Here is a 144,179-nt window from a genome sequence, read left to right as displayed (position 1 = left end):
GAACCTGGAATCATACTGTCTAAAGACCACTGCTGTACCACATGAGCTAAAGGCCAGCTGGCTCTCAGCCAAGGCTGTAGAGCAGCAACTTCACTCACCCTAGTATGAGGTCTCAGTGCCTCTGGGTACTACACTTATATAGCCACACTGTCCATGCACTTCCCAACCTTTAGTGAGGTACAGTAGTATTATCAACCCTATTTTAGTGATTGAGCAGCTGAGGCAAAGTGACATTAAGTGATTTGCCTAAGGTCAAATGAAGTCTATGGCGGAGAAGTTGCTTTGAACCTAAGTTCTTATTTGTATTTCCGTCACACCTAAGGGTCCCATTTATAGACCAGAATTGCCATGTGCTAGGCGCTGTACAAACTATAGTCTCTGGCTAGTACCTAATCACCAGATCCTCTATTGAAGTCTATGGAAAGAATTTGGACTTCTGTTTTTTCCAGGAATTCTCTTCCATGACTGTGTGTTCCCTTCTTATCCTGCAGGAAGAAACAGTTTAGTTACAGATCACAATGTGCATTGAAATAGTTCAGCCCTTTTGGTTTAATAAGATTAGGTAGCCTTGGGCTATTATCAAACCCTTATCAAACCGATAGGAATGTTGACTTTGTCACTTTCACCATGAATGCATAAATCACAGGCCCTATCCAGACACCAGCCAAATAATCTCAGCATCCTGCTGATGGGATGAGTGCTCAGAATAAATAATGAAATTAGTCACATCGGCATGCACACTGAGAGAGAGAATTTTATCAGGCTTGCTCAGTTATATAAACAGTGATTATGTCAGGAAGCTACTGCAGACAGGTTGCATGATGCTCAGCAAGGAAAATAGAAAATACGACAACCACTCACACCATATCCAAAATTTAACTCAGAATCTGCTTCCTGGTATTTTGCCCCTGTGGCAAGACAGCAATGTAAGACTTGATCTCCTGTCTTCCTTTCTTTGAGATACAGTTGCTTTTTTACTGTCCAGAATACTTGCTGGAAGGTCATGCTTTGCTAGTGGGCATAAAGTTAATAAAGAATTGGCATTTCTTAACTAGGAAATGCTCTTAACAGAAGCCAGCCAGGAAAAAATAACTTTGAAATTAAGCTACTGTGGGGTTTTCCTTCTATTTTCCCTTCTGTTTCTTGTTATTCCTTGTCTTGTCTTTTATGTTTAAATGAGCGCATAAATAAAGGAGGCGGAGGAGGAGGTTGGAGAGGGTCAGTGTTCCCTGTGATCTGAGTGTTTGGGCAGCTGCCCAGGGGAGATTCAGGTGCTGCCCAGCTGATTAGCAGAGTGAACACAGCCACCCACTATGGGCAGCATGGGCTTCTGCTGGTGGTGCACATTCGTATATACCTTGGTGCACATGACAAAATTTATTCCACCCATGGATTGGAAAAAATTAGAGGGAACACTGGAGCCAGTTCACTGCAACATGGGAAGCTTTGCTCTGGCAGGATGGATTCTGCAATCAGCAAAGCAGATGCGGCATTTCACATTGGCATATAATGCCTTCCATTTTTTGTTACTTAGTGAACCATCATTTATAGTAAAGATGGGCCTGAGAAGTTACATTTAAATGCTCAGGCTAAGTATGCATGCTGAGCAATCCATTATTTGCTGCTTAACATGCCATTTAGACCTTTTTAAATTGGGACTCTCCTGACGATCAGGGGCCACAAGGAGGAAGTGGGAAAAAAAGACTGAAAAAATCACAGCCAAAGAGAAGGAAAATAGATCTCCAATGGCCTGATCCTAAGCTCACTGGAGCTAATGGGAGTCTTCTGTTGACTTCAATGAGTTTTTGGATTACACACCAAAGTTACACTCCCAGAAGTTAATGCTCTGTGGTAGCTTGTGGGACCACAGAAAGAATAGAGAATATGGAGTGGTGGGGGGGAAGAGATGCCTGTTCCATTTCTAAGCGGTATATTTCTTCTGCAGTTAACAGAATTTAAAAGGGAGAGCAGTTTTAAAATAGTTTACAAGGACTTTGGTCTGTGTGTGTGTATATGTGATTCTTCATTTTTAAAGTATCAGAGTGGTAGCAGAGTTAGTCTGTATCTTCAAAAGCAACAAGAGTCCTGTGGCACCTTATAGACTAACATTTTTTGGAGCATAACCATTCCTGGGCAAAGACCTGCTTTGTCAGATGCCCACAAAAGCTTATACTTCAAAACATCTGTTAGTCTATAAGGTACCACAGAACTGTTGCTTATTTTTAAAGCAAATCAATGACAGATGTAAGTAACACCACTTCACAAGGTGCTACTTTACAGAAAGCACAACAAACAATGTGTCTGTACTGGAATGTACATAGTTCTTATCAACTTGAATTTGCTTCTTTTAACATAGAAATGAAAGCTGGAAAATGACCCATTGAATCCCTTACTTCATCCCAGAAGAGCTAGAATACAATTGTTCCTGGCACTGTATTTTAATGCTTTCTTCATAATTTTTAAATAATCTTGTTATATGATAAAATTACAGGGTGTCCTAGGAGTAAAAGGGGTTTGGTGGACGAGTGGCGGACAGAGATGAGACAAGCAGTGAGCATAAAAAAATCTCTATTAACAACGGCTTAATCAATGTTACGAGGGGAATTAAGAGGGGATACCTAGCACGCTTGAGACATCTACCCCCATGCAATGTCAGGTGATGGACAGGGGAAAGCCTGTACTTAGGGGACAGTTACCAAACTCCAGATGGCGAGCAGAGCCCACACCAACATCTAGCCAAAAGGGTCTGGATTTTCGGTGGCAGGGACAAGCGACTTGGGCTGGCCGACGGGCTTGTCAAGGTACACACGTCTTCGATTTGGTATGGGGTGGTTAACTTTTTATCAGGGTTTGGACATGGAAGCAGCCCCTGGGCCAATGTCAGTGCATTGTGCCCTTTTGCCCTTTTTAGGAGTAAGGAGTTTTTCCTTTTTAGGAGCTTTTAATGCTTGGGGAAGTGGAGGGCTTGCTTCCTCATATGTGACTAAGCCCTTACCTGGCCCTGCTTCCTTGTATGTGACAGCCCTTAGCTCCTCGGGGGTTGAGGGAGGGGCGGTTGTCAATGCACACTTGCATGCTAGGTTCTGCTTGGGTAGCGAAGCCTTGATCATACACCGGGTGCGTGCAGGCCACGGCTTGCAACTGTCGTGGTCACGCCACAAATGGCTGTGCCCACACAGGGTAAAGATAAGAGGAGAAAATATGCTTCTGCTTCTGTTGGAATAAATGTTTCACTACTTACAACTGAGGCAGCTGCGGGTTAATGCACATATTTGTGAGCATTTAATTAAATCACAGCAACTGCTGAAGATATGTGCCTGATGGAATAGAGAAAAAATACAGCACAAACGAAGGAATGTTGCAATAATCACATCATTTAAGGCCCCCTTAGAGGAGCTTAGATACTCCTAGAGCGGAAGCGCTATCTGGAACGGAATAGAATCAAATACTTCATGTTCTTTGGGACCTTCTCTCTGTGTATGCACTTGGCACAAATGAGCCTTAATCCCAGGTAGTGCTTTGAGCTACTGCTGCCCCTTCCCTGTTCAACTGCTTCCGGACTGGCTGCTCAATTAATTGCAGAGGGGGAAAAAAGAATAATGCTAGTTCTTTCATTGCCTTCTTCTCTGCTAAATAACAGGCTGTCCAAGGAAAGATTTCAGTGTTTGCCAAGTCATGAGTTCTTGGATATTTGGTAAGACTTGCTTAAAGATCCATTCCCTGGAGTCAAAGTATGTGGCATCTAAACTCTCAGGTTCAAATGCTAATACTTGTCATCACAAACATAAAGCTCATGGTTGGCAAATGTTCTGCAACATTTGCTCAACTGTTTTTGCTTTAGTGAACATTCTGACCAGTAAACGTTTGCTACAATATCTGTGGAAAGCAAGGCAAAAGAACTGTGAACCATGTGAAGTGAAAATTGTTTTAAATATCAAGAAATTGTAGAATTGAAAGAGAGCTCAGGAGGTCATTGAGTCCAACCTGCTGCTGAAAGCAGGACCAATCCCAGCTAAATCATACCAGTCAGGGCTTTGTCAAGCTGGGACTTAAAGACCTCTAGGGAAGGAGATTCTATCACTTCCCTAGGTAATCCATTCCAGAGCTTCACTACCCTCTGAGAATATATCTGAGCATACTGTCTCTACTTCTATACTTCTGGTCAGGATTGATCTTCTGGAGTTTGATTTTGCACATTTGGTAAAGATGTGCAAAATCGATCTCTCTGGGGTCGGCAGTCAACCCCTAGAGTAAGGGAGGTTGGTGGGACAAACACTCCCATCAACCTTCCTTAGTCAGGACAGTCAAATAAGTCAATTTCCAATACGTTGATTCTAGCTACACAATTGCCATAGCTAGAATTGCCTATCTGAAATCGTCTTATTTTCCCACTATAGACTAGCCCTTAATGAAATAGTTTTTTTCCTAATATCCAACCTAGACCACCCTCCACTGCAACTTGAAACCACTGCTCCTTGGTCAGGCAACTTCTCTCCTTCTAGCAGGGGGTAGCACTTTTAAAAAAGAGCCCTTAGAACATTTCTTGATTCCTCAGTATTGAGGCTGTGGTGAAAAGCGACGATACCCATAACTAGTTTTCTACTCCCCTCGCCTATTCACAGGAAAGCCAGCAGTCAGGCAAAGTGGGAGTTTTGTAACCTCTCAGCTGTTGTGTAACTATGGTCCCACTGAAGTCAAACTCTTCAGGAGGTACGGAAAACATTGAACATTTTCACAAATCCACTCTACCTTGTCTCTATGGTAACAGAAGTCAATGGAGTTGCCAGTGACCAGCCAACAAATCTCTGTGAATAGTGGGATAGAATTAGTGGTGCAGTCCCACAAGAACTTGGTCAATAGCCTTTTGCCAGATTAGGCAGCTTTGACTGTGGACAGTACTCGACTCAACTGGATTGAATAGTATTTATGTCCTGTCAGTCTTCTGTTCACATTCTTTGGCTCACATTTGTCACACAGGTTGTAGAAGACATGGATTTTGTGACATCCCGTGAGCTCCATGACTTCTGCAGCAGCCAGTGTGGCTGACTTCAGATACCTGTGTAACCCATCCTGTTCACTAGCCCAGTATGAGGTTAATCAGCATAAGGGAAGCCTTGTAATTTCTTACATAACTTGGGTGAATAAGCCTGAGGCTCCTTGGTGTGCTCTGCATTGTGTGTTAATGTGTGTGCACCTCAGATCAGACCCTTTCAGACAAACCACCATGAACAGGCTTTATTCTGTAGAAAAACACAAAACAGGGTCACAGTTCAGCAGCCTCGCTCCTCTAGCTGCAGCCTGCATGCTGCTTCAGCTCAGTCTCTGCTGAGACCCTGCTGGGGGCAGAGGACACATCCTGGCAGAAACTAGGCGTTTTCCCAGCATGCTGCAGTTTGTAGTCCACAGGTTGTAGTTCCCAGGGCGGGGGCTGAAATGCACTGGTCCTTGGGCTACACATGGGATCACAGTCCTGCTCAGACTGGCTTCTACTCTCCCAATCTTTGCTGAATTTGCCCAGGGACCAATGATAAGTTGTCATAAACCATGACAGTGACAGATTAACCTATTTTCTTACAGCTGTTTAACTGCTGTGGTGGTCAGCTGTCCCAGTCAACAGCTTAACATATTAAACCATCATTTCAAGATGTCCTAAGTTGTAGAGACAGCATTAATACTCAGGAAGAGTTCAGTAGAATAAGAAAAATGGACATAAGGAATTAGAAGAAAGATCCATATTATATATACAAAAAGATGATTCACAAGTAATTTAGCAAGGCATTCTCTGCATTGGCACTAAAATAAAGCACTGCCTTAGGCAGGAATGTAAGGAATTTTTCTCCAGATGAACTGTTGTTAAATGTGAGTGGCATCCAAAAGGCAGGAGGCAATCTATGTGCAGAAGGGCTTTGGTATTTCAAAAATGACCTGAGAAAATACTTTGCAATCTAGTTTGGAGCTGATCAGAAAATCCAGTTAGTTGAACCCAAAACATCGCATGAAAGCAAGTCTGGTTTGATGAATTTTTGCCAAATCATTGGCAGGATTCTGTTGGAACCTTGCCTGCCAGGTAGATTTCCATCAGAAACTTGCCTGTTTTCCTGATATCCTGCCTGGGGCACCCTCAGTTTCCATGGTCTGTACCTGTAATGGGTAACCTAGGCTGGTGAGTGGGCTGCATACGTGACCTTCATTCATCTGAGTGGGTCACAAGATTGTTGTAACCACGATGGTCTCCTGGGTTAGGGTAGTTTTGCTAACCGCGCTTGTGTACCCAGAATGTGGGTGTGCAGCTCAAACTGTAGCAGCATTTTGATTTAGGATTTTGATTGGATGCAGAAGGTTTTCATAGTCAATATTGTGTGCAATCAGTATGCACTGCGTTGTATGTGTCCTTGCTTTACATGTGTGTTACTTTAGTAATACCATTGGGCATGGGGGCGGGGGAGAAATGATGCAGATGGAACCCAGCAGATCCTGGCAATCCTGTGACCTGGGCAATAGCAAACGAAATGTCTCATGGGCCACATATAGAACTCTGATGGGCCGCATGTGGCCCATCGGTCACAGGTTGCCCACCCCTGGTCCGCACTCTGCAGCAAGGGGACAGCCCCGTAAGGTGGGCTTCCGTGGGAACCAGGACTGTTTGGATCAGCAGCTCCCCCTCATGCTATTCTGGGGCTTTCAGACATCACTGCTAGGGAACTCGGAGTCTGACAGCCCTGGCTCTAGTCTAGGCTCCTAACTGGGCAGCAGAGAACCTGGGAGTCCTGAGAACCCTGGCTGGAGCAGGTACTACTGTCTGAAAATGACAAGAATGTCAGTTTCACACGAAAAATTCTGGTTCTGGAGAAATTTCAGAGTGTTTGATTTTGGTCCAAACTGGGAATGAACCCAAATTCGAAAACATCAAAATGTCTCATGACCTGGGAATTCTGAGTTTCAGTGAGCTCTGCTCCAGAATTATTGGCCCCAGCTGTGGAGAGCAAGAAATGCCCAGGCCTAAAAACAGTCCCATGACAAAGCCAAGCACTATGACAGTTAAGAGGCCATCTACGCTTGTTGATGATGGGTCACTCGCCAGTGACTATAGACTAACCTTGCTCTACAATTTTCTCAGCTGGCTGCTACTGTAAATGGGATCAGATCACATCCAACAACATCTGTGTCTGTGGTAGGAAACTGAATTATGGCTGAAAATCATTTCCTCCTGACACTGTATTAAAAGTGGCTTAAGTCCTAGGATAGACTAAAGGTGAGCAAAATACAGCCCTGATCTGGACCATTGAGTGATTCTATCCAGCCCTCCCAGCAAATTTTCAGAGCATACAGACAGCATGTGTTTGCAGCTGCCCCTCCCCCTAACTTGCTTTGTCCCGCAGCCAAGCAGGTCTCAGGCTCTCCTGCTAGACACGCAGAGCAAGGGGGGGGTAAGCAGAGGGGAGTCGTGAACTCAGGGTGTCCCCCTGCATCTGTATGCTATCTCTGGTCAAGGAGAGGGAAACACACACAAGGGATCTGCTCATGCCTGAAGTATGTTCTGAAGGTAGTTCTACACTACATAAGTTTGAAACAAAAAAAGCAGTCAAGTAGCACTTTAAAGACAAACAAAATAATTCATTAGGTGAGCTTTCATGGGACAGACCCAATTCTTCAGACCATAGGCCTGCTTTTTTGTTTTGACAGTATATAGACTAGCACGGCTTCCTTTCTGTTACTATGATAAGTTTGAATTAAGATACACGTGTCCAGCTACATTGATTACAGATAAGCGATTAATGTATCTTGATTCAAACTTTAGCTTCATCCCCACAGTGGGAAGTGAACAGGAGAAATACTCCTGTTGATTTTCCTTACAGTTTCCTTTACTCCTCATGACTGCGAGGAGTACGAGAGTTGATGGGAACACTCAACGTTTGTCCCTACTAGTCTCATTAAATCAAAGAAGATCAACCTCTAGAGGAGCATTTCCCAAAGTGTGGTCTGTGACCTAGTACCAGTCCCTTGAAAAAAAAATTCTGGTCCGTAGCAAATATATAAATTATCACTATGTACTATGATTATTGTGATTAATTATAAAGAATGAAAATTTATTCGTTTTTCATTTTTTATATGCATTTATAATTTTGGGGGGGGGGCAAAAAAAGATACTGGAAAAAAACTAGGTCCCAACTATACAAAGTTTGGGAAACCCTGGTCTAGAGCATCAATCCATCCACGGGTAAGCATAGACGTGGCCGGAGACGAGTGCCTGTCTGGAGCTGCAGTGCACTGTTTCTAAGATTTCTTCAGAAGTTCCACCCCCCACCACGGTCTCTGCTCTCTGTCTCTCTCTCTCTCTCACACACACACACACACACCATGGCTACATCTACACGTTGTGCTGCTGCCAGCAGGGTCACACAAATGAGGACACTCAACAATGCAAATGAGGCACTAATTTACAAATCACACACCTCATTTGCATACTCTTGCGTGATTGCTGTCCTGGCACAGGCTTCTGTCACCACAAAACAAGCCATGTGAACAGGGTCCTGTAAACCAAAACCCCCTTGTTGACAGCCCTTTATCCCTCATTTTTGTGGGGGATAAGAGCCTGTCGACAAAGGGGGGTTTGGTTGATGGAAACCCATCTACACAGCTGTTTAGTGGTGACAGAAGCCTCTGCCAGGACAGCGATCATGTGAAAGTATGCAAATAAAGCACACAGTTTGTAAATGTGCACCTCATTTGCATTGTCGAGTGCCCTCCTTTGCATGACCCTGCCAGCAGCAGCACGACATGTGGATGTAGCCCATCTCTGCAAAGCTGGGGAGTGGGGAAAACAACAGAGCAGGGCAGCTTTAGTAGTTCGAACATGGGCCCACCAAGCTAACGTTTGTGAGTTTAATCCTTGAGGAGGCCATTTAGGGGTCAGGGCAAATAGATTTAAAAAATAAATTCTCAGGGATGGTGCTTGCTCCTGCAGTGAGGGCAGGGGAGTGGACTTGATGATTTCTCAAGGTCCCTTCCAGCTCTCTGAGATATGGATGATACGCAGCTTTACCTGTCTTAAAGAGACAGTGCATGAGATCTCAGAAAATTACCTAGGAGCAGCCAGCACACACACACACAGTCACATATCCTGTGCCTATGCCACACACTCTCTTTCTCTCTGTGCCTGCCACACACACACCATGTCCAAAGGTCTGTCCCTCATGCTCTCTAGGACCCTATATGGAGGGCAGAGTTGGCCCCTGGTGACTTACCAAAATTCATGGACCACTCTCCTCCACTCATCAAAAGTATTGCCCACCCCTGGCCTAGGCCAAATGGAACTGTTCAATAACTCCACTGCTGGTGATTCCAGGTATCCAAGTCAAGGATCAACTTTCCTATGACCAAGCAAAACAGCTGAAATTTTCCATAGGAATTGCTTGCAACCAGGCTGCAGATGAAGAATTATTTCAAAAAAGCTCCTTCACAAATACTTTCGAACAGTGCAAGAAAACCGGGATGTGTTTGTAGCCTCCCTACAAACTGAAAAGTAAGTGATTTCGTAGAATGAATTGTTGGTTACGGATTATTCATGCAACTCTAGTTACAATGTTTCTAAAGGAAAAATAAATAAATAAATACATAACATAATTTCTAGTGCCTGAAAACCTCACTGATGCCTATCTGTACAGTCCAATTGTGTCAATGCAGCCAAGAAATAAACATGGCTAATAAAATGCATGTAGGTTTTTTTTGTAACATTCTATTGCTGAAAATCTTTGTTCTAAGTCCAAAGACACTGCAAATGGTGGGACCTTGTGGATGTAAAGAGGGGCTCTAATGGAACAAAGGACTTTTTGTGTTCAGCTAGTTGGCTTTCATATTGGAGTGAACTCTTATTATTTTTCTCTGCCTCCTCTCCAGAGAGAACTTTATTTAAAATTCTGTGTGTGTGGTACTTTTCCTTGGCACCTCTGGGGCTTTCGAACTTTGGAAGCTTAAAGACAAAAATTCTAATGAGCATGTTTAGAACATCTTCAATACACTAGTGCCTCCTTTAAGACCCCGGTGCAGCATGGTGTCTTTGATTATTGATAAATCCCATTCAATCAGTGTGTCTGTTAAGCCTTTTCATTTGCACACTGCAGGGCGAAAGATTCCCTCTCCAGCTGCTGCTTTAAGAAGCATAAAGTGTCTGAGTCAGCTGAATTCTCAGTTTTGCCAATTCGCCATTGCATTTGTATGTTGGTGTCTCTATAGAGCTGAATCTTTAGTATTCCCCAAATTCTTTCTTGATGGATAGCACATAAGAATCAGAATACAACCTTCACCTTATTCCAGGCTGTGTGGCTGGCTGCCATCTTACAGATGAGCTGTAAATCCAGTGCCCTGTCATACAAAGTAGTGAGCAAATAAAATCCCTAGCACTTCTTGAAACTGTGAAGTAGTTTTCCTTGATCTGGTCAAATATTATATCTGGGTAAATGTCTCACACAGCTTCAGTTAGATACAATGGGCCAGACCTTAACACTGCCAAAAATCGTTGTAGTTCCATTAATGGAGCTATGCCAATTTATACTTAAAAAAAAAAAAAAAAACGAAAACGGAGATGTACCTCCCTTATAGAACTCAAAGGGACCTTCAGGTCATTGAGTCCACTCCTCTGGACTCATAGCAGGATATATTCAACACCCCTGAGAGATTTTTTTTTTCACCTACTTGCCCCAGATCCCTAAATGGCCCCCCAAGGGCTGGGCTCACAACTCTGGGTTTAGCAGGCTAATGCTCAAACCTCTGCACTATCCCTACTTGAGGACTGGGCAGAGTCTGTGACACGTCCTTTTCTAAACTATTGTGGGCATTAAGCTGTGTGCTCATAAGCAGGCAAGGTACAGAGCACGGCAGTGAAAGTTACTGTCTCTTCAGTCTCACATATAATAAATTTAAAGTTTCCACCAACTTTTTAAAGAGTAAATTGGGTTTTCAGCTGAATGAAAATTGAAATGGAAAGTGACTGCTCTCCTTAAAAAATTTAGATTTTTAATAGAAAAAAATAAGAACACCCAAACTTTTCCGTCAAAAATATTTCTACTTTGGGCTTTTAGGGGGTTTTTTATGAAAATTTGAAAATTTCCACTGAAATTCTACAAAACTATATTATTTTGCTGATATTTTCTATGGGTCTTTTTTTCTCAGCCAGCTCTGTAATAAGCTACCAAAAAGTAACTATGATTTTTGGGTGCTCAAACCAGGACATTCTTTAACCACATTTCACAGTGGGCTCTCAAAAACTTGAGGCACCTAAGGTTGCAAGCAACTTTTGAAAATCTTGGCCAGGATTAACTGAATTGCAATGGTGGAATCTGGATTGTTGTATGCATTATAATGCACAAGCCAGAAGAACCTTACCTTGACTTTCAGATTCCAGTGTAAGTTTTCTGGGCTGGAAGTTAGAGAAACAACTGATCATCCAAGCACATTGGATTTGAAACATGGAACCTATAGTGATCTTTTTTATACTTAATTTTCAGAGTGTAATTGCATTTTCAGAACATGCATATTTATTGAATTTTCAGTGATTAAGGCATATAAATAAGCCTCATCACACATATAGTCCTCTTTCTTTTAAAGTGTGACATATTTCTCTGAAAGCATGGTCTAAAACTTTGAAAAATATTACGGCAACTCAAAGCAATCATTGCTGAGGAACATTAAGCACCATCTGCTTTGTGCCAGTTTACCTAGTGAACTTTAATCACAGGGGGTGCATTTTCAAAGTAGCCCTCAGAGTTTAGATGCACACAAATCCTGTTACTTTTTGATAGGATTTCTGTCTCTAAATCCCTCCATCTTTCAACTGTTGCCTTAAGGTGCCCCAATTTTCTGCCTAAATCCAAGTAACTAAGCAAGGTGCAACCCTGAGGGAGTAGATCTTTGAGGGAAGGAACTAATCTGAAGTTTTCTACTTAGTGAATCAACAATCCACAAAAACTCATCACCAAATAATTCATTTTGTGAGCCTTTGAAGTGCGACATTTCTAATCTTTACTTGTGTTTGGGAAATGCCATAGTAGCCTCTTGAAGATACAATATATGATATGAAGATAATAATACTTATGTAGCACTTCGTATCAGTAGATCTCAAAGCACTTTACAAGGAAAGTCAATATCATTACCCTCATTTACAGCTGGGTAAACTGAGGCATGCAGCTATGTGGTGACTTGTGCAAGGCCACCCAGCAGGCCCATGGTGGAGCTAGAAATAGAACCCAGTGCACAGTCCATGAGGTCACACTGCCTTAGCCCTCATGTTCAGTGCTTTATAGAGGATGTTCACCTCTGCACACTGGGCCCACACAAGGCCTATGTGTAGCCCACCAATGAACATGTTTCTCCACTGGGCCAATCCAAAGAGCATGTGATGTTACAACCCCCAGCTATGCTGCCTTTAACTCAAGCTGTAGCAGCTCCTCTGGAGGTCCCCCATGAGAACATACCACCACCCACACTGGGTCAGACCAAGAATCCATCTAATCCAATATGCTGTCTTCTGACAGCGGCCAATGCCAGGTGTCCTGGAGGAAATAAACAGAACAGGTAACATCAAGTGATCCATTTCCTGTCACCCATTCCCAGCTTCTGACGAAGAAGCTAGAGACACCATCCCAACCCATCCTAGTTAATAGCCATTGATGGACCCATGTTCCATGAACTTATCTCGTTCTTTTTTCAATCCTCTTGTAGTCTTGGCCTTCACAACCTCCTCTGGCAAAGAGTTCCAAAGGTTGACTGTGCATTGTGTGAAAAAAACATTACTTCCTTTTATTTTAAAGCTGTTGTGTATTAATTTCATATGGTGACCCCATCCATCAGCCAAGATGGCAGCTATTACATATGTACCACATAAGTCTTCAAAACAAGACGGCAGCTTAACTCATGCCTAAGCTTCATCCGGGTCTCCTGCACAGGGCTGGATTGAATCCTTCATTTTCAAAGCACCGTACAAAATAATGTAACAAGCCCCACAGAGCTCAGGAAAGTTAGGTGAATACTTAACAGCATGTTAAAAATGTAGGTGTGAGAGAAAAGCTGCTTCCCCCGGCTTTTGCCCTGACACATACTGTAAAAAGGCAGCCACATCTCAAAGATGTGGACCAAATGAAGACAGCTCAGAAAAGAGCAAGAACAATTATAAAAGATTTAGAAAACCTGACCTGTGATGAAATGGGCATGTTTATTCTTGAGAAATGTGATGATCATCTTCAAGTACATTAAGGGCTGTTATAAAGACAATGGTGATCAGTTCAAATGATCAGAAGAAAATGATGAGCAAAGGCCAGTCTGCTGAAGATAAAAGTAGTAGTGGGCGTAATCTGCAGTAAGGGACATTTAGGTTAGGTATTAGGAAAAACTTTCTAACCATGCAGTAAATAACCTTCTCAGACAGGTTTCCAAGGCAAGATGTGGAATCCCATCACGGGATACTTTTAAAAACAAATGGGGCAAACACCTGCCAGGGATGGCCAAGTTTGTCTTCAATCTTGCCACTTCACAGGGAACTGACTTGATTTCTCAAAGTCCTGTCTGGTCTTATATTTCTACTATTCTAATACTTTACATTTAGGTATTGCATGTGTGGTACACACAACTGGAGAAAAGAAGCTGTGCACAGAAAGCTGGTAACACACAACATCTTGCAGAAACAAGAACACATTTCTTTTTAGTGGGATCTTGCTGCCTTTAAAGAGACCCTGTCAGATAACCTCCAACCACTCACTAAGGCCAAGGTTTCCCAAAATGATTACTGGATTTCAGTGCCTCAATATTTGTGTGTCCATACTGAGACATCTTAACAGGCCCTTTTTCAGAGAGCAGGCACTCAGCACCTTCTCGAAACCCAATGCTTAAAGTTGGCTGCTGAAAATCAGTCATCACTTATGAAAATCTTTGCCAACCCCATCAAACACTGAAGTAGCCTTTTGGCCTTGGTCACCAGGAACAGCCACAATTCCTCTTGTACTAATTAAAAGAACCCACCTTTACAGTATTCCTTCTGGTTGCTTCATGGCGCACAGCAATACCACATAGAACAGAAAATAAATGATTATTGAATCCAATTGAAAGTGCCAGTGGAATTTAGATAGACCAGATGGAATTATGAGTCAGGTTTTGGTCAGTATGATAGTGCTAACCCTGCCACTTTTATTACAAGCGTCAGAGAATTTTTAATAACTATGACTGCACAGAATCTACATGGTGCAGCTCATCCCAAAGATGACATCCTGGACCACATATTTGGTGCTGACTTACAGGGAAGAGTGCCATTCATTGAATTACCAAGAGGCTTCAGCAGATATTTTATGGAGTGCTAGTACAGTGTGACCCAGCTTTGCTTGTGACAGCTGGGTTCTAGGAGCCACAATTATAGGCAGGATAAGCCTAATGTTTGGCAGTTAGTAGCCAACCTGACTTCGGGGAACACATTCGGATCTAGACTCTCTGCTGGTGTAAATTACCCTGGCTCCACCAACTTAAATGGAACTACACTGATATACTTACACCGGGGGAAGATCTGCCTTTGAGACTGAATTGGTTTGTTTCACTCAATCTGCTGAAAGAAACCTGTCTCTGTCTCCATTCTGTTTGGTCTTTAACATTGGTGTTGAAAGAGAATAGCACTATTCCAGCCCACCTATAACAACCATAGCACAACCTTTCACTGATCCACAACACGGAGTTGCATGGAACTTGGAGAAAGGAGCATAGGCTGCAGGAGGGAAGAGTCTGGAGGTAGCAAGAGGATGTCAGGCTGTGTGCAAATGGTCATTGCTGTAGCACCTCTATAAATATATATATTTTTTTTTTTTACTAGAAAGGCCAGTTTAATTAATTAGACAAGGTGCATCCATGTTCCATCCAGCATATGGGGCATGAAGCAACCAGTATTTGAAACTGTGACTTGTCAGCAAAGAGTTTAGCAACTTTTAGAAGGTTGCTAGTATGAGAACCAAGAATCCAGAGACTGTGGTTACTAAAACAGTCAGGAGGATTTTTTTTGTTTGTTTGTTTTCAACTTATGGATTTAGAATGTTTGTTAATTGCAAAACAGTGCCTCTTACTGCAAATGTAAGGTCCTAATTCCCTTTGTACTGAAAAGTCTGGAACATCTTCTAAGACTCTTCTGTAATCTCACTGAACATCTGTAGTCCACCAAGAACCGTGACTGCTTAGAATTTTTCTGCAGTGAACAAGTTACCTGTAGGGCTTTCATAATTCTCACCTCAGTATTACTGAAATGTTTTCCAGGGTATGAAAGCTTGTACATTCTGATGGCTGTTTGGTGCCCTGCATACCAAGTTTTGTTTATCCCAAGGATACCAGATAGGTTCCTGCAAAACACACAATAGTTGTTAGCTTCTTAGGGGCAATCATAGCACATAAAACATCAAAATTGTCTTGCTATTTGTTTGTGCTTTTCCCCAGTCCTATCCACAATGTGTGCCAGATTCTGTCTTATCCATTGATTGTAAGACCTTTGGGGCAACATGTGGCATAGTGGTTCTCTGGAAAACATCAGATGGCTCAGACAACTAGATTAGACAGTGTCTAGAACTGACTGTGCAGGGCTTTGTTTCAAACAAGGGGATTGAGATACACTGCAGCAGCGTGCCTATCTGAAAGCATAGCTTTTCTATTTGGACACGGTGGTGTTTAAATCAGCTCCCTGTGTGTCTATCCTCTGAGGAGACATCATTGTTCTGGCAACAAACTGGAACCCTTGGCAGTGAGGCTCTGCACTGAGTAAAGGATGCCAAACCATTTCAAGGGGCGGGACATCACAACAACAAAACGTGACAAGTATGTCTGACATACACCAACCAAACAACAAAACCCCTGGATGATTGAGAATGAATAATGGAACGTCGCCCCCAACTTTGAAATGTACAGAGTTTGTCACTAATGAAAATCTTAATTTAAATAAACAGTGTTACTGTGCTGGTCAAAAATATAAAATTTTAGACAGTCCCATAAATCAACTTTCACTGGAATGACAAAAATCTTGTTTCCAATTACGGTTCTTTATAAATATGTGACAAGCTGAAGATCAGCGTCAATACCGCAGTTAAGGACTTCAGTCAATCTCCGCGGCTATGCTTACAAAAAGCCACACTGTGGATGGGGGCACACTTTAGAAAGAGTTCGGCACAGAGAGTAGGGAGCTGCTTTGAGAATCTGGCCCACAGTATCTATCATCCCAAAATGCTCCATAAACTTATGCAGTCACCATTTCTTCCCACACCTAAATGAAGATGGTTTGGGGAGCGCTCCTTCTGTGACAGCAGCCGCACACAGCAGTTTAGGATAGGAGATGTAGCCTACTATATTCAGCTGAAATTCCAGGGGGATTTTTTTTTTTTTTTTTAAAGAGGTGGAACAGGATCGTCTCATCTGGAACACAGCCAGTCCTAAAGCAGCAATCCCAGCCCTTCCTTCCCTATCTGACAGGAGGTGCATCTTCCTAACTGGGAAAGAAATAAACCTGATTAATGACAGTGCAATCTTTATTGTCCCTTATTATTTATTCCAGTCAGTATTGGTGGGCAGCAGGGAGGATCCACTGTATTACATGTTGTGCAGAGATGGAATATCCATTGTGATAGTGCACACTGTGGCAATGGTAATGCAGAGATGCATGGCTGAATCCTCCCCTTGGCTTTTAAAGGCTCAGTCCATGTTTTCAGTGCAAGGTTTAAATCTCGTTTTCCACTTTTCATGCTGTTTAATTCCCTGAATTTCAGAAGCCAGCTCAGACAATGGAACTAGACCAGCCAGTGTGTTAGCAACCAGCAGTGTACTTTGGATTCCCAACAGTACAGGTTGCAAACGTTTTCTGCATACATTTCCCCTCATTTTTATTACATGAAATATTCCTACTCCTGTTAGTGGCCTTTTGTAATTAATAAAACAGCGTTCCCAACATTTTGTGGTTTCAGCTCCTTGACAGTTTCAATTTGCCTACTTTAACTCCAGCGAAGGAAGACAAAGACAAGCCCAGGCACAAGGGGACAGCAAAGGAAGGGTGGAAAAGGAAAGCAGATCAACAGCCTCTAGAAAGTGGCTGCAGATCTCATGGTGCTTACGTGTGATTTTCCTAACATTAATCGCGGCTGCATTGTTGACAAAGGGATATGGCTGTATCGCAGAAGGGGTAGTTTTCCTGACCTACCGAAATGCAGAGGGAGAGAACCCTCCTAATCCTGGAAAGCTCTGGTTTAGGATGGCAGTAGATGTGAGGTGCTATCACAGGTTTTACTGCAATGCCCATTACTGAAACATCTCTAAACATGGAAAGTTCACAACACAGCAGCAACACATCTCCAAAGTCTATTTTGTCAACATGTTCTGTCCTTTTACTTACTGTTACGTGAAATGACAAGAGGGGCAATAGATTGAGCAAGAGACTAAGAGCCAAGGACTCCTTAATCCTAGTCTTGGCTCCCAGGTTTGTACAGTGCCTTGCACAATGGGGCCCAACTATGCTGTGATCTTTAGTCACTTCTACAATGTAAACATTAAATAATCAAAAACTGTACCAAGGCCCAAATCCTGGACTTCAGTGTTCCCTCTAATTTTTTCCGTTCGGGGCAGAATAAATTTTGTTATGTGCCTCAAGGCATGAGTGTATGTGCACAACCGGTTGAAACATATGGTGCCGGCTGTAGGTGCTCTGCTAGTCAGCTGAGTGGCATCTGAATCTCTCCTGAGCCGATGCACAAGCACTCAGTTTACAGGGAACACTGCTGGACTTCCAGAGAAGCTCTAAGTACCCCCAATTCCCATTACACTTGGTAGCAACTGAGCATTCAACACTTTTCAGGATTGGCCCTTAAGTGCTATACTACAGGGAAAACAATGCTGATGAAAATCCTCCTTCTGAAATTCAGCCCTTGTCATAGTATTAATAAAATAAGTGCCCGAGCTGGAAAATGCCTCTTTTGATATCACTTGCAGCCATTAGATGGCAGCATTATGTACTAGTTGAAATGAATTAGCGTTTTAAAGGTGACATCCCAGCCACAAGCAATGGCGGGGAAGGCTAGCGGGAAGCTTTGGCAAACCCTTAATGCCTCAGTGAAAGGTATGAGTGTGAACTTTTCAAAGACATTTCAATTACTAATAAAACGTTGATTCTGGATATCATTTGGTGTATCTGCCCTACATCAGTCATAAAGAGACAATACCTCCTGGAGAGCCTGGACAGGGAAATGTAACAGCACAGCTTGGACTTGTCATATGGCCAAATTTCTTTGGGTACGTCATGGTCTTTCATGCATTTACTCTCACACCACTCATGTCAGGCCATGAAGCATTACTGGTCCAGTTCAGGGCCTGTATGATGAGGGGGCAGGCCGCCAGGCAACTGCTCCTGCAACTCAGGCCCTACCCTCCTTACCCCTTCCCTGACCAGCCTGGCTTAGGTTTTACTGGGCCAGCACACAGTGGTAGATGGTGGCAGCAGCAGGCCTTTGGGCTCTACTTCCCCCTCGCACTTGCTACACAGCATAAGCGACAGCCTGCTCTGCTCCGCCATGTCCTCTGGCCCACTGAGTCCCACTTCTTCAGGGGCAGTGCTTTGACTTATATATTGGAGATACACATCTCCTAGAACTGGAAGGGACCTTGGGAGGTCATCTGGTCCAGTCCCCTGCCCTCTTGGCAGGACTAAGCACCATACCTGACATCTATTTGCCCCAATCCCTAAATGTCCTCCTCACCTCAAGGCTTGAGCTCACAACCCCAGATTTAGTAGGCCAATGCTCAAACCACTGAGCTATCCCTCCTGCCCCACCCTGTGTTGAGTGTGGGGGGAGACCAAGGGAGGTGAAACTTCCACTGCAGCCACCCATTGCTGTGCCCTGCCCCATGTAATCCTACCCCCTCCCTTGTCTTTTGGGGCCACTGCAGAGCCCTCAAAAGCATGGGCAGCCCATTCTATGGATGAGGGGGCTCTTTTCCCATCCTACAGCTGGGTCTCACCAGCACAGCATCTGAGTGACTTGCACAGAGATGCCTGCAGTCTAAGGCCAGAAGATGGAATCAGCTACTCCAGCGGTTCTCACCTTTTCCAGACTATTGTGCCTCTTTCAGGAGTCTGATTTGTCTTGTGTACACATTGCTTTACCTCACTTAAAAACTACGTGTTTACAAAATTAGTCATGAAAATAGTAAAGTGCTGAAAAACAGCAAACTTTCATTCTTACCATAGACTTGGATGTGATTTTCAGGGCAGTGCTTTCCAAGTTTTTGAAACTTTATTTATTATGCCAGTATGTTAGCGCTAGCTCCTCATTTACAATGGGGCCGGATTCTCTTCACATTTAGACAGTTTTCAGATCAGTGTCACTTTAGTGGGTCTACATCTGATTTACACTCATATAATTGGCAGGGGAACTGGATGGGAAAAATAATAATACCGTATGGTACTTTTGAAGCCTGTTTTTCACTTGTGAGTCTTGTCTGAAGCCCTAGCGAGCCCCAGGTGGCACGGCTGAAGCACGTAGCTTAGCTTTCCTGTGGCCCATGTGGCATGGGGCCCTAGGCAGTTGCTCAGCTTGCCACCCCAATACCAGCCCTGCCCTTGCAATCTCTAATTCATCCCTGTGACTCTCTTCCTCCAGTGCTATAACCCCCAGATCAAGAAACACTGGCATAATTTGACCTTCTGTATATAACACAGACCATAGAACTTCCTCCAAGTAATTCCTTGGGCAGATCTTTTAGAAAAAACATCTAATCTCACTTGAAAAATTGACACTGATGAGGAATTCACCCCAATCAGTAGCAATTGGTTCCAATGGTTAATCACTCTCCATGTCAAAAGCTTACACCCTATTTCCAGTCTGAACTTGTCTTATTCTTGGCCTTGAGTGCCTCATGTGTGATCACACAGAATATCTGCCACACTGCCAGAAAAAGAATTCGCACTTCGTAAGTCAGGTGCTTTTCCTGCCCATTCTATTCCAAGGATGGCTTTTTGCAGTTATAATTGGCATTTCTCCCTATGTACAAGCCTCTGTCTTTCTCCTTTCTGTTGCCAAGGAGCGTGATTGGGTTTCTTATCTGATGTATAGCAATGCAATTTCCAGTCCAAAATACTCATTGTACAATCTAGCCCTTAGATTCATTGCTAGTAAGTGCCCTTTCTTACAAACTGGTCCTGAGAAATCAGCAAAGCTTAAGACAGACTGGCTGAGCAGCTGGAACTGGCAGTTAAAGTGAATGAAAAGAATAGCGTGGAAAGGGCAGTGAGGCTGTGAACAAAGAAAGCATGTGGTACGTTAACTTCTATACACAGAAGCAGCAGCAGGGTCTAGTGGTTAAAGCACATAATTAAGCTGCGTGCTTAGTTTTGCAAAATACGTGCTGTTTGATCTGGGATAAGCTACAGGGATCTCCTACAAAAAGAGTCTTCCTACTTGCGTACCGAAGCTGCACAGGTGCTCCTGCCAAGAGAGTTTTCATGGTGCCAGAAGAGGGACTTAGATTCCAAAACCTATTATTTATCCCTAATTCTGGATGGTATTGAAACTCTCTGGCCACTAAAAAGGGAACATACAGAATTCAATTCCCCTGCCAGTTACATCAGTGTAAATCAGAAATAGCTCTACTGAAGTGACACTAAGGGCAGGCCTACATTAGGCAGGTAAGTCCCTTACAGATACACAATTCCAGCTGTGGCAATTGTGTAGCCAGAATCGATTTATCTGCAGTCGACTTGCCTGGCTGTCTTCACACAGGGAAGTTGATGGGAGAAACTGTCCCATCAACTTCCCTTATTCCTCATGATATTGAGCACAGAGGTCTACTACCAACCCCAGATAGTTAGATTTCAGGTGTCTCTACTAGGCGCACACAATCTAACTGGGAACATTGACCCTGACTGGGTTGATCTTCCACATGGTGTAGTCCTGCAGTGTCCAATATGCTCGCCAGTCACCACATTGTGGAGAAATGGACGCTGCGGTGTGACAAAATGTGGCTCCCCAGAGCCACACAAATGGAGCACAATCCATTCAGTCTGCACACGCCCACCACTTCACCTCTTCCCCGTGTGCCTCTTGTCCTGGTGCGGATCGCGCAGCGCTGGTGGGTTGCCAGCAGTTTGTGCGGGGGGTGGTGAGGATGGGGGATGGTGCCTGGCTGCGGGGAAGGACGTTCAATTAGAGTGGAGGTGGGGACTGGGGAGGGATGACTATGGAAGGATGAAAATCACAAGTGTGGCAATCCTTGAGTTTCTGTTGGACACCACTGGTCTAGGTGTACCCTAAAATCTGTCTAAGTGAGAAGAGGATCTGACCCATAGCAAATGAGTGCTAACTTTAATGTACTGGCACAAAGAGCACACAAAGGAAGAGAGAGACTGGTATCCAACTCTATAACCCACAGGGCTGAGAACTAAAGGGAACTTCAAAAACAATTTTCAAAAGCCACTTAAGTGCTTTAGGGGGCCTATCATTGGCTTATGATGAGATTTATGCTCCTGAGACCCAGATCTTCAAAGGGTTTAGGGTATCTAATTCCCAGTGAGAATTAGTCACCTATGTGCTTAGTTATTTTTTTAAAATAGAATTTAGGGCTTGTGAACAGTACAGCTACTGTAGTATTTCAGTGCATGCACTTCCTACCCCAAGAGGAGAGGGTTCTTTTATCAGACAAGATAATCCACGTTCCTGAGAGGCAGTAGGAAGGTTGACAGAAGAATTCTCCCATTATAACATTCTCTGTAGTGGGAATTAAGTCAGTTTAGTTAAAACACTCAATAACTGGATTTTCCTCATCACTGAGTGACGTAGCTGAGTTGACCTAACTTTAGTATAGACCAGGCCTGAGGTGCCCCTGAATATTTGACCTTAAATCTCACTGCTGCAAATGTACAGAAACTGATCTATGAACAAATTGTAACAATGAACTCCTGAAGCAACTGATCTGGAAAAATAGACATGGACTTGGAATTAAAATTTTCCCTGATGAAAAGCTAAATAAGGACTTCCAGGTTTTGCAGGTTTCACTTCCTGTTCCTAACGATGAAAGCTAATTCTTATTCAGCTTTCCATCTGCAAATGATCTGTTAGTCATGATTTAATTCATCAAGGATGTCTCTCTTAGGACCGCCTCCATTACACACTATCCCAGGCTGCCCCTCCCTTTCCCCTGTTTCCCAAATAGGCATGTGAGAGTATGCTCATTTACTAACATACACTTACTTACCCCTTGTGATTCTCCTGGAACATCTTTGTCTTCACACCAGGTGAGCTAATGTGTCACAGCTGTGTCATGTCAGGGGCTTGGTTTTGTTAGGTGTACATTGATTTTTCCAGCACCAGCTCAGAACTCTAATTGTTCCATGAAGCGCTCATCTCCTGACATGTGAAGAAGAGAAAACTGACAGAAGATACATTTCTTTTTCTTGGGGGTCACATACTTGGAGTGGGGTGGGATGAAGTGGGGGTAGGGATCCACCCCACCATTTACAATCTTTCAGCTGAATTTCCTGGGCCATCATCTGGGATATTATGCTTTGCTTACAAAGTAAATAGCAACTCAAAAAACGGTATTATTTGTATTATGATAACACCCAGAGACCTCCACACAGATTAGGGTGCCATATCCCTAATATATGCCCTTTGTGGTTTATGTGGGAGAGGTGTACAGTGGATATTAGGAAAAACTATTTCACTGGGGGGGGTGAAGCTACTCCCATCTGTTAAATGGGTATTATACATATGTACTACAATATCTGACAGCAGTTTTGTGGCAATTAATATTCATGAAGACCATTGCTGTGTGGCACAAGGTGAAAGTTTAATATTATTGCGCCGGTGTGCATTTATCCATGGGCTTGAGCTTACCATTCAAAGGCAAAGGAAATTAATATGAATAAAACATGTCAATCTTCACTCAGAGCACTGACTTAAATGAAAGATAATACAGAGATTTAAAAATCCCACCAGTACGGACCATATTTACTCCATTAGAGTCACAGAAAATAAACCTAGACTTTCCCTGACAGGTGTTCGTCCAACCTGTTCTTAAAAAAACCTCCCGTGATGGGGATCCACATCCTTCTTAGTAGTTTCGCCTCCAACCAAAAGAACTGTGGGATGACAGAGCCACACATTCATAGCAACTAATCAATCACTTATGCTAAGGAACCATTCCATGAACAGTAGTACCAATGAACATGTCAACAAGGGACTATACATGCTCCTGCTCAAAGCTTCTGCATGCCAGGCCACCTCTGCACTGCTGTTCCTGTGGCTGTAGTCATAGCACCCCTTGCCAGAGCAGACTCAGGGCTGAGAGAAAGCTGTCACTGGCTGGCTGGCCTGTCAATGAAGCAGGTTCCCACCCCTTTTCCAGAAAGGGTGTTCCTGGTTTGGTTAATTAAAGAGCTCAGCTAGCTCGGTAGGGCAGGGGTGTTAAAGTTCAGGATGAGAGAACCAGTGAATTAGGGCTGTCAGAGGCAGGGGGAGATCACTGGGAAAACAAATCTGAAGGCTGCCCTTGGAAAGAATGGGAATTTGCAAGAAGCCAGCAGAGGTGCTACCCTGCTGCACTTCACGAGGGTGCATGGTGTTAATGGTGGGAGCACTAACCACTGGGAAAATTTACCACGGATCACTGTGGGCTCTCCATCACAGATGATTCTTAAATGAAGAGCAAATGTTTGTCTGAAAGACCTGCACTGGGCCTTATTAGGGGGCAGTTCTCTGGTCCCTGCCAGACAGGAGGTCAGATGGGATGATTACAAGGGTCCCATCTTGCATGAAATGTATGAAAGAGCCAAAGCCAGCCCCAGCAAGCTAAGAAGGGCTGATGGCTAGGATGACAGTAGAGGGGACAGCCAGCTGTTTTTCCTGAGTCAGAGAGCCATGGCCAGAGAAGGCATGGCTGAGAGTGCAGCAGGAGTGCAGAGGGAGCTGCTAGCTGGTTTTTGGAGAGATGGGGTGGGGAGGGGTGGTGATAGGATGCCAGGTCTCTGTTTGATGTACTGTCTAGGTTAGAGTTGTGGGGTTTGGCCTTGAGACTTACTTTCTTGCGCTTTATGTGCATGGGATGTTTACAGTGAACTCCCCAATGGCGCTATTTGTACTTGGACTGTTTGGACTATTCCCAAGACTTTGAACGAAGGGACCAGTGATTGGTGCACTTCCTGTGCCCCTGCCAGCCACAGAAGGGTGCTCCAGGTATGTCTGCCCCACAACAAAGACATTGTCTGCTGAAATCACGTCAGGGCAAGAAATCTACGTGGCATGGCACCTGGTTAGAATGGCTCCTGACTGGCACTCACAGAGCCAACCCTAACAAGACTACCACTGAGGCTGGCTCTGAAGGCGGCTTGGAAACAAATCTGTGAGGCAATGTCATGCCGAAAGACCTTTAAGGGCTTGACCCTGCAGCAATTGATTTTAATTAAGCAGAATGAAGCACCTCTATAGGCTTGGGGATATTTGTAATCTCAGAAGCCTCCCTTATGGTCACTCATAAGCCTCACAGCTACCCACCTACCTGCATGTTCTTCTAATGCGCATTGCCAATGGACTTAAGCTCAATCCCCAGTCAGCTTCTAAAGCACGGCCATCACCATCAGTGGTTTATTGTCTAGTCTTTGCCCTCCCTTCTCCAGCTTGGGCCTGAAGCATGCCAAAAATTTTGGGGGAGAGAGCATAGTCCAGTGGCTGGAGAATAGGAACAAAGGTCAGGAGTTCTGTACCCTACCAGCGTTACTGCTGTCTGCTTGCTGCATGAGCTCAGACAATTCCCTCCCCTTGCATTCGCCATAGTTTTCCCATCACTCAAGTGAATTAATAAAAACTTACCTGCATCACAAAGGCGTGGCAAGTCCGGAGTCCTCAGATGAAAGGAACTTAAAGCAAATAATCTAGTTTAGTGTTTCTTAAACTTTTTCGGGACCTCGGAACACCAAACACTAGTACTGTTTTTATGCGGAACACCTACGAAACTTTTCTTCAAAAAATTGTCAGGCCAAAAGAAAAACAAAACAAAAAGAACACACCACAAACCAAAAGCAAAACAAACAGCACATATACAGCAAAAACAAAATGAAGTAATTTAAGCAGGTATCACAGCAATGAAGAAAATGAAGAAGAAACATCGTATCTGGGTTTAATAACAGAAAATATATACCGTCAGTGTATATCAAGAAAGTGTCAGATGCTCATGGCACACCTAGAAGTTGTTCATGCAACACCAGTGTTCTGCAGAGCATAGTTTAAGAAACACTGATCTAGCTGTATATTCAGGTTTCTAGATCTTGTCCATTCTCTGGGCCCACTGGCTTGCCAGTCCTTCCATGAATTCAGAGTACAGACCTTGTCTTTGAGGATCCTCAGTAGAAAGAGGGCTTGGCAATCTCAAATGATTTGACTCCTTCCCCTTACCAAGCCTGATGATACTGGCTGTGACCCCTGGAAAGCTGCACTGACTAGTCGGCTTCCTCCTCTCTTCAGGTCAGAAATCATTACCTCAGTTGGATTTGTGGTGTCAACTCTAACAAAGGACTGTTGGCTCAACTGCAGCCGTGAGCAAGCTGGCTTCCTGCACGGTATGTCATGCTACCACCAGTTTGCACACGACTGCGAGAGCAGAGCTGTTCTGGCTTTCCCCGTTGCACGCTTACAACAGATCTGTATGTGTGAAGCCATTTAAACACGATGCCTCAGCATGATGCAATCTGCAGAGATACAAATGAAGACCTTTTTTTTTTTTCCTGGACTTGCTACAGGCACCGATCAAACATCCCCCACTCTGTTTTCTCTCTGAAACTGGAATGAAATAGCTGAAGGATAATTTGAAACACATTTCTGTATGTTTGGGATGGAAGTATGGGAAGCAGCAATCCTTTTAGCACTCCATTGAAACTTACCCCCAATTAAAACACTCCATCCCCTTCTACCTCCCCCTACATCTGATAGCTCCTGGAGCGGCTCCAGTTTCTGCTTCAGCAGCATTGCCAGGATCCATTCCACATGCTGAGTATTTTCTGAAGCGGGGGGGAAGCATTTCCTGACATCTGGTCTGAATTCATGGCTCCTCTGAGCCTCCCCTAAACTACACCCCACTACTGGCCTTTCACCACCTGTACTAGGCTGCCACTAGCACCTACGCTGAATTTTCATCATCATCATGGAGTTAGGCAAGGAAGACTGAATTGCACTTCCATATTTTTCCCTGGGCTATCATCTTCTCTCTGCATCTTTCCTATCTGCTTTCATAGCTCATTCTCTTGCTCTTAGAGGCCTCAGTCCTTGAAGGTGCTGAGCTTGCTGGCCCCAACTCAGCAGACTATTAAAGCACATGCTTTACCTTAAACATAACAAGTCCCATGAGACTTGATCTGCTTAAATGCTTTGCTGGACCAGGAGCACAGTGCAGGACCAGACTCAGCACTTTTCTTTGATACTATTTTTAAATGGGTCAAATGTCACCTTCTTGTAAATCAGTTTGATTTCTGGAATTAATTTTGCCCACATGTAGGGCCCTACCAAATTCACCGTCCATGTCAGTCATTTCCAGTCATAGGATTGTAAAAATCATAACATTTCATTATTGCAGCTTTTCAAAACTGAAATTTCAGTGTTGCAAGTGGAGGGGTCTTGACCCAAAAAGGAGTGAGTGAGTGAGTGTGTGTGTGTGTGTGTGTGTGTGTGTGTGTGTGTGTGTGTGTGTGTGTGTGTGTGTGTGTGTGTGTGTGTGTGTGTGTGTGGAGTGGGGGGAAGTCCACAAGGCTATTGTAAGGGAAGGTTGTGGCAGTGCTGTGTATGTGTGGGGGGGGGTTCCACCAGGCTATTGTAAGGGAAGGTTGTGGCACTGCTATGTGTGTGTGTGGGGGGGTTTCCACAAGGTTATTGTAAGGGAAGTTGTCGCACTGCTGTGTGTGTGTGGGGGGGGGGGTGTTCCACAAGGCTATTGTAAGGGACGGTTGTGGCACTGCTACCTTTACTTCTGTGCTGCTGCTTTCAGAGCTGGGCAGTTGGAGATTGATGGTTACTAGCTGGGATCCCAGCTCTGCAGGCTGTGTAGAAGTAACGGTGGCCATACCATGATCCCTGCTAAAATAACCCTGTGGCAATCCTGCAACTCCCTTTTGGGTGTCCGTTCCCACCCCCCATTTGAGAAACACTGGTCTCCTGCCAGTGAAATTGGTATAACATAGGGTAAAAACACACAAAAGGCCAGATTTCACCCGGGGTGGGGAGAGAAAGGAGGAGGTGGTCAGATTTCACAATCTGTGACATGTTTTTCATTGCCATGAGTTTGGTTGGGCCCTATTCATGTGCTTCAATAAGGTCAGCAAAGCTACACTCAATAACGTTCAGGAATTATTTAATCCCATCAAAAACTTTCCTAAAACTTCCATCCCCTTATTCATCCATATTAGCTGAATAGCTCAGCATTCCTTTTCTTCTTTAAATCATTTCTCCATGCTGCCTAGATTTTAAGTGCCTTTAAAGAATTCTCACTGAAAATAAAAAGCAAAAAAGACAGTAAAATTTATCTGTCTCTGCCAAACTAATGTATCCATTATGTTATATGCGTATAATTATATTTACAAGTTACAGGAATCAAGTCAGTGTGGTCTTGAATTTGTTCCTTGAAAAAAGACAGACAACGTAATTTTTAAATGATCTGGACAATGTTCAGTGCACCTCCAAAGCTCCATTTCCAGCAGGTCAAGAGAGAGACAGTTGCATATTCTAAGCACATAGTAGATTTTATTAAGCATAACTTTGGCTCTAAGTATTCCACCCTCATTTCTGTATTACCTTTAGTTAAAAACAATTACACAAGAGCAAATACAAAAAAATATTAAATTATGAAAACACACTTATTAAGGCTCCCTTTTTATATTTATATATATTTATATATGTACACCCAAACAAGTACAGACATTAACAGAAGGTTAAAGCCAGCTTTAAGAGCTAGAAAGAAATCCTAAATTTACTACTATACTGACAAAAAGCAAGGTTCCTTAAAAAAAAGTGTCTTGCCCTATTACAGACAAAGTGGTAAAAATGAGCCTCTTAATTCAAGAAGATAGCTCAATGAAAACAGAGGATTAGTTAAAATTTCATGTAATAAAGGGTAAGATGATAAATTCCTTTCTTCACACTGGTGAACAGTTACTTACACAGGTAGACCCTGGATTTAATGGGTCTATTTCTATTTTGACTAACCTGTCATCTGTCTAAGGACTGCATCATCAAACCCGTTGTTGGTTCCTCATTTTAAAAAACAGAGTTTTGCCTGCCAAATCCACATGAAATTGACTTTTGGGTTCCTAGGCAAAGTACAGCCAAATTTTAAGATTTTTTTTAAAAAGTCATCATGCAACTGATATTTAGTCTAGTAACACAATTTGATTCTTCATGCTGTACACAGAAGTAATATTCAGGGCTTCTGTCTTTCTGAAAGAGGAACTCTACCTTTAATCATACTGGTTACACCAATATGAATGGGAAGCAGAAAACATCCATCCTGTATTCCCGAAAGCCTGAGCCTGAGTGAAAGTCCACTAAATCAATGGGAAGCCTTTTCCACTGATATCATAGCACTTTGGATTAGGCCTTGTATCTTTTATATCTATGTTTAAGTAGCAGGCTTGCCACATACGTTGATGTGAAATGGCAGAGGCTGAGCCTCTTTTAAAGCTATGTGCTGGTCAGGCAAGGTAGAACTGTGTCCTCAGGCTGGCTGTGGAACTGGAATCCAATAGACCTGAAGGAGTTCCCCAGACAGGGAGTGGGACAGAAAGATAAACAGCACTGGCTAAGCATCAAGGTAAAATTTCAGAAGGACTGTTTTCCACCTCTTGTGGTAGAGGAAGCAACACAGAATAGTGGAGACTATTGCCTGAACATTAGACAAGAGGCAAATCCAGGCAGAGTGTGTCTGAATGACTGGCTGCTAGAAAGGAAGACTTTGAAAAGCAAGAAAGGCTGGGGAAAATTGCTTTCGTTACTTTTGGTGGAGTTTACCAAATGTGTTGCCCTCCATTTTGCCTTTGCCCTTTGTATGATCACAGACTGAACAGCTTCGTAAACCACTTGTAACATTTAATCTTCTAAATGTGAGCTGCTGTGCAATCTAAGTCAATGGTACAAGCTCCCCAAAATTTACCTGTGTCGTCATTAGACCACACACACACAGATTCTGACAACTTGAAGGCTATGCCTAAGAAACACTGCTAATTGTGAATGGCATGTCCCAGGTCCAATACTGAAAGCGTAGTTAAATTTCCAATACCCTGGGAAAAACAAAAACCAAATACAAAATCTTGCACGCACACACGGCTGCCGTAAAGAGAAAATATTCTCCAGCATTTAGCACAGGTGTAATTACAAAGGAGCTCTGTTATTATTTCTGCGTAGCGCTCTAGGGCTAAGACAACGAGCAAGTGCGGTAACACACACCTCCCAGTGAGGATGTGCACATGTACCCAGTGGCGGTTCTAGCCCTGCATGAGCAGTCTCCTCCCCAGCTCCAGGCTTTCCTGACAGGGGAAAAGTAGTAGTCACAAGCAACTTAGATTCTATCACCCTGACTGACTACCATCCTACTCAGTGGCAAGTCAGTAGGGCTCCATGTAAGGGATAAAATAAGGCCCCAAGACTCAGGGATAAATTGATTCCCTTAACCCATCTTTCATCCTGTCTCATGAAATAGGTCAGAATTTGTCTAACATCGGGAAAGCTTCTCATTTCAAGAGCCTTGGAGGGGACTGTGGTCTCATTTAAACCTCATTCCACAGCTGATCTGTGAGCAGCATTCCTTTTGTCTTCAAGCTGCTCTGAGTAAGGACAGAATCGGGTCCCTAGTTCAAATGACAGCCCTCAGTCCTCTGAGTTCAATGCTACTAACCTGCTAACATTCAGTTTAGATCTGAAGGTCCCAGAGGAGAAAGATGGTGCCAGCAAACCAAAGCGTCCTTAAGAAATAAAAACTAGCAGGAGGGTCATTTCCCACTAAGAGTTGATCAGCCAAAGATACACCAGTGGAGCTGCATGGGCCTATACAGTACAAATGTTCTATAGGAGTGGGAGAAAGGAAGTGTTCTCTGGTTTTTCCCAGGTGAGGAAATATTCCAATTTTTGCACCCAAAAGCCAAACTCTGCATGTAGCTCCAAAGACAGAATTTGGTCATAAATTTTTTCAGCTGTTTAGTGCCCCTGAATTTTCAACATTCCTATTTCTCTGCAAAATTTTTCCCAGTGGTAATAGCCCGTGAGATGTTCAGCAATGACCTGGACACCTCACTTCCACTGTACATTTAACCCCTATTAAAATTAGAGTGCCGGAACCCACATTTTCAAAACAAGACTCTACACAGACTGAAAGATCAGAAATTGAGAATGACTCTGCACAACATAGTTCTGTAAAATATGACCAGAGAATTTTTTTTAAAGCAAAATATAAGCTTGATGTCTCCACTAAACTGGGATCAGATGAAACCAAGCAGTTCAACACCCAAGGAATTTTTTGTGTCCCTGGTGTCTCTTATTAAGCACTTCAGACATGTCCATAATCCTGAACTGAGAAGACGCTGCGTACCCACTGGTCTCAGTACTGTGTCGGTTGCATTTGATATATTTACGTTGCAAAGTTTTAATGCACATAGCTTCCAGGAATTCAAAACCCATCTTCAGTAATCATCACCTGGATGCCAGTTATCTTCCCTCTCCAGGGCAAAGGGGTGAGACAACTTTCAGAAGCCTCTCTCTGCAGCCACTGTTGGAATGTTGAAAGTCTTATCAGGTATTTCCTCTAGGAGTCTGGAGCTTCTGCTGATTCCTGGGCTGTCCTCCTTAAATTGCCTTTGACTTTAACAAATTCAGGGGCATTTTCCTGCTCCTCCTGAAGCTTTTGTTTCTCCAGTTCCATCTGAAATAAGAGTTATGTTTAAAAAAAAAAAGATAAAACACCTGTACAAATGAACAAAAAGTAACGGGACAAAATTAAAGCTCTGATTTCATACAGAAGGAAACACAACCTCAAAGACTGAGAAGTAGCTGAACAGAGTATAGCAAAAAGAGGTGAAGTGGCATTTAGACAGGAGTATTGTGTTCTGCATTTTACTCCAGTCACATCTAACCCACTTTTCCTGGAAGATCCACCTAGCCTGGAAATAGTTTTTCCACAAACCATACTCACATGATGGGACAATGAGACTGAGTTTTTGGAGACAGCCATGAAAATAGCCTTGTAAACTAAAAATAAATAAAGCCCTCTACTCTGCCTTTCAGTGCAGGATGGAGACAATCACGCCCAGCGAGAACACGGGACAGAAGAATTAGTAACATGCTTGCTTGTAGGATCTCAACATGTATTTAGGTGTCTAATGGAGACATCTCCAGTTGCTTTGCTTACCTTGGAGTAGAACATGAGCAAAACAATAGCTTCCCCCCAATTTGTCTGTGGCAGACATTTTGAGTGTCCAATTACTAACATTTCTAAAGCATACAGCATTCCTGCCCATACATGGCAGCCATCAAAAAAAAACATTAGGGCATATAGTTGCTTACTGTGCCTCCTGAGGTGTGGTCATATATATAACTGACTAACAATGACTCTGCAAGTCCTGAGTGCAAACCTATGAGCTAACAGGAAGAAGCAACTCTCAGACAGTGAACAGTAAATGCAACCTTGAGAGGAACTGTTCATCAGGGTCTTCCTAATGATTAACAAGCACCACATACCACTCAAATCAGCTCTCTCCTTTCTGCCTCTGTGCCAAGGTACTAGGGATACTAATGGTTAAACAGCAGGGGCTGGAGCAACACCCCCTCCCCCACCACATCAGCACAGGCAGGATGTTGCTCCAGCCTGGTAGTGCTGTGTAGCCAGACAAAGTCTCCCCCTTACAAGCCAGCTTGCTCGCTGCCCCCCCCCCCACTGAGGAGCACACAGGGCACGGAAACGGCTGCTGACAGCACAGTCTTTGATGCCCTCATTGAGGCCCAGATGTGCTAGCTTATCGTGACCCTGAGAAACAGAAAGTACAGATAAAAGGCTAACAGGCCAAACTGTCAACAAGGGGGGGGGGACCCTCAGGAAATCACCCCAGCTGGCATTGATGGATTTGATGACCATACAACCATCCCAGAAGGCGAAGTCCCCCGCCCACACAAAAAGAATGTCCTGTACTCTCAAATTGCTTCTCTCCTGTCTTACAAGTGCAAATTAAGTAAGAATTGCCCTTGTAACAAACTGGCGTCACAAAAGACAGACCAGTACGATCTGGCACCCTAGATAAGAAAGAGAATACGTAACCCAAAAGGGGTATAAAAGGTGGGCCCAGCAGAAAGAAAGGTTACTCACCGTAGTAACGGTGGTTCTTCGAGATGTGTCCCCGTGGGTGCTCCACATTAGGTGTCGGGCTCGCCCGGCGCCGCAGATCGGATATTCCAAGCAGTTTCTGCCGGACCGCGCATGCGCCGGTGCGCGCCGCTCCCCCGCGCGCTCCCGGCCATGTGCGCGATCCGGTCCCCGCCAGTTCCTTGACCAACCGCCTCGGATGCTCCTGCAAAACACTAAACAGAGATCCGGAGCGGGGAGGATGGGCGGGTAGTGGAGCACCCACGGGGACACATCTCGAAGAACCACCGTTACTACGGTGAGTAACCTTTCTTTCTTCTTCGAGTGTCCCCGTGGGTGCTCCACATTAGGTGACTACCCAGCAGTAACCCAAGATAGGAGGTGGGTAATCGGATTATGTGCAGCTTGTCCCCGAGAGGACCGCTGCCAAGAGACGGGTATCCTCTTGGAATACCCTGTGAAGGGCGTAATGTTTGGCGAAGGTGTCACAGGATGACCAGGTCGCCACTCTGCAAATGTCTTTTAGCGCAACGCCCTTGAAAAAAGACTGTTGATGCTGCCAGCGCCCTAGTGGAATGAGCCCTGGGCGTGGCCAGTAAAGGAGTCTTTTTGAGTTTGTAGCACATTTTTATGCAAGATACGATGTGCTTAGAGATTCTCTGCGAAGAGAGACATTCTCCTTTTGATTTGGGAGCGATAGAGACTAGGAGCCTATCCGTTCTCCGGAAGGACTTGGTCCTGTCCATATAGAAAGCTAGCGCCTGCTCACGTCCAGGAGGTGTAGGCGCACCTCTTTGTTAGAGTTATGAGGCTTTGGATAAACAAGGGTAAACAATAGGTTCGTTAGTATGAAACTCAGAAAGAAACTTTAGGAACAAAGGCTGGATGCAGCCGTATGGTTACCGCCTCCTTGGAAAAACAGCGCAGGGCGGCGTTGCCATAACTGCCTCAAGCTCGCTCACCCTGCGAGCTGACGTGATTGCGAGAAGAAAGGTCGTCTTCATCATAAGGAGGCGGAGGGAAACCGTGGCCAAAGGCTCAAACGGTGGTCCCCTTTTCGCATTAAGCACCAGGTCCGAGTTCCACAGAGGTGGAAGCGGTTTCTGAGGGGGGTATAGGCTTACCAGCCCTTTGAAGAACCTGGTAACCATGGGATGGGCGAACACCGTGTGCCCTTCCTCTTCGTGTCTGAACACCAAAATGGCGGCCAGGTGGACCTGAAACGAGGATAGCGAGAGTCCTCCTCTCTTGAGGTCCAGTAAATACTCTAATATCACAGCCATAGGCACCGAAAGGGGGCTAGCTGTTTGGTAGAACACCATGCCGTAAAGCAAGTCCATTTCTGCTTGAAGGTCTTCCTGGTGGAAGTCCTCCTGCTACTTTCTAGGACTTGCTGCACTTCCTCCGTACATGTGCTCTCTAGGGAGCTGAGCCATGGATTAACCACGTTTGTAGTCGCAGGCTTTGGGGGTGCGGATGCACTATGGACCCCTGGGCTTGCGTGAGCAGATCCCGCGCCACCGGAGGGGACCTCGGTGGCCGGTCCGACATGCGCAGGAATAGGGGGAACCATTGCTGTCGATCCCACGTTGGGACTATCGGGATCATTCAGGTTCCTTCCCTCCTGGCTTTCTGCAACACTTTGTGGATGAGCACTGTGGGAGGGAAAGCGTAAAGCAGGGGGCCCCTCCATGAGATCGCGAAGGCATCCCTCAGGGACCCCCGTCCCAGTCCTGCCCTGGAGCAGAATCGTGGGCACTTCTTGTTGTGCTGAGTAGCAAACAGGGTCTATCTGGGGAAAAACCCCATGCGTGGAAAAATCGGTTGCAGCAGATCGGGACGGATCTGCCACTCGTGCGTGAGTGCGAAACGCCTGCTCAGCTGGTCTGCCCTCACATTGCGAGCGCCTGGTAAGTACGAGGCTTTCAAGGTTACATTGCTGGCGATGCAGCAGTTCCACAACCGGACTGCTTCTACACATAAGGCACGGGACCGAGCTCCTCCTTGCCGATTTATATAAAACATGGTGGAGGTATCGTCTGTACTGATCCCGACTACCTTGCCTTTCAGTTGGTCTCGAAAGTGTCTGCAGGCGTTGAACACTGCTTTGAGCTCCAGTATATTTGTGTGCAGTGACTGCTCCATAGAGGACCACAGCCCTTGCGTCACCTCTTCGCCCATGTGTGCTCCCCACCCTATGAGGGGGGCATCTGTAGTAAGAAAAACCAATACGTGTGGTTGGTGGAAGGGTACCCTTGTTAGCAGGTTCTCTGGGTTTACCCACCATTGCAGGGATTTGCGCACCTCCGTTGTGGGCGACGCCATCCTGTGAACAGTGTGTGCTGCCGGTTTGTATACGCTCGCCAGCCAATGCTGCATGCTGCGCATGTGTAACCTGGCGTTCTGTTCTACGAAACGTTGCTGCTGCCATGTGGCCCAGCGGCTGTAAGCACGTCAGAACCGGCACCATAGGGCTGAAGGTGAAGCCTTGCGCGAGGGAGCCGATGGCCCGCAAGCGAGTCTCTGGTAGATACGCCCTCGCTGTAATAGAATTTATGCGTGCCCCTACGAACTCTATGTCCTGTGTGGGGTCTGTCTTTGATTTTGTCAGATTGATAAGCAGGCCGAGCGAAGAGAACGTGCCTGCTGTGACACATATTATGCGTAGTACCTCCTCCTTTGAGGCCCCTTTGAGTAGGCAGTCATTCAGATACTGGAATATAAATACCCCCTGTCTGTGCAGGTAGGCTGACACCACTGCCAAGGTCTTGGTGAAGACTCTGGGGGCTGAGCAGAGCCCAAACGGTAGGACCTTGTAAGTCGAGGGCTGCGAACCAATCTCCATCGTCTAGTGCCGTAAGGATGGAGGCGTTTGTGATCATCCGAAAACGTTGCTTGCGCAGGTACCGGTGAGGCCTCGAAAATCTAAGATGGACCTCCCCGTGAGGAAGTACCTCGAGTAGAACCCTCTCCCTTGCAGTTGCTCCGGCACTCTTTCCACTGCCCCTACGAGCATGAGATGGTCTACCTCCTGCTTGAGCCTCGCTACATGGGAGGTCTCCTGGAGGTGGGGCCCCGGGTGGAGGTCATGGCGGTGGGAGCAACTGGGAGGGGATGGCGTACCCCGTGGCTATGATCTCCAGCACCCATGTGTCTGTGGTGATCCTTTGCCACTGGTTATAAAATGGTCGGATGATGGCCTTGAGCACTGGTTTCGTGCCCTCTGGAAGCGAGTCCATGAGGGAGGTCAACCCAATGTGGTTGTTGAAATTATGGTTCGCTAGATGCGCTGCGTAATTTGCCATTGGCAACAGTAGCGTGGAGGAGGAGTAGACCTTTCTGCCCAACAGCTCTAGCTTTTTGGCATGTTTGTTTATTCCCCCACGTTGCGACGACTCCGCCACCAAAGAATTTGGTTGTGGGTGGCTGAACAGGAACTCCATGCCCTTCGTGGGCACGAAGTATTTTTTTTTTTTTTTTTTTCGCTCTTTTGTGGACAGGCGGAATAGTCGCAGGAGTCTGCCATATCATAGTGGCAGGCTCCAAGATTGCGTCATCAGCGGTATTGCTATTTTGGAGGAGGCCGGAGGTCTCAGATTTTTGAGGAGCTTATGGTGTTGCTCTTGCACCTTTGCTGTCTGGAAGCCTTGCGTGAAGGCCACCCTCGTAAAACAGCTCTTGGAACTGTTTGAGATCGTCCGGAGGATGGACGCCCCCCGGGGCCGTAGCCTCATCCGGGGAGGAAAGCGAGGAACCGCTGGGGTACGTCTTTCTGGACCCTTCCGGTTCCTGCTGATGATGGTACACCCTCTCACTAGAGGTGTGCGAGGAAAAATCTCGGGGTTCCATAACCAGTCCCCCCTGAGATGCTTAAGTCTCTGTCCCCGGTCACAATTGCCCTTGGGGGTACGAGATCGTTCGTAGGGATCTTTCCCTAGTAGATTGCCGATGGTGTCTATGCCCTGCGTGGTAGGGGCGACCACGGCAGTATAAGCACTGGTCTTGGGAAGGTGACCTAGACCACTCCCTTGGTGCATACCCTTTGCGTCTGGGGGAGGGAGACCGTCGAGACCCTGGAGAGAGCGACTTTGCCTAATAGTCCAGCGGTTCAAATCCCAGGAAGGGTGGAGGTGGTCCCAGCCAGGGTGAGGCTGGTTGCAGAAATGGAGAAGGGGGCTCCGGGTAGGCCAAGGGGGGGGGGACCCCTGCCTTCTAGTTGGAGTCTGCAACATAGCGGAGGGCTGTGAGAAAGCAACTACACAGCCCTGTGCGGAGAGGGGCTGCAATGCCTCCTCTTGTGTGCAGTCTTCCCCCTCCCTTGAGGAGGTAACTCCGCCCCTGACATACAGGGGATCCTGGCCCCGTCCGCACCGAGCTCGGCACACTCGAAGTCGGTGCCGCATGTGCGGTGTCCTTCGGTGCCGGCAGGCTGCGTGCCTGCGCGCTCTGCACCGCCGGTTTTCCGGGGGTCGGTGGTACCGGCGCTTGTTTAGCCGCCGCCCTGCCTGCGGTGCGGGGCGGCTGGCTGATTATCGAAGGGTGAGCCGCTTGCACGTGGCTCTCCGTGCCGCCGCCGATCAGCTGTTGCTGCGGCTGGGGGCTGCTCGCTCCTCCCGTCCCGCTCGTTGTTGCTGCCGGCAGGGATCGGGCTGGGGGGCATACAGGGCATTCCGGCGTCCGCACCGAGCTCGGCACGCTCAAGGGCGGTGCCGCACGTGCGGTGTCCTCCAGTGCCGGCAGGCTACGTGCCTGCGCGCTCTGCACCGCCGGTTCCCCAGGGGTCGGTGCCGCTGCCTGCGGTGCCGCTGGTACCAGCGCTTGTTTAGCCGCCGCCCTGCCTGCGGTGCGGGGCGGCTGGCTGATTATCGGAGGCTGAGCTGCTTCCACGTGGCTCTCCGTGCCGCCGCCGATCAGCTGTTGCTGCGGCTGGGGGCTGCTCGCTCCTCCCATCCCGCTCGCTGTTGCTGCCGGCAGGGATCGGGCTGGGGAGCATACAGGGGATTCCGGCCCCGTCCGCACCGAGCTCGGCACGCTCGAGGGCGATGCCGCATCTGCGGTGTCCTCCGGTGCCGGCAGGCTGCATGCCTGCGCGCTCTGCACTGCCGGTTCCCCGGGGGTCGGTGCCGCTGCCTGCGGTGCCGCCAGTACCGGCGTTTGCTTAGCCGCCGCCCTGCCTGCGGTGCGGGGCGGCTGGCTGAGTATTGGAGGCTGAGCCGCTTCCACGTGGCTCTCCGTGCCGCCGCCGATCAGCTGTTGCTGCGGCTGGGGGCTGCTTGCTCCTCCCGTCCCGCTCGCTGTTGCTGCCAGCAGGGATCGGGCTGGAGATACTTTCCTCCGTTTCTGCGCTGATGGAGTGAGGGAGGCAGCTTTCCTTTTAAGGGCCCCGGAGGGTCCCTCCTGCTGCGGCCGCTCCGGCGCTTCTGGCTGGAGGGCCTTGTCAAGAAGCAGCATTCTTTTTTTTTTTTTTTTTTTAAAGCCTGAAGAGGACATTGTTGGTGAGTCTTTGTGTTTTTAAGTGGGTACTTAGCACCTTCTTTGTGCCGTTTTCCCCGTCCGATGGCCTGCCTTAGCAGGAGGGCTGATAGCCCTAGCTCCTGGCCTCCGGCGCTTGTTACTGGGACTGGCTGAGCTGTCCCTCTCCTAGCTTGTTCGTTGTTGTGGTTTTTTTTTTTTTTTTTTACAAAATAACAACCGGCAAGCTTATAGTAGCCTAAGTGCCTGAAAAAACTTTAAGAAAAAAACAGATAAAGCCGTTGAATACACTACTTGGCCTTAGCCTAGTTGGATTCCGTCTGCAGCCGACGGCGGTTAAGAGGAACTGGCGGGGACCGGATCGCGCACATGGCCGGGAGCGCGCGGGGGAGCGGCGCGCACCGGCGCATGCGCGGTCCGGCAGAAACTGCTTGGAATATCCGATCTGCGGCGCCGGGCGAGCCCGACACCTAATGTGGAGCACCCACGGGGACACTCGAAGAAGAACTCTAACTTTGAGTGCATCTCCACCAACTACCTGCTGGTCAGGTCAGGTGATTGCCTCCCGAGGTCCACAACTGGGGACGCCCAACCTCGTATTCGTCTTTCCGCGGAATTGAGTGACCGATCCGGCTTGGCTACGCTGGTATTGAGAGATGCAGAGAGGGTAAGATATACCCATGCTAGGTCTCCGTTTTTTTGTACACAGCTAAAGAATTAGAGCTCTGTAACTAGATGTCGTTGTATCAAGATATCATTGTGTTAGATGGTAACAGATATCTTTGTATTGGATTGTAACGTAACTTGTTAACACCTGTACTTTGCTAGCATATAAGAAGTAAACAATAGCCTTTTGTAACCGCACGCTTATAACTGTAGCTTAAATAAACTTGTAACTAGTTAAGATCCAAGCCTGACCCTGTTATCCTTTTGTCACTACAACACAGCTGACACAACAAAAGAACTTTAACCGTTTGGTTACGAAAGCCTGGCCGTAGGCGAGAGTGCTAGCAGCTCCCTGCTCTAACAGTAAAAAACTGGGTTGCTTAGGACCCAGGGGAATCCGTCAGCCTGTCTTGGCTGCTTGCAGCGACGAGCTCCCTGCGCTTGCAGTTTCAAACTCGGATGATAACAAGGGCATAGTTGGTACCTCACCGCACATTACCCGGCCACCGGCTAACATGCTGCTACAGGTAAGCGGCATTCCAGCACAGCTGGAGTAGCCCCTGCCTGTGGCGGCCTGCAGATGGGCTGCTGGGGAGGCGGCTCTAGCTGGGCTGGAGCAACCTGGCTCCCTGCTGCATGCAGCTGGCAAGGGGAGGGCATGGCTAGGGAGGCCTCCCCAGCCACACCCCCCTCCCTTTAATTGGTTAACCAGTTAAACGATAGGGTAGCCTACTATTTAACCAATTAAATGGGCTTTTACTTCCCTAAATGGGACATAATTTATTATACAACAGAATGGCTATGAATTCTACAAAGGCAAGCAGCAAGGATAAAATCCATTAAGGACTGTTTAGGTGCACAGAGAAAACACAAATACTCACAGACAGGACACTCCCGTGGTTACCCCATCAATCCCACCCTGTTCTAATCTTCCTCCACCTAATTCCATTCTCACCTGCTCCAGCTTCTGCTGTCGTTTCATTAGCTCAATTTCCAAGTCAGATTTCTTCTTTTGCGCTTCCTCTTCCTTCTGTTGTTTAATAACTTGATCTCTTTTCCTTTTCTCCATCACCTTTTGCAGCTCTGGTTTATTCTGAGGTGCAAGGCCCCTTTGGGGGGAAAAAAACAAAAACAAAACAAAACAGAGATTATCTTATAATAAATTTTATATCCACACAGAAGTGTGCACACGCCTCCCTCATGTGAACAATTTTCAAAGATAAATCTCTCCGTATTTATATGCACTAGCAACTGAAAAAAGGTTAGAGGAAAACCAACCAAAATCCCAGCTCCAGATGAGAATTTCAGCCTCCTTTACCTCTGAAGTGCTTCCTTTTAATATCTATACACACTAATTTTTCCTCCTGGCTAACTGTCACTCTCAGGTCTTGGCTGCAGTCTTCACCATGCTCTATCCGTTTCAGAGGAAATAATGAAAAAGGGTCACAGGTCAAGTCAGCAGCAGAGCTAGGAACAGAACTTAGCAGGCCTGTCTCCTTCCTCCCTGTTTTAACCAACAGGCCACACAGTTTTTATGTGGTCACGTCTGCATCGGATAATGTGTCCAGACAAATGTGAGACTGCAGCTGAATAGTTTTTCCCCCCATCTGGACTTTTTGTCATATTACTTATGAAAACTGGGGCTTCTGCAATTTTCTCAACATTTGGAAATTTTACATGTGGCTGGCTGTGATGATCAACCAGTCTACTGAGAGCTGCTAAGTGAAACCCAAAGCTCCATGGGAAGTTAAGAGGCAACAGACCGCTGCACGTAACAAACAGTCCTGCATACCTTAAAGACTAACACACGCAAAAGCTCATTAGCTAATACAGGTAAGATCTACTTCCTCAGATTTTGTGAGATCCTAGAGATTGAACAAGCCCAGGGGTCGGCAACCAAAATAGCAAGAAGTGCCTTTTTTTCAAATTAGTGAAAGTTGAACAGCACACACACACAATTTGTAATACGATACACGTTTACTGCAGGACATTCAAAAATTTTTGCACATTCTATTTCCTCACACTTTACATGTGCGTGTTTGTGCCACTATCTGCCTGACTTTCACTTCCCAAGCCCACTTTAACTATGCCACTTTTACTTCGTGTTCATTTCAGTTTTAATTCTTAAAATGTGTGTTGCCTTTCACAGCAGGAATTTCTCAAGCTTCCTTTTCCTTTTCAAAATCAAGATATTACTAGCAACACAACCAAAACACAGGTACAGTATCATATCCTACAATGTACTTCACATATTAAAAGGGGAGTTATCCAATGTTTCAACATCACATTGTTTGCTATTTAGACATGAGTTGTTCATTGTTGGGCTTTTAGACATTCACTGTTCAATCAAAAATAATCAGGTTTTTTTTTTAGCTTTGCAATTATAGTGTCAGGAGCTACAAAGAAGTCCTTGAAGAACCTCATGTGGCTCTGGAGCCGCAGGTTGCAGAATCCTGGACTAGCCAATTCCAAAGAAGATGCTTCAGTACTTAGTGGAAAAGATATAGGGATCTGACAGCTTAACCTGCCAAAGGATTTTGGTGTTTACTTCCTTCTTCTCAATCCCAGAAACGAATTACAAGTGTAGTACTCTCTCTCTCTCTCTGGTAGCAAAACTTTGCACTAAAGGAAGACTTCACTTCTTTGTGGTGGTGTCTACACTTGCATTCCTCTTTCAAAAGAGGAATGCAAATGAAGGAAAGTGAAAATGCAAATGAGGCACTGATTTACATACCTTGTGCTTCATTTGCATATTATTTTCAGAAGAGATTCTTTTGGGGAAAAAAGCAGTGTAGACGGGACTCTTTCAAAAATAAACCCATCTTCAAAAAACCCTTCTTCCTATTTTGTTTCAGGAAGAAGTGTTCTTTTGAAGATAGGGTTTATTGTTGAAAGAGCCCCATCTTACAGTGCTTTTTTTTCTTTGGAAAGAATCTCTTCTGAAAAGAATGCAAATGAAGCACAATATATGTAAATCAATGCCCTGTTTGCATTTTTCAAAAAAGGAATGCAAGTGTAGACACAGCCTGTGAATGAAGCTAACGTGGTTGCAAAATTAAATACTGCTGCTAATTAAAATGACAATCACACCAGCGTGGGTTCTGCAGGCAGCATTGCTCTTTCATGTAAAAGGATATTCGCCTACATAAGAAAAGAAAATCTCAACTACATTAAGTTGCTTTCTGATTTTAGAATTCTGAAAGAGGAGATTTAATTTAGGGCAGCCTAAATATGCTTTAGAATAAGAGCATAAGAAAGGAAACTTCAAGTGTCCCTCAAGGTCATTAAATGTCTTGGTCCTAGCTGTTAGGTCTTTGATGTTTAATCCCATTAACAACAAACCAGGATGCATGCACACCTAACTGCCAACTTTCTCTGATCCATTTGGACTGTGCATGTGTCCATTTCATTATCAGTGGGGAACTATTATACTGTACATAGGAGTCATTTAGATTTAGCTAGCTGACCTTGGCATTTGCGAAAAGGTCAATATCAAATATGCAAAAGGACCCTTCTCTCTCCAAACCTGCCCTCATAATCCTATCAGCACCCAAGACAAAGGGAGGAACATTCAGAACTAGGCAGGGAGATTACAATGTGGAAATCTGGGCACTTTGGTTGTTTTAATGCCATGGTATTCCCATCTCTCTGACATGGAAATGTCTGTCAGTCTAATAAAGACTGATTGGCTGTTTATGGTGTTTTAACCCTATTAATTCTGGGATACCTTCAATTTCCATCTCTTATCTCAGGACCACATGTGCTCTGTCTTTGCAGACACACTGCAAGGTGACTGACTCCTATGTGCATATGCTGGGGAGTGCCATAAACACAGTAGGTAATCAGTTTGACCAGATATATGGACAGGAAAAGAGCAAGGGCAATAAAATCTACATGGGCTCTCTAACTTTGCCATCCTGCTCCCTTAAAGCAATGGGCAGAGTGAAATATTCTTCAGGAGCGGATGGAGGATGAACTCACCACACACACCATAGCTACGTCTACACGTGAAGCCTACATCGAAGTAGCTTATTTCGATGTAGCGACATCAAAATAGGCTATTTCGATGAATAACGTCTACATGTCCTCCAGGGCTGGCAACGTCGACGTTCAACATCGACGTTGCGCAGCACCACATCGAAATAGGCGCTGCGAGGGAACGTATACACGCCAAAGTAGCACACTTCGAAATAAGGGTGCCAGGCACAGCTGCAGACAGGGTCACAGGGCGGACTCAACAGCAAGCCGCTCCCTTAAAGGGCCCCTCCCAGACACACTTGCACTAAACAACACAAGATCCACAGAGCCGACAACTGGTTGCAGACCCTGTGCATGCAGCATGGATCCCCAGCTGCAGCAGCAGCAGCCAGAAGCCCTGGGCTAAGGGCTGCTGCACACGGTGACCATAGAGCCCCGCAGGGGCTGGAGAGAGAGCATCTCTCAACCCCTCAGCTGATGGCCACCATGGCGGACCCCGCTATTTCAATGTTGCGGGACGCGGATCGTCTACACGTGCCCTACTTCGACGTTCAACTTCGAAGTAGGGCACTATTCCCATCCCCTCATGGGGTTAGCGGCTTCAACGTCTCACCGCCTAACGTCGATGTTAACATCGAAATAGCGCCCAACACTTGTAGCCGTGACAGGTGCTATTTCAAAGTTAGTGCCGCTACTTCGAAGTAGCGTGCACATGTAGACACGGCTCATGTGACTTTGGTGTGGAAGGAGGAGAATTCCAAATATCACATTCATTTAACTTTAGGACTCTGACATTTTATTTAAATTGCCGTTCAGAGCTTACATAATATCAAAACAAAAAAAAGCAGTCATGCACTTTGAAGACTAACAGAATAATTTATTAGGTGATGAGCTTTCATGGGACAGCTATGCTTTTCATGAAAAAGCCAGCCTGTTAAACATGCATGTATGTTAGAAGAGCAGCCAAACAGAGCCTCCTTTAAAAACTGGTCTACTTAAAGCAAGCTCACTGGGGCACTGTGAAGCTAAAATTGTGTTGTTAATTGCATGGTGGTCAGATGGAAGGCACTGGACAAATGCAAAATATTAATACTTAATTTATTTAAATGAATAGGGCTGATCCTTTGAAAAACCCTGATATATGGTGTTCTAAAATGGCTAAGGACACATTCATTTTTAGCTTTGTTTCACTACTTCTAAAATCTGAACATTTCAAAAATAAAAAAAAACAAAAACCCTGTCATTTCATCATGCTAATATTAGAGTGGTATGGTGGGAAAATATGTAACATTCTAATTAAAATGAAAAATATTTAAAATATATGGGTGTATATATACACAATTAAAAACTATATGCCAAAGCACACATCTTTGGCAAGTGTGAGAACATGTTTCTGATTTCAGAAAAATCCATTCTCCCAGGCAAAGCCAACTGACTGAAAACAAAGAGGAAAAGATAGATCTGAATGTTTAAAACCTGCCAAAAGATTTTGGTGTTTACTTCTTCCCTTCCAGTCCCATAAAAAAATTGAAAGAGTCTCAAACTAAAGATTTTAATCCAAAACTTGGTTGGGACTCAAATACTCTAAAGTAAAAGAGCTTTATAAGGAGGGGGTGATACCAACACTGGCTACAGAACCCCAACCAATGGTTTCATAGCAATCCTATAATCAAAAAGAATCTATCCAAACCCATTCCAGATCCTCTGAAGTTTACATACCCATGAATGTCACTGGCATAGAGAATAGAAAGAACAAACTATCAGACCAAAAGCCTAGTTGTCTGTAATCATATCAATTTACCTGGTCATGAAATACACACAACTGTGATGCACTAGGGCACAATCCAGGCTAATGAGTAGTTGTTGTCCCTGTAGCCTCCAACCTGTACTGCTCAAAAGCCATGGATGTAAGTCACTCCTGTCTATATCTATGTATGCTGCAGCCAAACAAAACACGTTGGCTCATACCAGCCTTAGTAATGCTGCAGAGTAACTCTAGCACCTTCCCCTCCCAGTAATTCCTGTCCTCTCCAGCCGTTTTCTGGACAGTTTAAATGCAGTAAGCCTGTTATTCTTTGAATGGAATAATGTGCCAGTTTACTATTTTAAACAGCATCCTCAGATGCCTCAACTTAAGCACACTGGATTAGATAAAACAGTTTATTAACTACAAATAGACAGAGTTTGCATGAGTGCAAGCAATGAAGTGTAACAGTCAGAAATGGTTAAATGGAAAAATAAAGCTAAAATGCTTACTGGTGCCTAAATTATCAAACTCTTACATTCAAAGCAAAATTTTCTCACCACACACTTTCAGCAGTCAGGATCCCTCCCTTAGAGTCCAACAGTGGTTTTCCTCATCTTTTCAGGTGCAGGCAATCGGAAGAAAGAGAGGGGAGGTGTCGTAGGGCATCTGCCCCTTTTATAGTTTCAGTCCCCCTCTTGAAAAAGGATTTCCAGGTGGGAGCAAGGTGTGGGAAAAAACTCCACACTTCCCTTCTGATCAGCGGTGAGATACCTATTGAGTTATCGCTAGGCTCCAAGTCATCATCCTATTATATATAGGACAAGATTGCATTTTTTCTGGAGATATTGTTCTGGGCTGCTTGTAGATTGCATCAGTTTATGTATATTTAATTCATTTTCTGAAGATTATCTCAGAGCCTATATACATGTTCTCATAGACTTCAAGAGTGTGAACTGCAATGCACTCCTATGTGCTGCACGGTAACTACGCAGTGGAAATGCAGGAAGGCCAAACTAAAAAGGCAGCTAGCACAGGCACAGACTAAGAAATATTTCTGGACAGGGTTTATCATACATGTTTGCACACCAACTAACACCCCAACCTGGTGGACATTTTTAGGCGATAACAGCATCACAGCTAACTGAAGTATCTTTTAAAAGAAACTTAAGATTAGATTCTGGAACACAACTAATCAACTCAATACAATTGTAATTTAAGTGTTGTTTATGCAAACTTGTAGTTTGAAGCAAGTCAGGGTATGAATCTACCCTGCACTAGCTTCGGTAGACTCATTGTACCCTGTGCAGCCTTGCAGCTGTACATTAACATGTAATTTATTTTCTTTGGTCTGATTTCATTTCAAAAGTGAACAGATCAGAGTGAAATGATGACTTGTTAATGTGCAGCAGCAGGGTCCACAATCAGCAGCAAGCTAGTAAGGAGCAGATTAACATCTTACCTCCCTGACAACTTAAAGCTTGTGAAGACTAGCCCTAACTCTTCCCATTATTGAATATTTAAAATTATACAAAGTGTCAGTCAGGTTTTCGGTAGCATGACACTTTGGCCAGGTCTACACAAGAGGCCTAAAGCGACATAACTACGGTGTTCAGGGGCGTGTGAAAAAGCCACACCCCAGCAGTGTCATTACACCACCTTCACCCTTGTGTAAACAGCTCTGAACTACACCAAGAAGAGAAACTCTCCCATCTGCTTAATAGCATCTTCACTAAAGCACCACAGCCCCGTCGGAGCAGCCTCGCTGCTGTAGCACTGCTCATGAAGACAAGTGTTTTGATGATGGATTGAAAGCTCAGTTCAAGTCACCTTTTCTGGTTCATAAGGAGCTCTCTGTGAAGGTCTTGATGATTCCGGGATGATTTCACAGGATTGACTAGTTTCTGAGGTCTGATTAGTTCAGGGTTGTCTTCATCTATGTAGTCTGGTTCGGCCATGATATTTCTTGGAATAAGGTATGGCTCTTTGAGTTCAGTGTCCTCACTTAAGTTATCTATAAAACAAAAGAAACAATAACACTAAAACAACATTTAAAGACCTTTTCTCATGAATGAATATGGAACTTTTAATCCATACAGCTGAAATAGGTTATGTTGGTAACATTTACCTTTTTTACAGACAGATCTATTTATTAGCTGTCAGTAGAGAGAAGGCTCTAGAGCAATTTACCCGTTTCCAAAATTTTGCAAGAAAAATCACAGTATACGTCGGGCACTGGGGGAAACTGAGGAACAACTTCCTCCTCAAAATTTTTCAGGCTGTGGACTTCAATAAACTAGACCTTCTTAATTGTCAAATCTTTACACTGAGAATTAAGTTGAGCAAAATAACTGAGCACATGACTAAGCATGTGAATTGTCTCACTGACTTCAGCGAGACCACTCAGGTTTAAGTATTTTGCTTGAGCAGGGTTCAGAAGCATAAAACTAAGATACTGCACGATATAAATAAAACTGATATATTAAGCGCGTATATATTTCCCTCTACCAGTAACCCTACGTAATAACTGCAGTGGAAAATATGGTCTCTCTTAGGTAAGTCCAGGACGGTGATGCAGGACCGTAAAGAGAAGAAGCATGTGTTTTTAAACAAATGCTTCTTGTTTCTTAGAAAAAAGAAAATAATTTGGAAAACATTTCCCAAAATGCAGATCAAAATTCACATATTGACTACAATTAGATTTTGAACCACATGTTCAAACTTTGATATGGGAACTTTAACAATTACGGGCCATATTTTTAGCTGGTATAAACCAAGGGAAGCTCTGGTGGTTTGAAGTCACTGAAACTACGCTGGATTCACATCAAAGATTATGCTCTTCATATCAAGCTGTACAAAGCATAGTCTTATTATAAACATAAAAGAGCTTTTTTATTAGCAGGTCATCTGCAAACTAGAGTTTTAATACTGATTACATTTAACAGGACACAGAGCCCCTGCATCTAAAATTAAACACTGTGGGCCAAATTCTGCCTTTATTTACTATCACAGAGTCTCATCAGGTAGAAGCTGCACTCTGCAACTGTGCTCTCACTGGAGACAACTGACAGCTCATTTCAAAAGACAAAAGACACTCACCGTATTTCATGTTTCAGAGGTAAATGAATTTGATGTTGCATAAAGAAATACAGACCTCGATCATCATGGTTGATGAAACAGCTGAACATCATAGACTTTTTCATATAGAGATGCTGAGAGAAACTCCAAGACCTTTCCTTTCCCCCCACCCCCCAGGGTGAAAACTGAATCTGCATTTTAACCGTATCTGCACTGTGATCTCCTTTGCTTTGTTTCGCAAGGGGTACAAACCAGCACAGTTTCTCACCAGTTAACCACTAGACTGGGACTGTTTACTTACTTCTACATAAAAGAATTCAGAGCTTGGGCCCACATCGGTTCTACCAACTCAGTCCAAAGCTCTCTGGAGTCAATGGAGACTCCCAAATCCATGAGATCCTTCTGTTATGGCAGCAATACTCTCACAAAATAGAAGTGAGTGTGGTATTGATGGGAACTCAGAGACGCAGAATAAATGCATATTTTTCCCCCTTACCCTTTACACATCACCTACTAACTTCACTGTAACTAAGAGGTTTATTTTAGGCATTGGCCCATTAATCTTTCAGGGCAGTGACTTTGTCTTTGTATGCATGTGTGCTGTGCACAACTCAACAACCCCCCTTCTGAGTTGGACCTTTGGGTGCCAATGTAAATATTAGTAAGAACATTATAATAACTCAGGACTTGGCTACAGACAGAGTAAGATGTGTCATGAAAATCCTCTATTGACATCAACAACAGAGAGAAGTAATAAAGAAACACTGTCTCTCCTAAAAATACAAAAGACCACCCTTTCCCCCATTTCCTAATGTTTCTCTCTAACAACAGCATGATCAGCCTTTTCTCATATGCTGCAACTAACTTTATCAAGATGCCACATATAAAATTAAAAAGTACATTTCTGGATGCAAGGACTACTGTGCACCCCACCACTGCTTTATGTGAAGGTCTGCTTTATTGTAGCCTTCTAATTGGCTCTGCTACACAGGCGAACGTTCGTTTTTAAGGGAAAAGACACTTCAGATTCTCTACACTAACACAAGTTCTGTCAACTCAGAGAGAATCAGATATGAACAGATGGCGGGTAAATACATAATATTTTAGAAGCATCTATGATCATACAAACAAATCACCACCACACTTAGTGCTGCTTTCACATGGAGATGCAGAATTATAGCAACTCTGTCACAATTGAAGGATTATGAGGCAGTCTCTTTGTCTGGGAATGTTTGATAAGGCATTTTGCAGAACATAAGTCTACTTGGAAGGCATCAGAAAGGATCCATCACAGATTTCAAAGGGTATATTTTAAATATTGCATGAACACAGTTCTCCCCATACAGGCTCTCCTTGGTTTTTCTTTTGAAAATATAAAATTGTAAAATTTGATCCTTTGTGTTAGGAACTGAGCTCTGCAGTGTAAAGAGACTGACCTGAGTTGGTAACTACTTGCCTAGGAGGTGAAAATCTGGCCACTAGCCATTATGCTATAAATAAGGCTCTTCGTATTTGGGTTTTATTTAAAAATTTCCCGGGAAGTTATCAGCATTTATTCCAAATTTTGTAAAAAGGGTGAAAACTCAATTTAAAAAAGGGGCAGCAGGAGAGACAGGTGCCTGCCACTCACCACATAGCCGTTAAAGAACCTGCTTCCTGGGAGCCTGTCACGGCAGCAGTTCACCGGTCACAGCTGTCAGACCTGGCTCCCTGCCCCTTTTACTCCCTGATGCTGCAAGGGGGAAGAGAGGCCTGGCTTGTCCAAAATTCAGGTAGAAGAAAAAACACAGAGCCAGTAAAACCCAAACACTTACTTTTTTAAAACTCACCATTTTTTGGATAAAAAGATAGTAAGTACCAAAAACAAAGGACCTTAGCTGTCAACTACTCCAGCTGGGACTTCAAACTGGACATAAGAAAGTTAGGCAATTCAAGTCACTCCCTATGGTGCCATTGCAAAATCTCAGCCTTTATCACTAACTGTAGGCCCAATCCTGCATCTCCCTATGTAAGTAGTATTATTATTTGTACTATTCGAGCAGCTAGGAGTCACAGTCATGGATCCATTGTGTCAGGTGCTGCACAAACATGGACCAAACAACCATCCCTAAATCTAAATAAATGATCAGTGACAATATTGAATAGAACTAACATGATTTCCATACAGTGACAGTGCATTATCCCCATTTCACAGATGAGAAACTGAGGCACAGACAGAGGAAGCATCTTGGCTTGATGTTATAAAGTGACAAAACTGGAAGTTGACTCAAATTCTGGCTCATCTAAACTGCAACTAGTTCCACATCAATAAAACCCTTTCTCAAGTCAAAACACGCAAACTTAATTCATGTCTAGACAAAAATACCTCCATTATACATGAAACTAAATGTGCATCAAAATCTTCTCTATAGCATGTCGATTAAGTAATTAAATAAACTTGCTGTTTAGAAATATTCCAGTACTACATACAGTAATAGTTACTGTTTTCTACTGCTTTTCAAGCTATTGTCCATCTCCATTCAAGTAACAAACAAATTTCTATTATTTTCCCAGTGTTATCTGTTTTACTCAAATATTTTTAGCTGGGAGGCAGGCAGGGCTTCCCATTGACACCTATATACAACTCTTTATATTTCACTAGAAGCAATGAAAGGGCTATACCCATCCACCCACTTCAACTACGTTTCTTTCCCATTTTTCCCTTATAAAGCTCAAGTACACAAAACTATTTTTGCCTTCATCAGCTTGTTAAATGAGCCATTGTCTTAGGCCTTTACACGTCTCACTGCACGTGTGCCACTTACCAGCAGCGGAAAAGCAGAACTCAACACAGAATTTTGTTAAGATGCAGATTACTAAGGGCAGATCCCTAGTTACACAGAAGGCTTAAGTATTCTAGCAGATACAAAAGACAGAGGACTAAATCCACTAACCAAAAACTACAGGTTGAACCTCTCCAATCCAGCACTCTCTCATCTTGCAATATCCATCATCAGGCATGATTTTAGTTAGCCAAATGTCCACTTGCAATGGCCGTGGCCAAGTTTTCCATGGTCCCATAAAGTTTATTTACCACCATGAGTCCTGGCTCTCAGTGTTCTTTGCTAGACTAACAGGTATTTTGGAGCATAAACTTTCGTGGGCAAAGACCCGCTTCATCAGATGCATGAATGGTGGGGGGGGGGGGATTCCAATAAAAGGGAAGGCCAAAGATACAGACTTTAATGGCCACCTCTCTGATAGTGTTCTGTGCTGTTATTTATCTCTAATTTACCCCAAATGTCTTCTAAGAGCCCAGTAAGCAGTGGAAGTGTTAGTAATGCATTGAGACAATATGGACCATCTATAATCCAGCAAATTCCCATGTCCACTACCAATCAGGTCCAAAGGGTTTAGAGAGGAATTAGAGAGGCTCAACCTGTAATAAATACCCTGAGGACAGAACATGTTGCAATTATTTTCCAGGTGAGAGCCAACAGATTCTCAAAAAAATATCTCCTTTCTTATTTAAGACAAAGATAAAATTACTGTTTCCAGGCCTCATGATTGTGTGTGTGAGGGGGGATCCTATACCATATTTGAAGTGAATGTAAAAAATTCAGTGGTATCTTCCTGAGTCTACAAACAGTCCTGGTGCCTCTGCTGCGGCAAACAGCTTTGTTAAACTGCAACAAAATGAAAACTGAACAATGTCCTGTGAGTTTTTACTGCTTTCATTCAGAATGCCAATGGACAGCAGTAAAACTTATGAATCATCACAATAGACATTTTAGGTTGATATTTTCTTGAGGGATGAGTTGGATTAGCTGGGGCTTAACATTAAAAATTTCCCAAGCCCTGCTCTTGTGCGACATAGTAAAGCAGCTGAGGTCTTTGACAGGCCTTGTCCAAACCTAGTATCTGGGTATCCCAAATAGAGGTCATCTTCTCAGTTCTGTGGCAATATTGTGTGGGTTTTGGCACAAAGAATTAAACACAAATATTTGCTTGAGACAGACTTCACTCAATTTTTGTTACCAATATGTAAATCTACTGATGGTGCATAATTCTCTTCACTATATTACTGGTATCTTAATTCAAGGCACAGAAAACTTTTATACATATGTTGAATATTTCTGGCTCAGTTTGAACTTTGGAACAAAGTAGTGGTATAAACGTTTTCTCAAAGTATTTTGTAACACATTGCTAAGTACCAACATAAGAACACTTATTCAATGGGAGTTTGGCCAATACAGTCAGCAGGAGCAGAATAGATCCATTAATTGCATTTCCAAGCTGACAGACAGAACACTATGGTCTGAGAACCTACAAAATAAATTATGGTGAGCATATAAAAACAACGAGAATTCCTGTGGCACCTTATAGACTAACAGATTTATTGGAGCACACACTTTTGTAGGCAAAGACCCATTTCATCAGAAATAGATCTTTATCCATGAAAGCTTCCAAGGGTGCCACAGGACTTCTTGTTGTTATTGCAGATACAAACTAACATAGCTACTGCTCCAATACTGGTGAGCCTATAAATATATTCTAGTGATTTTTTTTTGTTTTTTGTTTTAAATGTTCTACATATTACACATTTTATTTGTGTTTACACTAGGGTTTTTTTGGCTAGGTCTACTGATCGTAGCAACAGTTCAAGCATTAGTGTAAACAGAGCTACAGGCAGCCACTATCATTTTTAACAGATTCATCTGACCCTTCTTCAGGGCTGTTTTTACAATATGGCAACTACAGGAGCCTTGTCTACACTAGAGCTCCCACCAGTTCTTGCAACCTGGAAAATTCAAGCCAAAATATCTTAGTGGTTACAAGCCCCTTAGGAAATCTCAATATTTGCTTTAATTACTCTGCAGTGGAAAACACCTGAAATGTGGTGTTCTCCTAGCAGAACTAATACAGAACTTGGATTTCAAAATTCTCTTCTGAGAGCAAACACAACATGCATTTGTAAATTTATGCATACGAAATATATACTCACTTCAAGTGGTACCCACATTTATTTCCAGCTATGAAAGCAGAGGCAGCATTCAAGCCCCTTTAAAAATTAAAATATTACTGATTATAGATAGGTAAACTTATCCAGGCTTCAAAGTGTTACACTGGAACAAGTAAGTAGGATAATTCACTTAATTTTTATTTTTTGCCTAGTTAAACTTTAAAATTAATCTCGCACAGAAGCATTTTTTCAATCGCTTAATGTCTTCTGAAGTGAAATGTTATTCTTTAAAGAACTTGAACATCTGTTCTGAGCGTACTATAGCCCATCAAACGCTATTTTTGAAAGGCTTACATTTTTAGATCTTTAAACTTCTGAATAGACTTGTGATTTGTAACAAGTAACCCTAAGGCATTCTTTTAGGAGAAAAATTATTCCATTCTCCTTCTCTGATTTTCAGAGGCATTAGAATGAAAATAGTTCACCATGCCTCTGCTCCAAAATTATATAACTAGCACAGCCTTGCACACTCATGCTTGGGTGGAAAAGGCTGCTTAAATTCATACTACCCCAGTTTCCACTTCCCTTCCAAACTGTGCACTTCTGAACATTGTGTGTATCAACAAAGCACCATGTTCGTAAAAATATCTGTTCATAAGGAATGCAAGAGACCCCCAATTAGGAATGTTCATAGTAACAGCCAATTAAGAATTAACTCTTCAGTTGCAGTTAGTTTTCTTTCTAACCTAGGGGAAGAGGTCTCATGCTTTATCCAGCTCGGATCCCCAAACGTACCGTGGTTTATTAGCCTGACTTCTAAAGCCAGTAAGCTTTAGGGGTCCCAAGGGATTTAAAGTAAGGCAAGAGCATTTGTTTTGGGTGAGTAGAAGGTGGGCTGGGCTGGCGAGAGTGGGTGTTCTGGTACTGCTGGCTGGGAGCAGCAGTAAAAAAAGGTAAATGATGCTTTAGCACCTGATCATGCTCTTGTTCTATAGGAAGATTGCATCTAAAGATGGCAGGAATTTTGGCCCTCAGTTATAAAAGGGTCAAAAGGACCCTGTGGCCTTTACTTGTCCCTAAGTGGGATACATCTATGGAAGTAGATAGATAAGAAACATATTGTAGTGATTGTTTCAACATCCTCATAGTGTATGTGGTAATGTATTATTATTTATGCTGAGTGAAAGGCTCATTTTCGACACAAGTTGAGGAGTCTGGAGACCTGGCTTCTGCACAAATGTCTTAGGCGACTTGGAGCAAATCACAGAATCTTTGTGTCTCTATTTCTCCATCTGCAAAATGGGGTAAGTTAACCTGTCCCCCAGGAGGTCAACTTCATTAATGTTTGCAAAGCATTTCAAAATCATCTGATGGAAGTAGTGACCAAAGTATAATGTATTATACAAGGTTGTGTCAGTGTATTTCAGTGTAAAGCGCTAATGTAGTTAAAGATGCTACAACATATGAATGAAAATCAATCCTTTCATAGGGATGCACTTTTTTTTCCTGGAAAGTTAAATCTGGTTGTAGTGAGTAGGCAAAAACAAGCAGTGTCTATATAGACCACTAAGTCATTAAGACTATTACGTCCTCTGTCCAGAACACAATATCACCATAGATGGTCATATTCCAGAGCAACTTGTGGAAAACTTTTTACCCAGCTTCCTTGGAGTTAGCCTACGAAGGCAAGAATGTGTATTTAACCACTGGCAAGCAGTGGACCGTCCTCAGTAGGTGGAATAAACACATAGGCTTGGTCTTCACTAGACAGATAGGTCGAATGCAGATACACAATTCTAGCTATAGCAACTACATAACTAGAATTGACTTACTTGGCCGTCCTCGCTGAGTAAGGTCAATGGGAGAGTTTCTCCCAACAACCTCCCTTAGAGTGCTCAAGTGCTGACCCCCAATAGGTTGATTTCACATGTCTGTACCAGGCATACGAATCGAACCCCAGAAGATCAATCCTGGGCAGGTCAACCTTCTGGGTAATGTAGAAATGGCCCTAGAATCCTGGGCTTATATAGTGGGAGAAGGGAGGGGTGAAGGAAGGAGGAAACAAAGGGAGTTTGGGTGCCTGTCAGTAGTAGGACTAGGAGATGAAGCTTTGTCTATTCCAATCATCTGAAGAAGTGAGTCTTACCTGCAAAAGCTCATGACCTAATAAATTTGTAAGTTTTAAGGTGCTACAGGACTTCTTGTTATCAGGGAAAGAGGTGGTTCAAGGTGACCCCAGTTTCACAGCTTCAAAGAGTGTAAAGCCAGAAAGTGACCATTAGATCACCTAGCCTACATTCCTGTATGCCACAAAGCCACAAATGTTCACCCAGACTCCCCCATATTAAGCATAAAGACTTTATTTAGTGTCAGACAGTAAGTGGTTTTCAATGCCAGGGAGCAACAAAGGTTGTAAATCTGGACCTCTGTCATACACAGTACAGCTCAATATAAATAAAACTTCCTTTAGACTAGGAAACTTACATCTGGGCCCACCTAATTCATACATGGCATTAAAATTTTAAAGTCCTGGATTAATGCATTGGGAGACACCAGTAACAAAGAGCCCACTGTTTTAAATATTGTGTTTAAATGCATATGGTTATGGTTAATTATTGTTAATCTCATATCTAATACTGCTGCAGCTTCTCTCTCTGGTCCCTATCTCCCATTATCACACAGCTTTTGGAAGTATGAATTTGAAAGTCTAATGAGTGGCATGCAATTAGGCCAGACAAACTCCATAACATTATGTTGGAATGTTTTGTTGATTAGTTGATACTGAATAAGCGCAGCTGGAGACCAGGTACTACCACTAGCATTTAATACATTCATTAATCACCCAGCTGCCAAAAAAATAAGAACTTGATCCAGTTCCCATTGGTGACAACAGCCAGGCTACCACTTACTTTTAACTGTTGCAGGACCCACTCCTAAGCTACTGCAATAAAGTTGGGGATTTGGAATCCAGCAAGCACTGCTGTCTGCAACTATTTCTGTTGTAACTTGAGTGGATATTAAACTAGTTAAAGCACTAAATACCCTTTAAGAAATCCAATTAAATATTTAAAGTTTCTCTCCCTGACTCACTCAAAATACTGTAGTGACTATCACATCAACCAAACACCAGTGGAGCAGCCAGAATAGGAAGTATCTGCTTAAAGATGTATGCACTGGAAATTTTATGAACACCCAAAGGAAGGAGAAGAGAATAAACATGGTAGTGTTCTGCACTTCTTCAGTTACCACCACATTAATGCTTCTTGTTTAATATTTATACACTAGCCTCTCCTTTTCGATCATCACCAGACTCACTGTACATCCCAGTACTTCCTAGGGAAGTCAACCACATATATTAAGAGATATGTTGGATAAGCGAGTCTCCTTGGGTTGGACCAGTCCCCAGCAGAGCATTTATGCTGAGGAGTGAACCACAGCTCTGTAATCTACACGCAGTAAGAATGGGGCAGCAATCGACAAATAGCTTGGAGAATTTTTACATTTTCCAAAGATATGGGGAAGGGACGGTGGACAAGAGGCTGTATTTATTTCTCCTAAAGGTTGTGTGTTACGGCTGCAAGATTCTATGACAGACAGACAGACAGACAACAACCAAACAACCCTCTGAAGCACTAATGTTGAGAAGGTGTGAATGGTCAGATCTACATAGAGAAATGGAAATTGGAGAAATGGAAAAGGGTCCAGAGAACAGCAACTAAAATGACAAAGTCTACAAAATATGACCTAGGAGAGAAGATTAAAAGAAGTGGATTTGTTTAGTTTAGCAAAGAGAAGGATGAGGGAGGACATGATAGAAGCTTTCAAGTACCTAAAAGGGTGTTACAACAAGGACGGAGAAAAGTTATTCTCAGCCTCTGAAAATAAGACAAGAAGCAATTGGCTTAAATTGCAGCAAAGAAAATTTAGGCTGGACATTAGGAAAAATTTCCTGTCAGGGTGGTTTACTACTGGAATAAATTGCCTAGGATGTTTATAAAATCTCCATCATTGGAGATATTTAAGAACAGGTTAGATAAATATCTAAGCAGGGGTGCCTGGTCCTGCTTTCAGTTCTAGTATTTTATGATTCTATCGTTACACTTCTGTCTAAAATTTTAGTTAAATGAAGCTGCTAGATTAAAATGTTGAAAATCTGCAGTCACAAGTACCACTGTTTAATTTGGGGCAGGGAAGGACAGAAAGAATATCATCCCTTTGGGGATATTATGACAGATTTTCATAATAGGTAAGTTTTTCAAAGAATAGGGCAGATAGTAGTGGAATTAAAGGTGCAGAAGAAACACCAGCACCCATGAATTAATAAAGTATTTTAGTAGGATGTTGAGACTCCTGCAGGCCATATGTGCATGACAGGCACTGTCCACACATGTAGTAAGAGATGGGTTCTCCCCAGAGATCAAATAATCCAAACTGAAAAAAAGGTAAATATAAAGATGGTAGGAGAAAAAAAAATTGCCATATAAAAGTGAAGAGACTTGACCAAGGCCTCCCACCAGGCCAATGATAACATCGTGTTGCTCATATACAGAGTTTTTTCATCAGTAGCCATTGAAACACCTAAGCCGTGCCTTCATTGCATCGCCCTTCCAGAAGGGGCAGAAGCCAAAACAGTTGGGTTGACAGGGTTCCATTGGAAGAAAACCTCCCTTCCAGAAGAACCCTTATTCCCCCACCTACACAGCTGTTTTTCCTTCTGGAAAAGGCCCTACCCGAAGCAAGATTGCGTGAAAGTATGCAAATAAGGTATACCATATGTAAATCTGTGCCTTGTTTGAATTTTCACTCTTGCTCACTAGCATGCCCCTTCCAGATGGGCGATGCGGTGTAGATGGGGCTGCAAAGTAAAGAAGGCAAAATATCACAGCTCCATTTTATCTATGGAGAAAACTGAGGCACAGGAAGGGGACATGACTTGCCGAAGGTCCCCCACTAGCCATCAGTGGCATAACTGGGAACAGAATCCAACTGTCCCAAATCCCAGTCCAGCACTCTACCCATGAAGCCATGCTGCCTCTCAGTGGATACTGACAAGAAACAAATCAGTCTATGAAAGCTTAGGTATGCCTTTTGGCTTCCATTTTCTCCTTCTAACATTAGGTTTACCAAAATGTCTCTCTTTCCTTTTTATTAACGGTAACACCATGGTTTTGTAGATGTTCAAGCCCCTATACTGGATGGGTGGGCAGTGGCACGGAGCAGAGGGGAAGAGAGACATGCTGTGGACAAAGGAATAATACAATCCTGCCCTGGGCCTGCTCCAAAGAATGCATGTGTGTGGATGAATCACCTTTATTTCTATGGTAATAAAGGAAATATTGTGCAGGGGTTATGCACAAACACAATTCATTTTGTGAGGATTAAGCAAGATTTACTAAAAATATGCAACCAAATTTATGAAATGTAGTTCTCACTGAAGAACTGTAATGTTAAATCAGCACACACTGCAGCAAATTTGACTTTTAGTTGAAGCAGATCTTTCAAATCATTGCTGCATGGGAAATAAACTTGACAGAATAATTTGCATTTGCATTGTTCCCCCCAAATTAGCAATTTATTAATACGCAGTTCAACATCAATCCACACACTGAAACAACAATAATATTTTTCAGTCCTTAGATTATTTTAAAATTTGATTACTGGAGTGGAAGAACTCATCAGACCTAATTCACCCCTCGTGTAACTCTATTGACATCAGCTGTGTTTCAAGAGGAAGGAATTGGGACACTGGCCATATTATGGCAGGTTGGGATTAATCACATTTTGGAGCTTCCTATGATGACAGCATACCTAATAAAAATTCTAGGCATTTTAGGAAGAAATCAGAAGCTCAGGGACAGCTTCTTCAGGCTTTTGTGTAGCGAACATTAAGAACGCTGTAGCACTTTAAAGACTAACAAAATGATTATTTCATACAGCTACTGGATCTCCATGTCAAACAGCTAAAGGTACTGCCTTGCATATTGAATAGTAACAGAGAAGTGCTACACTTCTGCTGCTTTGTTTTGCTGGAGTACAGACTAATACCACAAACCTCTCTGTTATTATTAAGAACACTGTCAAACAGTGTCACCCAGTGGTAAAGGGCTTCCTACATAAAGGAGCAGAAATTGCCATTGAAAGGAGAAAATGAAAAACAGACAAAAGGATTTTAAATAAAATTGCTACCGTTAAAAAATGTGCCATTGGAAATCTAATGCATCATGATCCCAAATCCAATTTGCTTTTTTAATGGAAAAAGTGACCCCCGTGATTCTTCAGTTTATCATAATTCTTAATATCTACTTTATTTAAATAGGACACCCATTTTATTTTATTTTTAATACACAGCCAGATATTCAACATTGCTGAAAACATCTACAGTTTGGACCAGAATTTGTAAAAATGCTTAGCACCCAGCAGTTCTAAAGAACAAAGGGAATTGCAAAGTGCTGAGAGCTTTTAAAGATATAACCACTTCATGGTCTTTAGGCACCTAAATACAAACTGATAAATCTAGAACTATTTTGAAAATCTGCTTCATAATTCTTTTTCAGGATGGCTGCGGGGAGAGGAAGATGGATGTATACAATTATTTGTACATTTGTTACCGAGAGATTTAATTAGTCAATGTGCCTAGGGTGCTCGGTAGTTGAAAAATATCAAAGCATAAAATACTCCATAACTCATTAAACAGGTACAGGAGAAAAAATGTGGACAGAGAAGTGCAAACAGCAGTGTGCACTGCCAGTGGCAATAAAGCTGTAGCTCACTGGCTCTTGCAGGCTGGAATGCAGTGGACTTGGGGACCTTGCAAGACTTGCCCCCATGTCATATTCTGTGCTCTAAGCTTTGGAGCATCCTAGGCTCCCACTGAGAATTATAACCAAGTGCAGGTATCAGAGAGGTAGCTGTGTTAGTCTGTATCTTCAAAAACAACAAGTCCTGTAGCACCTTAAAGACTAACAGATATTTTGGAGCATAAGCTTTCATGGGCAAAGACCCGCTTTGTCAGATGCACCAAGTGCAATTCACTGGGGAGACATCACACTCCAATAGAGCAGAATGGGATCTAGCTTTTTGTGGGCAGTGACCACTAGACAATTGAAATCCTACACCCCATAGAAGAACAATTCTTTTTAAAAACACAGCACAAATTACACTGTTTAGTCAGGCTACCAGTTTTCTAAAAATCCCCAGTGCAGCCATATTAAAAAAGCGAATGTACATACATCTTCAGGTCAGCTTGGTGTGATTCAAGCACACCTCCTTCCACTCATGTCTCCTTCTTATACCAGGGTCTCCTCCAGGTGTTTAGTCTGTATCTACAAAAACAACAAGAAGTCCTGTAGCACTTTAGAGGCTAACAGATATTTTAGAGCATAAGCTTTCATGGGCAAAGACCCGCTTCGTCAGATGCACGACAAAAGCAGGTCTTTCCTCACGAAAGGTTATGCTCTAAAATATCTGTTAGCCTATAAAGTGCCGTGGGGCTTCTTCTTGTTTCTCCAGATGTTTGCATCTCGGCAACACAGCCTGCAAAAAGAAAACTCCTGCCCAGGCCTTTTGCCTGTAGCCAAAGTTTAGGTCCCACAAACTCTTCAGGACCTCTTGATTTTGCACGGCTCTCTTCCCTTTGGGAACAAACTTCTTGCAATAAACATTCAGTCACTAGAAGAATTCTACAAAACAAGATTTAAGCAAAACCCAGGAAGAGAGAAGAGGAATTGGAACAAAAGAAATAGTGATGTAACAAATCAAGATTTATGCTTGCCTTCAACCAAACACACTCTCCTCTCACTTACAGTGAAACAAAAATCTAAACATGACCAAGTAGCAAGTCTTGGCTCAGGCCTCTCCCTCTAGCAAAGATCCCACCCCATGCTGTGTTGAAACAGAGACTCTCTCCTGCCACAAAGCTGTTTTATCAAGACTTTAGCCTGGTCTACACTAGGAGACAAAGATGACTTTAAGACTCCATGGTCGATTTTATAAACTCTACGTCTACACCCCAGCAGTCAATATGTCGATTCTAAGAGGCTATAATGCTGACTTCTGTACTGCTGACTTCCCAATGATGTTACTAGAAAAACTGAATTTGCAATGTCAAGCTAAACCAGTGTAGATTAATGAGGGATAAAACTGATTTTATTAGCACCGGAAACTGACCCACAATGCCCCCCCGAGGTGTCCCTTCATGTCCTGGCTCTAGGTGAGCAGGAAGCAGGAAATGGGAAGCCTGGCATTTAGAATTCACTTGTTTATGAACAGTGTGGCAATCACATGTAGCTACTTTCCAGAGCTCCAGCATGGACACATCAGGAGAGCCAGGGACTCACTTCATCTTGTGGGCTAGCCCCTGACCCAACGCAGCATGTGGCAGCTGGGCTGTAGGTGTCATGCTTATACGGGGGGGAGGAGAGGTCATGCTTGCATGAAAGGCTGAGAAACTTCTCTTCTGTGGGTCACTTTTTATGGGGGCAGCCCCCACGTCCCCCTTACAGATGCCATGCAGTCGGGGGTCTATCCCTCACCCAACCACACCATGTGACTACCCCCCCAAATAAAAACACATGCCTGCTGCGTGGTGCAGTCCATGCTTCCAGACAGCAGCATGTCCTGGCTTGCGCATGCCGGCTTCAAAACCGGGAAAGATTTGGGGGCTGGCTGTTGGCAGGGGAAGAGCTAGACTAACCACTAGAAAGTGAGGCACTGTGTCTTTCCTTCTCTTCCCCTTCTGAGTGTTGGTGACCACAGGACACCAATGCCCGCTGGGACTCCCCACTTTTCCTAATTTCCTTCTGAAAATTGGCCGTTTTGGCTTCAAAGGGAGGGGAAAGAGGGCACTGCAGTGTGGAAAGGTGACAGTGGATGCTATCAGGGCACATTTGGTTAACAGGTCCATGATTCAGACAACTCAATACCTCATTGGGGAAAGAGACTTCTGAAAAATGGCCATTTGTTGTGAGGGCAATGCAGTGTGGGATGATGACATTACACTCCCGCAACTGCCTGCGGGGAATATTTTCCCATCATGTAGCAGTGAAAAAGCCCAGAATGCAACAGGGCTCAGGAGACTGCAGAATAGGTTCCGACAATGCCCTGCTGCAACAGTTGAACGTTGCTGATCAGCGAGGATGACTGTGGGCAGGGGCAGACAAAACTTCGACTTTATAAAATCCAGTGTAACAAATTCGACTTTAATAAATTCAGCTGTACTTCATAGTGTAAACATACCCCTTCTTTTCCGGGGTATTGTTGGGAGCCATTTTCTTAAAATTAAGTCCACAGAAGGGGGTCAAACAGAGAGAAGAAGAGGGTTAGCTGGGGAATGCAGTAAATAAGGGACCAACAATAGTTAATCTAATAAGACATCACGACAGCCTGGGACTGTAAAATGGGGGGGAGCGAGGGAGGGAGAGGTCAAGCAAATTTTAGGGCACACCACAGCAAAGGCATCACACCCTATAGACTTAAATGGAAACAGTGGGATCCTGGACAGGAGGGGATCGGCACAGATACTGGTCACAGCAAGACAGGGAAATCTCTAATAAAGCCAGGGGCTGGGCCATTAGGGGCATAAAAAAAAAAAAAAAAGATGATTTGAACAAGCATGCAAAGCTAGCAAACAATTATACGCGGTCTGGTAAGAGACAGTAGCGATGACTGCATATATTAGTGCATTTACTGACGCTCAGGAAAGAAGCTATTTTTTTAAAAATTAATTTTGTCTAGAAGCTGGGATTGCTCTCAAAGCAGAAATTAATAATACGTACCAGAACACAAGTCATTTCCAAAGCTGCCAGCCCTGACAGCTGTGACCCTTTTCCCACTCTGTAACTATCCATAAGCAGCAGATGCCAGCACAGATTCACAGATCCAGAAGCAAGGACACCAGGGCAGGACTCAGCAGTGGGCAGCCTAGAGTGGGTAAAGGCAATGCTGCCGGTGCCTCTCCCCTCACCGAAGGGTGACATTTTTTAAAGAAATGCACCTCTGATTGAACAACCTGTAGATCTTTCCCTTACAGAGTTCATCATCATCTAGGCCTTTCAATTCCCTTTACGGGAGAGTTAGAATGGCCTGGTTTTAAAATAAAAACCGAAGACATTCAGAAAGCTGTGCGCACGTGCAGATAACGCCCTCCAGCAGCACAGACTAGAAGTTACTTAAATACAGAGGTCTACTTGGGGGATGTACTGCACAAAACCAGATGGTGCTTTTCATTAGAGATTGTTTGAGCTGGAGACTAGTTGCACTCTCTCTAACAGAGGACAGCTGGGATAGCTTGGGGGTGAGCAGACAGGTAAGGGGCGGGGGGTATTAGAATTACCATTTCTTTGCACAGCTCGTCTCCTGCCAAGCCCTTGGAGAGCAAGAGAACAGGGCAGTAATTCAGAGACTGTCCATCCTCAAAAATTCAGGGGGTGTCCAATAGTCCCCTTGGAAATGGTAGAAACTACACCCCCCCAACACACACCCACACCTCTCATTTTCTCTCTCTTGGGCTACGTCTACACGGGAAGCCTACATCGAAGTAGCCTATTTCGATGTGGCGACATCGAAATAGGCTATTTCGATGAATAACGTCTACACGTCCTCCAGGGCTGGCAACGTCGATGTTCAACATCGACATTGCGCAGCACCACATCGAAATAGGCGCAGCGAGGGAACGTCTACACGCCACAGTAGCACACATCGAAATAAGGGTGCCAGGCACAGCTGCAGACAGGGTCACAGGGCGGACTCAACAGCCAGCCGCTCCCTTAAAGGGCCCCTCCCAGACACACTTGCACTAAACAGCACAAGATACACAGAGCCGACAACGAGTTGCAGACCCTGTGCATGCAGCATGAATCCCCCGCTGCAGCAGCAGCAGCCAGAAGCCCTGGGCTAAGGGCTGCTGCACACGGTGACCATAGAGCCCCGCACGGGCTGGAGAGACAGCGTCTCTCAACCCCCCAGCTGATGGCTGCCATGGAGGACCCCACAATTTCGACGTTGCGGGACGCGGATCGTCTACACGGTTGAACGTCGAAGTAGGGCGCTATTCCGATCCCCTCATGAGGTTAGCGACTTCGACGTCTCGCCGCCTAACGTCGAAGTTAACTTCGAAATAGCGCCCGACGCGTGTAGCCGCGACGGGCGCTATTTCGATGTTAGTGCCGCTACTTCGAAGTAGCGTGCACATGTAGACACAGCTTTGGAGTCTTAAAGGAATGGCTCACTAGCTTTTTATTCTAAAAAGTGAACTCGGGGTGAAAGTAACTTACATCTCTTATGGGTATTGTCAGAAACTACCCATAGGGGAGTGAGGATAGGAGGCCTCAAAGCAGAGGCTTGAGATATGATAGTGCCTGTAAGAAAGCTGAAGTGTGGAGTGGAGTGCAGGGGACTTGGAGCAGGGGCTGGGACTCTGGGAGGCTCAGAAGTCAGGGATGTGGAGGTAGGAGGAAGGGCTTTGAGGTATGTGAGGAGGGATGCAGGAGTCAGGGCGGGGGAGATGCAGGAGACAAGGCTAGGTGGGGGGCTCAAGGCATTGGAGAGGGGCAAGGATGCCATTTGGGAAGGATGGGGTGAATTCAACCCTTCCTCCCCCTAAGATTTGTACAAGTTGCATCTCCAAAAAGCAGCACTCTCTGGTCCAGCAACATGCCTTATCCAGTAGGATGAAGGATGCTCCTGAATGAGAAGGCTGGGGCAGGAGGGCAAGCTAAGCTGGCCTCCGAGCAGCTCTGTGGGGAACAATGAGGCTGCGGTCACAGGCAACATCGCTGGCAGCTCCATGGGAGATGGGAGGGAGTGGACAGGGAGGCAAAATGGAGTCCCCTGGCAGCCCGAGGCCAGAGAACCAGCAGTCCCGCACAGAGCTGGGGAGCCAGCGCCCCTCAGCTGCCCCGGATGGAGCTCCACGCTGGGTAGGAGACCCTACTGCTGCAGTGGCTGCAGCAGGCCAGCAGGGATGGCCAGGGTCTGGGGAGCATTAGCCACCCCTGGTCCAGCAAAATCCAACGTTCAGGACAACTGAGGTCCCGAGGATGCCAGACCATTCAGGTGGAACCTGCACCAGAACACTGCTTGCTCTTCCCTTCTGATCTCTTTCAGGGAGTGAGAGGAAAGCCCACAGTGTGGGCTGCTCACTCCCCAGCCCCCTCCACTGCCCATCCAGGAGGAAGAGGAATACTGGCAAGCTGTGCGCTTTCCCCTTGTTCCCTGATAGTGACAGGAAGGGGAAGAGCAGCCACATCCTGGAAAGACTTTTGATGGGGCTGAAGGGTTGGAGCCTTCAGCTTCCCCTGACCTGTAAACTGAGCCCCTGGGGTAGGGGATGGGCCTCAGGGCTGGGACAGTCACAGACCAATGTGGGGTTATGGGCTGGCCTGGGGGCTGTGTTACCTGGCTGTGGATGGGTCCCTGGCCCGTGTTGCTTCTGTTCCAGTGGGGCCAACCAGCCTGTCAGCACAGCAAGAGGCAGGAGCAGAACAGGGCTGAGATGGGAATGCCCCACTAAGAGCCCACCTGGGAGTGCACATGCCTCCCACAGCGTGACGCCACCACCAGCCCCTGGTCTGCAGGAGAGCCCCAGAAGGTGAGAGCCTTGCTGGGGGCACACCACATCTCCTGTGGAGGTGCTGGCGGGCTCCTTTTTGCCTGAGTGCCGCACTGGGTCGCACTGTCTGCCTTTTACCATGAGTGAATTTAAAAGCTACGCTTTGTTGAACTCGGAGACCTCTCATCTACCTGCGCCAGTCTAATCAGGGATTTTAAAATTTCCCCAGTGCACTCGGGGGCTTTTACCACACTACAGACAGGACCTAGTCAATCTTCTCAACCTTATACAGAAAGAAAATGGGATTAAATTACTTCAAGGACACACACCAAGCCTGTGGCAAAGACAGCAATGGGAACTGGGAGTTCTTGGTCTCCTAGCCTCTTGCCGAGTAGCCAGACTGCAGCAGCAGAAGGGAAAGCAGTGCCCAGGCCAGAGTCTGGTTCCTTGCAAGGAAGCGGCGCACACAGCTACCAAAGGATGTGCCATTTGTGACTCAGAAGTGGGGAAGTGTCATTCCCAAGGTGGACAGACATACACACGCTAGCTCGGCTTGGATAGCTAAAAACAGCAGCATGGTCGCAGCCCCACAGACAGTAGCTGCCCAAGAACACCCCTGTTCACACAATGGGAGGCTAGCCACACTGCTACTCTATAGCTTAAGCAGAGGAAGCAGTTATACATCTATGCAGAATGGGAATTACACCTCCCAGGTCCTATGTACCCTAAAGGACTTGTATGTGGCCTGCCAACAAGTGGCTCTTGAAAAAGTTATATTCAGCAATATTAAAGCCTACAGGACAGAGTAAAAGACAAAGAGATTTGAAGAAACGCTTCCCTGCTTCCATTCGCCTTCTATTAGAATCCGCTGGCAAACACTCTCTGTACGCCCTATGTTATCTTTAAAATCAACAGGCTGAAAAGATGTCCCTATCGCAGATTTTGACAATAGCTACCTAATTAATGTGATAGATAGGTATTCATGTGTAACAGCCCACTGCCAGCTGTACCACTTCATTTCCAAAGTCGCCTCTCCTTTATTCAGCAGACGAATAGGCAGCTCAGTGGGCCGTCTATTAGGCCTAGCTGTTGCTACTCTTTAGGAGAAATATGCAGGCCAACAGCTATCCCTGCTCCGCAAGCTGGCAGCAAGCAGCTGCTGAGGAGATGGGGAAAGTTATCATACTGAGGCCCTGGGGAAGGAGATCACGGTTCTCTGTAGGAGAAGAAAGAAAGGAAGATTTCTGTGATTTGAAGGCTGCAGTCTTTCGATATTAAAATGGCCTGTTTGTTTTTTTAAAGGCAAAGAGAGGGTAACACAGAAAGAACGGGTTGATGCATTTAATTCAAATTCTATAACTAATTCATTTCACCCTGGGTGCCTCATCTAAATTCCTCACCCTCCAAAGCCCTGCTTATGAACCCCCTCACTACCAAACAGTCACCCTGGAGTCTCTCTCAGAGGCTAAAACAACAGTATTCAAACTACTACTCACGGACCTCTTGTGGTCGATGGAGTCGACGCTGTCAGTCCCCTTTTAGGTAGAGGGTCACATGATGCCAACCCCCCATTCCAGGTGCCAAACTCCATTAAAAGAACTAAACGTATACATCAAGGTAGGATTTTCTTGAGATGGTCCAACTCTGCTTCCATCGAAATCAACAGTAAAATTTCCATTGACTTCAGTGGGATCAAATACCTGGCAATGCTAAGAGATTTAGACAATCCCACTCTGAATATTTCCCTGCAACTACTTTTTCATGTAAGTAACTGCCACAGGGATATTACACAATTTTAAAACAGAGGGAAATTGTCCTTGCCCTCAAGGCAGGGTAGATGTGGTCCATTAAATTGTGAATGAAAGGAAAGGTACTGGACTGTACCTTTCCACCTTTCTTTCTCTAGATCTGGCTCACCCCATGAAATGTCTGAGACCCCATGGCCAAAAACATCTTTCAGCTACTGAAGTTACTCTGTTTGGGTTTCAGAGTCGTGGAGCAATTTTTAAAGAATGGATGTGGCGGGGGGGGGGGGGGGGGGTCGATCCTTCTTAGCTCTTTATCAAATATCTGGCTTAATACCAATCCCAATCATCCAAATTAGAGAAACTGGGTCTCCCCAGCCCCTACAAACACTTCCACCAAAATTGCTTAAGTTCCCACTTGCCACATTAATCTTTCTACTTGCAACAGCAACCGTTTCGCAACTATATGCTTAAAGGAATTATAACAGTACCAGATGACAACGGATTGCCTAACAGAAATTTAACACTTCCCTTTTAGGTCACACAGAGACACTTCATCTGACGATGTTGTAAAATTTACTTACAGAGCAAATGGCCTGCAGCCCCAAGAAAGGGCACACTTTCTATCAGTCAAGATAACATGCAAAATTAGATTTGCACATTCCAACAGACACATCACCACAAACTCTAGTACAAGGGTCAGCAACCTTTCTGAGGCGGAGTGCTGAAATGTGACCTTTCGACCTCTGTGTACAGGGGAGTGCAGGTGATACTTTTTCAAGACACTAATTGTCTTCCTTACAACAGCTTCAATAATAAAGATTCGGAGCTTTACGTTTTTTGTTAATCCACAGGTGTCATGGCTTTGAGCAAGCTCCCAGCTGCATGGGGGAGGAGGGGTGAGCTGAGCTCCTGCCTGACGTGCTGATGAAAATCGACCTGCATGCCACTCTTGGCACCCATGCTGGGGGTTGCTGCCCATGTTGTAGTTTGTGGGTACTGTGTTGTCCAATAAGTAGAATGAAGGACCAGGAGCCAAAATATACAAAGGCACTTGGGGGCCTACAGATGGAAATAGGCACCAAGTCGGATTTCAACAGGTGCTAGACTTCAATAATGCCAGGATTTCACCCCAACTTTCTTAAATTACTTGTACCTGGTAAGTCTAACTTGCCCATTTTTCCAACAGTATTGCCTGCGTGCCAGTGTAATATGCCAGGGAACAGGAAATCATAGAAAGTATCCTTTGAATCATTTCCTGCATAACTGTCTACTATATGTTTTACACCAGTGGCTCTCAATCACGGGTACCTGTACCCTAGGGGGCACACAAAGGTCTTCTAGGAGGTGCATCAACTTACATAGATATTTGTCTAGTTTTACAACAGGCTACCTAAAAAACACTAGCAAAGTCAGTACAAACTAAAATTTCACCCAGACAATTACTGATTTGTAACTGCAATATATATGATTCACTGCAAATGTAACTACAATATTTGTACTCCAGTTAAGGTATAATTATACGGTAAAAATGAGAAAAGAAGCAATTGTTCAGTAATAGTGTGTTATGACATTTTTAATGTCTGATTTGTAAGCAAGTAGTTTTTACAAAAGATGAAACTTGGGGCACACAAGACAAATCAGACTCCGGGGTAAGTAGTGGTCTTGAAAGACAGTCTCATTTTGTACTAATAATGTGATTATAAAATGAATGCAAGTAGCATTAATATTGTCAGTCTGTAGTCCTGAGCTAAGGAATCACAAACTACCTATTGCTGTATTCTGTCAGGAAGACTTTGTCAAGAAAGTTTTTCTCGGTTCATTTTTCTTGCAACAGAATTTCCTGCCAACTGTAGCATATGTTGCAAAGCCTAATATTGCAGAAACATGTAAACAGGTTAAATAAGTACTTGTGCAATTATAGTAAGTTCCAATGTGCAGGAAGGAGAAACATGCCTATATAGTTGGAAGGAAAAAATACAGTAATCCCTCTAAATGTGCAATTGTGTGTTAAGCACAACTCAAAAATCCCAGACCCAGTTCAACATGCCCCGCACGGCCCCGGTTCAAACCCCGGCAGCCCAGCTTTGGCTCACCCCCCAGCCACGCACATGGCCCTGGCTCAACTCCACCTCTTGCCCCCTGCAACCCTAACGCACCCTAGGCTTAACCCCCCCGACCCCTCCCACAGCCCCAACCCACCGTCAGACTTAACCCTCCCCAACTGCCCCCCAGCCCCCCTCCTCAACCCCAGGACTTACTTTTCAAAAGGAGCTCCAGGTGCTCCTGCTGCTTCCCTGGCTGCAGAACATGTGTTCTGTTGGGGGAAAAAACCCACCCCCCGACTTACACGAAATGCGAGTTATGCGAAGGTGCGTGGGAATGCAACCCTCACATAACTTGAGGGACTGCTGTATTCATAATTAACAGGAACAGAAGAGGCAGAGCTGGAGCCAGCCAGCCCTCAGACATCCAGAGCATGCCATGCTGCGCCTCCTCCTGGAGCAGGCCACCTGGCACTCTGATGGCAATTTAAAGGGCCCAGGGCTCTGGCCACCACTTCTGAGTAATGGAGTTGAACCACTGGGGCCCAGGGCAGTTGTCCCTTTAAGCTGCTCCTCCCTCTTCAGCAGGCCTGATTATAGGTCAGGTCCATGATGAGGCAGCAGTAGCCTTGCTGAGAGCAGCAACCAGGGCAGCTAGGAAATATCTGGCACAGTAGCCAAATGTGCTTCACTGGCATAGAAAGAGCACCTCAGAGACCCTGAGAAGGCCACGGTGAGGAACTCAAGACGCTCATTGCACATACAGCAGCTATAAGAAGCAAAGGAAGACAAAGGGACAAAATCCACAAGAAACTGAGACACACAAAAACACGTAATCAAGAAACTAAGAAGCAAGAAATCAACTGCAGAAATCCCTAGAGCAGAATTACAGTCCCTATTAACATTTGTCATTGTCACCGGCCTTAAGCAGCTCACCATGTAATCAGACCCTGAGTAGTGGAATGCACTCACTGCTTTTTTAAGAAAGGTATAAAAACTGCACCACTGGAAATCAGTGGAAACATTGCTCTTATTTTCAGACCATTGTCCTCAAGTAGCACATGTTAACTTTAAATAAAAAGCAGTCAAGTAGCACTTTAAAGACTATTTTGCTAGTCTTTAAAGTGCTACTTGACTGCCTTTTGTTTTGATAGTGTATAGACTAGCACGGCTTACTCTCTGTTACTGTTAACTTTAAATGTGTGCATAAGTGCTGTCCTGACGACAACTTATTGGTCCTGGGCAGAAAAACAAGTCAGTGAAAAGAATACATATTGTAGTATTGTTAAGCAGAAGCCAGTTACATCTCCTCTTTCAAAAAATGTGCTGTTAACAAAAATATTAGTTTATCGATGTTGTAGAGCATAGAGGAAGTTGCAAAGCTGTTTAACATTCTGAAAAGCTGTAAGGCTTATTCCCCACTGCAATAGAAGGAGGAAATTAAATGAAAGTGTTCTTTGAGTAAGATTTAGTAACCCAATAACAGAAGTCAAATAGATTAAATGCTGCATCTGTTGTTATAATTAAATTAACAAAGTACTGATGGAATCATGTATGTTTCTCCCTTGTGTACCAGGGATGTGCTGCAGCTACATGTACATCCTGGATTATAAAAATAAAATACAATGAGCCATATTCATCCCTGATGCAACTGCACTGAAATCAACAGAATTACATTAGGAATAAAAACTGGCTCATAAACATTCGCTATTTAGTTTTACCACACCAGATTTGACACAGATGTGGTGTCTGAAAAATGATGGCAGTGTCTTCCCTGATACTTCCAGAGATCGAACAGCAGCTGTCGACAAGAAATCTGAACACTCCACTTCATCAGATCACAGTCAAGATTTTCAAAAGAGGCTAATAATTTTGGACGCTGTAATTCCTGTCTGTCTAACTTGAAACCCTTCAAAAGTTGGACTTTCAGAATGTGCCAGCCAAATGCCCTCCTAAATTCAGGTCCCTTTAATGTGCATCAAATTGGGCATCCAAAACATCTCACAAAAAATCATTAGTTGCATTTGATATCTTAGCCATTTACTCAAATTCAAAAAGCATGAAATTCACAGACTGAGATTATGTGATCAAGATTCCTGACACACACTCTAAAATACTACAGGGTGGGATCCTCAGCTGGTGTGTACGGGCATAGGACCATTAAAATTAAATGCGTCTGCCTCGGGTTACATTGGATAAAGATTTGACCTCTGTTTTGTAATTCTGCAAGTCCCCATGGACTCACAAAGGTAAAGTTAAGCAAACACATAATTGTTTGTAGGACTAGTTAGCATGTGCTGCAGTAGCACAATGTTGCAGAGGTGTATCTTCATTTAAAAGGAACCACAAAAACAAATGCACCCACCGTCCGGCTCTCCCTTCTGCCTACATGGCTCCATCTATTGATTTTTTTAAAAGTCATAAAAACATTTATATTATAGCGAATGTCTACAGTGAATGCTGTAGATAAATTTGCACAATGAATTCTGATTGCAATCCCCAAAAGATTTTGGGTAGCAACATTCCATGCTTCACAATAGTTCACAAGAGGGGAAAAAATAACAAAAACATCCAAAAAACTGTCTCAGAGGGGTAGCTGTGCTGGTTTGTAGCTTCACAAAAAAACCAAAGCAGTTCTTTAGCACATTAAAGACTACTTTATTTGCTAAATAATGAGCTTTCGTGGGTAGGACCCACTTCATCAGATTTTGAAGTGGGTCTTACCCACGAAAGCTCATTACCCAATAAAGAGTCCTTAAGGTGCTACAGGACTACCCCAAAACAGGTATTCCACCTTTTCAGGATTAGGAGGCAGTGTATGGTACATCCCAGATTGTCCAAACTGCCTGGGGTTGTGTTTTTAATGATGGCAACTAAAAGCTACTCAGTATTGAAAGTTGGTTCCTTGCATGTGAACAGTGCTTAATCCAGAGATGTTCCACTACTAAATTTGCAGGAGATGAGGGAAGGGGGCCTTTCTTCTTTAAGAGAACAAGAGATCAAACAATCCAACAAACAAAAACCTCTGACATATGTATTCTTGGTGGACATTGCTTAAGTTTAAATTTTTACAGGATACTCAGAACAGAACAGAGAGGGCAGGGAAACTTTGCAAGCTTCTCTCCACAGAGTTTGTCTCAAAGCACTCTCTCCGACGGAAGATGTTGGGAAACAAGACACACAATCGCTAAAATACACCACATACCAGAATCCTCAGTAAGGGGACCCCTGTTCCCATATAGGGTCATCACCGCCACACTGTTGCTCCCATCAACTTTACTCTCACAGGAGACTAAGGCTCTTTCCTGGCCTTTAAACGATCTTACCAGAGAGTCGTTTTACAACTGCACAGTCACAGTCACTGATGAGACAGGCAGGAATTAATAATGTAAGTTCAAGATGCCATAACTCCCACTCAGATTTCCCACCAGACATCCCTGGTTCAGAAAGAATGCCACCCCAGAGTGGCTGGTTCCCTGTGCCATTATTTCCTGCCTCTGGCACCACCTCCAAAATTCCAGGAAGCAGATCCAGAGGGGGAGCACTCATGGTAGCTAGTGAGGCAAGGCATGATGGTGTGAATGCAGCACTCTCCCCCATCCCTTTGCCACTGCATCAACCAGCCCACAATACTATAGGTTTTCAGCACCTTTGTGTGGGTGACGAGGACAATCAAGCCAAAGTAACTGGGTGAAACGCGTTTATACTTAACATCTAGATTCTAAATAGTGTATAACATATTTCTTGTATTTCCACATGTATGTCATTGCATGCAAAAATGCAAACAAATCATACTACTAAACATATCCCCATTTCTCCTGATAACTGAGCTTCTCCTCTGATTTTATGGTTTTCAAGACAAAGTCATTGGAAGAGAGGGGGATTTTTCTTTTTTCAGTTATGGAAAAACTTCTCTCTCTCCTCACAACGTTATTGCTTATTTGTGTGTGCTGACATTTCCATTTCATCCCATAATAAATCTCTTAGTCTACCCCAGATAACAGAGATACCTTGTTCCTGACTTGCAGCAATTATAAATATGTACCTGGTTTCTCTCACTTCTCCTACCACTGTATGAAAATTAATAAGTCATTTGCCATGAAAATTTTGAGCTACAGCAAATGACACACAAAGAAATAACCATTTTAAAAGGGCATAAATTCATTATTGTAACTCTCACATTTTGTAATATAATTAAATTCTATTATTAGCCCACATGATCCAATCATCACTCTTAATTAAGAAAGTTGAAATAATTTAGCTCTGAGATGCAAAATATTTGCTTTAAAACAAGTAAAGGTAAAGTCTTCTGGGAACCACTATGTTCTCTGGATTAAAAACTCTCTGTAACCATGCCCCTGAGTAAGAGAAAAATGCCCCTTACCGTGGAGTGTAGCCTAATTACTCTGCTGCTTTATGCACCATTGACATGTAAAACATTTCCCATGATAAATGGAGGGTTCTTTCTCTGAACTGTAGGAGGGATGCTGAAATAATTATTGCAAGAGAGTTCAGAGTCTGGAAGTTTTCCAGCTTGATAGCTGACGGTTAAAGTTCCCTGAGAATTTGTTCCCATAGCTGCTACCCACCGACAGTCAATGACCTTTGTGATCTCCACTGGCATTCTTCACAAGACGAGTAGCACTGTCACTTACAACTGGCCTTAGTACAGCATGCTGGGCATCCTGTGTCACTGCCTCCCCTCTTCAGAATGGAATCACTGACTCTGACCACTCACAGGGCATCTGAGATCATGAACTCGTGGTGAATTGGGAGTCTTCCACTTTCGGGATGAGTGCACCCAAAAGTGCTGCTATGACAATCAGTTCTCCCCCAAATGATAAAAGAAAGAGATGTCGGCATTTCCTTATCTTAGTATGAGAGGTCTTAAAGGAGGCATTGCTGTTATTTCAGTGGTGAGTTCTTCACTGGGTGACTGATTATCTAGGTAAGTGCGTCCAACATGTTCCTCTCTTTCTGGCCAGGTCTACACTCGGGAACGAGTTCAAATTAAGTTATACGACCCCAGCTATATCAATTGCGAAGCCGGAGTCCACATACCTGGATCCAAACTTTGGCAACATCTCCGTAGCAGGAGGTTGAAATGAGCGGGAGAAATGAAACTGCAAGGAGTACTGAAGTCAATGGGAATGCCGTCAACATTCAGTTTACTGAGTCCCTACTAGCTGCACTAAATTGAACCCTAGAACAGCTACCTTTCAAGCATCGATCCACATATAAGTATGGATGTGCCCTCTATAAGGCCTCATGGGAAAGCAGAGACCTAGAGCTGGAGTAACTAACTATCTTGCAGAGGTTTCAAGCAATAGATGAGAGAAGCTTAAAAAAAATAGTTTAACAAACATTTCCCAAAATTCTACTCCATATAAGAGTGGCGGAGGAAAGAGACTGGGGCAGACCCGCTGGGGAAGGAGTGCTGGAGCTGGGTGGGTCAGGGGCTAGACCTTACCAGGTGTGATCTTGAGGCATGTAGTTGAATTTGTGGGAGGGATTGTTGCTCTCTCTCCCGCCCCCCAACATCTCCCCAGAAACAAGGCAGGGCCCTTCACTCCAGCCAGTGCCTGGGACTGAGCCAGCCCAGCCCAGCCCTGCCTCAGAAGACAGGAGCAGGAGTTTAGGTTCCTGATGGAGCCTGCACAGCCTGCTCAGTAAGAGAAGCGGAGAACAGGAATGCAATTTCCCAGACCACCAGCACTCCCTCCACAAAAGCAGTGCCTCTAGAGCCAGCTCCTCAGCATCCTGCCTTCCCTTGAGCAGCAGCATGTGACACCCTGCTAAGCCAGCATTAACCCTGACAGCCAGCACCACCCTGCGCTCTCCTGTCGCTGGCATTCCCTCTGGGCAGGGGAAGGAGACCTGCCTGCTCACTAGCACATTGCTTCTGAGGCCACATCACCAGAACCACCAGCTCATGGACAAAATTGTTACAAATGCACTGGGAACGGGAGGGTGGGGCTTCGACCCTCTCCACCTTGTTATGGTGCTCCTACATGCACTCAGTGTGGCATACATACTCCTCACAATATGGCTGGGCAGAGAAGAAGCCTGCTACAATCAACGAGGCAAATCCTTTAGCTTGGTGGAAAAAACTAGGGATTTGGGACACTGTACTGTGTCCACCCAGGTGTTGTTATTGAGTTCATCCTTTACTCACATTGCTCAACATCACAGTCCAGTGAATCATATTCATAGTCTTCCAGTCAGAGGCTTATTCAAGACAGATCTGTAAAAATCCAACTCTCATCAGCCACTGGTGTTGCCTGAAAAAGTGTCTATGGATGTCTTACAAGTTCCCAGACTTCTGAGAGAGTTAAATTACAAGAAAGGGCTCGCCTTTCTTTGAGTTATGTGCTTCAGGACTGAATCCCTCTATGTATTTCAGAGCAGAAAGCAAAGTATTCAATCACAAAAGCTAAAATTCCCTCAGTCTCACCATGGATGTGATTAATTTTCAACATTCCTCTAATTCTTTCACCCAATCAGTATACAATAATGCAAAGAGAGCTTCCCCCCCCCCAAACATAAAGCTAAAAATATTTTACTAGCTATACCAATTACAGTTAAAAATGAAGGAAAGAAGGGAATACAAATTTTGAACATGCTGACAAGCAGTTGCCATGTCCGTTTAGACATTTATTTTTTATGTTGCATGAGAGATTAAAATGGTGGGCCACCTATTCAGCTGGCATAAGTCATTGACTGAGGCTGCACATTTACGTTGCCAAATAGCTGATGAAAACCATCAACAAATAGTATACGTTTATGAATGAGTGAAATATCAGCTTGATAGCCTCATTTCTGGAGAAGAGCTCAATTAAACAGCATAATGAAAAATGATAGAACATACTTTAAAATATATGTGCCATTGACTTAAAAATAGAGCAATAAGACATCAGAGCCTACTGATGACCTACACTACTTGAAACAATTATGCTATCCAGGCAAGGTAAGAGGACATTCTAAAGCAAATGCAGCTAGTATACACAACATAGCAGGAAAGGCAGCTCTAAAGTAATTGCTTGGTATTATTACTAGCACCAGAGTATTGGCAGTTTAACTCAGGAGGGCTATTGTACGAATGTTCATTGAAGGTACATCTTTAAGCTGTAGCACACTATCGTTTTGCAGGAATATACAATTAGTGCGCAAAATGGCAAAAAGACATAATACAGATCACATTTGAAAAAGCAGTATCACATTAAGGATGTTTTATGATTAAACGCCAGTGTTTCATTTCGATTAGCACAAAACAGAGCTGTCAATAAAAGGAAGAAGACTGTGTCTTTTGACAAGCAGCAAGTTATAGTGGAGATACACATGCAAAGATAGCTTTGTGGTCAGACTACAATATTGACAGACCATTCAAATGACCGGCATTATACTGACATTAGATTTGCTGCATGTGCATGCACCAAAATGTCTTGCAGGATGCCACAGAACAGCAAATATCCAATCCCCAGTAGTGACATTTCCCCTCATATTTCAGCATTAATGTTAAACCATTTCACTGGGCCCACGAAATCTAGAAGAAAAATGTCCAATTTCAGCTGAAAAAGTTAAGCAATAAAATCATAAATTTAATTTATTTGAAAAAAGGATCACATACTGACTTCAAATTATTTCAAAACCAGTGATTTGTCAGATCTATATTTTTATAGGTACTGCACTTATGAAACCCGTGGTATATAGAACAAAAGACAAGATCAGCTGTTCTCTGCACAGGCAAAGCATTCAATAAGGAAAGTAAAAAGACAGAAATTGCCATGCTGTGTGAGACTCATTCCTTATTCAAAAATTCATTCTAGAATTTACCTAATTCACTATTCTAGCTCATACAGTTACCAGCACCATGTGCATTAGAGGAACATGCAAGAAACTCTAAAGTTTCCATACACAGTACAGTAAACTCTTTCATATCTGGCATTCTATTACCTGGAACTCTCAAATAACTGGCATTTTAGCTGTAAGTAAATTTTAGTTATGTTTTCCATAAGTACAGTATAGTGAGAGTAAATACAAATGAATACAGCAAATACAGTATACGTTTATAATGTACAGTGCTATTGTTGTTGGTAAATAAAGTATTCTGCATATATTTTTGTTGGTTTCTTAATATCTAATCTTCTTTAACGTTATGCTTTGCTAGGTGCACCTCTCTATTATCCAGAGCATTTGACTGTATGGCAACCTCCCAGTCCCAGGGGCTGTTTAAAGACTTTATTGTATTTAGATGTGTAACGATTGCAGAGACACTAGCATTGACACGAAAAATGTCCTATCACCAGAAGGATTCAGAAATATTGAATGTTTTACATTAGGATGAATCAAGTGAGAAGGCCTCAAAAACATGGCCTCTACAGAGTAGTTATTGTGCACACTATTTTTCATGTGTACACTCCAGTTCTGCTTACCGGCAGCAATGCTGAAACTGAAGACTGACAAGGTAGGTATTTGCACATACAGGAAGCAAAAGTAGGGAGTGTTTGGGGCCCGGGAAGTACATTATTTACTCCCATGTTTTGATAGTGGCCGGGAAGCGGAGGGTGGGTGAGGGGAATCAGCTGAGCACTAATTCTTGACTCTCCCGTCCCTCTTCTGCCCCTCTGCTCTCTGATTTGCTCACCTTGATAATATTTTTCTGATTTGTCAACCTTGATTACTATTCTTGGTTCTCTGTGCCTTAAATATAGAGTCTGTTCTGGTATGGCTATGACCTGAAGAAGTGGGTCTCTCCCACGAAAGCTCGTCACCTAATAAATTATTTTGTCAGTCTTTAAAGTGCTACTGGACTGCTTTCTTGTTTTGCCAGTTTTAGATGTTTAAAATAAATGTACAGTATCACAGACCCTTGGCAGCGAGAGCTGGAGAAGCGATGATTCACAAACACAGGAAATCCAGCCCTGGCTTTCTTCACTTGCATCAAAAATTCTAGACATGCCTGTGTCTCACCATAATCGAAGTATTCATACACATTCTGATTCAACCACCATGTAGGTTAAGTACATACATAGGCAAGCTTTCACTAGACATACCATCAATCTGAAAGATGTTTAGCATTTTAAAAGTGTGTACACACAAAGGCCGTTTCTACACATGCCACTTGTGGCATGCTTATAAATGGCCCGGAATATGGTAATGAGGCACGGATGTAAATTCTCAATGCCTCATAAGACTAGGGTCACATGATTTGTAATCTGAAAGAAGCTCTTCCGGACTCCAAACCAGGGTATAGAAACGTGGTCCCCGGGGGATCTTCTGGAAGGCAGTCCTCCTTCAGGAGGCCCCTTCTTCCTGAAAATTTTTGGGAAAAAGGGGCCTCTGGAAGGACGACTTCCTACCGGAAGACCCCCAGGGGCCGCGCTTCTACATGCTGTTTTGGAGTCCAGAAGAGCTTCTTCCAGACTCCAAATCATGTGATCCTATGCTAATGAGGTGCCGGGAATTTACATCTGTGCATTATTAGCATATTTGGGCCTTTTATTAGCATGCCACTGGGGTATGTGTAGAAACGGCCAGAGGGGTCTACACCGCTCTTACTTCAAAATAACTAGCCTACCATCTACACAATGCAACCATTACTTTGAAATAATTGCAAAATAGCAGTTGGCTTATTTTGAAATTGGTAAACATTACTGCACAAGGAATAGCACCGATTTTGAAATTTTGAAATAGGTGCCGTTAAGACAGCAAATAGGTATTATGCACTATGTCAATTCTCTAACTTGTTTTGCTTTAACTTAAGCTTTTCTACAAATTGCCAAAGAGAGAAGTCTTTGGAGACCAGAGTGACATGGCTGTAGCTCAGGACACAGTTAATGAAATTCAGCCAATAGCCTTTATACAGGCTGAACCTCTCTAGTCTGGCATGTTTCTTTCTAAATGAATGACAGGATCTTAAACTTCCATCTGAATTGGCCTTCAAGATCAGTAAAGCCTGACACTTCCGCCAGCCAAATAACATTACTGTCCTTTCAAGGCCATCTTAATACAGTCCGGGCCTGTATACAGTATACACCTCAGCACTTTGCCAGAAAACAAGGAAAAAGCTTGTTGAACTGGTTAGCATTTGACATGACCTGTTCCTGATAGCCCCAAGTTGCAACACAACATTCTTCTGCACACAATAGGATAATACTTGCCCCACACATGTTACCTGAAGGTTGCAGTACAGATAAAACTCTATTGCCTTTACTCCTTCAGAAGGTTCTGCCTAGATTTTTTAACACGTCATTATGGTAGCAGTTCAGTCTTCCAAAATACTGACACAATAACATATAAAATAATTTTCAAAGTACAGTATCTAAATGCTAAGACATTAGAAGCTAAAATTCAAGTAAAAATGAGTATATTACCACTATCAATATAGAAAATTGTAGCAGAACTATTTTAGATTAGACAGATCAGAGATATGACCATCACACAGGAAAAGTGCAGCGGCTGTTTAATTTACTTGTGTGGCTCCTATTGCCATAGTAGCCAAGTGTCTAATTAATGCTCTTTAAATCCTCCTCTGAACTCCTTCCCACCTGCACTCATACATCTGACAAAGTGGGTCTTTGCCCACGAAAGCTTACGCTCCAAAATATCTTTATTCTATAAGGTGCCACAGGACTACTTGTTGTTTTTCATGCTCACAATGTAGCTTACCAACACTCCTGTAAAACTAAGTATTATCCCCATTTCACAGATTGGGAACTGAGAGGGCCAGAGAAATTATGCTACTTGCTCAAATGTACATTAGAATGTGTGTCTGAGACAGGAATTACAGCAGCATCTCTCAAGTCCCAATCCACTACTAAAAGGTCATCTTTCTTGCATTTGACCACATCACCTCCACCCTCCCTGCTAACACATCTCCACAGAATCAACTTACAACATTCCAAGCCCCTAAAGAAGTGACACATGCTGTTTTGCTAAATTAAGTCAACCTGCCAAGGAAATATTTTCTTCTTTTCCAGCAAATATGGAATTTATAAGGGCCTAAATAATTATACTGCCCTAAGGCCCAAGATGGGCAATATCCATTCATGGGCCTGTCATGTGTTTAAAACCCAGTATCTTGAAATTTCCTCCAAGCATTTTATGCTGGGGCGGGGGGAGATCTTGAGTGGGAAATTCCTAACTTTGTGGAGGTGTGTACAACGTTCGCAGTCCTAAAGAGCCTAAATATGTTGGACAATTGTTATTTCAGATTTGTGCTCAATAAACCCATTTTCAATCATTTTGTATTTTTCCTCTGCTCCCAAATCCAGTACAGTTGTACTCATGGCAAGCAGTCATTGCAACAATCCGTGTGAGTAAACTGTGCATATACTTAAATGCTGAACGACTGAAGGCTGTACTTTGTGCTTATGAAATGAGAGTTCATTTCTGTTCAGTCTGAAATGACTGCCTTCCATTAGGATTTTTCATGATTTTTCTACTGTAAAAAATTATACACACGCCAATAATATAAGTTGTGAGTTTATTCTTTTCAGTATAGAATTTAAGAATAAAGTTAGCAGGCCTGCTAACAACATTTCCACCATGAAATCACCTTTTGTTCCCTCAAGCAGAAGGAAGAAGAGAGAGTTCAAAGAAGAGCTAGATAAATTCATGGAGGTTAGGTCCATAAAAGGCTATTAGCCAGCGGTAGAAATGGTATCCCTGGCCTCTGTCAGAGGCTGGAGATGGATGGCAGGAGACAAAGTTGCTTGATCATTGTCTTTGGTCCAGCCACTCTGTGGGCATCTGGCACTGGCCACTGTCAGCAAACAATGCTGTGCTAGATGGACCTGTGGTCTGACCCAGTAATGGCCATTCTTATGTAAAGTACTGTCAAGTCTAATAGTCCACTTCCTTTATAAGCCCTCACCCAAACATTCGTTTCATTCACATTAAAAATACGAAGTTCAAAGTAATAAGAGCACACATAAAATTAACCTAACGCAAAGACAGTGATTAACTTTTAACTACACTTTCAGCTATGAATGGTCCCCTTTGTGGTTCACCAGTTGTCAATAGCACAGTCCACCTGTGAAGCACTGGAAGGCGGGGGGGGGAGGGGCATTTTGAAGCTGAGAAAAGAAAGATCACATTTCACCTTCAGCCATGAGTCCCAGCTGCTGGAATTAATACCCAAAGGTCCTGAAAACTGTTTAAAAACACAAGCTCAACCTTTAATAAGCATGTTCATTGATTCTGTTAATTTCCTCTGATGCTACACTGAATTATGTGGTCAAAGTCACTGACAATCCAGCACAGGTACATGCAGGTGAGACAAACTCAAGAGTCTGATTGCTGAACCAGAGATCCATGGAGCACTTCATAAAACACAACCCAAATCATGAATTTGTGTCAGCAGCAATTGAAAGAGTAGGAGCTTACACATCTTCTCACCTTCTACTTTTCAAGCCATCACATTTAATAATAAATAATAATAATAAATATTTCTGTTCTAAGGGAAGTAAATGGTTTTCCATCCATCCTCCCAGCTCCTCTAAACATGCAACACCCACCACTCTGGATTGGGAATGCAGAACAGCTAGTCTGTTTTGAGACTTGTTAGCACTTGCACTGTGATTTTCATCACGCTACTCCTGTCCATTGATTCTTCCATGAGGTGAGTCAGAATTCTTCACTAGTATAAACTGGCATAGCATCAATGAAGACATGGCACTGTGCCAATTTACACTCATTGCAAACATAGCCCTGTGTTTCTTCTACAGGCATTCACAAAAGCTTCCCTCCTCCATGTGCAAACCTTCTGAATGCTCACATCTGCTACTGTAGGCTAACCTTCAACGTCCCTCAATTACTGAAAAATATTGTTCTGTCTACATTTAGCCATCCCTATATTCCAACTGTAACACAGGGCACCTGCTTCTCATTTACGCCATGTTGCCTTCATGCTGCTCTGGCAGCAGAAAGGAGCCTTAAACTACATTTCATACCATATTAATCAGATACAGAGGCACAGGGAGTAGCGTGGAAAAAATTAGACCAATCTTTAGTCTCAATAAAACCATTTTACACTAAAAACTTTGTCATGCCTCAGCATTATACAGCAGAGTTCTAAGAAAAAAGGGTTTATAATGGAAAAAATTTGATGTAACCTTAACTACAGTATACACTTTACTGTCATTCTGATGGAAGAGAAAGAGGTTTCAGACTGATTACTCTGTACAAAATAAAATAATAATAAAAACATGTTTTACTTATGTACTCTTACGAAGATCTCCCTTAAATGTGCCTCTGTATGGTGTGAATGAGCTTGAGTCTCAAAAGACTCCAGTACGATATGTGGTCCCATTAAAATTGGCAGCTTTCTCCATCGCCAAGATAATAAGGAAAGGAGTTGTGAGCTGACATGTGCAAAGATAAAAGAATCTGCTCCAATTAGCATCGATTTTACCCCATGAACGCTTTAGGATAGCAGAATCTACAAGAAGAGAAACATTCTTCAATGTTACTTGTGCTACCAGTTCAGACAGTTGACTGTTTGAGGCCTTTCATAATGAAACTTATGCCTGACTTACTTTTATAACCTACCCTTCCACAAGCAGTGTTTTCTCATCCCCACACTCCTCTGTCTTTGTCACACAACCAGTTATTGTTTCTGTGTGTCCATTTCCTGAAAATCCTAGTGACATGTTATGGAAAGACCATAAAATTCTGGAAACAAAGGGTTCAACACACAAACTGCACAGCAATTTCTGTTGGTTTGGACCATGCTATAGAAACACTTTACAAACAAATACATGGGTCCCATTCTAGATTTAGGGATTGCATCAATGATGGGTTTTGCCTTCTCTTCAGCGGACTCTTTAGCGGCCACCAGAACCTTTATTGAATGCCAGCCACAGCTTTTTGTAAACAATAGAATTGTTTCTGAGTGAAGATTCAGTACATTAAGTTTGGAAGAATTTCTTTTTCCCTTAAAACAAATATTCAACCACAGTCCTATCTGTACACAAAGGACAGATTTAAAAGTAGTGTAAGGTTACATCAGTATTACAAGATTACAACAAAAAGTCAACGTAAGCTATGCAACTCTAACTGTGGGTAGTCAATGGGAGAAGCTCTTCCACCAACTTTTCCTTCTCTTCTCATCTGGGGTAGAGTAACAGGGTCAATGGGAGAGTGATCTGCAATCAATGTGGTGGGTCTTAGCTAGACCTGCTAAATCAACCACCAGTTGATCTGTCCCAGAGTGTCAATCCGGAATGTAGTATAGATAAGGACTAAGGCTTGGTCTATAGACCCTACAGCCAACTTGGATATACAATTCCAGCTACTGCAATTATGTAGCTAGAATCAACGTATCTGCAGTGGACTATAAGGAGGGAGGCCAACAGGAGCATTTCTCCCGTCAACCTCCCTTACTCCTTTGAGAGCAGAAGTACAAGGGGTTGACTCCAGACCCCCAGAGAGCTAGATTTTGCGTGTCTTTACCAAATGCATGGAATTCAACTCCCAGGTTGTGTCTACACTAGTTCCCAACTGCAAAGTACCTGCGGATGAGCCACGGCTACACGCAAGCTGGCACTTCAAAGTTTAACACTTTGAAGTTGACATGGGGGAGAATTAGCTTAATGAAGTGCTGCATATGCAGTACAGCACTTCATTAATAATCTCCCAACACCCTACTTATCGTGCTCCCTTCGAAGTTGGGAGCTAGTGTAGATGCAGCCCCAGAGTTCAACCCTGAACGGGTCAATCACCTGGTGTGTGTAGTCATACCATAAGAATATGATCTATATATTCCATTGCAAAAAACAAGGGATTATTGTAGATACATCAAATCTCAGGCTATGCCCACACTGGCACTTTTATTGATAAAACTTTTGTCAGTCAACACTGTGGAATTAAAAAGAATAAAATTAAAAAAAACCAACACACTGCTGTGTCACAGAGAGAAGCTGTTGGTATGGACAGCACCATGCTGGTGAGAGATACTCTCCCATGTACACAGCTATTGCTGCTTATTGGGGTATTTTAACTATGCGAACAGGAGAGCTCTCTCTTGTTGCCATATAGTGGCTAAATAGGAAATCTTACAGCAGCACAGCTGCTTCCGTACAGTTGTGCCACTGTAAGATCTGTAGTATGGACGCAGATCTACAGTTATTGAGGCTACTTGCATGAGCAAGATCTGTCCTGTTACGAGGTATGCTCTTACAGGGCTAGGTCTTCAGGAGGTTTCCAAACTACTTTGTTCATGCAGGATGGAATTTAATATTAAAACTGAACTTTGAAGACTCCATGTTTAGCTTAATGTGTTAAGTAATTATTTGATATTAATGCTGCAGAAGCACCTAAAAGGCTTCAATCAGTCAGGGCTATATTATGCAAAGTATACAGTGCACGACAGTCCCTGCCTCAAAGGATGCAAGAGATTAAAACCAAAACAGGTGAGGTAGATGGACTGAAGAAAGTACAGAGTAACAAACAAACAAACAAGAGATGTTTTTAAGCATAGACTACCTGGATGCACAGTTCTTGCACAATTCAAAGCTAGAACCATAATTCACTATGCATGTGGCCTTCACGGGAGGACATTTACTGTAGCCATTACAGCAGAGACGAGTTTTATAGAAGGACTTGGAGAGACAATAATATGGCTGCTGTACAGATTTTCACTGCTAAATTTTTGCTCTTCACTCCAGGCAAGAGAGACAATAAAAGGAAGCTATAAGGTGCTTATGGTGTAAGCGAACAGTCAAGCTTATGCTGATAACAGAATTTTGTTTCACTTTTCACAATTTTACCTGCCTGTAGATGGAAAGAGTATTTTTGACTGAATGAGCATCCTCACATGTGACAGGAGGAGCACCTACATATTTCATCCATACATTCCAAAGAAGAAACAAATTTATTCGAGATTGGTTGTCAGAAATACATGGGAGGAAACATGAGAACAGTGTTTAAATGTAAAATATTTTCAAGGCTTTTGGTTGCTGAGGAGCATCTTAAGGAATGAGGGGGTGGGAGTGGGAACCTCTTCTGACACCTGAACTTGGCATGGAGAGAGATTCTTAAGATCACCTAAATTCACGGAGGCATTAGCATGATTATACATACAAGGACAAAAAACAACTGATGCACATTGAGATCCTTTGCGGCAGAGTCATCACGGTCTATAGCTAAATGTAAAATTCAAGATCCACAACTAAGATAAACTATGAGCTCATGTGATAAGAGCGAGAGTAATCCACAGAATGTCCTTTTATTTTCATGGACATTAATGGGAACTAGAGGTACTGGAGTATTATGCTAATTTAACTGTAAGCAAGATTAGAACAGTTTCTCAGTTGAAAAACATTGTTATTTCTGCATCAATGAGCAAAGGTGTAAGCATGCACATTAATTACTATTCCGGGGCACCAAAAGAAAACAAAAAAAGAAGAAGTTTCCTGGATGAGTTATTTCACAAGTATACCTTTGGACCCAATCTACCATCCACTGAAATTGTCAGGCATCTTGCTACAGACTTCAGTGGGGTTTGGATCAGAAGTATTAACTGATTGTAAAGACAAAATTCCAAAAGATGGCTGTACTGAAGCAGCAAGAAATTACAAATTAATATTCCAAAAAATTTGAAATCATGGGGTTTTTTTCCCCCAAGATTCAAGATAAATACAGAGATCTAAAAATTAGACATGACAACTAACTTTAAGCCTTTATGCTGACTGAAGAAACTAAGAGGAATTCCTATACCAAGCGTAACCCTGAACAGCTGTTCTGTACAGCTGTAACGACCTTCCTCCACTGTCATACAGACCCTCACAGATGGCCCGTCTGAAGGGAAGGACTCTGGACAGTACATGCAGAACCCTGCACAGATAAAAATTTATACGTGAGCATAAATCAGTATCTGTGAAACTGTAGGGCTCTCCCAGGAACCACAGTGGCAAAAGCAGCAAAATGTGGGGCTACCACTCCCAGGAGCCAGTGCCAGCAGCTCCTCCAGCCTGGCTGTACCTTTCCCAGCCCCACCCACTGATACGGGCACCAGGTTAACAGGCAGCTGCCCATGGTCGCACTCACATTCCAGTGGTGCACACACCCCCAAACAAGAGACACTCAGCTACATGGAAGGGCTGGGAGAAGTACATTCATGCTAGAGGAGCTGTGGGTGCTGGACGCTGGCTCTGGGAATAGCAAGTCCATCCCAAGGAAAGTCCTGCAGTTCTGCAGACACCCATTTACAGATGCAGGTATCTGCATCCAGGTGTATACATTTTGTAGAGCTCTGGAGAATACAATCTACAAATACAATCTAGGCTCTGCAATCAGAAAGCATCGTGCAGGTGTATTATTCAGTATCCATTTAGATGACTTACTGGTTAAAGCATTTCACATTTGGCATTGGCAGATCTCCATGCATCTCTGGGGCTTAGGAACTACATTAGGTGACCTATAATAAAAAACTAGCAGTGACAGGTTTGCAGTTGCCTTATGAGTGGAGGTTGGAGAATCAGGCTTGCTAGCATCATATTGGCTCTTTGTTAAACAGATGATCCCCTAAAATGCATTTCCCGCACTCTGGTTTAAAAACTGTATTTTACCTTCCAGATTAAATCTCAGAATTTAAATTGTAAATTTTAATTCATAATTAAACATGCAAACTAAGGCCTTGCTTTTGTTGCCTTTGCATATTTTCCTCTTCCTCCCCTGTCACTGTCAGCCTTTTCCATTCGATAATATTTTCCATTATCTCATTAACATTGACTCTCTTTCACTGATTAGATTTTCTACTGAAGTAGAAATGCTTGGAACTAAGAACCCTGCCTAGCAATGACTAGAGAAACAAACTAACAAAGAACAGTACAATACACTAAAACAACCACTGTCGTCCCCTTAGTCCTATTGCCACCCCACCTGCCACTCACACACACTAATTTCATACCTGATATTTAGATATATGGGGCGGGGAACACTTCAATTGTTTCAAAGCAACAAAAGGGACAAAAAAAGTCTACTACAGCTAGCACCTCTCTGATCAGGCACCCTCAGGAACTGACCGGTGCCAGATGAGAGAATTTGCCAGCAGTCCAGGATGTGAATATTTTCTACTTCCACTGCTTACTAGGCTCTGAGAAGACATTTAGGGGGTAAATTATGGGTAAATAACAGCACAGAACACTCAGAGCCAGGACTGGTGGCTGTAAACAAACTTTATGGGACCACAGGAAACTTGGCCACACCCATGGTAAGTGGTCATCTGGTTAACGAAAATCATGCCAGATTACAGCGTTTGCCCAATGAGTGTGTTCTGCATGTAGAAACATAATTCTCAACAATACTATACTGGAAAATAAACAAATGCCAAAGCACATTAATTCACGTCCACTGTGCTAACGTGGGCAGAGGCGCTTGGTCCACCCTTTAGCCACCTCTAGTCCAGTCATAGCTGCAGCGTAGGACCTTACCTTTGCAGTAGAGAAAGGAGTCAAGGAAACAGCTATTCTACACGGCATGCTCTCCTCTCAGAGCAGCCATGGTTTATAATTTGTGCACTGCTGCCTTGAGCTCACAAATGACAGAGGACTAAAGGTCTACAGCATCCAGAAGGAGCCAGAGAATCCAGGGCTGACAGACATTAAAGTGAAGAAGATCTCTAAGGGACTCCTTGAAACCAACAAGGAAGGGAGGCAAGAGGTTTTAGAGTCCAGTTAATGGCAACCTATGGTAACCAAGCTGTGCTGCAGAGGGACAGGAGAAAGGAGGCTAACAGGCCAACATCGGAAGGCACTAAAACCATTGCACATATGGATTTTGGCCAATCACTTTAAAACGAGCTGAAGGAGCAAGCACAGTACAAGAATCCTGGACCGATCAGAGAAACAAACTAGATAACCTAACAGATCATTTTGACCTCTGAATTGTGTGTTATTCTTTCACCTGCCACAGGTACATCAATGAAAGGGCTTCAAAATTGGCACCTAAAATGCTTCAGTGATAGAGATTCTATAACTTGTAAATCAAGTCATGAACAAAAGGAAATCTAACAGAACCATAAATAATAGAACATACTGAATTTGTCTCCATTGGCAGAGCTAAGGTTTTAAAGCACTGAAATATGCTTTAGTCACCTATGGGTCAATTTTACACCTTACTTGAGGTGACCACTGATGTCCTTTAATTAAGTCAGAAGGCACCCACCTTTCATACTGCTCTTTAGGCTTAGTGATACTTCCTTAGGAGAGAATAAAAACAGTTCCGAATTTGTGAGTATAAACATCAGAATACAAACCTAGATGGAGCATCTGTAACTGACGGCTCCCCAAGCTCTGCAAGGGTCTGTCTTTCCTATGGAGAAGATTGACACAGGTGTAGTCGATCTTCCAGAGTTCAATTTAGCATGTCTGGTAGGGACAAGCAAAATCTAACTCACAGGGCACCCCTGTTGGCCCTGGTACTCCTGCTCCTGATGAGGAGTAAGGGAGACAGCGTGGAGCTTGAGTTAAGGTGTGGCAACTCCAACTACGGAATTAACATAGTTGGGGTTGCGCACCTCAGTTCAACCTTCCCTTCAGTGCAGGCCTCACCTCTGTTTCAGAGTTTTACATCACAAGAAAATGATTTGGTGGTTCATAATCCCTTTCCTCCCTCATTAATCAATCTCAGTTAAAAAGGAATCAAGTAGGTACATCACTGGAGTTGCAGCTGATATTAACTTAAATTCTGGAGCCAAACCCACTACATACCTTCAATAAAATACCTCACAAAGAGCTTTAGAAGTTCTAGGTAGGGTAGTGTGAAGAAAGTGGCCAAGTTACTAAGCATCCCTCGTAAGAATGGGTATTTTACACTTAAAAGGAACAAATTCAAATTTGCCATAGAGACTGCACACCCTCCTGGCTGCCTCCCAGGGAAGATTCACCTCGAAACTGTCATTAGAGCAACACCATCAAAACGACGGGATAGATTTTTCAAAGATTCCAATTTCCAAGTCTGCCTTTGATAATGATTCTTCACATACACACTGAGGAGGTGTGTGTATTAGACTAAATTAAAGGTCAAGATAATCAAGAAGAGCATCTATATAACAAACAAAAACAAATGAGAAAACAAAAGGTCCAGTACAGGAGTGTTCCTGCATCTTGAGGTACAAATTCTTAAGTGGGCGGTTTACCACAAACATAGTGAACAAAGGCCTAGGCAAAGAAAGCAGCCCTGTACCATCTTAAAGGTCTAGGCAAGTCTGCCAATATTTTTTTTCTTCTGGTTTCTTTGGGCCCTGTCCCAAGGAATGGAAGGAAATGAAAAAAAAAAAAAACTATAAAGTCAACTTGAAAAGGAGAGTGGAAAAAGCAACAATATAAGAAGCAAATATTTGACTTTCTTGTCAGTGTATTACTAAGCAGAGCAGAGAGTATTGGGACGTTTTAGAACTGAAACTGTTACAAAAAAAAACTGGAATTTTCGCTGAAGTTCTGAACAAAAGATACATCACCTTGAGGGAAAAATAACCTTTCACTTTGACAGTAATGCCCCAGTATTACATCATCCCAACTCAAGACAGAAATGTGAGCTCACTAAGAACTGGGCAACCAACATAACTAGAGGTACTGAAAAATGTCCACTTGAATATTTATACACAACAAAGGCACTCTGTAAATAAAGTACAGTTAATATGTCTTTCAATATCATGCAAAGCCAAACAGAGATTAAAATTTGCTTTAACAAAGTCTACAGCATCTGACATCTCAACCACAGAGGGGGAAAAGAAAAAGGTCACATTTGAAAAGATGAACTGACATAGATCATGTCATTTTGTAAGCGCTGGTTGACATTTTATCTCAACATATACAGACTACTCTTGGTTGCAGGAGTTTAATCTATGTCATGAGATCATGTGTATACAACCCAGATAAATTATGCAAGATTTGCCATAACCAATCTGATGTGCCCCTTTATTGTATAGCCACAGTAAAATATTATCTCACCAATATTCCGTTATGTCCAAAAAGGTTTGCTGCCTTTTTGGAATGATCTGTGCTCCCACATGAAATCTCAAACTGAAATGGACATTTAACTCATTGTAAAATGAGTTAGACATAAATAAAAGTTTCCCTTTATGAAAAATTAAAATGGTTTAGCTAAGCAGAAGTCATCCCCCCCCCCCACCCCTTGAGAAACTGCCCCTCTAGAACTAAGATAACTAATACAAAAGGCATTCAAAGCATTTTGCAAAGAAATTAACAGGGAAGATTTTATTTTAGAAAGTCTCAAATGTAAAAAGTTTTATTGCTTGCATAGGACAACTGCAAACGGGATTGAAGGAGGAAGGTTTTCATTATAGAGGTCTGAAGTGGTTCAACAGTAATTTGAGCACAGTAACTCTGCCTGAGCTCACTGCTTGCCAGGCCACAATTAGTAAATGACTGCAGCACAGGAATGGCAATTTGCAACTAGACAACAAATTACGTATACCAGCAAGGGTTAAGGGGATGGGAAAACAAAAAGGAGTCATGGATGCCACTCTTCAAATAATCACAAACTTAAAACAAAAAAAAAAAGCCTCTTTCCAAAAGAGCATTTCCTCATTTTAAAAGCTACAAATCAAAACAACATTTAAATAAAGTTTGTTCTATGTCCCTAGGCTGACAGTGCAGGAAGTCCGCATTTTCCATGGCATGAAAAAGTTAAAAGTAGAGTCCCATAACCACAGTTGCCAGGGGCTGGTTAAACGATTACTAAACAGTGGAACTTGTGTGGTATTTTCTTTCTTCCTTCCCTGCCTCTGAAGTCTATGCATCATAGATTCACTGCAAAACTCCCATTTTGCAGCTCATGAATACCATGTGGTTTTTGACAAAGGCACTCTGAAAGTTCAGTTATAATCTAGCTCTCCTTTATGCACGGCCTTGCTGACATGCTCAGAGTTCTCTGGTGAATAAGAGAGACAACTTTTCCTTTAAAGACAAGCCAGCAGGGATTCTGCATGGTATCTTGCACATCTTCTAACGTAGGGGATGACTGCACACGAACTGGAGTGAGTTAATACAGAAATGCCAATGAGAGTAACTTTCTTCATGTCCTATCTGTGGAGTTCCTAACACTCTGGATCGGCACAGTAGAAACCTGTAGCTCTCTCCACAGCCAGCAATCATCAGCGGCAGCTGCAGATGTGTTCCAGGGATGGAGTTGCAGGGCAGCTCAAGTGAGACATTCAGTGTGTATTACCACCAACTTCCTCAGAGTATGGGTGATGGTCCACTGGGTGATCATCCCAGGGCTCCTTCAACCTTCATTTCCACAGCCATACAAGTTCATTTTGCTAGCCTTCATAGCCTTCCAGGTGGATAAGAGGATAGCAAAGGGATGTAGCTCGGACTCCCATGCATAGGAGACTGCAGACCCCAGTCAGGTGTGGAGTTCTGCCTGTTCCAATCCAGTATCAGAAGGATGGGAGGGGGGGAGGTTTCAGATTAGGGCAGAAGATGTGGCACCATGGCCCCTTGTACATACATAGGAAACTGTTCACATGGTTCTAAGTCTTGGCAACTCTGAAATACCTCCAGGAGTGCCTTAGTACCAGTTACTCCGAATCAAGTAAGCAACATAAGTAGCCTAGCTGCTCTCTAAAGCACCAAACCATTCAGGAGTGAAACATATGCTGCTTCACTTCAGAGATCAGACACAAACGTCATGCCACTGCCTTTGTGGACTTCTATCCCTTTCCACACTCCAAGTACTCTGCAACCATCACAAGGAAAACGTTTAGCACATGGATCTATGACTACACCATAATCTCCCAGGACAGAAGATAAGACAGAACAAAAATGCCACAGAAGGGGCTCAGGGAAGGAAGAGATTACTTTTTCCTTTCATTAATTTATCATCATCATCCTGTGTTCTGGAAAAGATAGTCTGACAGATGGAATTAGGGTTGATTCTCCGAGCAACAGACAGTTGAGCTGAATTAGTGTAATCAGTTTCCTAAGGCCATTTCAGGGTATTAACTCCCACAGAAGAGGTTCTGGAGATGCTTCTTCCTGGAGTAAACAGAGGTCTGCCTGTTCTGGCTAAAGGGATTCCAGCTGCCCAATACCAGCTCAGGTATTTTAAATCCAGTAGGGCCTGAGTAATATTGAGGGAGATAGTGTATCAACAGCAGCCATGATCAGTGCACAGCAATAGGAAGGAGAGGGTTCAAGATTTGCCAAATGTAAAAAAGGCCAAAACCACAATAGAAAAAAGTTGCTTTCATACTCTGAAAATGGCATCACATAAAATACAAAGTTCTCGAGTCCTTTCAAATGAACTCCATGGAAGCACCCTACAGATTGGACCTCTCTCTTCCAGCACCCTGGGGATCTGACCAGTGCCAAATGAGAGAATTTGCCAGGCCATGGGAGGTCAGTATTGTCTAGCAAATTACCAACGCTCCCACTGTTTGCTGCACTCTTAGAAGACATTTAGGAGTAAACTACAGCTAAATAATAGCACAGAACACTGAGAGCCAGGACTGCTGGCTGTAAAGCAGTAGTGCCCAAAAGCAAGTCCACTGATCACCACATGCCCTCCTACCCCCCAAAAGCCAGGCACCCTGCCCCTGCCCCCATTCCCAGTGACTCATGAGAGCCACTGTTGGAGCCACCCAGCCCCAAGCCATGAATTCCCAAGAGCTGCGCTGCACCATTCCAGCCACCTGAGCCACCCAAGCCCCAAGGCGCAGCACCCCATAGCCCAAGCAAGCCACAGGAGGAGCCACCTCCACCACTGCCGTCACGCCTGTCCCACCAAGTGGTGGGGCACATGCATGGAAAGGTGGAGGGTGCGCCACATGTGTGGCTCTAACAAACCACATTCATCACATCACACTGTCCAGTTCGTCACACGTGGAGAACAGACAGCGTATCGGACACCATAGCTGCAAACCAACTTTATGGGACCATGGGAGACTTGGCCACACTCATGGTTAAGTGGTCATCCAACTAACTAAACTCATGCTGGATTATGGATGTTGCCAGATGAGAAAGTTACAGACTAGAGGAGTTCAACCTATAGCATGTTTTATCACTGGTAGGCACAGGGAAGTTTAATGCTCATCAGGTTTAAACCGAGCAGAACCTTTTTTAAAAAAGCAACACAATGTGAATATTCATTAACTATCTTTGCATTGCTGTACAATGTCCCCCACCCCAGCATTTAACTCTCACAAGGCAGTTATCATTCCACTATTTTTAAGAATATAGACTACAACAGCTTAATAAAATACATCTATTTTTATGCACTACACGGGCAGGGAGCCAGCCAGTACATTTAATTAATTCAACCCTTATTGAAAGCAGTATTAGAAACAGTCCTAAGTGGTATGACTGCTCCATTCTTCCTGGGAGAACACTGCCCCAAGACCTTTGTATTTTAACTACAAATAAATAAATAGATCCATGTCACTCTTAGCCCTGCAAGATCCACATATTAAGGCCCAATCCTGCCAACTGCTGAGAACCTTCTGAGATCTTTTCTATTCACAAGAATTGTGCCACTTTAGTGTACCCAAAGCCAGTGATATCTTTACTTGCAATATATTATTCAGCTATCACAGGTAACTTTTTGGCATTGTTCCTAGTAAGCAGAGATGACCAACCTGGAACTCAAGCTATGGGGAAGTAATTTTGTTTGTCGGTAGTTGTAGCAATTTTCTTTAATAACTATATCCAGCTTAAGAAAATACTGCAGCTCCATATACCACGATAGAGCCTCTGCTGAAACTGATGTACTCTCATCAGGTTAACAGCTGGCTCTCTAGTTATTTTGACAGTTAATTCCAAAACGAGGCATGCTTACACTCATGCACTTGGCAGTTTGAATGATCGTGTTTCCTACTAAACTTTCTAAAGTCTCTTTAAGACTTTGATACCTGAGGCCAATGAAGTACAAAAATAAGACATGCAGATAAAGTTTATGCAGGACAATGACAAATAACCAACATACCTTAATTATGAATGAGCATGAGAGGAGCTGAGGTACATGCTCTGGTTTTCTCCTCTCAGCCTCACGAACATTGTATGCGGTTTACAGATCAGAACATTAGTTAAAATGTAAGTATAACTGTTATTCCCATCTCAAACACACCCTATATGACCGTTGAACTGTGTGAAGGAAATTAATGTGGTTTGCTTTCGCAATCTATTTCTTAAAAAGTTAGCCATCAAGCTGAAAAGCATTCAGGGACTGAGGACAAGAATGTGGAACACTGTTCAGTGGCACATGTCTTAGTTAAGCCTGCCTAGCTGTAGGACAGACCAGGTTTTAAAGGATTCACTGACAAACCACATTAGGCAAGTCCTCTGGTTACAAAGCATACAGCATAGCACAAACACTTCGAATGAGCAAACAAGGAGGATTTCATAACCAAAGCAAACAGGAGGTTTGATACGATCACACATTCAAATAAAGGGACATTTTCTAAAACAATGTTCTTCTAATATTACAATCAAGGATCCTACGTTGTCCTATGTTGTTCCCTTAGTCTGTGACAAACCTTCCATATGGGGAGTGCATTTGCTTGACGAAGATAAAGAGCAGGAGCTGGAAATGTATGAATTCATTTTCTTATTTAAACAAGACCATTCTCCTATTCTGCCTGCTAGGCAAGGCGCTGAGCATTCTGGTGCTCCACTAACACCAATGGGAAATGAGGGTATTCAGCACCTTGCAGGAGCAGGCACCAAAGGTAGAAGGCAACACCACTTGGCAAAACAAATCTACCACATACAGTAGAACCCCCAATTATCCAATCCAAATGGGACCAAAGAGTGGTTGGGTAATTGGCAATGTCGGATTACACGGGGCAGGCTGCTGCAGATTGGGGCTGTTTGCTGCGCGGCTGGTGGAGCATGTCGTATAAAATGGAATTCTGGATAACTGAAGGTCATATAATGAGGGTTCTACTGTATTAAGTGCACTTCCTTGGAACTGTTTCTATACCTTTCCACTGAAATATGCTGACTACATTAATAGGACAGCTCCATGCTCATTTCAACTTGGAACACTGGCTTGATGATGGACTGAAGGACCTGTGCAGACTACATACAGGATTCTAAATATAAATTTACCTGGGTAATGTATATGACACCTGATTTGGTCAATTCCAAATGCAAAAAGTTTGCTCTACCAAAATAAAGTTATGAGCTTCACCCAAGAATAAGCCATCTCTGACACAGAATGCTCTAGTGCAAGGGTCAGCAACCTTTCTGAGGAAGAGTGCTGAAATTTGACTTTTTGACCTCTATGTACAATCCTAGTTCCGGTGATATTTTTTAAAGTCACTGACAGTCCTACTTACAACAACTTCATTCATAAATTAAGACTCAGAGCTTCACCGTTTAGGTGGTGGTTGGTAGCATTAGCTGGTCTTTTGTTAATCCCTGGGTAGCATGGCTTTGAGCAAGCTCCCAGCTGCATGGGAAAGGAGGAGTGGAGTTAAACTCCTCCTTCACATGCCAATGAAAATCAGCTTGTGTGCCGCTCTTGGCACCCATGCTGGGGTTACTAACCTCTGATCTAATGTTACAAGAAAGCAGGGCAAGATTCTTCAGAAGCAGGCAAATCAGACCCAGTGCTATGGTCAACTTGGAGGTTAAAAACTCAGTTGGTGACCCCTAGAGTTCTTGTGTTACAGGAAGAAATAACTAACTCTCCTCTATTCACTTTCTCCACACCACTCACGATTTTATAGACCTCTATTATATTCCTCCTTACTGATCTCCTCTGGTCACTGTAGAGTTCTGAACCTTGAACCAGAGCTATATGACAGCATTTCTGTGAAGTACATTCTACATTTTATTTTTGCATGAATAAAATTAAAAACGAGGCCAAATTCCGATTGGAGGAAAGAAAATTATTTACTCCAGTCCAATCCCCAAGAACATGTACATCTCCCTTGCAAAAGACCTACGCTTAATAAATTTTTAGTACTCCCAGTCCCACTTTTTAGTCAATTAATGCTTACAGCATGAACAGAATGCAGAAAGGGGTCTGTTCATACAAACCATTGCTTGGTCCTGAAAGCTGCATACATGTTTACACCACATCATGCAGCCGTTGGCCATTCTGCACATCAAAGACCACATACAGAATTCAGAATGGAGCCACCTGACAATGGGGCCATAGAGAAGCATCTTACCACAGCTTCAAGGCAGATACTTGTTTGCATTGAAGGGTGTGTACAAATACATACACTTTCCCAGATTTTGGCCTACGGGCTTGAATATTTGAAACTTGTGTTTAAGGTTCAAAACTGTTGGCCCAGAGTAAAAAAAGTATGATATACTTTAAATAAATTACTCGTGGGGGAGAGAGAGAGGATAAAAAAACCTAATTAAGAGAAAACCTCCCTACAGAAGAATTTGAAAACAGAGAGGTGTCACAGTTAAAAAAAATTTGTCTTCACAGTAGTTGTCCTACTTATTAACGTTTGCTCTGGAGGGCAAGATCATCCCTCTAGCCTTTACATGCACAATCAATCCATCCAGCAGAAAAACTGAACTGTGACCAAGAACACTTTCTGTCCACTCTCGGCCTCCTCCAGTAACAACTGCCAAGTCCTTACATGCAAAACTAGTTGAGTTATAAATAGGGCCCTACCAAACCCTCAGATGTGAAAAACACATCACAGCTCACAAAATCTGGTCTCAACCTGTGACATGGGATCTTTTGTGTACTTTTACCCTATACTATGCAGATTTCAGGGGAGAGATCAGCATTTCCCAAACAGCAGGACCCAGCCCAAAAGGGGGCTGTGCTGCAGGGTGGGAGCAGTGTTTCAAGGTTACTGCATGGGGGTCATGGTATTGCCACTCTTCTGCACTGCCATCAGAGCTACATGGCTGGAGAGCAGAGACTGTTGGCCTCATGCGAAACTCCGAAGGCAGTAGCAGCACAGAAGTAATAGAAGATATACCACGCAATGCCATCCACACTTCACTGCCTTCAGAGCTGAGGTGGCTGGAGAGTGGCAGCTGATGGCAGAGGGCCCTGTTCCAATGGCAGCACAGAAGTAAGGGTGACAATACCACAGTCTCCCTACAACAACTTTGTAACCATCCCCCTCCGAGTCCTCTTTTTGGGCAGGGGTCTGTAACACCACCATGAAATTTCAGATTTAAACAACTGAAGTAAATGAAAATTTACAATTTTTAAAATCCTATGACTATGAAATTGACCAAAATGGATAGTGAATTTAGTAGGGCCCTAATTATAAATGTTGTGAGTTTTAAATAATTCCAACATTTAGGTGCTATTGCAAAAAATTCCAATCATCTAGTCTTATATAAATTAACTATTACTCCAAAACATTTATTGCAATGATTTACAAGAACTTTTAAAGGTACTTTTATTATAGTACCTTTTAGTCCCTGACAGTTTAAAGTAAATAATGATATGTATTGTGTCATAGATTTTTGAAGTGTTGGCTACCATCTACTCAGCTGAAGCCCAAGCATCAGCGTGAATACTGTACAGTCAGACCAAAGGAATCTGAATTATTTAGTTATCACCATTATTTAAACAGTATGTGGCGTAGGAGAAATCTTTCCATTAATTTAGAAAAATAGGAGGAGGAATTTTCATGGGACTCAATCTGTATATTGATACCAAAACCAGAATGTGCTCTGATGGGTCACACAATATTTTCCCCAATATCACTCATACAAAATATCAAAGAACCCTACATGTTTCTACAGCTTTTACTATGCAACACTGGCATTTTTAAAAAGTATGTTGAACTACCACTAAAAACTCTCTTCCATTCATTTCAGTATCTGCTTCAGATAAGCTCTCTCAAAAGACCACACTCCAGGAAGCCTTTCAACCTCTTCTCCAAAAAAACCCTATTATAGGATTACAACATTACAGCTAAATTCTTAAGTATCAAAAGCCACAGCATACATGATTTAATCAAAATTCATTCAAAAATACATTGTTACAATCAAAGCCACTTTGGAACTCCGAATTATTTAAGTGGAATAACTGTACTGGTGACTTAGAGTGAAATCCTGCCTCACGATGCCGCCAGTGGTGGTGTGGGATAAAATGGAATGTTTAATAGCACCCTCATCCCCACTGGGGCTGGCAGACCTGACTCACAATTAGCCAACATTTCAGATTATCTGACCATCCATCCAATCCGTTTATATTGGATAATCAAGGTTTTACTATGTTACAGGCATGAAAAACCTCACTGATAGGATCTCTAAACACATAATTGCCTAAACTACTCATAAGGTAAGTTTCTACCTATTTTTGCCAACTTAGCAGTTGGTTTATGCCCTGAGACTATCTTACTTACATATAAACTCAGTTTCCATAAAAATGTCCAATGCTTTTAAAAAATCCTACAAAATTCTCAAAATCCAGAGTTCAAATTCTAACTAGCTCTGCTTTGATATGCAGCATTGGGCAAGTCATTTCAGCTCCCTGCATTCATTTCCTCATCTGCAAGGACAACAACAAATACTTCTGCACTCCAGAGGAACACTGAGAGGGTTAAAGTTGAATTTGCACAGCTTTCAGCATATGAAAAGCTCTATGGAACAATGAAACAACAAATATTCTGACCTATGTTCTTTTCTGTTAATAAAGTTATTTGGTGTTTGTAAATCTTGAATATAATTTTACCTCCCCTATATTTGGTTTCCTACACTATGTTTCCATTCTCAATTGGGTTTGCACATCCTAGTTAGTGTGCATTATAAAATCTGTGTAGGTTACAGAAAAGTTTAAATTTGGAAAATATTCTGAACTACCGCGCTTGGCAACATGCAACCTCTGCTTTCCTTTTGGTCAGCAGAACCCCAATGGTAATAGGAGTGGAAATTCTTTATTTCATTATTTATTTATATTACCTAATTATCTAGGCATGACAGGATTTGACAAGTATTGGTATTTTGGCACTTCCCAAATGCAAACTTTGCCTGACATAGTGACGTGTTCTTAGTGTCTGGGTTTAGAAAGTAAATGTTTAATGTTTGTAGTCATTTTGGCAGGAAGCTTAAGAGTTTTCATCACAAAACAAAACCCTGCACCAGTGAGTGATTCTGTAAGTAAAACAAAGAACAACTTTTAAGTCTATAGCGTTTTCAAACATGGCTAATACATCTAAAAGTTCAACATACAGACAGACTTGTACTCAATCTTCAGCAAGAGCTGTATCAACCAACCCTTTAAACAATCATTTCCCAAAACATGATTTGTTATTGAGATCATGTGTTCTGTTTGACAGAACTCTTTTATCAGTTCAGTTTCTCTCAGTATTTGGAATAACAGACTTCTATTTAAGCACTTATTTCTTTAAAGATGGAACAATAATCTGTGTTTCAATGCACAGAATAATTCTTAAAATATTCACAGATTCCTTTCAAGTGGGTGTTTTTCAGCTTTGACTTTCCAGTGAATAAAGTGTCAAAACAAAGCTTTCTGTTACTGGAGGACAAACTAAATGAAAAACAACATTCACATAATATGTTACAGTGCTGATCTTCCACGGCAGAACAATTTAATTGTAGAGTTTTCTGCACAGTAAGAGATACATTTCAGGAAACTGCACCCATCACAACTGAATATTAAAATATGTATCTGATTGGGAATTTCAAATTACTGACATGGAGTGCTTCGCTAGCTTGGCAGTTTTTGAGTGAACTCTGGCTTATTTAGCACTTGCCATCCAGAAGCATAATATACACATAAACACCACAGAACATGAAAACACCTTTGCAGGAGAATGCAGAAGCAATTCCATGCCAGCAATGCTCAGGACCGCTTTCAGAAAAGAAAGTGACTTAGCAAAAGTAGCAGATATTGGAGCACAATGTAAATATGCTCCTCCAAGACAGACCATATAGTTTCTAGTTGTATAATCTGCTCAATCTCACAATCCTTTAATACAGCGTTTCCCAAAGTGTGGCCCTCGGCCCAGTATTGGTCCTTGAAAAAAATACCAGTCCTTAGAAAATATACAATTTATCGCTATGTACTATTATTATTATTATTGTGGATATACAATAAACAGTGAAAATGCATTTATATTTTTATATGCATTTATATTTTTGTGTTCAAAAAAGGTACAGAAAAAAAACGGGTCCCCATGATATAAAGTTTGGGCTACTCTGCTTTAACGTATTTTATCCTCCCAACTTCATGAATGGCACCTTTATGATTCTTCATCAGCCAGAAGACCCAGAATTGCTGAACTAGTCTCAGTGTTATTCAGGAAGCTTTGGCATATGTGGCCAGAATCCACAGCAGGGGCTAGTTTTTCAAAGCATCTCTGCTCCTATGAGTACCCAATGCTGGGAACTGAGTGCTATTAAAATCTTCTACCCGATTTTCAAGATAGGTAACTAGAATGTTGCGTGTGAAGGTGAAGAGGTGGCAAGCATGGTTCAACGAAGAGGGAACTGGTCTACACATATAAATTGAACCAGCATAGTTAAAGTAATGCAACTCCCTAGTGCAAACTTAGCAATAATGGTATAAAGGTGCCTCACTATAGGTATAAGAAGGGTGTCTGTATCTACAAAAACAGTAACGAGTTCTGTGGCATCTTAAAGATAAAGATTTGGGGGTGGGGGAGGGCATAATCTGTTAGTCTTTGAGGTTCCATAAGACTTCTCGTTGCTTTTATAGGCACATTTACTCCAAGGTAACTACATCCTCACCAGGATTATACTAAAAATCACAATCCTCATCAAAAGAGTTAAACCGTAAAAGACTACATGCCATAGACGAAGCCTAAGATGAGAGGGCATGTTTTCAGTGTCTTGATCCGCCGTTCACCTTGTAGGCATCTTATTTCACCTCTCTGGGCCTTCGCTTCCCCTACACTCATTGTCCTTCTCACGTAGTTAAGCTGCAAGCTCTTCAGGACAGGGTTTGGCTTGCATAGGCGTTCACACGAAACTTGTATGAGGTAAATATGTATTAACAATTGGCTTGTGAATTTTGTAGTCATATGTCTTCACTGATTTTAGCTTCTTTAAGCAAGTGAGTTCTCTTTTACCATGCGTTCTGACAATTCTCGTACCTGAGCACAGTCCAGTGAACGGTCAGTAAACTCCCAGATTTATAAAGGTATGAACCTTTGGATTATGTGGTCATACTGACAAAGGGACCACAGAAAGTATAAAACATATCTGGCCTGAATTTACAGGCTGCCTCTTCTTTCCACAAAAGTCTCTCTCGTAAATGAACTTCCACACACAGAGTTGGAAAGTAGAAGGGGGCTCAGGCTTGTATCAGAATACAGGTTGAATCTCTCTAGTCCAGCACCTGCGGGACCTGACTGGTGCTAATGAGAAAATTTCCCAAACCACAGGAGGTCGATATTGTCTACAGGTTAAAACTCCCAAATCCAGCACTCTCTCGTCTGGCATCATCCAAGAATCTTCCAGGATTAGAAAATCCTGGGGCTGGGAGAAGGAGGGGCCAGCCAGAACAGCTGCAGAAATCCAGGGCAAGGTAGCCACAGCTGGTCTGGTGGCAACAGGGGGGTGGGGGGGGAGCAGCAGCAGCCAGGGAGCCCAAGCCACTAGCAGCAGCAGCGAGCAGTGGCCCGGGGCTGGTAAGCTGGTACCCCAGAGAGCGGGAGGAGAGGAGCAGCAGCTCATGGCAGCTCATTGCGGGGACCAGGCAGGAAGCTGCGTTCCGGGGAACCTGTGGTTGGGGCTGCATGGAAAGCTCACGGCCAGGGAGCAGTAGCTCACTCCTGGGACTGGGCAGGAAGCTATGGCCCTGGGGAGCCACGGCTGAGGCCGGGCAGGGAGCTGCAGCCCCAGGAAGTCACAGCTGGAAAGGAGTGGCTGGGGCCAAGAGTCAGAGGCTGAGGGGCCTGCAGTAGAGAGAGAGAGTCGGGAAGCCGCGAGTGACAGCGGGGACGGGAGCCCAGAAGCAGGGGCTGAGGCCAACATGGGGGAAGAACTGACTACTCCTGGCCTGGCAAAATCCCTAGTCTGTAACCGCCCAAGTCCCTAGGGTGTCAGATCAGAGAGGTTGAACTTATATCAGTGTTACCAATATTGTCTAGCAAACAGTCCCAGCGCTTACTGGGATCTTAGAAGACATTTAGCAGTAAATTACAGCTTACAGCACAGAACACCAAGAGCCAGGACTGGTGGCTGTAAACAAACTTTATAGGACCACATGAACTTGGCCACACCCATGACAACAGGTTGTCTGGCTAACTGAAATCATGCCAGATTCTCACATAGCAGCACTTGTAGAGTGCTGGACTAGAGAGGTTCAACCCACATTCCAAAAACTGAATGGAAGGGGGTCAGATCAGGCTCATCTCAGAGGCATGCTCTGTTGCATAACTCTTTTGATAAAATCCTTCACATAAAAATGATTTGCACAGGTGTTTACCAAGTTTTTAAAAACAGATTGCATGATTTAAAATTGTCTCATCTATGTATTAAAAGTTTACCAAGGTATTATGTGCAATACAAGTGTATTACATACCTGGCAAGTTACTAACAATATTGCATTCCATATAATTGGGGGATTATTGGCATTCTATAAATTCATTCATTTGCTCACAAGGAGGGACAGATCACACACACCAGTGCATTGAAGGCAGACAAAACACACCTTCCCAGAACACTTCAGAGCAGGATATTTTTCATAACAATGCAGCTAGTGGCATCCCTAAAACCTTGTTTCAAAGATCAGCTGGAATACTATGAATGATGCTGTTTTTAAAAAAAGAAAAACCTTCATGCAAACAAAGGTGGCACGAAGTCTTAAGTGAGCTTCTCCCCAGAATCCAAGTTTAGCAGTATCTAGCTAGTTCTTTCATTCTACATGCAATGCCAGCAATCTTTTACTTGCTAGAAATATACAGCAGTATCTTTCATACATTCTTCCAATTCAACTGCCTATAAAGCACCAACTTTCTGCTTTTCAGAGAGTGGGGATTCTTCCGTTCCAGTAATCACTTTTTTTTTTTTTAAACAAAGGTAGAAAGTTTGCACCAGCAATGACATCCATAAGGAAATGAGAGGAAAACACGTCTAGAATGGTGGACCAATACTGTGTGAAGCTTCTATGCTTTCAGCTCTCCAATAACAAAGGAAACCTAACTGTATATCCTACCATATAGCTTCTAGCTGTGTAATTTACTCAACAGACTAGAAAAATAACATGGGAACTTAATATTACACTGGCAGATAAACAGAAATTAGGGATTGCAATGGAGTCAGCCAAATTTTATGACTGTACATACTGAGCCCTTATTATACAGGATCCTGAACTGGATGTCTGGTCTGTTACAGAAGTTCTTATATTCCTATTCTGGGCATCCTTGAACACTAAAAGAAATGCCATTCATTCAGAGCTAAAAGGGAGCAAATACAATCTGAGATTACAGTAAACCTCTGGGTTATGCGATTTTGACATACACGTTCATCATATTAACGTGAATGTCGAAATCCTGGGCTCCAGCTGCCCTCTGAAAGGAGCAGTCCCATGGCTTCCCCCCAGCTTCCCCCAAGAGCCAGGACTGGTGGATGTAAACTGGGAGGAGAGGGGAGGACAGGGAAGCCCCTCAACCCCAGGGAGCCACAGCCAGGCGCAGCAGCGCCTGGTCAGTTTCCTGGTCCCCCCATCACCACCACCACATCCCTCCTCTTCTCCCCTCCCTCCTCTTCTGAGACCCGGAGAACCTGGAGATACCCAAACAGGGAGCCAGGAAACTGACCAGGCAATGCTGTGCCTGGCTGCTGGAGGCTCACAGGAGGAGGGAATGGGGAGAAGCCCATCAACCCCCTGGGAGCCAGGAGCCAGCCACAGCTGTACTTGGTCAGTATCCCTGCTCTGCAAGGAGCTGAGAAACTGACCAAGTGCTGCTGCATCTGGCTCCTGGCTCCCTGCAGCTGAGCAGGAGCCTGGAAAGTGACCAGGCGCTCCTGTGCCTGTCTCCAGGCTCCCAGGAGCTTGGAGGAGGAAGAGGGAGGGGTCCCCCTCCCCCGACTCACACAGGCTTTGCGAGGAACGCAACCCCCACGTAACTCAGGATTTTACTGTATCTGATTCCTTAGCTCAACACAGATCAAGCAATTCAAAAACACTAGAGAGGAGTTAACTGGATATTCCACTGAAGAAAACAAAGGCAAAGTATATATGAAAAAACAACGCTGAGCAAAAAAGCAGTCCAGTAGCACTTTAAAGACAAACAAAATAATTTGTTTGGTGATGAGCTGTCATGGGACAGACCCACTTCTTCAGATCATAGTCATATCTGAAGGAGTGGGTCTGTCCTATGAAAGCTCATCACCAAATAATCATTTTGTTAGTCTTTAAAGTGTGACTGGACTGCTTTTTTGTTTTCATAGTATATAGACTAGCACGGCTCTCTCTCTGTCACTACACCACTAAACAGTAAAAAAATGCTATTGTAGGGCGACAGTCATCTTACTGGTCTTCTCTTTCTTTCTGTAGACTGCGGGCTCCTTGGTAGATTAGGGATTATGTCTTGCTTTGTGTTCGTAAAGCATCATGTAAGTTTATAGCACCAAGAAAGTGAATAATAAATAACATGTTAGAGAAATGATTCAATTGTTTTAGTTTTAAGAACAAACCACCTGCTCAAACTTTATTTTAGGAATCTCTGGTTTTGGGGTGTACATAATAATTGAAGAAAAAAAACAGAAATCTAGGAAATTCAGAGGTTAAGATTGTACTTCCACAAGCACCCAAGTCAGCTGCCCCAGCACACTTACAACAATATAATATCCTCCCAAGCTTTTGAAGTTGATCTTAAACACATATGGACAACTTTGTTTGCAGCTTGATCTATGAAATGGCAACTGCCATGCTACAATTTTAAGGAAACTTCTGGTTTAACAAAGAAAACAAAAAGCAAAAATACCAAACCTTAACCTTTTCAAAGACCACACTGCAAAGGGGAACAACGGATTTGGACTTTTTTTGCTATTATTAAATCAGCCTGAAAGTTTTTGGTTTAGGGTAGGGTTTTTTGGAGGGAAGGGGAATTTCATCGTCTTTTACATTAGAAATCTAGCTTTTGTCCAGTCTGTGTTTTTCCTGAAAAAATACAGGGAAAACTGGAGCACAAACATGTCTATGAAATCACAGGCATCAAGCAAAGTGAAACCCAGTTAATTAACAGAGAAAGCAATTTTTGAGATTCTGCATTTTTGTTAACCTCCCTCTGGCTTAGAAAGGCCTGAGAAACCAATAGAAGAAAAGCACTGTTAAAGAATGGTCCAACTCAGACCTTCACCTCAGGCCCTAGGGCCCAATCGTGTAAACAACAAAAACGTGTAAGAAACTTTTCATATGCATGTAGTTCTATTGGATTGAGGACTTGCATTAGTAAAGCTACTCATGCATGGGCACTTAAGATCAGGCCCTAAGAACTGCTTGCAAGGGATCTCTATGGATTCTCAAGACACTTTCAGCAAGATGGGAGTGGACCAGATTTGACATTTCTGATATTTCTAAAAATGAACATTTTAAATGCCTTTGAAAATACCTTTCTGACCCCTTATCCAGCACAAAGAAGCAAACTAGAAGATACAAACAAAACCAAGTCCCCTCCCTTCTGTACTCTCATAAGGAACTGTCAGAAGAAAAAGTGACTTACAAACATTTGGCAGCTCTTACTGGACATTGTGGGTGTTGAGATGGGTAGGTAGCAAGCAGGGTTTTTAAAACATATAAGTTGTTTTCAGTGCGTTTTACTGCACAGTTTTCCTTCAAAAACAAGCTGCCTTGGAAACCTTCCGATAGGTGCCACATAATGAAAAATGATCACAATCCAAACTGACCCACAGGTCAAAATAAAATAAAGTAAAATATCAGATCAAATCCTAAGGCTGCAAGTGAACATTGGCCTCCTGCCTCACTTACCTCATGAAGTGTAATTAACTACACAAACTCTTGAAGTGCCTTACGGGGCTCAACTAAGGGAGAAAAGCTACAAGAGGATTTTAGCAAGTCAACTGCATTTCCCTGGTGGCACTTACACGGAAACTAAAGGTAGCAAGAACATTTTTCAATTTAAACAACAGATCAATGTACCAAGTGTTTATTTTTAAGTGCTGCTCAGCAACCAAACCTGCCAGTCGTCCTCTTGGCACATGCCCAACATGCCCCAGGCTGCATGTGACCAGGATTCATCACTTAATTCAGTCCACTAACTTCTCCTGCTCAGGCCAGATGCTGACAGAGTATGGGTACATCTACACTACCCAGTGGATCAACCTTGACAGGGTCAAGCTTCCAGGTTCAATTTCACACACCAAGTGGTGACACACAAAATCCAACTACAGTCGACCCCTGTAGTCCTCAATCTCGTGAGGAGTGAGGGAGGTCAATGGGCGAGTTTCTCCCATTGACCTCCCTCAGTGTGAGGATGGCTAAACAAGTTGATCATAGATATGCAATTCCAGCCACGGCAACTGCATGGCTTGAATTGATGTATCTACAGTCAACTTTAAGGTCTACTGTACACCTGGCCTATGATAAACACTGAGCCCAGCCCCTGGACCTGTCCTCGAGTAATAAAATTTCATTTGGTCCATTCAAGGTTCCTTCCCTTCCTGAGCTTTAATAATATTTCCCCTTATCTTTGAATTCAGATTCAAAGTAAACTAAACAATTTTGATCCCCATGCTTAAGTGCTTTGCTCGGTAGGGGTCTAACAGCACATCAGAAAGTGTAAGTTAATTCCTTAGAAATCATTCAGACGTATCACACATACCTGCCAACCTAGACCTAGGTCATTTTCATAGACAGCAGAACATTCTTGACCCACTTCTTTTCACGTCCTCTTAAATGCCCCGGGACTTTAATTCTATGTTATTATTTTCAGTACAACAAAGGACAGTGTACAAACATTAGGTCACATGAATGCCTATTCATAGTACACACAAAGCACTGAAAGAATCATTCCATTATCTCTCCCTTATAGAAACACACACTCCCCTGAACGTGTCCTCTCACCAAAAAAAGACAAGTGGATGTCATCCTCATACGCTACCTCTGACTGGCACAGCTTCCTTGTGGAGCAGATGGAGCTGGACTCCTTGAATTAGCTAGCCCCGACTGGCACAACAGTGGTGAGGTCAGTGTCCTTCCCTCACAGGGGGGAACCCCTTACTATTCAACTATATACAACTATGGGCATGAAGGAAAAGCACTGTTCCCTCTATTTTTTTCCACCCCTGGGCAGAATAAATTCTGTTATATTCACTAAGACGTGTGTGGATGTGTGCCACCAACAGAAACATGCTGCCCATTGTAGGTGGCTGAGGGCGCTCTGCTAATCAGCTGAGTGGCACCTAAATCTCTCCTGGGCAGCCCAAGCGCTCAGCTTACAGGGAACACTGACAAACCCACTATATTAAGCTATTTCAACAATCACATATACATCACTTAAACAAACGTACAGTAAACTCATATCTGGCATCCTATTATCTGGAACTCGCAAATAACCAGCATTTTAGCCATAAATAAATTTTAGCTACATTTTCCATATGTACAGTATAATGAAAGTAAATACAAATAAATACAGCAAATACAGTACAAGTTCACAGTGTGCAATACGACTGTGATGTGTAAATAAAGTAGTCTGAGGACATTTCTGTTTGTATTTTTAGTACCTAATCTTGCTTTCGTTAGTGTAACGCATTACTCAGTACACCTCTCTATTATCCAGAATATTTGAATATCTGGCAACCTCCTGGTCCCAGGGCTGCCGGATATGACAGAGTTTACTGTACTTTTATTGCAAAGCTGAGGGACCAAGCGTTCCACAAGCACCCGCTGAGGAAACTCCTCTGGAGCAGTCTTACAGATTTCAGATTCTTAACTTGTTCTGTTCTAAGGGGTGGGAGGGGAGGGAATCACTCAGACAACCAAACAATACCCACCTTCTCTCTTTGGGGTAGGGCGTGGGGGAGGAAGGAAGCAAGCCTTTGAACACTCTCCACAGTGAGAACATTTGTGACATGAAAGCCTGTGGAAGAGAGGTCTCCCATATAGACTGTGCCAAAAGCCACTTATGGTAGCTAGGCAAGATAACCCAGGGGAGGAAAATACAGAATCTGCAGTACAGCTCGCCATTCCTCAACTGCACAAGTACTGGTTTCTTAGACTGTGGAGTAAAATTAATTTCACCCTCAATTCCTGACTGAATTGGTTCTCCCTTTCTGAGAGAACATGCACCTATGCATTCTCAAGCACCATGAACCCAGAAACGTTAGAAATAATATATGAAAACACAAGAAACGAGACAATGTCCTTGCTCTGACTGTGAAATTACAGATTCTGCACGCATTTGCTTAGGCCTATGATGGACTACAGGCCAAGTCCTGAATGTAAGGCAATCTAGATTCATCTCTGTATTACAATATAAACTCAACTAGGTCATTAGAGACATTGGCATGCTTGTTACTTTATTTACCCAACTTTGGATTTGTGAAAGAATATTTGAGGTGTTCTTAAAAAAAAAGAAGACAGGGCCAAGTTGGAGTTCTACATGCACAGAAGCCGAAACCTTTTTGGATTCTTCAACTATAATCGCAGCTGGAAGCCTGAAACTAAAAATCAGCTCCTTCATCAAAAAGTCTTTTTCTGCATTGCTTTTATACACAGACTTATTATTGCAGGGTTATACAAAACAACCCATCCAGGATTATATGAAATTTGCACAGAGATCTGCCAACTACCAAGCTCCATGATTTAAGAAAACATTGTTTTGGCTTTCGTATTTCCAGTCATTAAGCCAGCAAAGAGCCTAAAAGAGAAATTCCGGAAGTTTTCAAGATTACTGTTAGAAAGGAAGTGTTGGTTTAGTCAAGCCACATCTGTCCCCTGTCACAGGTGTCAGGACTTTCTGCTCTGAATCTGACTTAATATTCATACTATTTCCCTCATATAGGAAAGTAACTGATCATTTCCCCACCTTGCACAGTTATCAACATTGATGCAAACAGGTCCAAAACACAATGAGAATGGTAGAGGTCAAACCGCACCAGTCCGCCCTCCTCAGGACCTGACTGGAGCCAAACCATAGGAGGTCAATATTGCCAAGCATTATCATCGAACACTGCCACTGCTTACTGGATTCTTAAAAGACATGTAGGGGCAACCTGCAGCTAAACAACAGCACAGAACACTGAGAGCCAGGACTAGTGGTGGAAACAAACCTCATGGGACCATGAGAAACTTGGCCACACCCATGATAAGTGGTTGTCTGGAAAAGTAAAATCATGATGGATGGGGATGCTGCCGGATGAGAGAGGTTCAACCCGTAGTTTTTTTACAACCATGTAGTGACAGTATACTATGTAAGGCATAGGAGTGTCTCCTTTCCTACCCTTTTGCACAGAACCATGTATGTATGTTGTGATTAAAGTCACAGTCCCATCCATACATCCATTTCACACTCCAGAGGTCTCTACTGGCTTAATGGCCTCTCTACTGCAGGGCAGTTGCCACATAAATTTGTATCTCAAGTGGCAGCTACACACGCCACGATGGAACCAAAGCCAAAGAAAAAAATGTTTCCCATACCCCTCTGCTCCGTCCGTCTTGGCCACGCCTCTTTTGCTTCACTCCTCAGGGTTTGGAGGGAGAAGAAAGGATGGGCCAGTGGCTAGGACATCAGCCCAAGACTTGGGACATGTGCTCTGCCACCAATTTCCTCTCTAACACTAGGGAAGTCATTTTGCTTCTTTGCATTTATGTTCCCTATAGGGGAAAATAGCAACTTCTTATTTCACAGGGATGTTGTGAGGATAAATAAATCAAAAGTTTGTGAAGTGCTTACATAATTGACTAAGAGGAGGTGTATAAGTATCTAAGATAGAGTCCCCTTTTCCCTTAAATCACTCCCCCCATTTACCTAGAACTGCCTTCCTTAAAGAAGAGCTGCTTGTTTCAACTCAGCTTTAAACCACTCTTTTCCAATTAGCTTAGGATTGATTCTCAGCCCTGTTGTAACATCTTTCCATCTTCCCCTTCCTGTCACTATCGTACAAAAATACCTGCTGTTTCATCCTCTACTTCATCTTTGTATATCGTTTTTCTGCCTCTGTTCTTATGAAGAGCACTGCACCCAACTCCATAAACCAATACTGCTCCTTGACCTCACTGAGAAGTATCAATACCTTAAACACATCATGCTACACAAAAATACATTGAATTGCACTTTTTACATACTCACCTAAACTGTTCCAAGCCTTGCTGCTGTTACATGAACAACTTTATTTTAAAAATTTGCCACCTGAGCAAGTATACATGAACTGCGCTATCGCAGGAATTAGCTTGTGAAAGTAAGTTGTGTGTGTGTTTTCTTGGAACAGCAAAGACATTAGGAACAGCAACTGCCACCTAGTTCTTAGCTTTCCAAGCTGTACACCAACATTTCCCAAATGGCATTTTGCAGAAGCCCAGGCTTCCACGAAGGGAAAATAAGGGTTCTGCGAGAAAATCCCATTAAAATAGCTGACTCCTCTGCAGCTCCCTGCTGCCGCTGAAACAGTAAAACTAAATTTAATTGGTTTAATGGATGGGAGGGATCCAGCAGCAGCAAGGCAAGGAGTTGCAGAGAGCCTCTCACTCATCCTGTTATGCAAGCAGCCACACCCTTCTGGTGGGCGTGGCTTGGTTCACCCCCACCAGCAGAACATCTCCACAACAGTGTTCCTTCTGCTGGGCACACGTGGTCACCTGGCAGAGGCTCCCCAGCCAGTGCCACATATGAGTTAATCCTGTGAGCAAGTCTGGGGCTAAGAGAGGTTAAACCTAGGGATGTGGAAGGCAGGTTTGTGGGATTGGCGGGGGGGTAAAGCTCAGGGACAGAGAGGCAGATTTGGTGGGTGAAGCAAGTAAAGCCTGGAGATGGGGGGGGTTGGGGGTCAAGGGAGGGAAGAGCCTGGGAAGGGGGTTCTGCAAAATTCTTTTGAGTTTATAAGGCCAAAGGAAACACTGCTGTAGACTGTTAGCACCAGATGTGTCCGTGCAGTTAGCACCCTCAAAAACTCAGTGTTCAAGGTAAGCTGGAGTTCAGAGGGCCATGCTCCCCCACCTTTTTTGAACTGAAAGAGATGCAAAGACTGCAGAAGTGAGGCTGCAAGTGAAGGGACATAAGAGAAAGTAGACAGACTACTTAGAGCAGTGGTTCTCCACCAGGGTTCTAAGGTTCTCTGGGGGTCTGTGAGCAGGTTTCAGGGGAACCACAAAGTAGGGCCAGTGTTAGACTTGTTCAGGCAAGGGCAGAAAGCCAAAGCCCCACCACCTCAGACTATAGCCTGGGTCTGAACCCAAAGCCTGAGCAACGTAACTTCATGGGGGTTCCTGTTGCATGAGTCCCCAGTCAATTCCCTGCTTGGTACCCCCTAATGCCAGCCCTGGCTTTTAGAGCAGAAAACCAGTTCTTGTGATACAGGTGGGCCATGGAGATTTATAGAACGTTGGGCTGGGGGGACAGCAACAAAAAGGTTGGGACCCTCTAATTTAGAGGGTTTCATCAGATGACTCTCCAGCACAAGTAAATAATATGTGAGCACTAAGGATAATGCAACAAGTTAACTCCAATTTTCATGGATTATTGTAAACTGAAATTCAGACTTACCATGCCACATTCATCTGTGGAGTCACTGGAGTTGCAACAGGGATGAAAATGGTCCAAAGTTATTTTAAGAAAATAAAATATTTTTGAGGAGAGAGGTGGTAGGTGGGGGAGGGTAATAAGGCCTAACCATTGATGGCTGAGCAGATATCACCAACCCCAAGCAAGCAACAATCCCATTCGTATGTTGTATTAGCTATCTGCATACCCTTATTGTGTAAAGTTAACATTATCAGGTGGTGTAAGGGCCCTATCCATTTCAAAAAGGAATTTTTAAAAAACTAAATCATTAGACCATTGCTCCAACAGACCGCACAGTATCCCATGGGATCCACAGTCAGCTGCACAAGTTAATACAACATTCTTCCACGCCAATATGACTCTGCTAAGTCAACTGAAATCAATGTTGTGAATATCCTACTCATTGCTATAGGATTTAGTAGTTAATCCACCCCGTGCACCTACCATCCAAAAATTTATAATAGTACTACTGCCAAAAGTGACTCAGGCTAGGTCTATACTAGGGAAATAAGTTGATTTCAGATACACAAATCTAGTTACAGCATTTGAGTACCTAGAATCAAGGTATCAGAACTGACTTATTTCCCTAGTGAAGACCTAGCCTCTACACTCTTGCATCAACCTCCCTTACTCCAAACAACAGCACAGAGTACAGGGGTCAACTGCCAACTCTGGAGAGATCGATTTTGCTGGGTCTCCACCAAGCATTCAAAAATCGAACTCCAGAAGATCGACCCCGACTGGGTCATCCCAAGCCCTTAGAGAACAATTCTCCTATCATTGCCTATACACAGAAACAACATAACTCAAATATCTCGCTCTTTATTGTGTTTAATTTTACTATACACAGTCTCAATAAAATTAAATGTTCATGTTTTCCTGTTACACTCCTAAGAGTTTGCTCCAAACACATATGCATGTATACATGTAAACTTCAGGCATGAGATTCATTACACAGAACAGAGATCCTGTGCCTTATCCCACAAAACCCTGATAATCCAGTCCATAGCACTAGTCAGACTCCATATAACTGACGTCACAATATCAAATTTAACAAAGTTAATAACTTCACAAGTAAAGTTATTTAACACATCCTTCCCCTTCTGATCGCTAAATCAGATTTTATTAGCAAAAAATATACCTTGGATGTTAACTTTTTGTACTGGGTTTTAATCCAAAGCACTTTGAAAATCTAGTTAAGTTTCACCCTCAAGGACACTAAGGGAAATGTCGACAAAAATCAGAAACTGTAAGAGTAAAATCAAGGAGAGACAGAAAAAGAAAACAATCTCTGTGGCTTGCTACACAATTTTTCATAGTGACAGAGAGATAGCTGTTAGTCTGTATGCTATCAGAACAAAAGAGCAGTTACGTAGCAGTTTAAAGACTAACAAAATAATTTATTAGGTGATGAGCTTCTGTGGGAAAGACCCACTTCTTCACATCTAGATAGATGTGAAGAAGTGGGTCTTTCCCACAGAAGCTCATCACCTAATAAATTATTTTGTTAGTCTTTAAACTGCTACATGACTGCTTTTTTGTTTTAATTTCCCATAGGTTTGGTATGACTGGGAGAGGACACTCACACTCTACCCACCCCACCCATGAGAATTTCAAGGCTGAACCCTACTTTCACATTTCAAAAAGATAAACAATATAGGGAATCATCCTGCAGTGCCAGGATGACCTAATAGATCTTGCCACCTTACAGTATTTATGATTGCCAATCCAAGATCACATACATTCCTAGACACGTTAGACATCTGCGAATAACAGAAAGAGGATGCAAGTATCACATGCCTTCCTAGCACAGGAAAGCTGTGTGGTACAGCAGTAAAGTGTTAACACAAAAAAGAGACTCAGGAAATAGAAGTTACTTTGGAGATGCGCACTGGTGAACAAAGATACCCCAACACACACAAAAAAGGGTGGAAGCCAAACACAGGAAAAACCCACCATTATCTGCAAAAAATAACTGTTCTGCCCCAGATTAAAATGCCTCATGGCCAAGAACCCTGATTTCAGACCCAGGTTTAGCTCAGTATCTGTCTAGGGATGATGATGATGATGATGATCTGTCCAACATGACTCTGAGCACTAGGCATCTTTCCTCTTAAAGGAACAATTAACTCTCCGGGCTTTCCCCCGCCTCAGGCACTTGAGAAAAAAAAACCCTACAATCAAGGAGCACAGACCCAGGCGGTCTCTTTCTGGGAGCACGGGGCACTTCTCCCACCCCCCAGACCCTTGTGGTGGCTCTCTGGGGGGCAGGGAAGGGGCAGTCTCCTCACCTCAGCTCCGATCCTCTAATTTAATTCCCTCGTCTGAAAGGCTCGGGGGAAGTTTCTTCAATGAGCGCCCCGGAGCTGCCGTTCCCTGACGCACATGAGCACATTTGCAACCCCGGGCGCGCGGGGGGAGCGGGTTAAAGAGCTGTGTTTGCCATTCACTTGGGGACACGTGGGGAGGGGGGGTGATTTTCCCCTCCCCCGCCGCAGCGCCTCTCTCTAAAACCCCAACGGGGGTTGATCTCCCCCGCCCCCAGCAAAGGCTCATCCCAGCCCCCGAGCAGCGGGTCTTTGTGTGCAACGCAGCGCGAGAGCCAGCCACAAGCACCTACCTCGCCCCACAAAGGAACCGGACTCCCCCACTGGCAGCAGGAGCTCCCACGCGCGGCGGTGCCCGCTCGCCCGCCCGCTGCTCCTGTCCCACGCGCTCGCGCAGCCCCGGCGGCTCGCGCTCCTCCTGCTGCCGCGCTCGCTCGTTCACGCCCAAGCAAGCCCTGGCTCCGGCCCGGGGCGGGGCAATGGGAGGGAGCTGGCTGCTGAGTCACAGCTCCTCCTTCCCGCCGGCTCTGCCTGCGGCCAGCCAGCGCCTCCTTTGTTGTCGGGGCCCAGGGAAGTGGGGTGGGGGGCGGCTCCCTCTCTGCTGTGAGCAGTGGCGGCTTGGGCGGGGAGGAAGTAGCGGGGGATGTGCCTAGGACGTGTGTGCAGCAGTCCCCCGCTCCCCACACACACATTGCCCCTGGGTGGCCGGGGCTGCCCCGCCGTCAGAGAGAAGGAACTACAGCAGTGGGTCCCAACCTTTCCCACTAGTGCGGACCCTCAATCGCTCGCCAAGCCGTTCGTGACCCCCAATCACTCCCCAAACCATTCACGGACCCTCAGTCACCCCCAAACCGTTTGCAAACCGCCAATCATCCCCCAAGCCATTCATGGAACCCCAATCACCTGTAAACCATTCACAGACTCTCAATCACCCCCAAACCGTTTACCAACCCCCAATCACCCCCTCCAAACCATTCATGGACCCCCAATCACTCCCTAAACCATTACAGGCCCTCAATCACCCCCAAACTGTTCTTGGATTTCCAGTTTTCCCCTAAAGCATTCACACACCCTCAATCACATCCAAACTGATTCTGGACCTCCATTCACCCCCCAAACCATCCACAGACCCTCAATCACCCCCAAACCATTTGTCTTGTGGCACCTTATAGATAAACTGTTTGTGGACCCCAGTCACCCCCAAACCATTTGTGGACCCTTATCAAAGCCAATGGTAGTCACTGTACACTTCATTAAATGAAAAGAGAAAAATACATGCATCTGACCAACTCGGTCTTTGCCCACGACAGCTTATGCTCCAATAAATCTGTTAGTCTATAAGGTGCCAAAAGACTTCTGATCAATCTAGTGCACTGAAACCGCAGAAGATGGAAGTCTTTTTCAAATAAGTAGTTCATGCTGGAAAAGTGAAAGAGTTTATAACAATGGTATAGATACTTGGAGAATGCACACCTCATTAATGAGCCTTCTTGGATAAAATGTACATTGGAACACGTTTCACATCCTTGGATTCACCCAGTTATTCTGTACATTTATTACTAGGAGACTTTTCTTTACCAAATGTCTGGGGTTGCAGTGAAGGATAGTTGCAATCGCAGCAGAATCTTGAAATGTACAAATGATGGATGGGTCCCCTTTATGGTACTCAGTCATACCCTAGCTGTCTCTCCTGAGGAGCTAAGCAAGGCTGGGAAATAAGAAATGCAGGTGACCTTCAAGAAAAAGAACCTAACAATTTGTTGAATAAAAGGTTCAGAAGTAGGCAAAGCACCTTGTCATTGCTCCAACACAAGGAATCCAAAACACCAGCATGGCTATGGACACTAGTGTGTAGTTGCAACTGCTGTTTTTTCAAGAGTAAGATGTAAATCTGTAGTCCTGACCACTTGTGCTTATTAAGGCTTGTTTGGCACTTTCTGCGGGGCTATGTCTACACTTGGAGAACAGGTTGTGATGCTGAGGCAAGTCACTTAAAGCAACATTTTTTGTGGGTGGCTATGAATGGTACATTCCTTATTTTCTGTGTGCCCAATTTAGGACACCAAAGATGGGATTTGCAAATATGCTGAAGGTTCACAACCACAACTGAATTCAGCTGGAACTGTGTTGTGAAGAAATAAATAACTGTTCTAAATTATTGTCCTCTGAAAAATCAGCCCTCAAGCATCTTTGACTGGGTACTAGAAATCAGTGGACGATTTTAACCATTTTGGCCACAGTCATTCTATGTATCTGCTCCCCGTCTGCAAAAGAGGGCTGCTAATATCACTTCACTTCACCGATGCATTGTGAAGATAAATTTTTTAATGTTTCTGGGATACTCATACATGCAGGCCCACCCACAGGAAGAGATCAAGGGAGCAACTACATAGGGACCGGATGTTTCAAAGGTGCCCGGAGCTCTCACCCACCCCACTGCCGCAGGAACAGTGGCAGTGACCGTGAGCTCCAGGCCCCTTGGAAACACTGCAGGAGTGTCAGTCCACCACACAGTGTGGCTTCTGCGGGCTGGTGGGTAGCCTAGCGCCATGCTCTAGGAGGAGCTAAGGACTGAGTGCCCTTAGCCCCACCTCTTCTGCCTGAAGCTCCACCCCTTACAGAGATATGGATCCAAGCCCCCTCCACTTCTTGCCCCTGGACCTGCAGTAGCTGTTCGTCCCACTGTACACACTGCAGAGAGAACACCATAGAAATGTTTCAGAGGAAATTAACAATTCTCTTTCTAGTGTAGGGTTTGAATAGTGTGCAGTAAGCATGCCGGGGGACCATACACTGAATGAGGAGTACTGAATGAAGCAGCCGTCTCATGGAAGAACAATATCTGATCATATAATTAAAGACTCATGTAATGCATATGCACAAGGGTAATAAATTAAGGCTGCACAAGTAACTCTGAGTTATGAGCACTTGATCTGCATATTTAATGTCCTTGTCACTTAATTTTTGTACATAATTATTAGTATTTCTGTAGCTCTTAAAGCCCCAAGATTGGGTCTGCCTTGTGCTAGGCACTGCACAAACACGTAGGCCATGTCTACACTTACAAAAAACTTCAAAATGGCCGTGCTAATGGCCAGATCAAAGAATACTAATGAGGCACTGAAATGAATATTCAGCACTTCATTAGCATGCTGCTGGCTGTGGCACTTTGAAAGTGCCGCTTTCGAACGCGTGTAGCTCAGCTACACGGGGATTCTTTTTGAAAGGACCCCACGCATTTCAAAATCCCCTTATTCCTGTCAGCTGATAGGAATAACGGGATTTCGATGTTGGCAGGGTCCTTTGGAAAAGGACTCTCGTGTAGATGAGCCACGGGTGAGCGAACTGCAGGACTTTCAAAGCACCGTGGCTGGCAGCATGCTAATGAGGTGCTGAATATTCATTTCAGTGCCTCATTAGTATTCTTCAATTTGGCCATTAGTATGGCCATTTTGAAGTTTTTTATAAGTGTAGACATGGTCATAGTGAAAGACAATTCCTTCCCTCGAGATCTCACTGTCTTAACAGACAAGGCAGACAAAGAGTGGGAGAGGCACAGGGAGGTGGAATGACTTGTCCAAGGTTGCAGAATATCAGCAAACAGAAATGGAAACCTAATGGCCTAACTCCTATTCTAGTGCCTTTCCCACTGATTACTAAATTGCCTTGTTAAGTAATGGGTGTAGAGAATTCTAGACAGTACTTGCAAAACTGTTAGGGATCCTTTGTGTTAAAAGACACAGTGCCAATGTAAGGCATCATTTCTTACCAAAAATAACGTATTGGAGTCCCAGACATGAATTAACTGGCTATACTTTAGAGCATCTCTCAGAGTGACAGACACAACTGTAAATACTTCACAAGCCATGCCTTCTTTTTTATTAAAATTTTTGGCCAAAATTACAGTAATTTCTTTTAAATCATATAACACAATCATTTGGCAGACTTGGTACTTTACAAATCAAATGGTTCTATTAAGCATCCTGAGTTTTCTTATCCGTGCTTATATTTTTAAGAAAGAACCAATAAAGAAAAAGATATTATATTATTTAGACTGTAAGCCCTTTGGGGCAGAGACTGTCTCTTACTGGGTGTCTGCATAGCACCTAGAACAATAGGGATCTGCTTTCAGTGGGGATCTCTAGATACGACTGTAATACGGTATTAATCATAACCTACTTTCTCTTGCAAAAACATAGGGCAGATACTCTGCTGGCATCAACCAGTGTCATGCCAGTGAGTTCAAAGGAGCAACACCACTTTCCATCAGATGAGGACCTAGCCCTCTGTTTTCCAATTTTTTTATTTTTAAAATGGTTGTCTAGACTTGTAATAAACTAAGCCAGTATGCCTGTAGGGGTCTATGGTTATTTTTAGTTCTACAACTTAGCAGACACATGAGTTCTGTATCTGACCAAACATCTGCTATACACATTATACAGGATATGAATACCATGAAATTCTAGTTTTCTCTTTTTTTTCTTTACATCAAGCCTGGGGCATAAAAGGGATTTCCTCAGAGTTTTCCTGTGTATTAAAATTTGAGATCAGGATGCCACCTTGGTTTCCTCTTTTTCTAAGCATTTGGGGAAAGGAAATAATTCTGGATCTAATCACAAAGAGCACTGGAAAAAACAGTGTACTTCACATGCAGCCCTCCAGAAGCTTAATTATCTATTAAACTGTATCTTTCAGAGGGAGGGATATAGATATGTCCCATATGTTAATAGTTGGGCACTGTGGTTGACCTACAGCTTAAAAATAATCCATTTTGTGATTAGTGCTACACAGCTGGATACAAAATGTTTGTTCCACAGGCTGCAGGACAGAGGAGGATTCTATTTACCCTTCTGACAGCAGAATTTTATGTGATATCTATTTAGAGATCTTTCTTACCACTACCTGCATGTTAAGCTCTATTATGCTGAAAACTTTAACTCTTTTGACTGAAACTTAGATGTGGAGTCTGTTCCTGGCTCTGTTACTAGCCATCTGGGTGATGCTGGGCAAGTCACTTTGCCTTTTCGTACTTCAGTTTCCCCATCTGTAAAATCCCAGAAATGTAGGACAGAAAGGAACCACAACTTCCCTTGAAGCCTAGTCCATTTCATACCTATCCTTATAGATGGAACATTTTCAAATAATCTTACCCAACTCTCTCTTGCTGCAGATTAAGCAAATTAATAATTCTTGTTTTGCCTTCAGTGGACTTGGAAAACAATTGGTCACCTTTCACCATCCCCTTTGTAACAGCCCTTAGCACATTTGAAGATTGTTATCAAATCCTCCCTCTGTCTTTTTTCCGCAACACTTAAATGCGCCCAGACTTTTTGCCTTGCCTCATAGTGAAGTTGTCAAATTTTTTTTATAGTTTTGATGCCTTCTGGGCTTTCTAAAATTTGTCCGCATTGTTCTTAAACTGTGACCCTCACAGCTGGCTACAGCACTCCATATGAGGCCTCACAAGTGTCAACCAAAGTGAAACAGTTATGCTTGGTATCTTAAATATGGTACTCCTCTTAATACACCCCAGAAAAAATTAGCCTTTTTGGCAGCTGCATCATATTGTTGAATTCTTCAATTTGTGATCCACTATACCCTTCAGATCCTTTTTGGCATTACCACTGTCTAGACAAGTATTTCCCATTTTGTATTTGTGTGTTTATTTTTTCCTTTGCCAATGAAGTACTTTGTACTTGTCTTTATTGAATTTCATCTTGTATATTTTGGACAAATTCTTTTTTTTCCCAAGGCCATTTTGAACAGTAATCCTGTCCTCCAGACTAATAGCAATCCCTCCCAATCTGGCGCCATCTTCAGAGTTTAAAAGCATACTCTTCACTCCATAAGCCAAGTCATTAATGAAAATATTTACTAGTACTGGATCCAAGACATATACTTGCAGTACTCCATTAGATGGGGGATAAAATGAAAATTAAACACTTATTTCTTAAGGTCTAATATTGAAGAATGCAACATAAGAGTCAGGTATTCTTATAATTCATAGGATTAGACCAGTATGTTGTCTATGCTGTGATTTTTTTCTGCCCCTTCCTTCTTATCTTGTATGTGTTACTTATCTATATCTAGCTACTGCTCATTAACACAATCATTTTAATGTTTGCCTTCTCTTACCATTACTTAAAATTGTTATAGTGCCATAAATTGTAACACTGTGCATGACACATAGAGGACAATACATGCTTGCAAAGAAAATCTACAATTTTCACACTATATATATATATATATATATATATATATATAGATATAGATATAGATATAGATAGATAGATAGATATACATACATACACACAGATTTATATATATCTATCTATATATATATAAATCTACATTTTTCACACTATACACACACACACACACACACACACACAGTGCTGATACTGAATGTATGTGTGATCTCTTTATAGATACAATGCATATCCTGTAAGTGTTCAGTGCATGGTCCCATGGAATGCTCATAAAATCCTGACATCAAGTTCTTCAATGTAACAGCTGTAATATGTAGTAAGGGAAGGCCAATTATAGCCACAACTGCAGTATGTAAATTGCAATGCTCTGCAATTAGAGACTGTCATTCGCTAAATGTTTGTATAATGCCTAGCATTAACTACCTGAACTATGGATACATTATGGTAATTAAAATTGACAATTCCATATAGTTTCCCACTAAATCAATCAACAACTAATTCCACCGGGAAGGGAAAGATAAACAAATGCCCCACCCACGCTCCTGAAAACTTGGTTGCCAAAAAGTGTAACAAAATCTGTTAACCAGTTTGAGTCGTGTACCTTCCACTTCTCCTCAGTGTAACCATTACACCTCAGTGGAAGTATTCACATGCTTACAGTTAAACATTCACTTCAGTGCTTTGATGGATTAAGGCTTTATAGTATGTTTCATCTACCACTCTCCAAATACTTTACAAACCTTGGTTAAACCTCAGCACTCATATGAAGGAGGTATGCATCTATTTGTCTTCTTTCCCATGTGCACATCCTCACGGCACCTGAACAGCAGTTTCACAGATGGGAAAACTGATTTTCCAGAGCTGAACACTCAACTCCTCTTGAAATCAGCTCCCAATAGACATACTTCAACCAGTGGGATGAAACCTTGGATTCGTTAAACATCATGGGAATGGTACCCATGCATTATACTTCTGGCGTGGACTGTCTCATACTCTGTGTTTGCACAGTACCTAGCAAAACTGGACCCTGACCTCAGGTGGTCTCCGGGAATGACCGTAATGACAGAAGCATTGACAAATGCTAAATCTGTTAGCAGTTTTTAGATATGTATTCTTGGTTTCCCCTTGAGATTCATCATCATGATGCGCCATCTGCCACATTTCTCTCTCTCCTCTCCACCATCATCACCACTTTAGTAACCAGCTGGCATTCCTTATAAAGAAATCAGAAGGCTGAGCAATAGTGTGGCTAGCCTTGGGTCCTCTGAGTCTTTACTATTGACTGACCATATCACAGCTGAGATGACTGGTACATTATATATCCTCTGCCTAACACCATCTGCCCCTTGACTGTTGTACCCTCATTATAAAACCTGCTCAAATCCTGCACATTTTGTGCAATTTCTGAGACAGCAATTTCAGAAGCAGTCACCCCAGTGAACAAAAGGGGGATAAGTATGGTCAACGCAAATGCTCAGGAATATGGCTTAACATATCCAACACAGTGTCCATCACAGACATGGGTGGCAGGTATCATAGTGAGGAAAAGGTGCCCTCCCTTAAACAGTCTGGCATGGCCCTGCCCCACACACCATCCCTATGCCACTTTGCTACAGTTTCCTGAGCTCTGCCTTGGCCAAGCAGTCTCAGGCTGGATCTGGATCTGGTTGGTCTGCCTCCAGCAGGGACTCAGGGTAGCTGGAGCTGGGGCTATGCTACCTGGCCAGCTCTCAGACCACACCACCCAGCCCTGCAGGTCTGCGGGCACTGAAGTCACAACACCTGGCTACCTGTCACTCTGGGGCTGGCTACATAGCTTACTGGCCCTACAGATCCTACAGCTATGCCATCTGGCTGAACAGTGCACCAGGGCTGGCAGGGAGAAGGCAGAACAGGGGTGGTCTGGGGTCCTGCAAGAAAGTGGAGGCAGATAGGAAGGGGAAGGGGAGAGGCCTCAGGCAAAGGTGGGGAGCTAGTGCTCCAATGATCAAGTCATCAGCCACCCATGATCACAGCTATGCACCACTTCCAATTAAATAGCGCAATACTAGTCTCATTCACTCTGACTGCTATGTCATCGTAAGCATGAGTTAATAACATCAAGCCTTTCTCCATAGCAATAGAACTGCCCAGAAACAAATACTTCTGCTTCTGGGAATCACATGGTGACAAATCAATACTCTAATGGCAACCCAAGGGAAGATTGCTCGGTAGGCTGCTCTCTTCCAAAGGTCAGAGCCTGCTGCTTCTTTGCTCTACCACAGGCCTTGGGAGATGCTGGGCATTCAGTCCAAATTAAAAGTAATGCATTTAATTGATAAGGGAAATGAATGTCAGTAGGGAACTGGAATGAAAAAGAGCTCCTCTGACATTATAGCACCCCAGGCCTTGCAATGTATAGGGGACATCCCAAACCAAGAAGAAATCAAACTATCAATGCTGAGGAGAATCCATTGGTCCAATTTATAAATCCCTGGAAAAAAAATCTAACAATATGATGGAACGTTTTCATTTCTATTGCCCTCCACTCTCTTTACTAGAGGCAACACTATAACATTTCCCGATTCTTCATTTATATTGCAGCTTTTATTAAGATTGACTAATTTTTTTCAAACAGTCTTAAAATTATGACTGTGTAGAGTTTTATGCTGTCTCTGGCTGTGAATCAATCAGGCAGCTTTCAGCACTAGAACATGGTGTCTTTTTATGCATGATTAACCATTCTGATCTCCACAGTTAGACTTGTAAAGTGTAGAGATGGGTTTGTCTGGCTGCGTGTGAGTGTAAGTGGAGGTGTGTGCTTTCTGGTTTTGCACCCTACAAAGACAGTTGCTTTTAGAAATTGAATTAACGAAGACCATCACTGAACTCTTCCAAACCAAGGCTCCACAGGAGTTTAATTCAATGCATGATTGATATGTTACTCCAGCTGTAAAGTACAATCCTAAATATACATTCATTTTCATAGAGCGGTTGCTGAGAAAAATGAAAAACAACCTAAGGCAGGATTTTCTTTTCCACAGATCACTTAGGGAAGCTGGAGCCAGAGACATTCTGGTTCCGTGGTTGTCAGGGAACCACCCCAGTAGAGAACGCTGGTGGAAAAGAAATCATGTAGCACCTCCCCTGCACCCAAATGGCTGTGGTCTCCTTCAATCTTTCAGGTCCAGACCCACAGCCTATTGTACATAAAAAGTAAACTCTGCCCCACATTTCCTTCCAATGAGATACTGTGGGTGGCCACAATCTCAACAAGGAAATCCTCCTAGAGATTTCCTCCTGCTTAATGCTCTCCTACAGGTTTTCCCACGAGAAGGGATGATCTGCCACTACTGATAGGAAATGAGCTTTTATAAATAAATACTAATGCTGAGTAAAAATTTCTTCATGGAAACCTTGATCCTACAGTCCATCCAAGAGTTTTTCCATTGGCTTCAATGGGCTTTGTATCAGACTGTATTCTTCACAGCCACATAAGATTATCCTGAATAATTATAGACTCTAAAACTTGCACATGGGACTAGTGAAAGGAAGGTTTACTCTACCCTGAATATCTTTGTTTTAGATTTGTAACACTTTCTCAGCCTAGAAGAAAGCACCAAATTTATTTCAGAAAACTGGACTTTCTTCATATACAATCTCAAGCAATGGTGAATACTAATTAACCAGGCCAGCCCTGGCTGCGAGCAATCACAGAAACAAATTGCTTCAACAAAATGCTCTGTCCTCACCGATACCTGTGCAGCTCCCAGTTGGCTAAATTCTGCTCCTTTACAATGATGAGTGTAAAGCCAGATGGTCTCACTGAAGTTACTTCACATTTATGTCATCTTTTAAATCAGCTATTCTTTATTTCTGCTAACAAGAAATGGAGAGGTAGAGTGCAAAGTAAGGTACTGTGTTGAATGTGTCTTATTTGTGGATAACCCTCATTCTTTTCCCAGGTTACGTGCACCACCACTCTGCTCATCAGACATATCCAGCGTGCTTTGCATTAATATTCTTTCATTATGTTGAGTCAGTTTCAGAGTTATAAATTGAGCCCCGGGTGGCCCTCCCTCCTACTCTCAGGAGAGAGTGCTGCCTCTCAGTTGTAATAAATAAATTCCCATAATCACAGAGAGAAAAGGGAAACAAAAAGCTTCCTGCTAGCTTTTCCTGGAAGGACAGCAATGACATAATTCACTCCTGGAGTGTTCTATGGAAATACAACATAATTACAAAACACCAAAAACTCATCCTCGCCCAAATACAACATTATAGCTGAAATATTTAGCACCTCCATTTTGCAGAATAATAGAGTCTTCCTAATGCATTTCCACATCTTGTCTCCCCTCTACAGCTTGCAGAAGAAGGGAACACTTACCTGCTAAGACAAAGCTCCCATTGCCTTCTGTATAAAAGTAAAGTGGCTGGATAGGAGAGATCATGAGGTGATTTTCTGTCTGTATGTCTTATCAACTGCTCTGCTCTTCTTTGCAGAACAACAACATTCTCCTTTCGATTACTCTCAAGCCAAATTCTAGTCTCACGATTAGAGCTGGTTTGCACATGCTATTTTTTTTCCAGACAAGGTGGTGTCAATGAAAATGTGAAAATCTGGTATGGGTTACTGGTTTTTTTTGTTTTGTTTGCTTTGCTTTACTTTTCCTACAGTTTAAAGCCAAACATGTTTCAGGCTTTTTCTTTTATTAACAAAATCTTTCAACAGATTTATACACATTTATAGAAAAATTTTTATGTAGTTGAAAAAAGCCATTTTCCACTAGTTCTACTGATTCTATCCCTTCTGGAACAGCTCCAGAGACGACACCATTGTGTGTATTCCCAGTGTTTAGGGCAAGGATGAGATATTTCCTTTCATAAATTCTGAACAGACGGCTATGGAGTTTCCTTTCACATTCCTTAGTGCAAGGGAGACTTTGAAAATAAGCATATTTCAGTTGCAGGTGGGGATTTAGGTGGAGGCAGGGAAGTACGTTCTAATAATGTTTAGTCAACATGCATCATCCTGACCTATGATACACACCAGGCAAAGTAATATGTTGCATTAGCAATAAGGTGGATGGAGCAAATTTGGCAAAATTTTGACACACTGGAGATTGATTATCATGCTCTCCTTCTCTTCTAGGAATCTCATACACACCTAATTCACCAGAAAGTGCTATCGTCAGCTTCCTGGCTCTAGCCTTCTATTTGCCCCACTGGATGGCAGGCAGTGAATCCCCATTCTGGCCTCCACACTATAAAACATACTTTGGCTCAGCCTGGTGACCTCTTAGTTTATATATGGAGAAGGAGGTGACCAGAAGCTATGGATCCTCATGAAGGGGCAAAGCATGAGGCAGGTGTAGTTGCCTACAGGCAGACTCAAACCCTGGACCTCTGGAGCTTAATGAAGAAGCCTCTAAAGTTTGAGCTAAAAGTCAGCAGGCTCTCAGCTAATCCTGTAGAAGAAACCTATTTGTTCACTGTGTAAGTGATCTAGGTGGACACTGAACCTAGGCATATGGGTTACACAGGCAGGCCAGAGATACCCAGGAGGAGTAGCGTGGGCAAATTGGTGCATGAGCCATTAGAAGTGGAGACAAAGCAGAACGGAGTCTGAAAATACATAGCGACAGCTCTGAGCAGGGACAGCAAGCCAGAAGATGTAGATTGTTCTCAGCTGTTGTTTGAAAGCTCTGGCTGGGAAGGGATCTTAGCGCTGAATGGGAGGGTTCCCCTGAATGCTGAGGAGGCCCAAATGGTGGAGATGCTTGACCCTTGCCCTGGAACTCCTCTAAGACACTGGCAAAGGGACCAGAAATATGTGTGGCTGTTGGTAAGACAGAACATTGAGAGGAGCACTGTGAAAGTGCCAGAAACGCAACATGACTGGGAGACCTACAGACAGACAAACCCAAATCCTGACACTGTGCTGGGTGAGTGTGAGTGTTTGGGTTTTGTTTCACCCTACCCAAACAGGACAGGGCGGCTGCCGTGCTCAGTTTGTCTGCATTCCTGGATTGCAGGGAGTATATAGAAATGATTCTGATTTCAGTCTGTCTCCAGTGTTAATCCCCTTATTTAATCACTGCTCAGAGTTATCTTGTGATCATTCAGACTAAACACAAAACCCAATTAAAATGATCCTGAGGTATTTGAGCTACTCTAGGAGATTAAATTCTGGTGTTCCTGATCTATAAGTGATTCACAACATCAGACAATTAGTCAGTGTAAGGGGAAGTGGAGGGCAAGATATGCTAGTGGTTAGAGCACTTGATTTCCAGCTCCCTGGTTGCTCAAGGTGCCTCCACCTTTAAGGTGGGGGAGGGTGAGAACAGAGGCCCAGGTCTGCTCTCTCCATCACATTCCAGTCCAGGGCTCTGCGTAAGTCAATCCTTGTGTATGAGACCTCCCAGCAGAGAGCCTATTGTCCACTGCCCTGCACTACTTCCTCTCACTGTGCCTTCAGTGTGGGACACGATGGTCCCTACAGTCCAAGTCATGAGGCGGCTTGTGTCTAGCAGCACCTCCTTGTAGATAGTGGAGCACACCCTGTTAGGGTCCCAGTTTCCTTTGGGTGGGGCAGCTACAAGTTTGCTAGGGGTCACAGTCCCCCAGGGCTCCATGCTTTGGTCACCCAAGTTTCTATAAGATAAGTTGTTCCTAGACCTCTTCCATGGTCTCTTTGGCCAGGGAGACAAAGCTTGTCCACAGGTGGCCACCTTAGCTGGCAGGTCAGTGCTCCTTTCCCAGGCAGGGAGGCAGCCAACTCCTTCCTCTTTGCCCCTCAGTCCCTCTCATGGCTCCTTCCCCACTCTAGCAAGATAAATGCAGAAGTGGGGGCCAGCAAAAGTACCTCCAAAACCTCATCTACCAGGTTTTAGTATAAACTCCCCCCCAAAAATTCTAAAAACCTTAGATTTTGGGGATAAAATTTGCTGCCGCCACCCAAGTAATAATAAGGAAACCAGGGAGCAACTACTTGGGAAATCTTAGCCCCAAAAGTAAAAACCAGGACACAAACATTAACCAATCCCAGGTTAAAAAAAAAGAGAGAACTTTTATTATTACAACAATATTTATGTTGCAAGCCTTAAGACTAGATGGAAGAGTCACAAAGTAAAACACATGGGGAATCTCCACCATGGGCCTGGAACTTAGTTACAAGGAGAGTAAAAGAACATTTTTAAAAAGTGCACAAACATTAGATCTCACTTCCCAAACCATAAAACAATAAAGCCTAACAGATCTATTTAAACTTTACCCTACTTACAGAAGATTGGAGGGCCTGTTCTTGTAGGGAAATATTCTGTGTTTCTCTCCCTCATGGCTGGAAAGAAGCAGCAAAAGACAGAGAACAAAAGAGGGAGGAGCCAAAATTAATTCTTACCTACATTCCTATAGGCCAACCCCACCTGGCTAAGGAGGTTAACCCTTTTACTCCCAAGCTGCTGGCTAACCCTCATGATTATAACAGTCCCAAACTGTGTCAAATTCCCTCCTTTTCTCATCCCTCCAGGCCTGGCACTGGAGTCAGAACTCATGGGGACCAGGAGCATAGCTGGGCCCAAAGCATCTTTTTAACATCTTCTGTGCTATAAGGCAGCTTCTCTGCCTCATCATATTCCGCCCCGCTCTATTTTCTTCTTTACGTTAATTGGAATATTCCATGCATAATGCAGTACTTATTCCCAGCTAGTTTCTTTAACAGACATTTAAGGCAATATGGCAGAGTTCCTAAGGGCACAGAATGCATGCTTATACATCATGTGCCTCAACATCATAAACCTGCTCCTAAAAAAAGAACTGAAAATATAACTCAGCTGATGTGGCTGTATTGCAGAAGACAGGATACAGTGCTTAGGTTTGAGAATTCACTTGGGTCCCTGGGATCATGGGACTGTATTGAAGTTGAGGAAAAGAGGGCAAGAGAGAAGGAAAAGGTGAAGCCAGATGTATTCCCTATATCTGCAGCAGCATTCCCAGCAGATCTGGAGGGTTACCAAAGGGGCTTCATGGTTACCTGCTTTACAACTGAAAATAAGCTCTGATTGTTAGCAAACTTTGGTTGGAGGGAGAGGAGGAAAGGGGAGGTAAGTTGTAGTAAAAGAAAGAAATGTTTTTGTCAAAAAATATTTTAAAGTGAAGTTGAAAGCTGACCTGTTTGTTAGGGACATGGAGGCCAGGTAGTGAGTTTCACAGGACTGTGGTAGAGCTGCTGCGATTAATAACAAGAAACATTGAAGAAATCACAATGAACCAAGAAATCAACTAAAAGAGGAATAAGAAATATGTTACATACTAAGTGTAGTAAAGAATTTATCATTATTAATTTATTCCATGAATTTTGCATTTTTTCCTGCTTGCAAAATGTACATATTTATTCATTATTCGAATTTCTTCTGAGAACAGTTCTTGGTCCATAAATCTTTCATTGCATTTCAGGGGGATTGTTTTTGCAGTTTTCAATCTGCACAGCATTGGTTGGCTACAGAAGTCATGTGGTATTATTTCTGATCTGTGATTGGATGAAGTATGCATCTCATCAACACACTGTGAATTGAGAGCCTCAGGGCTTCAGTGTCATTAAATGATACATAGACCCTGGTGCTTGTGTCAGTGGTGGAATGGTCCTGCAATTGCCAGGAACTTTCCTGGCTTCTACACTACCATCGTGAAATGGGCTTGCAAAAGGTCCTGGCTCCCACTTCCTTCACCCACAGGCCTCCCTGACCTCAGGGGTTCCCCTTCCACTCTGCTGTGCATCAGAGCACTCAGAACACCAACAAAGCTGGATTCCTGGGGGGCTCAACTCCCACCGTTGTTGTGATCACATAGGACAGGGGCCAGGATGTCCCCACTCCCACCACACTAGATCCTTCTCTCACTCACTGATCGTTACAAACTGTCCAAAGCAAGTATAGTTTATTAGCAAGTTGACCTGGCATTGCTCAGGTATTTAAGTGGATTAAGTTTATCTGTTTGGAAAACAACAGGGAAAAGGATATGGTTTATGCAAATGTTTGGGGCTAACTGTGTGGGAGGGTAGCAGAGAGGCAGTAGTTGTCCCCTGCATGAGACTGCCTGAGCAGCAGCGTAGGGGTTGGGGTAGAGAGGTACTTACCTCTTCCAGCAGGCTGGAGGGCCCTGTGTCCACACGGCCACTGTTGCCTGCTGTGGCTGACCCAGTGGTCACTCTGCCATATTGCTGTTCCCTATGCTCGCTGCACCTAGTGGCAAGTCTGAAGTATGTTGTCCCTCCTGTCGGTGCCCCTCCCCTTTCCATGTTCTGGGAAATCCTGGGATTTCAGGCATTTCCCACTTTCCAGGCATAACCAAACCCTGACCTTGGTTTAAAGTCAGGGTAAGAGGAAGTTGCATGCCAAATTTCATGGTCATAGCTCTTACGGTTTAAGAGGAGTCTTGAACAAACATAGCACCAACAGACAGACACTCTGAAATATAGAGTAGGTTAAACAGTGATGAATTTTCAAAAGAATAAGAAATTGGGAAAGGTTGAAGGAAAACACATAAACACATAATCTCGCTCCGCAGCAAGGGCCATCACAAACAGGGTCTGTGCAACATAAGGACAGTTCACAGTCTGTTCCTCATAGATCTCAGGCCTCTTGTCCAGGCCCTGGCTATGCTGCAGGGATGCTGTGGGTCAGACACGTGCTCTGGTAGTGGCCACATGCCTTCCCCCCGCCCCCCTCAGTCAGTGTTATGATTCCCCTTCCAAGGCTAGCCTGCAAGGCCTCTTGGCTGTGGTGTCTCCCTGAGCTGAGCGTTGGCACTGAGCCCCTCTCCTTCTGCTCAGCTGCTCGCCACACCGAGCTCCAGACTACTCCATCCCCAGCTCAACTCTGCTGCTCTGCCTGCAGCTCCCTGGGCTGCTTCTCCAACCCCTCAGGTGCTGTGGCTGCAGCCCAGCTCCCGGCACAGGATCTGCTCTCTGGGCTGTGTCTCTGGCTGGCACAGCTATGATCCCCAGCTCAGCTCAGGCCCCTGCTCTCCCTTTAGTTCAGCCCCACTCTGCCTGACCCAGCTCACATTGAGGACTCTTGGCCCCCAGACTCCCTCATTAGCCTGCCTTCCTGGAACACTGGCCTCTCATCATTGTTCCTGGAGATTGTTAGTCTCAGGGTCCTGATTTCCCATTGACCTTCCCATTGACCTGTGAGAGGCGGAAACAATATCATCAGGAAAGCACTCCCAGTTAGTATAGCACCAGTATGGACAGTGCATAGGTCATTATAACTAGCACCGCTCAGGGAGGTGTCCTTTCACACCCCTCAGCAAAGTGAGTTGGGCGGACTAAGCGGTAGCGTGGGCCTGCCCTCAGACTCACCTTTGAATTTGGCCCAGACACTTTGGCTACATCAACACTAGCCCCTTCCTTTTGGAAGGGGCATGGTAATGAGTGAGTTGGGAAGATGCCAATGAGGCACTTGCATGAATATTCAGCACTTCATTAGCATAATGGCAGCAGTGTGCGATTTGAAAATGCTGCTTTCGAATCGCATGCCATCCTTGTAGATGGGGGCCTTTCAAAAGTACCCGCCTGACTTCGAAAGCCCCTTCTTCCTATTTGATTTTAGGAAGAAGGGGCTTTTGAAGTCTGGGGGGTCCTTTCGAAAGGCCCCCATTTACACTGGCGGCGCATGATTTGAAAGTGAAGCTTTTGAATGCGTGTGGACACAATTATGCTAACGAGGCTCTGCATATTCATGGTAGCGCCTCATTAGTATCTTCCCAACTCGCTCATTACCATACTCCTTCCGAAAGGAAGGGGCTAGTGTAGATGTAGCCTGTGGGTGAGATCCTGCTTGCCTGCCTCACACACAGCTAATCCTATGGACTAGAATATTGGCTCTTTTGCAAGCCAGACGTGTGTTGGTCTTTGGTGGGTTAATAATTTAATGAGCAAAAGAAAACTTTAGAGGAACACAGCAGATACAATATAAAACACAGATAGTAAAATACATCAGCTGCAGGAACTGCTTGTAGTCTCCTATCCCTCCAACAGCAGCAATCATTGACACATTTTATTCTCTCAGATTGCCTTCCTCCCCCTTCCTGCCTGGGAATGATGTGTCCCCACACCAAATCCCCAAGCACCATCAAGCTGCTTCTTTTCCTCACTCACTTCTCATTTCATTCCAGAGTCCTTTTACACTCCAACTAGACATGCAGGCCTAGCAGCCATTGGCCTCTGCTCTGTGACAAGGACTTTAACTGCTCCAGCCAAGGTCTTGTATCAATTAGGGCTCTGTTCTGGCAGATTCTGCTGGGAGCACACACTGAGGGAAGATATGAAGGACTAAACCTGCTACACAGCTGTAGCACCATGTGCCAGAATAAACATTAGCAGGGGTGGGAGCAGGGAAGGGAAGAGAAGTGTTTCATGCTTAGGCTTGGAAGAATTCAAAATTTTAATATAATTTTGACACATAGTATTGATTGTGTTTAACCACATTTTAGTTTTTATTAATTTAAATTCACATTTGTGTGAGATTATGTGGGGGCCCAAACCTCACATGTCAAAATATACGAAGTAAATATCCTTAGATCAAAAATGAGTAAGTTCTCAAGCAGCCTTGTGCTCACTTTGCCTCTCTCTGCACTTCTGTCATCTTGAATGAAAATACTGTTACATCGGTTTGTACTATGTTGTGCACAGTGAAATGTACATGTACCAATATTAACCGATAAAAACCCCTCCAAGCCTAGTCATGCCTGAATTTCAGTGTAGTCAGTGTCTTACATTTCAGCTCTAATACCATGTCAGACAGCCATACTCTGCTTTAACTTACATCCTGTGAAACACAACTGATGCCCAACAGGATCATGGTAAGCGGAGTAAGATTCAGCTGCTCATGAAGAGAAAATCTGGATCCCAATTTTGACTGGTGCTTCAAACTGAGCTCCTCTTTCACACTTGCGAATAACTGCTCATGTGCACTTTTTCTTCAATTATATGTGGGCATGATATGGGCCACCTTTGTAGTTGATTCAAAACTGTACCAACTGCTTTTCTGCAGAGCTCTGGTGCAGCATAATCTAAATTCTATGGCAGTTTCATTTAATTAAAAAAAAAACAACAACTGATGTTTAAATAGGAGAATGAATGTACATTCATAAATTCCATTCATTCTGTGTCTTCCCACATACTAATACAGCATGTCCCATGCTATTGTGACTAATTATATCTTCATCACAGAAGTTATTAGGTTAAAAGTGGAGGTTTTGGCAGTTGGGCATGGAACTGCTGGAACCTTTGTCTCCTGGGAAGTTGTTTGGGATGGGTTTCAATGTGAAGTGTGGTGCTAATGCTCCTGACTGGCTTTGAAATTTTCAACCATTCATGGGATATTCCTTTTAATGTGATCAGCAGTGTAATAGTCAATGCTGACATTTATACTGCTATTTTTAGGGTTCAGAGTTAACATGACATTGACAGTAATAGGGCACTTCACACCTCTTAAAACTATTCATTCTGGCTTTTTTCCAGATGTGAGAAGACACCGCTAAACCAGTTACAACTGTTCTTTTTTTCCATGTTATCTGTTAATAAAAACCTATCAAAGCCTAGTGTGATGAGATTCTTCCCCCTCATGCATTCTAGTGTGTCCATAACTCCTTTCTGGGCCTGCTGTAAACACACACAAACAATTAAACAAACTAACTAGATCTCCCCTCCTGGGCTCTGGTGTAATGAAGTTGCGTGAACACACAGCATTTGTCTAGAAGGTGCTCCCATACACACCTTTTCTTTAGGTTTCACCAGCCTCTATCTACACACTGTCTCTTAGGCATTCACAGCCCACTTAAGAGGACAAGGGTGACCAATTCCCCTTATCCTGGGGGTTCCCCAGTCCTTGCACTGTGTGTTTATCCCCAGTGGATGGATGTCAGTCTTTATCCTTGCCTGGATAGAACTGACATCTGGTGCTCCTCTTTAGGGCTCCCTAGGGTGAGGCTGCCTGCTCTCACCATGCTTGAGAAGCAGGACCTGTCTTTTACATCCTGCTTCCCTCCTTCCAGCAGGCCTAACTGTAGTTTCATGGTCTGCAAGGAAACCAAATTGGGCCTGGACTTCCTTAGCAGTCTAGACACCCTGTGATGCTTGGATTCTGGAGCACCATTCTGGGTCAAGGGTTGGGCACCGCAGCAGTTACTTCAGCCATGAAAGGACAGAATACAGAAGATCGTGCTCATAAATACTGTATCACACGCTCCGCACTGCACAATTCTGAACTCAGCATGTGTAGATCAAGGGAAGGGCTCCTCGTGGTACAAGCTGCTTTAATCTAAATAATTTCTGTCAACAGGGACACTCAGTAATCAGGAGGTAGAAGCGTATTTCATACTGGTATGGGACCTCTCCCACCAGCCTTGTCAGGAAAGGGACAGCCGTAACTCAAAGCATTGTGACAGCCTGCTTCATTAAGACACAGGAACTCAGAATCACAGGCTTGGCTGGCAGGGTTCACATCCTGAAAGCTGTGATCTTCTTCAGAGTCAAAAAAGCATAAGAATTGCTTACCCATCTCCAGAGCATTTGCACTGAGTGAAAACCAGTAATGAAAATCCTACTTGGCATGAACTTTTCTAATGAGCCTATCCCACTAGCATCTAGTGTATTGCAGAATCATTCACAGCCACATTTTCTTACTGAAAATACCATGCTCCTTCCCCCTCCCCTGCTATGCCGCCCTCTTGACTGGGATTGGTCTTGACCGTTTGTCTCTGTCATCCTGCTTCAGCCAGATCCTGATAACTGCCTTTAAGGTGCTGGGCATTCTCACTGGACTGAGGGTGCAAGCACCTTGCAGGGTCAAGCTCTTAAAGTCACCTCTGCTAATTAGATTGATTCCAGACAGAAGCTGCATATTGCTTGGGGTTGGGCAGGGGGTTGACATTTGCACAGGGGAACTCCATACGTAAACCCTTGCCCTCATGCCCCGCAGAGGCATGGTCACATGCTCAGTTCATCACAATCATATTTAAACAGCGTAGCACTTCTGCTGGTGACTGGCCCATGTAAAACGTTATGGCCTACCACGGCCCCCAGCTACTGGAGTTCAGCTTGGAAGCTCTTCCTAAAAATATGCTCTGAATCAGTCAGATGTTACAGACATGCTGCTGGAACGACACGGCAATGTTCTACCACCTGTTATACAAAATGGTGCTCCAGAGTCTACGCTTGTAATGGCCTCTGTGGCCCTCAATATTGAAGCTTTTATATGTTATTCCTTTAGCCCATTGGGTAGACGGTTGTGCTTTGGTGGTGAAGATCTGCTGATGTCCAGTGGTTAGAGGCTGTTCCACTGAATCACACAGACAAACGGAAATGCACTTAATCATACCAGTTTACCCAGGAAGTCAAGAAATGCACTGATCTCTTGTTGCAGCATAATGCTGCAGGACTCTTAACACCACCTTTCCCTGCTCTCAGTTCCCAACTCTCTGCACTGAGAACGAAGAAGACAACAGGTCAGAGAGCAGGGCTGAGGAGAACCTAGCCCAATTCTGGGTTCCACTAATATCCCCCTAATGGGAGGAGGCAAGTAGAGCAGCAATAGCAGCTGAAAGACTCTGAGGGTATGTCTTCACTACCCAGAAGATTGATCAGTCAGGGTCGATCTTCCAGGGTTCAATTTTGTGCACCTAGTGGGGATGCACAAACTTGAACAATAAGGGGTCAACAGTTGACCCCTGTACTCCTCAATCTCACAAGGAGTAAGGGAGATCAGTGTGAGGGTTTCTCCTATCGACCTCCCTCAGTGAGGATGGCCAGATAAGCCAACTGCAGATAAGTCGATTCCAGCTACTCATTCTGATGTAGCTGGAATTGCGTATCTACAGTCAACTTTAAGATCTAGTGTAGAGATGGCCTGAGACAAGCTGCACTTGTCCATGTGGCAGTAAGGGGCCCCATGTACAGCTGGGGCTCCAAGGGATTTCTGCTGTGGTGCAGCTGATAGTCCTTGCCCAGGGGCCCAGTCATCTTAGCCTGAGTGTCTGGGTCACAGGTTATTATAACGCTATGGAACATGAAACCCTAAGATCCCTCACTCTTGGGTTAAACAGCCCTGATTAATACAACATCTCTGAGGTGAAGGGACACGAGTTATGCTGTGATTTTTCTAACTGCTACATATTATATCCCTTTCCCGGTCATACCGCAAACATTCCACTTAGAACCATTCTCACCTATGGGCATTTATGTTGTCCTCTCCATTGACTCTCACATCTCAGTGTGGTCTGCTAGAGGGGGTACTTGGGACCAAACTCCTGGATTTAACTTCTGACTCTATCACCTAGTTACTCTATGACCTTGGGTGACAATTCTTGTTGGTCCCATTCCAATTATGTTCATCTAGGAACCTATTTCTTGTCCCAAGGCTGCATTTAGGTGTTACAGAGTATTGTACCAGTGTAAGACTCCACACGAGCTGAGCTGTTACAGAATGGAGCCTGTGGACTATAAGCTGTCTGGGGTGGTAACTACATAACTCTGCAAGGCACCTAGCAAACACTGGGGAACAGAAGATAATAGGAGTGATATGGAAGGTGTGAAGCTGAGTGGGAGGAGGATACAAAAATGGGCATGTAGGACAGTATAGATCTGGCAATAAGAATATTTAGAAGAGAGCAGAGCACAGTCATACTCAGAGGTAGAGGTGTCAAGAGGCTTGGGGGGAGAGAAGACTAAACTGAGTGCGCTGTGATATGGATTTATTTGACCCAAATATTATGCAATGGGGTGTCCCTCTCCACACAAGAGTGAAAGGGGTTAAGGTGACAAGGCAGGCCAACTAATTCCACCCACTGGATGAGGAGACAGAGAGCATGCCATTAATTAGAAGTAGGATCAGCTGGGTAGAACAGGCAGGGCCAGTATAAAGCCCAGGAGCAGGGACAGCAAAATGGGCTACGGGAAGGCAGGGGTGTAGATTTCTGTTACTTACTGAGTGGAGGGAGCTGGAAGCCTTGCAAACCCAGAAAGGTGGCAGCCAGATGAGTAAGAAGAAGCTCAGGAAAACAGCAGCAAGGGGCCTCGGGTATTTGTGATAGGGACCCTGGGCTGGAACCTAATGTTAGAGGGGGAGTCTGCGGTTCCCTTGCCAGTCACTGGGAAGTAGTGCTGGCTACTGGCGGCACCAGCTAGACAGCCAGTCTGGAATGACTTTGAATGCCCTGGAAGGGGAGGGCCTTTCTGACCTGTCTGGAAGGCCAACCCCAGAAAAGGAGACTGCATATCTGAGAGTGAGTGGGGCTGCAGAGTAAGACAGGACAGGGGGATACACCACCAGAAGGAGAGGATGACTTGTGGAGCTAATTCCCAGGATTGCTAGCAGGAAGCACTACTAGCAGTGAACGTATCCCATGGACATTGAGACTGTTGAGAGATGAGGAACACAAGTGCTAATACTGAATCCTGTTAATTCACTGTTGTGGTTCCCTTAGCATCCAAACAAGGCAAACTAAGTCAGATAACTCATTTCCAGAATGCCATCTCCTCTTTCCTGGCTTGTCCACACTGCAGCATGTTTCTGGCATTGTTTAAAGCATTAATGTCAAGTAACATCATTTTGTGCATTCTAAATAGAAATCAGGCAGCAAATTAAATTAATCATGGACTATAGGACACAAATGCATGAGCAGAGCAATCTATTTGTCTGACAGGAAATACAAGAACTTTTGTTAAATACGCCCATGACTAACGTAATTTGATTGTGGTTTTTGTACTACCGTATCTGTGAAATATGGGTCTCTTGAAACCAAAAACAAAATTGTAGCAATAAGCTCTCTCATAGGGATCCAGCCTGCAAAATATGTTGAATATAGACATTTCCAATGTTTCTATACTGATGGTGTCATTAAACAGTAGTTTAAAAAGCACAGTTCAAAGGCATTCAGGCAAACAGTGAGCCTTCGACAGTGGGCCCTGTCTAGGACTGTCAAAAAACACAAAAACACTTACAAATTGTCACACTCGTGGGACAAGGCTGTTTTTCTTCAGAGGACTTCTGCTGAGCTGCAGCCCCAACTAGGTTCACAAGCTAGTACAGGAAAATACATCAGGTGCTACTGTAGAGACCAGTGCGTGAGTGATCAAGCCTAGTGTTCGGGGCTGGGACCAAGGCCAGAGACAAAGCTGGAGTGGGAGTCAGGATCATACCAAGCACAGGGGCCAGAGATGGAGTCAGGAGTCATGCCAAAGGCTGAGACATGACCAGTGTCAGGAGTCTTGGACTAGAGGTACAGACAGCCATGACAAGGGTCAAGTCAAGAATGAAAGAACAGTGCCCAGGATCAAGTCAGAGTCAAACAGCAGTATTAAGCATCAGGCTGGAGTCAGGGAACAGTACTAGGGTTGAGCCAGAGTTAGGAGTTAGGGTCCCTTACAGCAGCTGATCAGGAGTTTTCTCTGTTGCCCAGGCAACTTTCTGTGCTGACTTCTGGCTTAAATAGTATATTTGGGCCACTTGGTGGGACCAGATACGTGCTCTAATCAGGAGCTTTATGGGCAGAATTTCTGATGGGCCACAATTCTGCTAACCCCTTCCCTGCTGGTTCTAGAGAACTGTTGAGTAGCAGTCATAGTCTGGGCACCAGCTGGGAACTTTTGGACTCAGATTCAAGACATATGAGCCTTTACATCACCCGCCTGAGTCTCCTCTGTGCATCAGTGGGCTAGGTTTTCTTAGGGGTCTCTTGTGGAGGGTTTTTACCAGGCAAGTGGTATGGTCAGTCTCTGCTGGATCCCAGGACCATAACCCAATCTACAAGATACCAGTCTACCTTGTCTCATTCTGGAGTTGACGATTTTGTGGACAATGTGCTCATTGTGATAAAAAACATGCAGTTAAACAGAAATAAAGGATGAAAAGTACACTGGATTTTCTAAATGGTTTCTCTTAAAAAGCTAAGCGTAGTTAGCCACACAGCTAAAGAGAAAGGGTTCTTTATTTCTATAGTGTAGAATTTAAGCTAAATAATGAACCAAATTCATCTTTGGATTTCAGCTAAGTTACACCAGGGATGTGTTTGGCTCAGACTGTCTTTTGACACAAATGAAGCTGTTTGCATTTGTTCATTGGACTAGCTCTGATCAAGGAGGATACATTTGCTTGGCAACAATTAAAGCCCTGACAAAAACCACTATATATTATCAGCACTATTTTTTTTCCTTACACAAAGGATGCACTTTGTGGTCTTCTTTTCTTTTAAAAGAAAAACACAGATGAATGGCTCTATCTTGCTTCCTGTGGAATCAATGACAAAGCTCCTGCTGGTTTCAACAACAGTCACTTCAGAGCTCACATCCAGTTCTAATTATTTATCAGGTCAAGTAGCCTATTTCACAGGCACTGCTGTCTGGATTCAAATGCCATCTGGCCCAGGAATTGACATTTTAGTTGGCAATAGTAGTGCTACCCACAAAAAGGATACAGATATGACAGGAGAGGTGCACTTGTGATCAAAGCATTGGCTTTGGACACAAGAGATCAGGGTTTCATTTGCCCTCACGAGGTGCCACAAGGTACTCTGTCTCCTTGGACAAATTTCAATCTCTCTATGTCTCTGTAACTTGAAGTCTTTACAGCAAGATTCGAGGGCTTCATAGAATCCTAGGGCTGGAAGGGACTTCAGGAGGTCATCTAGTCCAGCCCCCTGCCTAAAGCAGAATCAACCCCAACAAAATCATCCCAGCCATGACTATATCAAACCAGGACTTAAAAACCTCTAGAGATGGAGATTCCACCACTTCTCTCGGTAACACATTCCAGTGCTTCACCACCCTCCTGGTGAAATAGTTTGTTTCTAATATCCAACCTACTCCTCTCCTTCTGTAACTTCAGACCATTGCTCCTTGTTCTGCTATCTGTCATCCCTTAGAACAGCCTCTCGCCATCCTCTTTAGAGCCCCCTTTCAAGAAGTTGAAGGCTGCTCTCAAATTGCCCTTCGGTCTTCTCTTCTGCAAGCTAAATAAGCCCAAATCGCTCAGCCTCTCCTCATAGGACATGTGCTCCAGCACCTTAATAATTTTTGTTGCCCTCCGCTACACCCACTCCAATGTGTCCACATCCTTTCTATGCTGGGGGGCCAAGAACTGGACACAATACTCCAGATGTGGCCTCACCAGTGCTAAGTAGAAGGGAATAACAACTTCTCTAGATCTGCTGGAAATGCTTCTCCTAATGCATCCCAATATGCCATTAGCTTTTTTGGCTACAAGGGTACACTGTTGACTCATAACCAACCCCTCACCCATTATAATCCCCAGGTCCTTTTCTGTTCCACTGCTACTTAGCAAGTTGGTCCCCAGCCTGTAACAGTGCTTGGGATTCTTCTGTTCCAAGTGCAGGACTCTGCACTTGTCCTTGTTGAACCTCAAAATTTCTTTTAGCCCAATCCTCCAATTTGTCTAGGTCACTCTAGATTCTATCCCTACCCTCCAATGTATCTATCTGACCCCCTAGCTTAGTGTCATCTGCAAATTTGCTGAGGGTGCAATCCATCCCTTAAGTAACTCAGCCAAACATGATGGCCTAGCACAGAGGTGGGTGAGATTTCGTGCTCTGCAACATGCAGGAGATTAGACAAGATTCTCATGACGGTCCCTTCTAGCCTTAATGTTAGAGTTCCTGGTCTGTAAAATGGTATCAGGCCTGTGTCCTTTGTTCTTTGAGTATTCAGATTGTTAGCTTTTTAGATTTGTCTTTTAATTATGTAATTGTACAGGGGAGCACTGGTCTAGGTGGGTCTTCTAGGCATGACCATAAAATAATTATAATTCTATATGAAAGATTATTCTACTCTACTAGGACAGCTAGCATGGCTGACTCACAAATGCACTATATTTTTTTCTTAATGATGATTCTGGTATAAGATATTTTGACACCTGCTAATGCCGTGAAAACTCTGATAAGACTTGTCTTCCTGACACAAAATGACTCAGCTGTGTCACTGTGCTTGAATCTTTAGTAACTGCAAGCTTTATAGGGTTACTTTCTCTACCTTTTGCTAGATATTAGGATGAAAAGTCCTGCCCATATTAAAAATTACTCACTATGCACTGAGCAGCAAAAGACTTGTGTTCAGCGCTGCACAAAATGAAGCCTTTTCTTCAGAGAACCTACTTTCTACAGACCTACTCTTGCAAAACCTTCCACGCATGGGAAGTCCCATTGATTTCATTGAGTGATTAAGGATTTAGAGTTGGGTTTTCCATGGTTACTGCATTTGTAAATAGTTTCTTTATTAATATATTTCCTTCAAAGGAACTAAGCTAGTAACAATGAAACTGACTGCAATGAATGTTCACCTCTGTTGGACAGAAAACTAGCTTCTGGCAGCTACAGATGGTGAGGCCTAGCTGGTAGCCTTTTAGCAGTCATCATAAGAAGCCAGGAAACAAGTACAGTAGTCACATTTAGCAGAGGCACTATAGTCAATGGCACAAGAGTACAGTACTTCCATTGATCAGGACTAAGAGCCCCATGTCAGGCATGACATGTAGGTTTTACCTGCATGATGGCAATTCTGAAACCTAAATAATCAAAATCTCTGTTTCCTCTGTCCTTCCCTCCAACTTTTTACTCCTGATCAAATGGAACAGGATAATGGCATAATCAGGATAGCAGCCTTTGTCCTTACGAAAAATAGATAATGCTTCTGGTAGATCACTCTCAAGACAAAGAGACCAAGCCTACTTTTGACTCCTTTTGAGTGACAGGCTAGGGAGAAATTTTCACGTTTCCTTCATTCATCTCCTATTTAAAGCCACACATAACAGGAAATGCATTGCTCCATGTACCAGTCAGTGACCCTCCAGGGAGAGGTGCTAAAAACGTGGGAAAGAGTTCTTCAGAGTTTTACTGAGCTTTAGAAAAATGGCTTATTATTATACCAAACTGAACATGCTGTGTTGGTGCTTGAATTAGAACTGAGAGTACATTTACATCGGCTGTAGATAAAAAAAAAATTCAGTCAGGGATGGGTGGATGGGGAGAAAACTACATTCAATGGAAACCATTCCTGAACAGGAATATTTCAATTACTGTGCACTTCAGTTTTTTCATGGTGATGACCTCACTATCCTTTCGCCCTAGGATACAAATCACTAATACAACTACAAAGAGTTCCTTTATTGCCTGCCTTGCATTCTCCACTTCATAAATCTGCTGTGGGACATCCTGTCTACGGGAGAAGAAGCATGATTTAGTCATTCTTGCTATTTAAAGGTCTCTGAAGATTTGTCACCTGGTTAAGAATGACTTTCAGGCATGGGGTCTCTGTTAGACTCCCTGCACCATAAAGAAACGGGTGCAGATCCTTAGCCGGTGTAAATCTGCCTAGCTCCATTGACTTTAGCAGAGATACACATGTTATTACCAGCTGAGCATTTGGCAGATAATTTGGATTCTTTGGACTTGTGGAGCCAGATGTTCAGCTTGTGTAAATCAGCACTGAAATCCAGGTAGTTGTGCCAATTTACATTAGGTGAGGCTCTGTCTCAGTAGGTATATTCTCTTTCCCAGCAGTGGCTTCAGTATGTTCCTTGCCAGTCTGATGCACAAAGTCCAATGTTTGTGGTTTGTTTTCATACTCAAGGATTTCTCTTTTTCTCTAAGGTTTTGGATGTAAAAACACGTTGTTCTTCCCTTCCCAGCTGCTAATGGAAAGGAGTTCCGGTGAGCAAAGGAAGATAAACATTTGTCAGTCAGAATCTCTTTTCCCTGCAACCCTTCAGCTGCTGGCCTTTGTCTCTTATCCTGAAGCCCAGATAAGTGGTCTTCCTGATTCCATCCAACTCATTTTCACTCTTTATGGGACTCAGATGCGTTTGCTGTCTCCTTCTGCAGCCCCATTACAAATAGGCGGCTTTAAGCATAAACATCAGCAAGATTTTCATTGTGTACAATGCAACAGCCTGTTCTGACCCCACAAAATTCCACACTGCAGCCTTATTTGGAAACATTAAGAGCAGAGGGAAGGATCACTGAAGAGGCCAGATTTGAGGAGGTCGCTTTGTCAGTCATCAGCTTCCCTGGAGCAATGTCGGCTTACAGCAGTTCAGGATCTGCCCCTCAGGCAAAGTGGTTCTCAGATATGATTTTAAAGAGATTTAATGCTCCTGAAGCAAAGCCAAAAGGTGGCCATGTAGAACTGGGTGTCTTATGGGCACAATCCACCAAGTGGTGCAAAGGCAGAGGCAGTAAGTGTAGAGTGTAGGGGCCTTGAAGATCGTTCCGTTTGGTAACTCCTTGGGGATTATACATCGGTGTCTGATATCAAACGATGGAACAAATGAGGCTTTGGGGAAGTGCTAGTGCCCCTGTTTTCACAGAAGAAGAACAGACAACAGAGAGGTTAAATGATTTGCCCAAGAACACACAGGAAAGTCTGTAGCAGAGGAAGGGCTTGAGCCCACATCTCCAGTTAATGCCCTTGACATCAAAGCATCCTTTTTTCTTAAAGCCCCAGCATGTGACTTGCTTTAAAAAAGGTAGAATGTAATTCAGCCTGCCCTGCTGGAGTTGGGAATTCTCACCTGAACTAGAGACTGGGGATGTCTGGGCTCAATTTGTTTCTCCCAATATTCCTCCTAGACACTAAGCCCCAAATTCATGCTGGGTCCAGTACATGGACCATGGGCAGGGGCAGGGGGGCTTCCTTATCCTGGAGTTGTTAGGAGACAGATCAGCCCCTTCTCCCTCCTCCTCCATGAAGATCACAGCAGTCTGATTCTAATTTGCACCCTAAGCACAATAACCCTGATGGATATTGTTGTACTGCAGAACAGATGGGGTCACATTCCCCCGCTCCAGTTCCCAGCCAGCTCCCGACATATGCAGGTTAGCCAGCACAGGAGTTCTTTCTAATTCTCCAAAAGGCTTTATGGCCACATTACAACAGTTCTGCACAAGGAACCACTGAATTCCCCACTAAGAACACTTTTGATTATCCCATTGCTATGAACTGCTGGGATTTCTTCTCTGTGCTTTGCCTCTGCAGGCCTCCTTGATCCCGTTTGCTCTTGCTTTGTAACTTGCAGCTTCTCTCCAAGGGACTTTGCCAAGGTACTAACCCCACTCCATTTGTAAATACGCCAGCAGCCCCTCATCCTATTTGTGCCAGCAAAGCCTCAGTTGCCTCTCTAAGGATAATCATAGAATACTGGAACTGGAAGGGACCTTGAGAAGAAGTCAAGTCCAGCCTCCTGCCCTCACAACAGGACCAAGTGCCATCTAGATAATCCCTGAGAGGTGTCTGTCTAACATGCTCTTAAATATCTCCAGAGATGGAGATTCCACAACCACCACTGGCATTTTATTCCAGTGCTTTATTCCTGGCTGTTAGAAAGCTTTTGCTGATGTCCAACCTAAACCTCTTTTGCTGCAATTTAAGTAGTTTGCTTCTTGTCCTAGCCTCAGAGATTAGGAGCAGGCTTTTTTTTTTTCTCCATCCTCCTTGTAACACCCTGTTAGCTACATGAAAGCTGTTACCATGTCCCGTCTCAGCCTTCTCTTTTCCACACTAAACAAATCCAGTTCTTTCAATCTTCCGTTAGAGGTCATGTTTGCGAAATCTTTAATCATTGTTATCAGAGAGGTAGCCAAGTTAGTCGGTATCTTCAAAAACAATAAGAAGTCATGTGGCACCTTATAGACTAACAGATATTTTTTGAGCATAAGCTTTTGTGGGCAAAGACCCACTTACTGGACAAAGGGACCGTATGGAACCCCCACTCATGCATCTGACAAAGTGGGTCTTTGCCCATGAAAGTTTATGCTCCACAATATCTGTTAGTCTATAAGGTGCCACAGGACTTCTCGTTGTTTTTAATTATTTTTGTTGCTCTTATCTAGACCCTCTCCAATTTCTCCACATCTTTCCTGAAATGCAGTGCCCAGAACTGGGCACAACACTGCACCTGAGACCTAATGAGTACAGAGTGGAGAGAAAGAATTACTTCTTGCGCTTTGCTTATAACACACCCATTTTTATACCCCTAAATAGTGTTTGCTTGTTTTGCAACAGTGTTACACTGTTGACTCACATTTAGCTTGTGGTCCACTATGACCTCTAGATCCCTTTCTGCAGAACTAAGCCACTTCCCATTTTGTACATGTGATACTGATTGTTCTTTCCTTAGTGGAGTACTTTGCACTTGTCCTTTTTGACTTTCATCCTATTTACCTCAGACCACTTCTCCAGATCATTTGGAATTATAATTCTGCCCCTACCACCATGTTATCATGTGCAAACTTTGTAAACTATTCTCTAGGCCACTGTATAAATCATTGATGAAGATATTGAACAGAACTGGTCCCAAAACTGATGTCTCATGCCACCCACAGAATAGGATTTGGCTCCCTCGCATAGCCTTTGGCTCTCTGTGTGTATACCCCTG

At 43.6% G+C, this 144,179-nt stretch overlaps 1 protein-coding gene across 1 annotated transcript; it reads right to left on the bottom strand.

Moving 5' to 3' along the window:
* Nucleotides 1-27,700: 27,700 nt before the first annotated feature.
* On the bottom strand, nucleotides 27,701-113,995 carry FAM107B (family with sequence similarity 107 member B). Its single transcript, XM_074984176.1, has 4 exons — nucleotides 113,842-113,995; nucleotides 46,061-46,244; nucleotides 39,464-39,617; nucleotides 27,701-30,936 (listed from the first exon to the last, which is right to left on the bottom strand). Exons 2-4 carry the CDS (start codon nucleotides 46,186-46,188, stop codon nucleotides 30,820-30,822), a joined length of 399 nt encoding a protein of 132 aa, XP_074840277.1. The 5' UTR covers nucleotides 46,189-46,244; nucleotides 113,842-113,995; the 3' UTR covers nucleotides 27,701-30,819.
* Nucleotides 113,996-144,179: the final 30,184 nt, after the last annotated feature.

This window comes from Carettochelys insculpta, chromosome 1 (assembly GCF_033958435.1).
Source record: "Carettochelys insculpta isolate YL-2023 chromosome 1, ASM3395843v1, whole genome shotgun sequence".
NCBI classification, from domain to species: domain Eukaryota; kingdom Metazoa; phylum Chordata; order Testudines; family Carettochelyidae; genus Carettochelys; species Carettochelys insculpta.
This window is presented reverse-complemented; position numbering and strand designations above follow the sequence as displayed.

Excerpts from the sequence above, each read along its gene's own strand:
- FAM107B (XM_074984176.1), bottom strand. The coding sequence starts at position 46,188 with ATGGCCGAACCAGACTACATAGATGAAGACAACCCTGAACTAATCAGA. Across the intron at positions 39,618-46,060 it reads CTCCTTATGAACCAGAAAAG|GGGCCTTGCACCTCAGAATA; the intron begins GTGACTTGAACT and ends TTCCCCCCAAAG. Across the intron at positions 30,937-39,463 it reads GACAGCAGAAGCTGGAGCAG|ATGGAACTGGAGAAACAAAA; the intron begins GTGAGAATGGAA and ends CTCTTATTTCAG.